At 46.1% G+C, this 144179-nt stretch overlaps 5 protein-coding genes and 1 gene segment (V, D, J or C); 3 read left to right on the forward strand and 3 right to left on the reverse strand.

Moving 5' to 3' along the window:
* The first annotated feature begins 32404 nt into the window (after positions 1-32404).
* Positions 32405-35265, forward strand: LOC129704336 (somatostatin receptor type 4-like). Its single transcript, XM_055647412.1, has one exon. It carries the CDS (start codon positions 32714-32716, stop codon positions 33686-33688), a length of 975 nt encoding a protein of 324 aa, XP_055503387.1. The 5' UTR covers positions 32405-32713; the 3' UTR covers positions 33689-35265.
* Positions 35266-38655: 3390 nt separating this feature from the next.
* Positions 38656-66227, forward strand: LOC129703864 (zinc finger protein 585A-like). Its single transcript, XM_055646540.1, has 6 exons — positions 38656-39023; positions 40631-41864; positions 43967-44101; positions 45743-46865; positions 50142-50199; positions 64356-66227. The coding sequence occupies exons 2-6, from the start codon at positions 40939-40941 to the stop codon at positions 65627-65629; spliced, it is 3516 nt and encodes a 1171-aa protein (XP_055502515.1). The 5' UTR covers positions 38656-39023; positions 40631-40938; the 3' UTR covers positions 65630-66227.
* Positions 66228-79858: 13631 nt separating this feature from the next.
* Positions 79859-84639, reverse strand: LOC129704337 (zinc finger protein 239-like). Its single transcript, XM_055647413.1, has one exon. It carries the CDS (start codon positions 81341-81343, stop codon positions 80387-80389), a length of 957 nt encoding a protein of 318 aa, XP_055503388.1. The 5' UTR covers positions 81344-84639; the 3' UTR covers positions 79859-80386.
* A 165-nt stretch (positions 84640-84804) lies between these two features.
* On the reverse strand, positions 84805-90822 carry LOC129704329 (gastrula zinc finger protein XlCGF8.2DB-like). 6 transcript variants are annotated; one of them, XR_008724712.1, is made up of 3 exons: positions 90715-90806; positions 87168-88466; positions 84805-84941 (listed from the first exon to the last, which is right to left on the reverse strand). XR_008724712.1 is itself a non-coding variant. In XM_055647398.1 (2 exons), exon 2 carries the CDS (start codon positions 88258-88260, stop codon positions 87223-87225), a length of 1038 nt encoding a protein of 345 aa, XP_055503373.1. In that variant the 5' UTR covers positions 88261-88401; positions 90715-90822; the 3' UTR covers positions 86661-87222. The 6 variants fall into 6 exon arrangements, 5 of the variants coding, with proteins under 5 accessions (XP_055503373.1, XP_055503372.1, XP_055503376.1 ...); XM_055647398.1 differs by lacking the exon at positions 84805-84941 and having other exon boundaries at positions 86661-88401; positions 90715-90822; XM_055647397.1 differs by lacking the exon at positions 84805-84941 and having other exon boundaries at positions 86661-88466.
* A 3152-nt stretch (positions 90823-93974) lies between these two features.
* On the reverse strand, positions 93975-98853 carry LOC129703867 (probable G-protein coupled receptor 139). Its single transcript, XM_055646541.1, has 2 exons — positions 98784-98853; positions 93975-94885 (listed from the first exon to the last, which is right to left on the reverse strand). The coding sequence occupies exons 1-2, from the start codon at positions 98851-98853 to the stop codon at positions 93975-93977; spliced, it is 981 nt and encodes a 326-aa protein (XP_055502516.1).
* A 22407-nt stretch (positions 98854-121260) lies between these two features.
* Positions 121261-124734, forward strand: LOC129704354 (T cell receptor alpha variable 26-1-like). The segment is given in 2 exon segments: positions 121261-121430; positions 123695-124734. Coding segments are annotated over 2 exon segments (510 nt in total).
* Positions 124735-144179: the final 19445 nt, after the last annotated feature.

The following is a 144179-nucleotide window of genomic DNA, read 5'->3' on the forward strand; positions in this document are numbered from 1 at the left end:
CCATACCATACTGTGATGCAGTTGGTAAGGATGCTCTCGATGGCGCAGCGGTAGAAGTTCACCGGGATCTGAGGAGACAGATGGACCTTCTTCAGTCTCCTCAGGAAGAAGAGACGCTGATGAGCCTTCTTGATCAGAGTAGAGGTATTGTGGGTCCAAGAGAGGTAATCGGAGATGTTAACTCCCAGGAACCTGAAGCTAGAAACACGTTCCACCTCCGTCCCGTTAATGTGGATGGGGGTGTGCGTGCCGCCTCTGGACTTCCTGAAGTCTACAATGAGCTCCTTGGTCTTCTTGGAGTTAAGGGCCAGGTTGTTGTCAGCGCACCATGCTGCTAAGTGCTGGACCTCCTCCCTGTAGGCCAGCTCATCGTTGTTGCTGATGAGGACAATCACCGTTGTATCATCTGCATACTTGATGATGGTGTTAGTACCATGTACAGGTGTGCAGTCGTAGGTGAAGAGGGAGTAGAGGAGGGGGCTCAGCACACAGCTCCTTTTCACAATGGCAGGCAGTGACTAGTGGGGTACCCCAAGGCTCAGTACTGGGACCCCAGCTATTTACAATATATATTAATGATATGGATGAGGGAATTGAAGGCAATATCTCCAAGTTTGCGGATGACACTAAGCTGGGAGGCAGTGTTAGCTGTGAGGAGGATGCTAGGAGACTGCAGGGTGACTTGGATAGGCTGGGTGAGTGGGCAAATGTTTGGCAGATGCAGTATAATGTGGATAAATGTGAGGTTATCCATTTTGGTGGCAAAAACAGGAAAGCAGACTATTATCTAAATGGTGGCCGATTGGGAAAGGGGGAAATGCAGCGAGACCTGGGTGTCATGGTACACCAGTCATTGAAGGTAGGCATGCAGGTGCAGCAGGCAGTAAAGGAAGCGAATGGTATGTTAGCTTTCATTGCAAAAGGATTTGAGTATAGGAGCAGCGAGGTTCTACTGCAGTTGTACAGGGTCTTGGTGAGACCACACCTGAGTATTGCGTACAGTTTTGGTCTCTAAATCTGAGGAAAGACATTTTTGCCATAGAGGGAGTATAGAGAAGGTTCTCCAGACTGATTCCTGGGATGTCAGGACTTTCATATGAAGAAAGACTGGATAGACTTGGCTTGTACGCACTAGAATTTAGAAGATTGAGGGGGGATCTTATAGAAGCTTACAAAATTCTTAAGGGGTTGGACAGGCTAGATGCAGGAAGATTGTTCCCGATGTTAGGGAAGTCCAGGGCAAGGGGTCACAGCTTAAGGATAAGGGGGAAATCCTTTAAAACCGAGATGAGAAGAACCTTTTTTCACACAGAGACTGGTGAATCTCTGGAACTCTCTGCCAATGAGCGTAGTTGAGGCCAGTTCATTGGCTATATTTAAGAGGGAGTTAGATGTGGCCCTTGTGGGTAAGGGGATCAGGGGGTATGGAGAAAAGGCAGGTACGGGATACTGAGTTGGATGATCAGCCATGATCATATTGAATAGCGGTGCAGGCTCGAAGGACCGAATGGCCTACTCCTGCACCTAATTTCTATGTTTCTATGTCTATGTTTCTATGTGCGCAGAAGTTAGTAAAATTACGATTTCAATATTATATTATTTCTGTCACGCTCCCAACCACTCGCATGACTTGTCTATGTTCTTTAGAATCGTTGAACATTCTCACTCTTAGGATTAGTTTCAAGCTTCGGTTTATTATTATCAAGTATCGAGGTACAATGAAAATGGACGTTTTGTGTCCTATCCAATCAAATATGATACTTCCATACCATCCTACTATACATAAATACAATCAAGCTAAACTCAAATGAAACAGGCAGATAAGAGCAAAGGGAAAGGTACAGAGCTCTCAACACTGAAGCAAGTCAGTCCACATACAAAATCCAATGTTCGAAAGGTTGAGGTAAATAGAAACATAGAAATATAGAAAATAGGTGCAGGAGTAGGCCATTCGGCCCTCGGAGCCTGCATCGCCATTCAATATGATCATGGCTGATCATCCAACTCAGTATCCTGTACGTGCCTTCTCTCCATACCCCCTGGTCCTTTGAGCCGCAAGGGCCACATCTAACTCCCTCTTAAATATAGCCAATGAACTGGCCTCAACTACCTTCTGTGGCAGATAATTCGAGAGATTCACCGCTCTCTGTGTGAAAAAATGTTTTTCTCATCTCGGTCCTGCTGCTATCCCATCTTTAATAACTGACTAGCAGTTTCCCCACTACCGATGTTAGACTAACTGGTCTGTAATTCCCCGTTTTCTCTCTCCCTCCCTTTTTAAAAAAGTGGAGTTACATTAGCTGCCCTCCAATCCTCAGGATGTGTGTGTCCGTTCGCGCTTTCTTGCAGTATTTACCTAACACCACTTCCCGGCTTACCTGGATTTCACTCAGTTCCTCCATCTCATTTGACCCCCGGTCCCCTGCTATTTCCGGCAGATTATTTATCTTCCTTAGTGAAGACAGAACCAAAGTAGTTATTCAATTGGTCTACCATGTCCTTGTTCCCCATGATCAATTCACCTGTTTCTGACTGCAAGGGACCTACATTTGTTTTAACTAATCTTTTTCTCTTCACATGTGTATAAAAGCTTTTCCCTGCCAGTTTTCTTTCATAATCTATTTTTCCTTTTCTAATTAAACGATTTGTCCTCCACTGCTGGAGTCTGAATTTCTCCCAGTCCTCTGGTAGGCTGCTTTTTCTGGCTAATTTGTGTGCTTCATCTTTTGTTTTGAAACTATCCCCGATTTCCCTTGTTATCCACGGATGCAGTACCTTCCCTGATTTATTCTTTTGCCAAACTGGGATGAACATTTTTTGTAGTTCACCCATGCAGTCTTTAAATGCCTTCCATTGCATATCCACCGTCAATTCTTTAAGAATCAATTGCCAGTCTATCTTGGCCAATTCACGTCTCATTCCGTCAAACCTACCTTTCTTTAAATTCAGAACCCTTGTTTCGGAATTAACTATATCACTCTACATACTAGTGAAGAACTCAACCATACTATGGTCACTCTTGCCCAAGGGGCCATGCACAACAAGACTGCTAACTGATCCTTCCTCATTACTCCGATGTAAACCAAACTTGTCGAAGAACCGTTCAAAAGCCTGACAATAGAGTGGATGACGCTGTGTTGTGGCAAGCTTTAATGTGTTGTCTTTTCTTGCAATTCATCTTGTTTCTGGGCGAGGCCTAATTCCCACTCAGGGGATTGAAACAATATATAAGGAGATCCTGTGATTACAACACATAGTCAGGGTGTTCGCTGGGGCTTGAGACCGCACTTTCTTTTTAACAGAAAATGCACGCGCAAGTGACGGGTCGTTTCTTCGCCATTTACTATCCTATTCTGGGTGCTGTTGGAGTTCCAGGTACAGACCTGTGAAAATTAATGCTTTGTGTGGATGAAGTCAAACTGTCTCAACTCGATGCAAATGGTTCGTTTTTCAAGTGTTCTTCTCTGTAGAAGCATCTATCAAACGCTGATCGCGCACGATGCACAGTTGGTAACACATTTGTATTGGGGAATTTTGCAACGGTTGAGTTGAAGGTTTATTTCCACAAAACATCCTCGATCATTCACCGGATATTTGAAATGTGGCTTTAACATAGACTTTCAGCGAACCAATGATGTTGTGGATGTGCGTTGCGGTGTACTTTGTTTGACGTGTACTTCGTTTGTCCTAAGGGGGAAATCTTTTAGGACCGAGATGAGAAAAACATTTTTTTCACAGAGAGTGATGAATCTCTGGAAAAATCTCTGCCACAGAAGGTCGTTGAGGCCAGTTCATTGGCTACATTTAAGAGGGAGTTAGATGTGGCTCTTGTGGCTAAAGGGATCAGGGGGTAAGGAGAGAAGGCAGGTACAGGATACTGAGTTGGATGATCAGCCATGACCATATTGAATGGCGGTGCAGGCACGAAGGGCCGAATGGCCTACTCCTGTATCTATTTTCTATGTTTCTATGTTTCTAAACCCAGTTATATTAAAATATGTTGACTCACTTCTCGGACAAGCAATCGCTTCTGCCAAAGGAATCGGAGTTTCGACGGGTGACGTCTTGTAAAGGCGGAGGGGCTGTAATGTTGCTAGCCACGGCATCATTTAATCTCTGCACAGAGATCTGGTGTGTAACGTCTGTTTTGTTTTTCATGACGTTAGGTAACTTGATGACGATTGGCATTCTGTTCCGTGGACGGTGCGGTCTCTCCCGCTGCATCACTTGGTACCTGCTGTCGATGGCGCTGACCGATCTTCTGGTCCTCATGACCGGGGTGCTTTTGAACCGGATCCCTACCATTTATTTCCCTGCCTCCTTCCTCTCCATCACTCCAGTCTGTAGCCTCAAGCTCGCACTATCGTACGCGGCCAGGGACAGCTCCGTCTGGTTAACTGTCGCTTTCACCTTCAATCGATTTGTAGTCATTAGTTGCCAAAGGCTAAAACCAAAATACTGTACGGACAGAATGGCAGTTGTTGTAATAGCGATAGTCTGCGTCGTGAGCTGTGTGAAAAACATACCCTTTTATTTCCTGTATAATCCATTATATATAAATGACGGTCTTCCATGGTACTGCATCATCAAGGGAAGTTTCTACATCGCTTCCTTATGGAGAATGTTTGATACACTCGACCGCATTATTAACCCCTGCGTACCTTTCCTCCTGCTGTTACTGCTCAACATTTTGACCGTCAGGAATATCCTGGTGGCCAACGGAGCCCGCAAGAGACTCCGGGAGCAGAGCAACGCGGCGAATGAGAGAGACCCCGAGATAGAGAACCGAAGGAAATCCATCGTTTTGCTCTTCAGCATTTCAGGAAGTTTCATCGTGCTGTGGGCCACACATGTTGTTAATTTCTTGTACGTGCAATTTACCAAAGGTAACTATGCATCGGGATCGATTCTGCAAGAAAGCGCGAACGCGTTACTGCTTCTGAGCTGCTGCACCAACACGTGTATTTATGCGGGGACTCAGAAGAAATTCAGAGAGGAATTCAAAATTGCAATAACATACCCGCTGAGAATGATTAAAGTGTTTACATCATTCATCATTTGCAGAAAATAAACTGAAATTCACAATTAACAAACACGAACATGAAATTTGTTGGTATTTTATGATGAACGTTTTATAATTTATTATTTATACCATTTTTATTTTTCTGGAAAGGTTTGTCGATAAGGTCCACATTCATTCTCTGTTCTCCATTCGTCATGAAGATTATCATAGAGAGCCATCAATTTGAACCGTGCAAGCTTCTTTGGTGAATGTATTCCCTCAATGTGGTTGAATATCGATTTCCAGGATGTTCAGCACGGACATTATGGGTCGAAATGCCTGTTTCTCTGCTGTACTATTAGATCATTGATATTGATGTCCACTACTTCCACCTGCTAATCGATTGTCCGTTTCAGAAAATAATGCGTTTTCCTCTGAGCAAAGGAATCCGACAGACCAAATGTATTTCTTCCAGCCGTTTGGAACAATGTAATTTAATTAATTAATTACGTTACCACAGAGGGTATGGATGGCGTACATTGCCTAAAACTGAAAATTAGCCTCAGCTCTGAACATACGTGACCCCCTCAACCCCGTCACTCTCTAGGTATAGACTTCTAAAAATTCTGAATTAAGACACCCTTCCTTATCAATCCGATGCTGAAACTGTGCCCTCATTTCTGAACTCTCTCATGAGGGTAAACATCCTTGCATCATCCACCCTACCAAATAACATAAGATTCTTGGATGTTTCCCAGTTTTTCCGCTTATTCCTGCCAGCGATAATCCCGCCTGGTGAATTACCCCGCATCACACAACAATTCAATCCCCTGAATCAACAATAACGTTAATATGCCCGATGCCAACTAACCGGTTTTTTTTTAAAGACGAAAACATTATGTTCTACGGATGTGGTCTTGTCAAGGTATAACATTATCTTAACAATATCTATAACAATATGTAACAACATGTATATATGCACGATATAGATATATCTATACATTAAACAGTTACAATAAGGACCAGCGTTCGAGTTGCTTTCTGATTCATATCTGGCTGCACGTCGAGGGCTTGAGCGATTTCTCGCAATTGAAGCAGTGTCAGTCAAAGATTCACACAGCACTGAAACAAGCCTTTAGACAGCATGTCCACGCTGACCAGACAGTACCCGTTTGTTCAGATCCTACCATAATCCATTTTATTCGTTCCACATTTTCATCCAAATTCCCTCCAAATTCTACAAATCACCCATACGCCATGGGTATAGTATTGTATTGTATTGTATTCAATGTATTGTCGTTATCTCATATTAGAGACAACGAAATGAATTTTCCTTACAGTCAAGTATCATAAAAAAATAAAAAATAAATAAAACATATTAAAAATAAGCACAAACACAGAAGTCCACGATACAACATAACCGCAACACAACACAGTGGCACCAGGATTGAGGAAGGTACCATAGTCCAGCCAGCCTCCCCTCCGATTTCCCAGATGTTCACCCGTGATCGGGGCTTCCCGAGCACCCGCAGTCGCCGTCAAGGGCGGCCCGATGCTCAGGCCCTCACGCCGGGATGATGGAACACCGACGCGGACGGAGAACATCCTCAGCGGCCCGGACCTCCAGATCAGCTACCTCCCACCGGAGTCCACAGGCCGAGCCGGGCGGAGTCGCAGGACTCCGCGATGTTGGTTAGCGCCGCCCGCGTTGGGAGCTCCGCGAACCACAGCTCCGCGATGTCGGTGCAACAGGCCCAGCACTCCGGGGTTCCAAACGACGATCCCTGGTAAGGCATCGCCCGCCCCGCGATGTATCCAACGCTGCGCCGCTGCTGCTGCTGGAGCTCTGGTCGGTCCCGGCAGGAAAGTTACAGTGGAAAGTTACTTTGGAGCTCCAATCCTCTTGCAACAAAAGTGAACACAGCACTTTATTTAAGTGATTTGTTTACTTTAAACCCCAACACATTTCAGTCGTTAATTTATCTGTTTAAATCCAGTATCTATTTTTGCTCTATTTGAATTGAATTGAATCGAATTGAATACATTTTATTAGCCAACTATGTATACGCACAAGGAATTTGCTTTGGTGCTTTGCTCACAAGTAACAGCGCGATATGCAGTAAACAATTAAGAATAAAACATTATAATTTAAACAGGTGAAGAATGAAATAAAATACCAGAGCAAAACGAGGCTACAGACTTTGGTTGTTGAGTAGAGCTACTGCTCGTGGAAACAAACGTGTTTTATGCCTGGCTGTGGCAGCTTTGACAGTCCCCCGGAGTCCTTGCTGAGGGAAGTGTTTCAAAGAGATTGTGGCCAGGGTGAGAGGGGTCAGAGATGATCTTACCCGCTCGCTTCCTGGCCCTTGCAGTATACAGTTCATCTATGGGGGGGAAAGGTTGCAACCTTCTCGACTGATCGAACGATGCGCCTCAGCCTACGGATGTCATGCTGTGCCAAACCAGACCATGATGGAGAAGGTGAGGACAGGCCCTATGATGACAGTATAAAACTGGCCCATCATTGCCTGTGGCAGATTGTTTTTTCTCAGCTGCCGCAGGGCGTACATCCTCTGTTGGACCTTTTTGACTGTGGAGTCGATGGTGGCCTCCCATTTAAGGTCCCCGGAGATGATGGTTCCAAGAAACTTAAATGAATCCACAGATGTGACTGTGGTGTTGTTGATGGTGAGTGAGGGGAGGGAAGGGGGAGCTCTCCTAAAGTCTGCAATCACTTCCACTATCTCAAGAGCATTGAGCTCCAGGTTGTTGCGATGGCACCAGGACGCCAGCTGCGTCACTTCCTATCTGCAGGCAGATTCTTCCTTATCCTGGATCAGTCCAATCAGGGTTGTGTCATCCGCAAACTTGAGAAGCTTGACAGAGGAGTATGTGGAGGTGCAGTCGTTGGTCGGTGGGGGCGCTGCGAGCCGGAGCCCTGCCAGCAGCGAGTTCGTTTTTTCTACTTTTTTTGTTTTATCAGTGTGTCATAATGTGTGTTTTTAATGTCTCTCTGTGCGTCTTGTGTGGTGGTGGTGGTGTGGGGTGGGTAAGGGGGAAACCACGTTGGTCGCCTCCTCCATAAGAGGCGACTTTTTCCATGTCGCCTCCCCCCGTGGCCTAACACAGAGGATCGTTGCGGCCTTTCCCGGAGACGCGCGCGGGGCTTCAGCTGAGGGCGCATCGATGAGTCTTCGTCGCGGAGCGGGCGAGCCCTCGCCGGGGGTCGTCAGAGGGGAGCGCTCCGTTCGCTGGCCCGCGGCAGCCTGAAGCCGCGGTCTGCAGAGCTCCAGCTGGCGCTGCGTCCAGAGCCTGGGAACCCTCGTTGGGGACCCGGGAGGAGAAGGGCCCTGACCGCCGGCCCGCGGCCAACTTCTACCGCGGGAGCGGCGTGGACTTACCGTCCTGAGCGAGGTCCCTCGCCGGGGATCCCTGGAGAGAGCTCCGACCGCCGGCCCTGCGGTCTGCGGTGCTTCTGGCTGCGGCGCGGCGGGGACTTTAGATCTTCGACCGTTTTTAATGTCTGATAATTTCCTAGTGTAGACTTGTTTTTCATCAATAGTCCCATAGATGTCATCACTGCCTGGATTTTTATTTTATCAAGTGATTCCAAAGCAGCATTTGAATTCAGGTGTATAGATCCCACGTCTGTTAACTTAGCTGCTACATTGAAATCCCAGCAAATTCCTCCCAATGTATAAAGTTATGGAGAATAATAGATTAAATCAATGTAGATAAGAATAATGTTTTGTGTACTAGTTATGCCGTTTCTTAGTCATTTGATTTATGTAGAGGTTATTTCTGAAGCAGCTTGTTCTCTTCTTAAACCTCCCGTGGTCTCCTCCATTGCCTTTCATACAACTCTATTGTTATAAAGTAAACCTAATCTGTGGCGGAGGTATCCATTGATTGAATTGTTTGAAAGATCCAGCATGGAAACAGGCCCTTCGGTCCACCGATACCGCGCCAGGCATCGCTCAGTCGTTCGAACGAGTTTTATGTTCCTCCTTAGTTCCATACTACCCCACAATCTCATCCAATCCCTACAACCAGGGCAAATTATCGAGGCAAATTAACTTTAATGGCGGCACGCTTTTGGCACATGAGCGCCCCGAGGAAACCCACTCGGTGACAGGGAGAATGTGCAAACTCCACACAGACAGCAGCCGAGCTCAGGATCGAACCCGGACTTTGGCACTGTGAGGTTGCTGCTCCAGCAGCCGCATTATGTGTCGCCCTATACCAAAATAAATCACACATTGAAATTAAGAAACATAATTTAATAACCTCTCATTCCGGCCAATGATACGAGTGAGTTTCGCAGAAGTGACAGTCTGCGAATTTGCCACAACTAGTACTTTGTGTTTTGATCACCAGGTTCTGCCAGTCGAACTCAATGTGCTGCGAGGAGGGATTAATTAGTTGCAATCAAATTTCACGAGATAGCCCGATCTATCCATTGCCTTCCTTATGCCCTTTCGTATGCATATCTTAAAACCATGTGACTTGCACATTTGTAGATAATGTCTATTTTCTTTGGAATCTCGGTAATTTCTGTCAATAGTTGTTAAAAAAAACACCCTTGATCAGCTTTGAACACAGAACATAGAAACATATAAAATTATAAATGGACTGGACAAGCTAGATGCAGGAAAAACGTTCCCCATGTTGGGCGAGTCCAGAACCAGGGGCCACAGTCTTAGAATAAAGAGGAGGTCATTTAAGACTGAGGTGAGATAAAACGTTTTCTTCCAGAGAATTGTGAATTAGTGGAATTCCCTTCCACAGTCGAGGCAAAATCACTGGATGGATTTAAGAGAAAGTTAGATAGAGCCCTAGGGGCTAGTGGAGTCAAGGGATATGGGGAGAAGGCAGACACGGGTTATTGATAGGGGACGATCAGCCATGATCACAATGAATGGCGGTGCTGGCTCGAAGGGCCGAATGGCCTATTCCTGCACCTATTTTCCATGTTTCTATGTTTCTAAGTGGGTAAAATCACTTTTACAATATGATGTGGTTGCTGCCATGTTCTTACATCCGGTTTTGTCCTTCGAAACGCATTTCCATTCTTATTCTTAGGTTTAGGTTATGATGGGGGTTTGGTTTATTATTGTCACAAGCACAGAGAAAATATTCGTTTAGCATGATATCTAATCAAATCAGATTCCACTATACATAAACACAATCATGCCAACCTCAAATGCAATAGACAGAGCATAGGGAATGTTACGGGGTGTAGAATATAGTTCTCAGCATTACAGCGCACAGGTTCCAGAGACAAAGTCCACTGTCTAATAATCTTTTTTTTCCCCCTATCAATGCATTGGACACAATTTCTTGTATAGTCACTTTTTCAATATGACAACGTGATTCTTTATCAAAAGCCTTCTGAAAATCTAAATATAAGATACCCATTGCTTTCATAGAAACATAGAAACATAGAAAATAGGTGCAGAAGGGCCGTTCGGCCCTTCGAGCCTGCGCCGCCATTCAATATGATCATGGCTGATCATCCAACTCAGTATCCTGTAGGTACACAAAAAAGCTGGAGAAACTCAGCGGATGCAGCAGCATCTACGGAGCGCAGGAAATAGGCAACGTTTCGGGCCGAAACCCTTCTTCAGTATCCTGTACCTGTCTTCTCTCCATACCCCCTGATCCCTTTAGCCACAAGGACCACATCTAACTCCCTCTTAAATATAGCCAATGAACTGGCCTCATCTGTGGCGGAGAATTCCACCGATTCACCACTCTCTGTGTAAAAAATGTTTTTCTCATCTCAGTCCTAAAAGATTTCCCTCTTATCCTTAAACTGTGACTCCCTTGTTCTGGGCTTCCCCAACATCGGGAATAATCTTTCTGCATCTAGCCTGTCCAACCCCTTAAGAATTTTGTAAGTTTCTATAAGATCCCCCTTCAATCTTCTAAATTCTAGCGAATTTCCCCTTATATAAATTTATAAATGTCCCCTTATATATTCTATTATTCATTGACGAACTGAAGTGGATTCGTCAGATGTGACTGCTTTGTCATAAATATGCGTTGATCTGCTGAATGCCATTATTATTTTATTCTTCTCTATGGACTGCAACATTTTCCCAGTGAATAATGTTAGAAAAAGAGTCCAATAGTTTATTATTTTCTTTTGCAATCCTTTGCTAAACAGTGTAGTCACACAGTTTTAAAAGCAATCAACCAAATGTATCCACTAACGTTGTAGTGAAGCTTTGAAAGTCGTAATTCATCAAATATTTGGGATTTTATAAGATATTAATTTCACGAACCACCCCGATAATTTTCAGCTCAATTAATATCAATTCATTTCAGTCCTTCATCCTGTCATACCCAGTGTTTACCAATAAAGACTGACACAAAGCTTTATATAGTTTCTCATTTTATTTGATTTGTTCATTTCCCACCGTAAAATTTCACTCTGTCGGATACCCTAATTTCATTTGTATTCTTTCCTATTCTGCCGATCCAAAGAAACGCGTGAAATACGTTGTCACGTTATTTATTAAACAGTTCACTCTCATATTTACGTTCTTTCAACGATATTTTCTTGCACAGGAGGGAATAATTTCATGAATAAATTTTCTTGAATATAATCTCGTCTCTCCCTCCCTCTCTAGGGGTTTCAAACAATATAAAGGAGATCCTGTGATTATAACTCAGAGGTTGGGACTGCATATTACGTTTTGACAGAAAAATGCACGCCCAAGTGACGGATCCTTTCTTCGCCATTTACTATCCTATTCTGGGTGCTGTTGGCGTTCCAGGTATATACCCGTGATAATTAATGCTTTGAGTAGATAAAGGCAAACTGTCTCTCAGCTTTATGCAAATGGCTCGTTTCTCATATGTTGCTCTCTGTAGAAGCATCAATCAAATGCTAATTGCCCAAGATGCACAGTCGGTAAAATGTGTATTGGAGAATTTTACAAAGGTTGCGTCGGAGGTTTATTTCCACAAAACCTCCACGGTCGAGTCTCTGTCATTAACCAGAGATTTGAAATGTGGCTTTAGCAGAGACGTTCTGCGTCCCCAAGATGTTTTAGGAGTGTGTTGCGTTGCGTATTTTGTTTAATTCCAGTTATATAAAAACATATTGACTCCGTTTTCGGATTACCGATCCGTGTTTGCACGAACAAGGATTTGCTTTTGCCAAGAGGATCGGAGTTTCGGCCGGTGTGGTCTTGTAAAGACAGGGGGGTTGTAATATCGCAGCAACGGCATAATTTCGTCTCTGATGTGAAACCTTATTTCCCTAAGACAACAGGTCATTGCTTAATGGAGCCTTGTTTACGTTTTGTTTTCATGACATTAGGAAATATAATGACGATTGGCATTCTGCTCCGCGGAAGGTGCGGTCTCTCCCGCTGCATCACTTGGTACCTACTGTCGATGGCGCTCACCGATCTACTGGTCCTCATCACGGCGGTGATTTTGAACCGGATCACCACCATTTATTTCCCTGCCTCCTTCCTATCAATCACGCCAGTCTGTAGTCTCAAAATCACTCTGTCCTATGCGGCCAGGGACAGCTCCGTCTGGTTAACGGTCGCTTTCACCTTCAGTCGATTTGTAGTCATTAGTTGCCAAAAGCTGAAACCAAAATACTGCACGGAGAGAATGGCGGTTGTTGTAATAGTGACAGTCTGCGTCGTGAGTTTTATGAAAAACATACCTTTTTATTTCGTGTATGCTCCGTTATATATACATGACGGGGTTCCTTGGAACTGCATCATTAAGGCAAGTTACTTTATCCATCCTTTCTGGAAAATATTCGATACTCTCGATCGTATTATTAATCCTAGTGTCCCCTTCCTACTGTTGCTACTGCTCAACATTCTGACCGTCAGGAATATCCTGGCGGCCAACAGGGCCCGCAGGAGACTCCGGGAGCAGAGCAAGGCGGTGAATGAGAGCGACCCCGAGATGGAGAACCGAAGGAAATCCATCGTTTTGCTCTTCAGCATTTCAGGAAGTTTCATCGTGTTGTGGACCACACATGTTGTTAATTTCTTGTACGTGCAATTCACCAAAGGTAACTATGCATCGGGGTCGATTCTGCAAGAAAGCGCCAACGCGTTGCTGCTTCTGAGCTGTTGCACCAACACGTGTATTTATGCGGGGACCCAGAAAAAATTCAGACAGGAATTCAAAACTGCAATAAGTTACCCACTGAGAATGATTCGAAGATTGGCATCATGAACCCGGTGTATTAAAATTACTTTGTTTTGCAATAAATTGAAAACACTTCAGACAATGAAAGAACAAGAAGATGAGAATTATTGAGATGTAATGATCAACGTTGATTAATGTAATCATTTTGGGATGTGTGTGCCGGGAGCAAGGGCAGCTTCTGTTCCCTGTTCTCTATTCGTCCATAAGATCTTGAAAGAGAGCCATCACTGTGAACCTCGGGTACAAACTTGATCAGAATATTCGCACGTTATGGGGTTGGAATTTCCAAAATGTTCGAAACGAACAATGTGGTTCGAAGGTACACAAAAATGCTGGATAAACTCAGCGGGTGCAGCAGCATCTATGTAGCGAAGGAAATAGGCAACGTTTCGGGCCGAAACCCAATGTGGTTCAAAGGGCCTGTTCCTCCACTGTACTGTTCTATGTTCACATAATTGATTCTGGTGTCCACACCTTAGATCTGCTAATCAATTGTCTGTATCCGGAAATAGCGTGTTATCTCTGCCCAAAGGAATACACTATAGCAATTACTCCATCATATTTGAACTGTGAAATTTCATTCAATATTATTTTTCCCTGAATGCATTGACGTATTCCATTGGCGGGAAATGGGAAACATAGAAAATAGGTGCAGGAGCAGGCCATTCGGCCCTTCGAGCCTGCACCGCCATTCAATATGATCAAGGCTGATCATCCAACTCAGTATCCTGTACCTGCCTTCTCTCCATACCCCCTGATACCTTTAGCCACAAGGGCCACATCTAACTCCCTCTTAAATATAGCCAATGACCTGGCCTCAACTACCTTCTGTGGCAGAGAATTCCACAGATTTACCACTCTCTGTGTGATAAATGGTTTTTCATCTCGGTCCTAAAGGACTTCCCATTTATCCTTAAACTGTGTTCTGGAGTCCCCCAACATCGGGAACAATCTTGTTGCATCTAGCCTGTCCAACCCCTTAATAATTTTGTACGTTTCGTTGGTGGTCCTGTAGAGATAGAGCAGAAAGGACCCGTTTGTTCTGATCCCACCATAATCCAATTATTTCTCTCCGCCTATATCCCCTCTAAACTCTGCAATTTACCCACGTGTCACGGCCATTTACAGCGGAAAGTTATGTTTGTACTGAAATGCCCTTGCAACAAAGCTGAGCACGCCATTTCATTTTCAGTGATTTGTATACAAACACACCCAGCTGCCTTTCATCTCCAACACCTATCAGTGCTCGCGATTTTATAAACAACACGTGACGTATTTCCACGTGACGTGATGGCACGTTGTTTCATCACCGATTTTTTCCGCGTGACGTGATGACACGTTGTTTCACGTTATATTCCATCACTCATTTGCATACCCGTTCATTTAGCTTCGAGTGACTCAGCGGGCCTGGAGGCGTCGCTACAGGATTTTGGAGAGGCGACTTTCGGGTTGGGACCCTACCTCGGCCAGATTGCACGCGGGAAAAGAAAGATGCAAAAGACGTGGGAGGATAAAGCCTGGCAAGTGACAGATGGATAAAGATGAGGGTGCGTTTTAATTGGCGGATGGGACGACGAAAGCTAAAGATCAAAATACGAAAAAATACCCTGAAAAGGAGATAAAAATGGTTTCAGATAATCAGAGAAGACTAGTGAAAAAGTATGAAGAAGGTGGGATAAAGGTGGAAGGAAATTGGAGAGGGAAGGGAGATAAAAGGGAGACAGGGTCGTGGGAGTAATGGGTTCGCACTGGGGGCGGGGGGCTCAGGAAAGAAAGGAAAAAACGAGCGTTTTCCCTTAAAATGAGATAATTCAATGTTCATATCTTTCGGTTCTGAGGCACCAACGCGGAATATGAGGCGTTCCTCCTCACAGAGTCACAGTTGCAATGGAGGATGCCCAGGACACAAAAGAACGACATAGTAATGAGAGGGTTGGTCATAGCGATGTAGAGGTGGCCACATCGAGAGCAGGGGGGCGGTGTTGGTGCTCTGCAGTGGACATAAATCTCACTAAGCTTCCAGTAACACGTAATATCAATTTATGTTAGTTCCTCATTCTGGGCATATCCCGTATTTACCAATGAAGCCAACACACAAACTTACAACTAATTTATTTGCGATATCTTTGTTTTCCAGTCTAAATGCTCCATTGTTTATCTATTGGGACCGATATATCCGCTTTTTCTATTCTGCATACCTAAAGGCAGTATAATCTGTATTTTTATTTGTTTCTCGCTAATTTACTCTCATACTTTGTCGTTTCTTTGTTAATCAGCATCGTGATTAAAAGCTTTTGTTCCGGTAGGCGGCGCGACTCTCGTCAGCAGCGGCCTCTGCAGCCCGTCTGCGTTTTTATTATTTTTTGTCTATGTGTCTAGTAGTTTTTGTTATTTTTTGTTGGGGTGTGTGTTTGGAGGGGTGGGGGTGGGGTGCGAGGGAGGGGGGGAGGGGGTAACTTTTAATCTCTCCCTGCACGGGAGACCCGACCTTTTCTTTGTCGGGTCTCCGTTGTCGTTGGGGCTGCAACGAGGAGCGGCCTCCAACAGGAGAAGACCGGGGACTCTGGTGCCGACGACTCACCTCACCGTCGCGGAGCTGGCCGAGTCCAGAGCGGGTGGAGCGGTGGTGGAGCGCTGCTGCTGCTGCGGCCCGACCTCCGGAGATTCGGAGGCTGCAACTGCGGGTCTGGCGGACGGCGGCACCGGGAGCCCGCGGGTCCCTGGAGGGAGACCGCTTTTCAGGGCTCTCGCAACGGCGACTTCTCCCGCCCGAGTTGCGGGGTCGAAGAGCTCCTGGAGCGGGGCCTGACATCACCGCCCCGCGCGGCTTGGAATGGCTGCGGGACTCTGCGAGCGCACGCCGGGGGCTCTAACACCAAGACCCGGTGTGCGACCTCGCACCACCCGGCGGGGCTTTAATGGCCGCGGGACAATCGCCATCGCCAGCCGGGGGCTTTGACTTTGAATCTGACATGAGGGGGGGGGGAGAGTGCAATGGAGAGATAAGTTTTTTAGCCTTCCATCACAACGATGTGATGGATGTTTATGTAAATTATGTTGTGTCTTGGGTCTATTTGTTTGTAATGTATGGCTGCAGAAACTGCATTTCGTTTGGACCTCAAGGGGTCCAAATTACAATTAAATTGAATCTTGAATCTTGAATCTCTTGAATCTCTTGAATCTTTATTACATCATCGTAATTTCTAATTAACAGACGCCCTTTAATCACCTTCAAACGCGAAAACAGGAACAATGATGTCATGTTTTTTTTCTTATCAAAATTAGGACAGTTCTTCAACCCTCAAAAAACATTAAATCCATAAGAAAGCAGTTCCCTGGTGAGTTGACAGCAATCCGCCCCTTTTAACATCCATTCACTCCGATGGGGCACTGTCGGTATCCAGTGCACTCTCTGCACAATACCATCCAGTTACTCACCCACGTTATTAATAACAACCCCTCACAGCTCGCAATGCAGAGTGTCACTAATAGAGCAACCGCTATTCTTTCACTGCAGTATTTTGGTTTCAGCTTCTGCCCACAACTAATGCCTACAAATCGATTGATTACGAAGCGAACGAGACCGATAACCAGGCAGAGCTGTCCGTGGCTGCGTAGGTTAGAGCAGTGGTTCCCAACCTTTTTTAGCTCATGGGATCTTTTAATTTTTCTGTGCCCCCCCCCCCCCCGACGTCATTAGCCGAAAAGGTGATTCAATATTATTATACCTTCCATAAAAATATCAGTGTCTATTAATTGCACCTATATTCTCTTTTATTCTATTCCACAAACATCAAAAGTATTTCATCTACATAGATTTAAATTTATTAGAACTTAAATTTAGGAGGCAAGAGGGTGGTAGCTCTGCGGCCTCCTTCATTGAACCTGTGACCAGCTACATCCCATTATTTTTCTGTTACTCGCTGAAATTTGCCATGGTCCCAGGTTGGGAATCATTGGTTTAGAGCCAGTTTGAGGGTGCAAACTAGGGGTGATGGCAAACGGCCCGAAGCGGGAGTGGACAGGTTCAAATAGCACCGTAGCGATGATGACGAGAAAATAAGTTAGGTCAATCGATCCATCCAAATGCCTGTACACCTGTCCCTCCGAATACTCTCCAGTAACTTTCCAACTACAGATGTTCTGACTGGCCGATAGTTCCCAACATTTCCCCTGCAGCCCATCTTGAACAGAGGCACATTTACCAGCATCCAGTCTCCGGCACCACTTCTGTATTTCAGGACTACTCGTGAATTTAAGACAGGACTCATAAGAAGCTTACACACACATACGCACACTCTCTCTGTCTCTCTTTCTCTCTCTCGCTCTCTCTCACGCACGCACATACATGTGCACACGTACGCACACACATTCGCACACACACAATACGCACGCACACTCACACACACGCACACTGACACACGCACACACACACACACACACACGCACACGCACACACACACACACATATCTAGTCATTTAAATTTAAAACGGTAAGTGAAATCGTGCAGATAAAATATGCAAACCGAGAAAACAAGTAGAAATTCCTGCATGATGGACAAATGAATTCATTTGAATGCGCGTGCGTATGTTGCCAAGGCGAGTCCGCGGTTGTATATTTTTCTTGATGATCAAATGGTTTAGGGCGTCACTTTGGAAGTATGGAAATTCCAGTGTAAACTGATTTATCGTCTACTGCAACCTGTCTTGCGACCAAGGTTGATTGGCAATAAACGCGTATCCATGGGGTCACAATCGGTGGACATTCGGTAAAGAATGGGAGTGTGGGTTACCTGAACTTGGAAAATTGAATGTTCATATCATTGGATTGTAAGAATATTGGTATTGTTGATCTCATTTAAAATGGGGATGAAACTAAAGAGAGGCACACGGAGCTGCAGATGCCGGAATAACTCGCCGAGTCAGACAGCATCTATGGAGAATAGTGGAGAAGCGAGGTTTCGGGTCGAGACCCTATCGGCAGACAGAAGAGGAAGTGTCAAGATGGCCCCGACCCCAAACGTAGCCGTTCCATTCGTTCCAAATATGTTGATTTTCCTCCTAGGTTACTCAAGCAATTTATGAATTGCCCACGATTGGAACGCCTACAGCTTCTGTTACTTCCATGGTGCGAAGGCGTCTACTTTCAAAAGGGGAGTCTGGTGATTTTCATCTCCTGGTAAATGCTCAGAGTGTTACCCTCTCCAAACTAGGCTCAGTCGTCTGAGAGAGACTATCGAACTTTCCACATTTCATTGGATTCAACACAAATGTAAATCACGTGATAATCGTACGCAGCCATTCAAGGGCTAGTGGAATCAAGGGATATGTGGAGAGGGCAGGCACGGGTCATTGATTGGGGACATAGAAACATAGAAACATAGAAAATAGGTGCAGGAGTATGCCATTCGGCCCTTCGAGCCTGCACCGCCATTCAATATGATCATGGCTGATCATCCAACTCAGTATCCTGTACCTGCCTTCTCTCCATACTGATCTTCCCTGATAGCTTTAGCCACAAGGGCCATATCTAACTCCCTCTTAAAAAGAACCAATTAACTGGCCTCAACTACCTTCTGTGGCAGGGATTTCCAGAGATTCACCACTGTGTGAAAAATGTTTTTCTCATCTCGGGCCTAAAAGATTACCCCCTTATCCGTAAACTGTGGCCTCTTGTTCCGGACTTCCCCAACATCGGGAACAACCTTCCTGCATCTAGCCTGTCCAACCCCTACAGAATATTGTAACTTTCCATAGGATCCCCCCTCAATCTTCTAAATTCTAGCGAGTAAAGGGCGAGTCTATCTAGCCTTTCTTCATATGAAAGTCCTGGCATCCCAGGAATCAGTCTGGTGAACCTTCTCTGAACTCCCTCTATAACAAGAATGTGTTTCATGCCAGCAATCAAGAATGTCATTCATTGCGATCTGCCATGATCACAATAAATGGCGGTGCTGGCTCGAAGGGGCGAATGGCCTCCTCTTGTACCTATTTTCTATGTTTCTAAGTGCTACACCAATCAAAGACTGTGTTACATTTGTGCTGTCGGCAATGCGGGAGCAGGGAGGAGCCGAAGGAAGCAACGCCATGCATCATCAGCGAACCTGGACCAACTGATTCTGGGGAACTATAAAAGATCCCGGGAATTGTTACGACCTGTTGCACCGTCCGTGGATTCATTCTGAACAGCCAACTTTGCCGTTTGCCTTTCTTGTTCGTGTCAATCTACACATCATCGGCGGCAGCAGGTGAGTCCACCCAGACATTCCAAAAGCAAAATGGAAAGGGGGCTAGAAGATGAGACATATTTGACTTATGACAACAAGGAACCGCAGATGCGCCAATGTTGAGCAAAGCAGAATGAGTTGGAGGAATTCGATGGGTCGGGGGAAATCTGTGGAGGGAAAGGACAGGCAACGTTTCAGGTCGCGACTTCTATTAAGGCTGATCTTCGTTAGTTGGAGGAACATTATCCTCTGAATTTATGGAATTCCCTGCCACAGAGGGCAGTGGAGGCTAAATTACTGGGTGGGTTTAAGAGAGAGTTAGAGCTCTAGGGACTAGTGGAGTCAAGGGATATGGGGACAAGGCAGGCACGGGTTATTGATACGGGACGATCAGCCATGATCGCAATGAATGGCGGTGCTGGCTCGAAGGGCCGAATGGCCTCCTCCTGCATCGATTTTCTATGTTTCTATGCTTGAAACGGAGAACGTGTGTTTTAGAAGTTAAAGTGGGGACACAGAGGCACAGCTTGTGGAGCCGCTGTCTCACAGCGGAACAGATCCCTGTTCGTTCCTGACCTCGCGTGCTGGCGATCTCGAATTTGGTTGTGTGGGTGTGCTCTGTGCATTCCCCCATGGACGAGCGGGTTTGTTCGTTATCGGTATCTGTATATTTCCCTGGGCGTGAAAAGAGTGGATGCGAAAGCTTGGTCACTTTACTGCATATACGGACGATCGGTGGTTTGCATGGAAGGATGGGCCGAAGTTCGTGTTTGTATGCTATGCCGTTCTATGAACCCAATTCAATTTAAAGGCATTTTACCAAAGGAGAGCTGAAAGGTTCATCGGTGGGAGGTCAGGAATCTCACCTTCTGGTAATGTTACAAATATTTTAACAACAGTATTGTCTACTTACAGGATTGGATTTTATACCACATTCTGCTACGAAAAAGAACGACTCGCGTCGACTCCTACCCAGAGCTTTCAGAGAAAATAACCTGAGGGTGGTACACTGTGATTATAGTCGCGACTGAGACATTCAAACTACACGCATTCCTCCCCAGCCACCTTTGTCTAATATTCATTCCCATTTGATCATAATTGTCATCCATCCATTGTTATTCGACAGAACGTTTCAATGGCCACTTCAGATAGCTGGGCTGTAAGAAACAACGGAGTCGCGTCAGGAAGGAACTCGACCAATGGGACTGGAAGCGAAACGCTGGCACATTCCACGCGTGCATTGGACCAAACGATGCAAATTGTGATAAATTGCTGTCTCCCCTTGGTGATTGTCTTGGGCACTGTAGGCAACTCAGTTGCACTCTGGCACATCGTGCGTCCTAAGAGGGTTTTGTCTGCAACTGAGGTGCTCCTGCTTGATTTGATCATTGTCGGTTTTCTGATTATCATATCAGCTATTTTAGGAGTTCTCTATCATATCATCGAGTTCGAGATATTGTTTATCCAAGCCGGCGCCTTACTTGCAACTCTCCTCAATCTTTATGGAAGTCCACCTTTCATGACCTTTATTGCCATTGACCAATACTTAGCTGTTGCCCACCCACTCCTGTTTCATGCCTGGAGAAGGCCCCGATATTATGTCGTTCTCTCCCTTATTATTTGGCTCTTTGTGTTGGTTCTGATCATTCCGTCCCTTTTTGTGTTAGTAAACTCATTTGCTGAAGATTCTGACTGTCAAAGAATGCATGCCGTGCCGATAGCATGGAAAATATACTTACTATTTTCTGAAATCATATTAAGTGTAATCCCCGCCCTGGTTCTATTAGTCTGCTATGCGCTGACCGCAAAGAAACTGGTGGAGGTGGGAGTTGGCAAGGAATCCATGAAGCTGATGGGGAACCAAGTGCTCAAGACAATTGGGGCGATTTTGGCCCTTCTCCTTTTCTGCTTCGCCCCGTTTCACTGCGGCGAACTCTACGCTCAGATTATGGATCTGGTCTATCCAGCGCATGGGAGCGTAAGGATTTACAGGTGCTATGTTAGAATGTACACCTGGCTCCTTACCTCTTTCGCCGCTTTCCTTAATCCCTTGCTGTATGTCTTCAGGTCTCAGAATTTCCAATGGAGAGTACGCTGCTGTACCGTGTAGGACCCATTTTTCATATTATAGGTCAGCACGGGATGGTCTCCTTAGACCTTCCTGGGAATGTAACTGACTTATTGGTCAAAACACAAATATCTGGACGAACTCAGCGGGTCTTGGCAGCTTCCATGGCAGGAATGCTAAGGGGACGTTTCTGATAGAATGGGGGTGGACGATTGCCACTAAAGGCATCCACAAACGATGTCATATCAATGAAATGAGACATGGGTTTGGTTTTTCATTCGTTATACATCTGCGTTCTAATATTCATGCCAATTGAACATGTAGCCGTGTTTTAGGACGTGTGGTGTTGGGGTTTCGGCCCGAAACGTTGCCTATTTCCTTCGCCCCATAGATGCTGCTGCACCCGCTGAGTTTCTCCAGCATTTTTGTTCACCTTTGGTGTTTACATTGTTGGTTATGGTCAGGTTGTCGGTGAGGATTGTGTTCAAATCTCACCGTTTATTCTCCACTTCATCAGATATTAATGTTTTACAGGTACTTATATGAAACCATAGCACCGGGCTCCCTAACGTTTTCGCTGCCATTCTCAATCCTTGCTGTATACCACCTTCACCTTTCTGGCAACGTTCCGCTCTTCTGCAACATAGTGCAATGGTTCAGCTGGTAGAGTCGCAGCCTCGCGGCGCCAGAGACCCGGGTGATCGATCCTGACTTCATCAGATGCTGGATGTGTGGTGTTTGCACGTGCTCCGTCACGGCATGTGTTTCGTCCGGGTGCTCCGCCTTCCTACCACGTCCCAAAGACGTGCAGGTGTGTAGGTTAATTGGCCTCTATAAATTATTCCTTGTGTATAAAGAGTAGGTGCGTAAATAAAATAATATCGACCCTGACTGAACGGATGGTCGGTGGCAGCGTGGTTTCGGCAGGAAGAAATGTTTGTTTTCCACCCTGTTGTAACTAAATTAAGGATATTAGGATTTCCGGTAGCAGTGTCTCGAACCGATGCGCAGACAATTCCTCCCCCTCACAGACGCTGCTGCACCCGTTGAATTCCTCCAGTTCGTTTTTTTTTTCATTATTTTGCTTTAAAATATGAGGCTTGGTTTAGAACGCGTAGCTTGAAAAATAGCAGATGCAAATAAGCTCGAAATTGCATATAAGGTAAATGCTGAAACAACTAATGTAACAATTTCAAACCGTAAGTCGCGCTACTTTGTCTGGTTAATAACGATTTCATTGAAAGAATATGAAATTTCATATTCGAGGCGAATAAAATTATATCATGTTATTACCCAAACTCATGTCTCTTTACGTTTGAGCAATAAACTTGCATGTTGCTTACAATAGTGACAGGATGAGAGAGCTAGTGTATTTTAAATTCGGTCGGTTGCCCTGTTGAATGTTGAGTGAATGTCCAGCTCTGGTGTGTTAGTGGTGTTTGGAGCCGGCTGGTTTTTGGAGATACACAGACAAAGAATTACAAAAAATATATATTTTTTGCACGTGTAGTTACAAAAAAATATGACTGGAAAAATATGCAACAAGAACTACCAATGGCGAAACGAATAGAACAACGATAATAAGCCGTAGAACACAAAATGCTGTAGAGGTTCTTAAGAAGGAACTGCAGATGCTGGAAAATCGAAGGTACACAAAAATGCTGGAGAAACTCAGCGGGTGCAGCAGCATTTATGGAGCGAAGGAGATAGGCAACGTTTCGGGCCGATTTTCGGCCCGAAACGTTGCCTATTTCCTTCGCTCCATAGATGCTGCTGCATCCGCTGAGTTTCTCCAGCATTTTTGTGTACCATGCTGCAGAAGCTCAGCGGGTCAGGCAGCATCGATGGAGCAGATGGATAGGCGACGATTCGCATCTGGATCCTTCTTCAGATGAACAGTTTGAGCCTGAAGAAGGGTCACGACCGGAACGTCACGTTTCCATATCCTCCTGGAAGGGAGCCTAACCCATTGAATTACTCCAGCACTTTTACGCAAGACTTCAGCAACTGTAGTTCCTTGTGTTTCCATCTTACATCACGGTAACAACATAAAGCACGCACGCACACACACGCACATAAACAGTGTGCACTGTTCAGGTGTAGAGAATGATATATCGAAATTAAGATTTCAAACGGCAAGTGAAGTCATGCAGTTAAATTGCAACGAATAGCTACAACAGCATGGACGGAGAAATGGATTGATTTGAATGCAGGTGCATGCGTTGCCATGGTGAGTCAGCATTTTGTTTGCTGTTCCTGTTAATACAATGGCATAGGCCTGGCGTCACTTTGTAAGTATGGAAATATTAGTGCTGCCTTTGTGCAGCTTGCACGTTCTCCCCGTGACCGCGTGAGTTTCCTGCGGGTGCTCAATTCCTCCCACATCGCAAAGACGTGCGAATTTGTAGGGTAATTCGCCACCGAAAATTGCCCCTTATATCATTGGAGCGGGTGAGAATGTGGGATGATATAGAACGAGTGCGAATGGGTGATCGACAGTTGCCGTGCACTCGATGGGTCGAAGAGCTTGTTTCTATACTATATATTTAGACGAATAGAAACATAGAAACATAGGAAACAGGTGCAGGAGTAGGCCATTCGGCCCTTCGATCCTGCACCGCCATTCAATATGATCATGGCTGATTATGCAACTCAGTATCCCGAAACTGCCTTCTCTTCATAACCCCTGATCCCTTTAGCCACAAGGGCCACATCTAACTCTCTCATAAATATAGCCAATGAACCCTGAATTAAACGTGTTTCAGAAGAATTTATTTAATTACGGGCTAATAATGGGAAAAAAGCTTATACTTAAATTCTGGAAAAATGCGCCGACACCAACAATAAAAATGTGGATATCAAATATGTTTGAAACATTACATCTGGAAGAGATGAGATTCCTCCTAGCAGGTAAAGCAGACCAATTTCAAAAGACGTGGTCTATGTTTCTGGACCTATTACAAGTATGAGGTGCAATAGTAATCTAAAAAAAAAAACAAATATATAAATAAGCGGAATCAGGACCTGGTAACGGGAGGTAAAATAACAAAAACAGACTTGGTTGGTAGTCCCCTTTCTGCGGAGTTTAATGTTATAATAGAGCGATTGTTTCTACTTTCTCTTTCTCTCTTTTCTAGGGTCTATTTTCTCACTTTACTTCCTTCTCTAACTTCTTTCCTAAGGGGCTTTCTTTTCCTTACACTCTTGCACTGCACGACTCTCTTGCACTTTCTGTACTTTCCTAACTTCTACCTTTTTCTTAAAGCTCTAAAAAAAAATAAAAAAATGAAGCGGTACAAACAATGTATCAAGATATATGTGTTGTGTAGAATTGTAATTTACCGTACTTCTAATAAAAAAAAATAAATAAAAAAAATAAATAAATAAATATAGCCAATGAACTGGCCTCAACTTAATCTTAAACCAAGCTGATTCTCCTATTTTGACACACACCACGTGACCTTCAATGCCTAGGAAAACATCTTTAACCGGCGTGTCCAATATATTCTGAAATTGGTTACCTTTGATTATTCTTCCAATGAAAACAGCATTTTCTTTGGGGTGGAGGGGGGGGGGGGGGTGTCGACATCCACCACCGATTGGGCAGAGAACTTTCCAGACATTCGCGGAGAAAATAATTTTCCAGCCCTTATTTTATGATAATCGTGAAGAAGGATCCCTACCGGAAACGTCACCTATGTTCTCCAGAGATGCTGCCTGAACTGCTGAGTTACTCCAACACTTTGCGTCTTCCATTGTAAACCAACAACTTTCTATTTCTTATTTTACAGCTAGGTCACCCTATACTTGACTCTCCCACCAGTGAAGAATCTTATAAAGGCCTTGGCCCCGCGTTGAATAAAGGACACACCGGTGATTGAGGCAGTACAAATCAATATTACCAGATTGGTTTGTCGGTGCCGAGTTTATGGTGTGAGCAGAGACAGGGCCAATACGTTTCTTGATCTCACAATAATGAGGCTATCTCGTTGAAAAAAATGATAACGCTGAAGGGAGATGCAGATCCTGAAACCTTGAGTAAAACACATAATGCGGGAGTAATTCAGCGGGTCAAGCAGCATTTGCGGGGAGAATGACACTGAAAGTTGGCTTGCAGGTACAGCAGGCAGTGGAGAAAGCTAATCGAATGTTGGCCTTCATAACAAGAGGATTTCAGTATAGGAGTAAAGAGGTTCTTCTGCAGTTGTGTTGGTCTCTGGTGAGACCACATCTGGAGTATTGCGTACAGTTTTGGTCTCCTAATTTGAGGAAGGACATCCTTGTGATTGAGGCAGTGCCGCGTAGGTTCACAAGATTGATCCTTGGAATGGCGGGACTGTCATATGAGGAAAGATTGAAAATACTAGGCTTGTATTCACTGGAGTTTAGAAGGATGAGGGGGTATCTTATAGAAACATATACAATTATAAAATGACTGCACAAGCTGGATGCAGGAAAAAAATTCCCAATGTTGGGCGAGTCCAGAACCAGGGGCCACAGTCTTAGTATAAAGGGGAGGCCATTTAAGTCTGAGGTGAGAAAAAAAAATCACCAAAGTGTTGTGAATTTGGGGAATTCCCTGCCACAGAGGACAGTGGAACCCAAATCACTGGATGGATTTAAGCGAGAGTTAGATAGAGCTCTAGGGGCTGGTGGAATAAAGGGATATGGGAGAAGGCAGTCGCGGGTTATTGATTGGGGACGATCAGCCATGATCACGATGAATGGCGGTGCTGGCTCGAAGGGCCATAAGGCCTCCTCCTGCACCTATTTTCTATGTTTCTATGACCCGTTCATTCCTACTCTTTGCTTGCTGTCTGCCAACCAATTTTCTATCCACGTCCACATCCTACCCCCAATACCATGTGCTTGCATTTTAGTCACCATTCTCCCGTGCGGGACCTTATCAAGGGCTTTCTGAAAGTCTAGATACACTACATCCATTTTACTTGTCACTCCTCAAAAAATTACAGAAGATTAGTCAAGCTTGATTTTCCTTTCATAAATCCATCCAGAGAAAACGGGGAATCACAGACCAGTTAGTCTAACATCGATAGCGGGGAAACAGCTAGAGTCAGTTATTAAAGATGGGATAGCAGCGTATTTGGAAAGTGGTGAAACCATTGGACAAAGTCAGCATGGATTTATGAAAGGTAAATCATGTCTGACGAATCTTATAGCATTTTTAGAGGATGTCACTAGTAGAGTGGATAAGGAAGAACCAGTGGAGGTGTTATATCTGGACTTTCAGAAGGCTTTCGACATGGTCCCACAAAAGAGATTAGCATGCAAACTTAAAGCACACGGTATTGGGGGTTCAGTATTGATGTGGATAGAGTAAACGGGTCCTTTTCGGAATGGCGGGCAGTGACTAGTGGGGTACCGCAAGGCTCAGTGCTGGAACCCCAGCTATTTACAATATATATTAATGATCTGGACGAGGGAATCGAATGCAACATTTCCAAGTTTGCGGATTACACGAAGCTGGGGGGCAGTGTTAGCTGTGAGGAAGATGCTAGGAGGCTGCAAGGTGACTTGGATAGGTTGGGTGAGTGCGCAAATGCATGGCAGATGCAGTATAATGTGGATAAATGTGGGGTTATCCACTTTGGTGGAAAGTAGACTATTATCTGAATGGTGGCAGATTAGGGAAAGGGGAAATGGAACGAGACCTGGGTGTCATGGTACACCAGTCACTGAAAGTGGGCATGCATGTGCAGCAGGCAGTGAAGAAAGCGAATGGTATGTTGGCATTCATAGCAAGAGGATTTGAGTATAGGAGCAGGGAGGTTCTACTGCAGTTGTACATGGTCTTGGTGAGCCAACACCTGGAGTATTGCTTACAGTTCTGGTCTCCAAATCTGAGGAAATACATTCTTGCCATAGAGGGAGTGCAGAGAAGGTTCACCAGACTGATTCCTGGGATGCCTGGACTTTCATATGAAGAAAGAATGGGTAGACTCGGCTTGTACTCGCTAGAATTTAGAAGATTGAGGGAGGGGGGGGGGGTGAAGTCAGTGAGTTCTGTATGGGTGCAGGAAGTGGCACCAATGCAGTCGTCAATGTAGCGGAGTTAGAGGTAGGTCTGAAGAAGGGTTTCGGCCCGAAACGTTGCCTATTTCCTTCTCTCCATAGATGCTGCTGCACCCGCTGAGTTTCTCCAGCTTTTTTGTGTAACCTAGCGGAGTTAGAGTTCGGGTATAGGGCCAGGGTACGCCTCGAACAAGGATTGTTTGTCTACCCTACAAAGATTCGGGAATGGGGCCAGGGTACTCATCGAACAAGGATTGTGCGAACACACTCACACGCACACGATAAGCTTTCACACACACACACTCTCTCACTCTCACATACACACATTCACACACATATATATATATAAACAAAATAAACGCCCAGTTTATGTATACAAAATGATATCTAGAAATGTAAATGTAAAACGGCAAGTGAAGTCATGCAGATAAATTTGCAGAACCAGAAAACCTGTGCCAATCACTGCAAGATGCACAAATTGATTGATTTGAATGCAGGTGCGAATGCTGCCAAGGTGAGTCAGCGTTTGTTTATTGTTCCTGATGATCAAATGGTATAGGGCGTCACTTGTGAAGTATGGAAATCTCAGTGTATATTGATTCATTGCCTTACGACCAAGGTTAATTGGCAATAAACGTGCATCACAGTGACGCAGCTTTCAGAGGTGGTAACTTAGAGCGCTAGAGACATATAACCATATATAACCATATAATTACAGTACGGAAACAGGCCATCTCGGCCCTTCAAGTCCGTGCCGAACACTTACTCTCAAATAGTCCCATCTACCTGCACTCAAACCATAACCCTCCATTCCTTTCCCGTCCATATACCTATTCAATTTATTTTTAAATTATAAATTCGAACCTGCCTCCACCACTTCCACTGGAAGCTCATTCCATACAGCTACCACTCTCCGAGTAAAGAAGTTCCCCCTCATGTTACCCCTAAACTTCTATCCCTTAATTCTCAAGTCATATGTCCTCTTGTTTGAATCTTCCCTACTCTCGATGGGAAAAGCTTATCCACCTCAACTCTGTCTATACCTCTCATCATTTTAAAGACCTCTATCAAGTCCCCCCTTAACCTTCTGCGCTCCAAAGAATAAAGCCCTAACTTGTTCAACCTTTCTCTGTAACTTAGTTGCTGCAACCCAGGCAACATTCTGGTAAATGTTCTCTGTACTCTCTCTATTTTGTTGACAGCCTTCCTATAATTAGTCGACCAAAATTGTACACCATACTCCAGAATTGGCCTCACCAATGCCTTGTACAATTTTAACATTACATTTTCGTTCCTGACCTCGCGTGCTATCTAGTTTGTGCTCTTTGTCCCAGTGACCGCGTGGGGTTTTCCGGTTTCCACGTTTCGTCCCACATCCGAAAGATGTACAGGTTTGCAGGTTAATTGCCGGCTGCAAATTTCTCTTAATTTGTATGGGGTAAACGAGAAAGTTTGAACTCTCACAACTGGTGTAAACAGATGATCGATGGGCAGCATACACCCTGTGGGCCGCAGAGCTTGTTTCCAAACTGCATCCTTAAACCGAACTTAAACTAATCGTACCATTATCCTGTTAGTGAACGCCTTCCACATCAAAGTCAATGCATGAGAAAAAGTGGACAGGTGATGATTCGCCTCGGGATCCTTCTTCAGACTGACCACTCCCCCTCTCCGATTGATGCTGTTCTGCAGTTTGCACACGGGTCTCGACCCGAAATGTGGTTTGACCATTTCCCTCTACAAGGGGGGGGGGGGGGGGGGGTATTTTTTAGACAGAAACTGGTGAAAGATAGGTGGAAACGGAATTGGGGAAGGGGAGGTGGAAACTGAAGGTCACGGGATAGGAGTACTTAGGCCAGTCGGCCCAGCAAGTCTACTCCGCCATTCAGTGATGGCTGATCTATCTCTCCCTCCGAACCTCATTCTCCTGCCTTCTCCACATATAGAAACATAGACACATAGAAAATAGGTGCAGGAGTAGGCCATTCGGCCCTTCGAGCCTGCACCGCCATTCAATATGATCATGGCTGACACTGATGCATATCCTCTGAGACATGCACTAATCAAAAATCTATCTATATCTGCATGAAAAATATCCACTGATTTCGCATCTACAGCCTTCTGTGGCAAATAATTCCACAGATTCACGACCCTCTGACTAAATAAATGTATCCTCATCTCCTTCCCAAGGGAACGCCCTTTATTTCTGAGGTAATTATCTTCAGTACGAGATTCTCACACTAGTGACACTAATATTAAAAAAAAATTAGAGTCGGGACACAGTGGCGCAGCTTGTAGAACCACTGCTTCACCGCGCCACAAACCCGTGTTCGTCCTTCACCTCGGGACCTGCCTATCTCGTATTTGCACGTTCTCCCCCTGACCATGTGGGTGTCCTCTGGATTATTCGACTTTGCCCCACGTCTTAAAGACAAGCGGGTATGTTGGTTAATGGGTATCTGTACATATTCCTGAGCGTGAAACGAGCGGATGCGAATGCGTGATAACATAGAACTAACTGCATGCACGGATGATCGATGGTTTACGTGGACTCGACGGACGGTCCTGTATCATTCATGTTGGCCTTCATAACGAGAGGATTTGAGTATAGGAGCACAAAGATCCTTCTACAGTTGTACATGACGCTGGTGAGACCACACCTGGAGTATTGTGTGCAGTTTCGGTCTCCTAATTTGAGGAAGGACATTCTTGCCATTGAGGAAGTGCCGCGTAGGCTGACGAGTTTCATTCCCGGGATGGGCATATGATGAAAGAATTGAACGATTGGGCTTGCATGCACTGGAATTTAGATGGATGAGAGGGGATCTTATAGAAACATGTAACATTATTAAGGGATTTGAGTGGCTAGATGCAGGAAAAACATGTTCCCGATGTTGGGGGTGGCCAGAACCAGGGGGCCACGGTTTACGAATAAGGGATAGACCATTTAGAATTGAGATGAAGAAAAACTTCATCACCCAGAGAGTGGTGAATTTGTGGAATTATCTGCCTCAGAGGGCAGTGGAGGCTGATTCACTGGATGCATTCAAAAGATAGTCAGAGAGAGCTCTTTGGGCTAGTGGAATCAAGGGATATGAGGAGAAGGCAGGAACTGTAAACTGATTGTGGATGATCAGCCATGATCACATTGAATGACGGTGCTGGCGCGAAGAGCCGAATGGCCTACTCCTGCACCTATTTTCTATGTATCTCTGCATCTATAATCAACCTCTGTTACAATTGTGCTAGAAACATGTAAACATAGAAAATAGGTGCAGGTGGCGGCCATTTGACCCTTCGAGCCAGCACCGCCATTCATTGTGATCATGGCTGATCTCCCCTATCAATAACCCGTGCCTGCCTTCTCCCCATACCCCTTGACTCCACTAGCCCCTAGAGCTCCATCTAACTCTCTCTTAAATCCATCCAGTGATTTGGCTGTCGGCAAGGCGGTAGCAGGGAGGAGCCTGAGGAAGCAACGCCATGCATCGTCAGCGTACCCGGACCAACTGGGGAACTATAAAAGGTCACAGGAATTGTTTCTACCCGCTGCGCTGCTGGTGGGTTCATTCTGAACTGCCCATCTTGCCGTTTGCCTTTTCTCTTCGTGTCAAACTACACGTTATTGCGGGTAGCAGGTGAGTCCCGCCAGACATTCCCACAGCTAAATGGAGATGGAGCTAGTTCATGACACTATTTTTTCATTGTGAGATCAAGGATGATTGCAGATGCTGCCATCTTCAGCATAGTAACATGTGCTGGGTGAATACTGCGGGCCTGGCGTAATCTGTGGAGGGATTGGACAGGCGGACGTTTCTGGTCGGTACTTCTCTTCATGCTGATCGTCGTTAGGTGGGGGAACATTTACCTGCCTGATACAGAGAACAGGTGGGGGGGGGGTTAATTAGAGTGGGGCCACAGTGGCGAAACTTGTGGAGCCGCTGCTTCACAGCACCACAAACCCGTGACCGTCACTGACCTCAGGACTTGTCTATCTTGTATTTGCACGTTCTCCCTATGACGGTGTGGGTTTCCTCCAGGTTATCCGGCTTTCCACCAAGTTCCAAAGACGAGAGGGTATGTTGGTTAATCGGTATCTGTTAACATTCCCGAGCGTGAAAAGAATGGATGGGAAAGGGGGATAACCTTTCCTAATCTGAGGAAGGACATTCTTGCCATAGAGGGAGCACAGATAAGGTTCACCAGACTGATTCCTGGGATGTCAGGACTTTCATATGAAGAAAGACTGGATAGACTCGGATTTTACTCGCTCGAATTTAGAAGATTGAGGGGGTATCTTATAGAAACTTACAATATTCTTAAGGGGTTGGAAAGGCTAGACACAGGAAGATTATTCCTGATGTTGAGGAATTCCAGAACAATCGGTCACAGTTTAAGGATAAGGGGGAAATCTTTTAGGACCGAGATGAGAAAATCGTTTTTTACACATAGAGTGGCGAATCTGTGGATTTCTCTGCCACAAAAGGTAGTTGAGGCCAGATAATTGGCTATATTTAAGAGGGCTTTAGACGTAGCCCTTGTGGCTAAAGGGATCAGGGGGTATGGAGAGAAGTCAGATAAAGGATACCGAGTCGGATGATCAGCCATGATCATATTGAATGGCGGTGCAGGCTCGAAGGGCCGAATGGCCTACTCCTGCACCTATTTTCTATGTTTCTATGTTTCCCCCAAGTCCCAAAGACGAGCGGGCATGTTGGTTAATTGGTATCTGTAATATTCCCGAGCGTGAAAAGAATGGATGGGAAAGCGGGATAACATGGAACTGCTGCAGGAATGATCGATGGTTTGCGTGGACTCGACGGGCGGACGGCCCTGATTGTATGCTGTATCTTTCAATGAATCCGTTCAATTTAAATGCATTTTACCGAGGAAGGGGAGTCGACAATTTAATCGGTGTACACGAATCTCGCCTTCTGGCACTGTTATCAATATTTTAACAAACTTATTGTTCACTTACAGGATTCGCTTTTTTTCCTCACATCCTGCAACAAAAAGAACCTCTCGCGTCGACTACTACCTAGAAGTTTCAGAGAAAATAACCCGTGGAGATACATGGATTAATGCATTCGAGCCGCGTCTAAAGCATTCAAGCTCCATGCATTCCTCCCCAGCCATCTTTGTCTAACATTTATTCACATTTTACAATCATTGTTATCCATCCATTGTCAGCACATGTCAATGGCCACTTCAGTTAGCTGGACTGTAAGAAACAACGAAGTCTTGTCAGGAATCAACTCAACCAATGAGACTGGAAGCGGAACGTTGGCACCTTACTCGCATACATTCGTCAAAACATTTGAAATGGTGATGATTTGCTATTTTCCCGTGGTGATTGGATTGGGCACTGTAGGCAACTCAGTTGCACTCTGGCACATCGTGCGTCCTAAGAGGGTCTTGGCTACAAATGAGGTGCTCCTGCTTGATTTGATCATTCTCGATTTTCTGATTATCGTATCATTTCTTGTCGAAGCTATCAATATTATCCCCGCGTGGAAGATGCGGTTTTTTGATTACGCCTCCTATCTTGTAGCTCTCCTCAATCTTCATGGAAGTCCATCTTTCATGACCTTCATTGCCATTGACCAATACATAGCTGTTGCTCACCCAATCCTGTTTCATGCCTGGAGAAGACCCCGATATTACATCGTTCTCTCCCTTATTATTTGGCTCTTTGTATTGGTCCTAACCATTCCGGTCTTTGTAATAACAATGCCTAGTGCTAATCGAGCTTGTGAAATGGGCCATTCCATAGCGATGGGATGGAAAATACATTTGTTATTTTCTCACGTTATATTAAGTGTAATTCCAGTGCTGGTTCTCTTAGTCTGTTATGCTCTGACGGCAAATAAACTGAAGGAGGTGGGGGTTGGCAAGGAATCCATGAAGCTGATGAGAAAGCAAGTGCTCAAGACAATTGGGGCGATTTTGGCCCTTCTCCTGTTCTGCTTCGCCCCGTTTCACTGCGGCGAACTCTTCGCTGCGATTATGGATCTGGTCTATCCAGTGCATGCGAGCCTAAGGCTTTACAGGTGCTATGTTAGAACGTGCACTTGGTTCCTTACCTCTTTCGCCGCTTTCCTTAATCCCTTGCTCTATATCTTCAGGTCCCAGAATTTCCAATGGAGAATACGCTGCTGTACCGTGTAGGGTCCATAGAATTTCATAGGCCAGCACGGGAAGGTCTATTCACAACTTCTTCTTGCGAGTGTGGCGCAGTCGGTAGGTAGTGAAGTGGGGTAAAATAGGCGTATGTGTTACACTTGTTGGTCAACACACAAATATCTGGACGAACTCAGTGGGTCATGGCAGCGTCTATGGGGCGAGTGCTGAAGCGACGTTTCTGATAGAATTGGAGTGGAAGATTGCGACACAAGGCATCCACAATCGATTCCATATCAATGAAAAGAGACATGGGTTTGGATTTTCATTCAATATACATCTGCCGTCTAATATTCCTGTTGATAGAACGCGGCAGAGGTTCGCGTGTTTTAGGACGTGTTAGTGTTGTTATGGTTAAGTTGTTGGTGCGGATTGTGTTCACCTCCTTGCGGCAACGCCTGTCTAATTTTTTTCATCAGATATTAATGATTTACAGGTGCTATGTTAAACCATACACCGGGCTCCCCAACCCTTTCACTGCCGTTCTCAATCCCTTGCTGTTTACCACTTTCGCCTTTCTGGCAACGTTTAGGAAGACGTCAATCCGTCCTTCTTCAACATAGCGCAGTGGCACAGCTAGCAGTGCCGCGCCAGAGAGCCGGGGGTTCGATCCTGACTTCAGGTGCTAGATGTGTGGGGTTTGCACGTTTTCCGTGACCGATTCCGTTTCCTCCGGTTGCTCTGCGTTACTGCCACGTAAAGATTAATTGACCTCTATAAATTGCCCCTAGTATAGAAACATAGAAAATAGGTGCTAGAGGAGGCCATTCGGCCCTTCGAGCCAGCACCGCCATTCATTGTGATCATGGCTAATCGTCCCCTATCAATAACCCGTGCCCGCCTTCTCCCCATATCCCTTGACTCCACTAGCCCCTAGAGCTCTATCTAACACTCTCTTAAATCCATCCAGTGATTTGGCCTCCACTGCCCTCCGTGGCAGGGAATTCCATAAATTCACAATTCTCTGGGTGAAAACGTTTTTTCTCACCTCAGTCTTAAATGACCTCCCCTTTATTCTAAGACTGTGGCCCCTGGTTCTGGAGTCGCCCTACATTGGAAACGTAAATGAGTATGTAAAAAGTATATGAGTAAATAGGATAACATAGCACTGGAGTGAACGGGTGATCGATCGACGGCGTGGTTTGTTTTCCATCCTTTTATAACTGAACTAATAATATTAGGAAATCCTGAAGCAAGGTCTCGAACCAAGGCGCAGACAATTCTTCCCTTCACGGATGCTGCTGCACTCGCTGAATTCCTCCAGTTCGTTTTCTTTTTTGCTTTTAAATATTAGGCTCATGTGAGAAGGGTTAGTTTGAAAAATAGCAGATACAAATAAGCTCGAAATTGCATATAAGGTAAATGCTGAAGGAACTAATGTAAAATTTCTAACCAACAGTCGCAGTGCTTTGTCTAGTTAATAACTATTTCGTTGAAATATTATATTCGAGGCAAATAAAGGTATCATTTTATTTTTACCAAACGACCGGCTCTTTATTTTTGACCCATAAATGTGCATGTTGCTTACAATGGTGACAGTATGATAGAGGCACAGAGAGAGAGCGTGAGTGAGAGAGAGAGGGGGGGAGAGAGAGAGAGAGCAGAGAGAGAGAGAGGGAGAGAGAGAGAGAGAGAGAGAGAGAGAGAGAGAGAGAGAGAGAGAGAGAGAGAGAGAGAGAGAGAGAGAGAGAGAGAGAGAGAGAGAGAGAGAGACAGAGAGAGGCAGGGCAAACAGATAGGGCAGAGAGAGAGCAGAGAAGCAGAGGAAGAGGCGGAGAGGGGAGGGAAAGGAGGCAGAGAGAGATAGAGAAGGCAGAGAGAGAGAGGGCAGAGGGCAGCGAGGGCAGAGTGAGAGAGGGCAGAGAGAGGGAGCGGAGAAGCATAGAGAGGCAGAGAGAGGGCAGAGAGGCAGCGAGAGGCACAGGGAGAGGCAGAGCGGAAGCTAAAGAAAGAGGCAGAGGGGGCAGAGAGAGAGGTAGAGAGTAGTGAGGCAGGGAGAGGCAGGGTAAGGCAGAGAAGGGCAGAGAGAGAGAGGTAGAGAGGGAAAGAGGGCAGAGAGGGGGTGGAGAGAGGGTAAAGAGGCAGAGAGAGGCCAGAGAGAGGGCAGAGAGAGGGCAGATGTAGAGAGAAGCAGAGAGAGAGGCAGAGAAGCAGAGAGAGGGGAATCGGTCCTTCTCAAAGGGCTGGGGCCAGGTTAGCTGGAGATAAGGAGATCATAAGAAAGCCAACACAACCCTGGCTCACGCGGACGTTTGGAATGTTGAGAACGAAGGGAAGAGTTAGTTTCCTTTGCCCTATGGAAGGTTCAATGTTGAGTGAATATCCAGCTCTGCCTGTTGCGATAAAGGTGTTTGGAGCTGGCTGGTTTTGGAGATAAACAGGCAAAGAAACGAAACAAAAAAAGTTAGGGGAACCTTATGTAATTATTTTAAAAAGAGTGACAGGTAAAATATATCGATATAGCTACCAATTGCAAACGTAATAGAACGCCGATAATAAGGCGTAGAACACAAAATGCTTGAGTGACTCAGCGGGTCAGGTAGCAGCTCTGGAGCACGTGGAGAGGGGGCTATTCACATCGGGATCCTTCTTCAGATCGAAGAGTTTGAACCTGAAGAAGGATCACGACCGGAATGCCACGTTTCCATGCCCTCCAGTGATGCTGCCTGACCCATTAAGTGGCTCCAGCACTTTCAGTTCTACGCAAGATTTCCGCAACTGTAGTTCCCTGTGTCTCCATCTAACAACGAGGCGACTAAAAAAACACACGCGTGCACGAACACGAACGCGCACGGTGCTGCTGTTTAGGTGCACAGAATGATATCTAGAAATTAAAATTAAAAACGGTATGTGAAGTCATGCAGATACATTGGTAGCTCTGGACAAACGAGTAACAGCAGCGCCACGGGAAAATTGTGCAGGTGCATGTGCTGCCATGGTGAGTCAGCGTAGGTTTGCTGTTCCTGATGATGCAATGGGATAGGCGTAAATTTATAAGTACGGGAATCTCAGTGCTGCCTGTGTGCAGCTTGACGTTCCCCACGTGACCGCGTGAGTTTTCTGCGGGTGCCTCCCACATTACTCCCACATCGCAAAGACGTGCGGATTTGTAGGTCAGTTGACCACTGAAAATTGCCCCGTAGCTGTATGGAGTGAGTGAGAATGTGGGATAATATAAACCTAGTGTGAACGTTCACTCGACGGGCCGCAGCACTTGTCTTTATACTATCTATTTACACTGATTCAACCCTTTTGACACACCCCACGTCACCCTCAATGCCTGAGAAAACCTCGGCGTTTGGGATGACATTAAATGGTGTGTGATGACATCAATGCTTTAGAAATGTCCAGCACTACAGAATCCGTGATGTCATTGCTATCAAGGTTCTTGGCCAGGTAATTTGTCATCAGGGTACGCTGAGACTCGCATGATCTATGCCTCCTCAATGCGTGTTGGTTGTCAGCAAGAATGTTATGTTTGCTAAGGTGTCTCATTAGATTACTATCGATTAAATGCTCCAGCAGTTTGCAGCAAGTGCTTGTTAATGAGACAGGGTTGGTGGTTGAACCCCTCGTAAAGAGAGGAGTAAAGTTAGCCTTCCTCCAATCCAGCGGAACATCACCTGAGTCAAGCGACTGTTTGAAAATGAACTGCAAAACAGGAGCCAGTTCTTCGGCCGCGATCTTGAGGGCTTGATTCTGTATCTGATCTGGTCCAATAGCTTTTGTTGTATTGATGTTGAGGAATAACTTCTTGACACCTTCAACCTCAATTTTAATAGTAGGCATATCAGCATACGGGCTGGGCGGTAGATCTGGAAATGATGAAGGCTCCATATCTTACAGGGTGAAAACGTGTTGAAATTGGTTTGCAAAGAGCTTCTGCTTTCGCCTGGTCCTCAGTGATCAGACAGTTGTTCACTTTAAGCATCTGGACACCAGTGTTGTCGGTCTGTCTAGGTTTCACATATCTCCAAAAAGCCTTGGGTTGCTGTCCCCCAAGAATAGAAGAAACATGTTGTCTATGGGCACTCCTAATAGCACGGCCAACTTGCTTTCGCACTCTAGTAAAATTGTTCCAGTCCAGTTTTGTACCCATTTTTTGGCACGGATATAAAACTTCTCTTTCTTACTGCAGAGACGTTTCAGTTTTGCCGAAAACCAAGGAGGACGAATACGGTCCTTAATGTGTTTTTGAGGAATATGATTTGTAACAATGTTATTTTAAGAGTCTCTCAGCCACACCCAGTTGTCTATTACGGATCTCTAAATTATCTAGATCTGGATCTGGATGTAGTCCACTGAAAAGCTCTAGGTAAAGCATCACAGCACTATGATGGTGGTGGACGTCATCTCTAGATTATCTCTAATCTAAACTAAAGTAGACGATCATTTAAAACAGTGGTTCCCAACCTTTTTTCGCTCTTGGGATCTTTTAATTTTTCTGTGCCCCCCCCCCCCCCTGACATTATTAGCGGAAAAAAGTACTTCAGTATTATAATACCTTCCATAAAAATATCAATGTCTATTAATTGCACATATATTCTCTTTTATTCTATTCCACAAACATCAAAAATATTTAAACTACATAGATTTAAATTGATTAGAACTTAAATTTAGGAGGTAGCTCTGTGGCCCCCGTCATTGAACCTGTGGCCCCCTAAATCCCAATTTATGGCCTCTTTGCTCACATTGGTCACTGATTTAAAAGACCAATGTGTATTGCTTTCAAAGTATGAATTACAGACTGCTGTCAAAATAAACCCACAACAGAAAAGCGACGTTTCCCTGTAGAAATTTCGTTGTCATTTCGTTGTCTCTGTACACAGCTTGTTGTTGTTGTTTTAAAGTGAGTTAGCCACTTAAGGGGGAGGGGTGGAGACTCTGGATAGCCCCGCCCCCTTCGTTACGATTGGTTGGAGGACCACCCGCCCGCTTGGTCCTCCGACCACTTTGCGCGCTTTCCATTGGCCCGTTCCGCAGCAGGCCGGTTGAGCATGCGCGGGTGGCGGCGACAAAGAGAAGGCGGGAGGTGAGAGGCCGCGGGGCAGATGATTCACAGACGCCGACGGTGGTCCCACAAACGAATATGAAAGCGCGAACGTTACCCACCAAGCCCAGGATGAAACGATGAAAGCAGCTACTCGCCGCTGGTTTTCCGTCCCGCTCCGGACTGGTCTCTGCAGACGACAGTTGGGACCCACGACGCATGCGCTGTAAATTCGGGGATCGACCCTAAATCAACAAAAATAAAACGCAAGGACCCAGGGAGCGTCTGTAAGTGGGAAATTACCGAATCAAAAAAAAACGCCAGTGAATGAAGGTAAGGTGGTGTCGGAGCGCGGCATATCTGAAAAAGAGGGATAAATGCAATTGTAAACCAGGCCACAGTGTTAACATTCTTAAATTTGCCGATGACACCATTGGGTGTGTGGTTGGTAGTGTGGATTGATGGCACCGTCCCCAGCCATCAATCGGCTTCTGAGGTCATCTTTAGACTTTGGAGATACAGCATGGAACAGGCTTTTCGGCTCACGGAGTCGAGGCCGACCAGTGATCACCCCCATTAACTGTTTCCTTCGCACTAGGGGCAATTTGCAGTTTTACTGAACACAATTAACCTACAAACCTGTGTGATGTTGGAGTGTGGGAGGAAACCAGAGTACCTGGGGAAAACCCACGTGGTCACAGGGAGAACATACAAACTGTATAGACAGCACCCGTAGTCATGATCGATCCTGGAGCATTAAGGCAGCCACTCAACCGCTGTCCACTGTGCTGCTATGTTACTAACCCTGATTTATCCGAATCCTTTCTTGCTTCCGGTTACCACACTAAACAATCCATTCCCTCTACCACCAGCTCCCAGGGGCGACTGTGTGTACCAGCTACAAAATGTTTTGAAGTTACTTAAGTGAGCTACTCTGACAGCACCATCCAAATGCACAACCTCTGCCAACAAAAGAAAAGGTAATAGGTACACAGGAACAGCAGCAGCAGACCAAGAATAAAATCATAATAGCTGACAGATATATTCTACAGTCGAGACGCATTGGCTCAAGTTTGGCTGACATAAATTCTTTGTGTTTCTGAGGTACAGTCAAAAGCATTTGTTGTGTGCTAACCAGTCAACAGAAAGACAATACACAATTACAATTGCTCCATTTACAGTATATAGACCCATGATAAGGGAATGACAATCGCTCCATTTACAGTGTATAGACACATGATAAGGGGATAGTGTTAAGTGCAAGGTAAAGCCAGCAAAGTCCAATCAAGTATAGTCTAAGGGTCACCAAAGAGATAACTTGTAGTTCTGGACTGTTCTCGGGTTATGGTAGGATGATTCAGTTGCCTGATAACATCTGGGAAGAAACTGTCCCTGTTTTCACACTTCTATACCATTTGGCTGATGTGACAGGAGAGTGACCAGGGTGTGACTCATCCTTGATTATGCTCCTGGCCTGGCGGAGACAATGTGAGATATAAATTGAGTCAATAGAAATGAGGTTGGTTTGTGTGATTGTCTTGGCTGCATCCACAATTCGCTGTAATTTATTGCGGTCTTGCATGCAACTGTGATGCTTACTGATAAAATGCTTTTTATGGTGCATCTGTAGAAGTTGGTGAGAGTTGCAGGGAACGTGCCAAACTTCATAAGCCTTCTAAGGAAGTAAAGGCATTGGTATGCTTTCTTGGTCATTGCTTCAATATGGATGGTCCAAGTTCATTCTCTTGGAGCACCTTGCATCTGCACACTCAGACCTCTCTATTCTCAAGAACAAATGTGAAATGAAAGTAACATGGTTGAAGTACTCATTGAACCAGCTATCTTTGCCCAGTTATCACCACGTCCCCACCCTCAGGACTTCTATTTATTCTGATGTTTGATCATGTACTTAGTAATGGCTTTTGTAAACTCTTTTACAGGGTATTTTAAGTAATGGATTTGCAGCAAGCAAACTCAGACCAATTTTTGACTGTCATTCAAGACATTGGGACCTGAAGGTCATAGTTTCTATATTAAAAGAAAAAAACATTTCTGTATTCCATGAAAAACATATTAAACCTGCCGGGCTGCTAAAGATCCAAGACTAGAGTGTGCCAGCATGATGATTGTGAATGCACCTTTAACCATTTACACAGGCTGAAAAAAATATTCACAGGAAAGACTCAATACACGTTCTGTGTGGGGACAAAGTCTCATATGATCAGAGAGTCTGCATGACAATCAGCCCATGGAGAATCCATGTAAATGTGTGGACTGTGGGAAAGGATTCAATTACCCTTCCCAACTCGAAACCCATCAGCGCACACACACCAAGGAGAGGCCATTCATCTGTTTCATGTGCGGGAAAGGATTCACTCGCTCGTCCCACCTGCTAGCACACCAGCGCATTCACACCGGGGAGAGGCCTTACACCTGCACCGTGTGTGGGAAGGGATTCACTGAATCGTCCAAGCTGAAGGCGCATCACCAGGTCCACACTGATAAAAGGACATTCAATTGCTCCAATTGCGAAAAGAGTTTCAAAAGCTCACAGTACCTGCGAAGACATCAACAGATTCACACCACGGAGAGGCCCTTCATCTGCTCCGTGTGTGGGAAAGGTTTCACCCACTCATCCAAACTTCTGGTGCACGAGCGAGTCCACACAGGTGAATGGCCGTTCGTCTGTTCCGTGTGCGAGAAGGGTTTCAACCAGTCGTCTGACCTGCTGACGCACCAGCGTGTTCACACCGGGGAGAGGCCTTTCACTTGCTCTGTGTGCGGGAAAGGATTCACTCGCTCATTCAACCTCCTGGTGCATGAGCGGGTTCACACCGGCAAAAGACCGTTCCCTTGTTCAGTTTGCGGGAAGGGGTTCACTCAGTCCTCCCATCTGCTGATCCACCAGCGGGTCCACACCGGTGAGCGGCCATTTTCCTGCTCCGTGTGTGGGAAGGGATTCACTTGTTCGTCTAGTCTCCTGGTGCACCGACGAGTCCACACAGGAGAGAGACCGTACTCGTGCTCTGTATGTGGGAAAGGATTCACTTCCTCGTCGAGCCTTTTGGTGCACCGCCGAGTTCACAGCGGGGAGAGGCCATTCCCCTGCTCCATCTGTAGGAAGGGATTTACTCAGTTGTCCAATTTACAGTCACACCAAAGGGTTCACAAGTGATTTTATTCTAATGCAATCATGGCAGTTAATCACATCCACAGATGACCCATGATGTTCCTGAGAGACAAGCTTTGATTCTGTTGATTTTACGCAACTCCAGGTTGGGGTAGAGGATTTATTAAATACTGCACAGGTATTAAAAATGTTTTTTCTTTTAATGATGTGTGTTTGATTCTTGATCATCCAACTCCGTATCCTGTATCTGCTTTCTCTCCATACGTCCTGATCCATTTAGCCACAAGGGCCACATCTAACTCCCTCTTAAATATAGCCAATGTACTGGCCTCAACTACATTCTGTGGCAGAGGATTCCAAAGATTCACCACTCTCTGTGTAAAAAATGTTTTTCTCATCTCAGTCCGAAAAGATTTCCCCTTTACCCTTAAACTGTGACCCCTTGTTCTGGACTTCCCCAACATCGGGAACAATCTTCCTGCATCTAGCCTGTCCAAACCCTTAAGAATTTTGTAAGTTTCTATAAGATTCCCCCCTCAATCTTCTAAATTCTAGCGAGTACAAGCCGAGTCTATTCAGCCTTTCTTCATATGAAAGTCGTGACATCCCAGGAATCAGTCTGGTGAACCTTCTCTGTGCTCCCTCTATGGCATGAATGTCTTTCCTCAGATTAGGAGACCAAAACTGTACGCAATACTCCAGGTGTGGTCTCACCACAATACTCCAGGTGTGGTACAACTGCAATAGGACAAGCACATCTCTTGAGAGAAGGAATGGGTGATGTTTCGGGTCAAGACCCTTCTTCACACGTTCAATTATGGCTGATCTTATTTTCACCCCAACTTCATTCTACCTTCTGCGCAACATTGACACCCTCACTAGTCACAAAGTCACTCCAATCAGTCTGCAGAAGGGCCATGGTCCGAAATGTCATCTGTCCATTCCTTCCAGAGATACTGCTTAACCTGTTGAGTCCCTTCAGGACTTTGTGATTTACTCAAGATTCTAGCATTTGCAGTTGTTTGGGTCTCTGTGTCACGAATACATCTTGCAAGAGTTTCATCTGCTGACAGCTACATTACATGATTCAGTGTGTAGGAAGGAACTTCAGATGCTGGATTAAATCAAAGATAGACACAAAAAGCTGGAGTAATTCAGCGGGTCAGACAGCATCTCTGGAGAAAAGGAATGGGTAATGCTTCGGGTCGAGTCCCTTCTTCAGATTGAGTCAAGGGAAATGAGAGAAATGGACGATGTTGCAACAAGATAAAGAACAAATGAATGATAGATATGCAACAAAGTAACTGATAAAGGAAACAGGCCGTTGATCGCTGTTTGCTCGGTGAGAACGAGTACAGACAAGGAACCTCACCAAGACTACTCAAGCTTTTACGACTTGGGTGGGGAGGGATGGAGAGGGGGATATCTGGGTTACTTGAAGTTAGAGAAATCAATAGACAACTGGGTTAGACAATAGGTGCAGGAGTTGGCCATTCGGCCCTTCGAGTCAGCACTGCCATTCAATGTGATCATGGCTGATCATCCACAATCAGTACCCTGTTCCTCCCTTCTCTCTATATCCCTTAACTCCGCTATTACTAAGAGCTCTATCTAACTCCCTCTTGAAAGCATCCAGAGAACCAACCTCCACTGCTCTCTGAGGCAGAGAATTCCACACATGTAGGCGCTGTGTAGAACTGTGTGATAATGTTTTTCCTCATCCCCGTTCTAAATGACTTACCACTTATTCTTAAACTATGGCCCATGTTTCTGGACTCCCCCAACATTGGGAACCTGTTTCCTGCTTCTAGCGTGTTCAAACCCTTAATGATCTTATATGTTTCAATAAGATATCCTCTCATCACTCTAAATTCCAGAGTATACAAGCCCAGCCGCTCCAATCTATCAACATATGACATCCCGGGAATTAACCTCGTTGTAAGCTGCCCAAGCGAAATTTGAGATGCTGCTCCTTCAATTTGCGTTTAGCCTCACACTGATTAGGTCAGGAAGTCCAGTGTGGGAATGGGAAGGGGAATTTAAGTGTTCTGGCAACCGTACACGATCTGCCGGCCCTACACGATTCAGAATCCTACACGATAAGACCATCCTGGCTCAGACGGTCTAAGCCCGCCCACCTGCGCAGCGATTGGTTGGAGGCCCACGCCGCAGCTCCAGCCTTCCTACAACTCCACATTCTATTGGATCAGTCTCACGTCAATCACTCGAGCTGCGTGGTCTGGGCATGCGTAGACTGGGACGAGAGACAGGCGCGTCGCAGGTAAGAGGGGGTCGGCTTCACAAACGCTGATTGTGAGATTTAAACTGATCTTCTCACTATCGGAACCCTAAAGCAAATAAATAATGAATGCCCAGACCCCCCACCACCTTTCCGCGTTTTCGGGGGATTAACCAGCAGCTGCTGGAGCAGCGCGCACAGCCCGCGCCGCCCCAGGGAGCGTCCTCAAATCAAGGGGAAATGGCCAGGGAGTGTCTGTAAATCGCAAAACGCAAGGACTAGGTGGGGGAGAAAAGGGAGGTGCAATGGTGACTGGAAGCAGGGTGAGGGGGAAGGGGAGGGGGTGCTACGGTGTTTGATAACCATTGAGCAGCAAATATCAGAGGGACAGGGAAAATAAACAAAAACAAGTGTGAGGTGTTTTACTTGGTCGGTCGAATGTGAGGGGAAAGAGTTTAGGATAGTAAGAACCCTTAACAGCACTGATTAAGGGCTAATGATTCTTTTTTAAAGTTGTGAGACAAAAGGATTGAAAAGTTGTGAATTGTGAATCCAGAGAAAGGAATGTAGGTGGATGGAGAAGTGTTTGGTGAAATGGTCACCAAGTCTACACTTGGTCTCGCAGATGTACAGGAAGCCATATCATGAATAATGGATGCAGTAGAAGATGTTATAAGAGATGCACATGAACCTCTGTCTCACTTGGTCACAGAAGAAGTAGGAAAGAAAGCACATGGTATGGTTGCCTTCCTCAGTCAGAAGGTATAAAAGTATAAAAATAAGGAAGTCATGTTACAGCTTTACAGGACATGGCAGGCACGGTGCAGGGCAGGCACGGTGGCGCAGCAGTAGAGTTGCTGCATTACAGCACTTTGCAGCGCTGGAGACCCAGGTTCTGACTACGGGTACTGTCTGTACTTTGAATTTGTACATTCTCCCCGTGACCTGCATGGGTTATCTCCAAGATCTTCGGCTTCCTCCCTCACGCCAAAGACGTACAGGTATGTAGGTAAATTGGCTTGGCATAAATGTAAATTGTACCTCGTGTTTGTAGGACAGTGTTAATGTGCGGGGATCGCTGGTCAGCGCGGACCCAGTGGGCCGAAGGGACTGTTTCAACGCTGTATCTCTAAACTAAATAAACTAAGACTTTCGAGTTTTGTCATGTACTTGGAGTTCTGCATGCGGTACTGGTTGCCGAATTACAAGAAGGAATGTGCCGACTTTCGAGAGGATGCACAAGACATTCCAGAGAGTTCAGTTCAGGGCCCTTTGACGGGACAGAGTATGGGGGGGGGGAAGCTGGACAAGAGAGATGAAGGCGGGGCCAAGCTTGGCAAGTGACAGGTGAGGAAGGATCGATTGACAGACGTGTGGAATAAGTGACAAAGGATAAAGGATGAAAGTGTGTTCAATAAGGAAAGAAGAGGTGGAGCCTAATCTGATTCCTTTCATGTATGCATGACAATGACTTCTGTAAATGTCTTTCACAGGTGAAATTCAATGGAGGATTTGCAAATGAGACAATCAAACCAGAGCCCGACTGTAACATCACACGGACAAGGACACACACAGAGTGAGAACAACCCAGTGCGCTCAGTGCACCTTAATTAATACAGCTCGAGTTAACATCAAGGAGAGATCGTGTACCTGTTTTGTTTGCAGACAAGTCTCCAATTGATCATCCAACGTAGAGAGTCACAGGGACACTCAGATCATGGAGGATCAGTGTGAATATGAGTGTGGGAAAGTGTTAAAGTTCCCAACCCAGCTGGAAACTAGTGAGTGCACTCACACCAAAGGGAGGCCGTTCACCTGCCCCGTGTGCGGGAAGGGATACACGCGCTCGTCGCACCTGATGGTGCATCAGCGGATTCATACCGGGGAGAGGCCGTACAGGTGCACCGTGTGTGGGAAGGGATTCACTGAATCGTCCAAGCTAAAGGCGCATCACCAGGTCCACGCCGATCAAAAGGCATTCAATTGCTCCTATTGTGAAAAGAGTTTCAAATGCTCACAGTACTTGCGAAAACACCAGCAGATTCACTGCACGGAGAAGCCTTTCACCTGCTCAGTGTGTGGGAAAAGCTTCACCCACTCATCCAAGCTGCAGGTCCACAAGCGAGTCCACACGGGTGAATGGCCGTTCACCTGCTCTGTGTGCAGGAAAGGATTCAACCAGTCATCGCAACTGCTGACACACCAGCGGGTTCACACCGGGGAGAGGCCTTTCACGTGCTCTGTGTGTGGGAAGGGATTCACTCGCTCCTTCCACCTTCTGGTGCACGAGCGGGTTCACACCGGCAAAAGACCGTACTCCTGCGCAATGTGCGGGAAGGAGTTTGCTCAGTCCTCCCACTTGCTGATCCACCAGCGGGTCCACACCGGGGAGCGGCCGTTCTCCTGCTCCGTGTGCGGGAAGGGGTTCACTCAGTCATCCAGCCTGCTGACGCACCAGCGGGTTCACACCGGGGAGAAGCCGTTCACCTGCCCTGCCTGCGGCAAGGGCTTCACCTCTTCGTCCAGCCTCTTGGTCCATCGCAGGGTTCACACCGGCGAGCGGCCCTTCCCCTGCTCCGTCTGCAGCAAGGGGTTCATCTCCTCATCCATCCTGCTGCGACACCAGCGGGTTCACACCGGAGAGGGACTGCACTCCTGCGCAGTGTGCGGGAAAGGATTCACCTGCTTGTCCAGTCTGCTGGTGCACCGGCGGATTCACTCGGGGGAGAGGCCCTTCTCCTGCAGCGTGTGCGGGAAAGGATTCATTCGATTGTCCAACCTGCAGTCACACCATGGAGTTCACAAATGATTTCGAAACAAACTGCAGATGCTGGTTTATACCAATGATAGGCACAAAGTGCCAGAGTAACTCAGCGGGTCAGGTTACATCTCTGGAGAATAAAAGATGGGTAACATTTTGGGTTGGGACCCCTTTTCGAAAGCTACCCAACCTGAAATGTCATCCATCCCTTTTTTCCAGAGATGCTGCCGCTCCAGCACTTTGTGTTTATCTTCAATTCATAAATGGTAGCTGGCTTTGCATTGCACTGTGCCTGCGCTCTTTGATCCTCTGCGGAACTTATTACTACAGTGCTATTATCACAGCTGGATTTTAAGGTAATGCTACGGTTGTTATGGGAGATTTCAACATGCAGATAGACTGGGAAAATCAGGTTGGTGTTGGACCCCAAGAAAGGGAGTTTGTTGAGTGCCTCCATGATGGATTCTTACAGCAGCTTGTACTGGAGCCAACCAGGGAGAAGGCAATTCTGGATTTAGTATTGTGTAATGAACCAGATTTAATAAGTGAACTCGATGTAAAGGAGCCATTAGGAGGTGGTGACCATAACATGATAAGTTTTAATCTGCAATTCGAGAAGGAGAAGGGAAAATCAGAGGTGTCAGTATTACAGTTGAACAAAGGGAATTATGGAGCCATGAGGGAGGAGCTACCCAAAGTTGACAGGAAAGATATCCTAGCAGGGATAATAGTGGAACAACAACGGCAGGTATTTCTGTGAATAATACTGAACACGGCCGTCCGAAGAGGGGTGCGTTGGGTGCGACCGCACCCCCCTTTTTGCCCCCTAAGAAAAAAATTACAAACAAAAACAAAAAAATCGAGAGAGAAAAAAAGAAAGAAAAAAAAATCGGGGGGAAAAAAATCAGCGTTTCCACTTTGGAAACGGCCAGTTCTCCGTTCTCCCGTCGCCGGGCGGGAGTGGCTGAATCTGAACCCAACGGCTGTAACCCCAACATCAGACGCCTCTGTGGCGGAGCTGCGGCGGAGCCGGCTCCCCTCGTCGCCCCCCGCCGCCGGAGCCCAAGCCATCTTCCCCCCGCACCACCCCCGCTTGGCCCACGCCACCCCCTGCTGCGCCCACGCCACCCCTGCTGACTCTTGCTGGGTCCACGCCACCCTCGCTGACCCCCACTGGGCCCACGCCACCCCCACGGGGCCCCCGCTACCCCCCCTGCACCCCCGCTGGTCCACACCACCCCCTGCAGAACCCAACTGGGCCCAACCCCCCCCCCTCGATCCCCACACTACCTCCGCTGGCCCCAACACCACCCTCGCTGACCCCTGCTGGGCTCACACCACCCCCGCTGGGCACACGCCACCCCTGCTGACCCCCGCTGGGCACACGCCAGTCCCGCTGGGCCCACGCCACCTTCATCTTCGCGCCCCTGCCCGCTGGGCCCGCGCCACCTTCATCTTCGCTGCCCCTGTCAGAAAGAGGGGGGGCGCCCCTGTGAGAGAGAGAGAGAGAGAGAGAGAGAGAGGGAGGGAGGGGAGAGAGAGAGAGGAAGGAGGGGAGGGGAGAGAGAGATGGGGGAGGGAGAGAGAGGTGGAGGGGAGAGGGAAAGGGGGATTATCTTTAGTGAGATTGCAAAATTAAGTTATGTTTTAGAGCTATTATATTTTCTCCTCCATATGAATAATTTTAAACAATATCAAATAATATCAAACAATTGGAACTGCTTTCTTTTCCTTGATAACAATACTGAAAAATATGAATTGCATAGTTTGTGACATAAATATATTAATTATTAGACCAAATGCAGACCCCGTTGGGTCTGTTCCCCCAACGTGCGGTTGTGGGGGGAGGGAGGGGGGGGGCTGGAAAGGCAGCATGCAGCGTCACACACACTGACTATCCGCCCCCTCCCCCCCCCCCCGCACTCACGCTAATTACCCCCCTTGATATTATATTAATATTATTAGTTTGCTCCTTTTACCCCATACACACCCTATCCACTGACGCATAGCCCCCAACTTGCAGTCACATCTAGAGAGGGGGGGGGGGGGGGTAGAGGGTGAGGGAAGAGAGAGAAGGGGAAAAGAAAGAGAGAGAGACAGAGACACAGAGAGAGGGGGAAAGGGGGGGAGGGGGTGGAGAGGAGGATAAGGGGGGGGGTGGGTAAGGGGGGAAAGGTGGGGGAGGAGAGGAGGAAAGAGAGAGGGTGAGAGTGAGGGGAAGCGAGTGGAGGGTGAGGGTTAGAGGTGGGGAGCAGCGAGGGGTAGGGAGGGGGAGGGAAGAGGGTAGGGGGTGTGGAGGGGAAAGAGGGGAAGAGAGGGGGGAGAATGGGAGGAGGGAGAGAGGGAGGGGTGAGAGGAGAGGGGGGGGTGAGGTGGGGAGCAGGGAGTGGGAGGGAGGGTGGAGGGAAGGGGGAGGGGGGTGTGTGGAGGGAGGAGGGGGAGGAAAAAAAGAGGAGAGAGGGGGGGGGAGGAGGGGGGGGGGAGGGAGGTGTGAGAGGAGAGGGGGGAGGAGGGGGAGAGGAGCAGAGAGGAGGGGGGGAAAGGAGAGGGGGAGGGGGGGATGGGGAGAGAGGAGAGAGAGAAAGGAGAGAGACGGGGGAGAGAGAGAGAAAGAGAGAGGGATAGGGAGAGAGAGAGACAGGTGGGGAGAGAGGGGAGGGGAGAGAGAGTGCCTTTTTACTTCAACCCAACCCCCCCATACAACCATTTGCAGGCATTGCTTACTCACAGTTGTGTGGACATTTGTTCAGTCATTCAGAGCTCAGAGTGCCCTCCAGCTTGCAGACACTGATTGAGGCACAACACTTCCTGGTTTTATACTCCCTCCCCCTCCCTCCAGCGGGGGCAGCAGAGAGAATGGGGAATTTTGTAAAAACATTAATATTTCTGTCATTTTTGATCGAGAGGACAAATCCTCGGCACACACGCGGCAGAGCGGGGCTCTGAGCGAGGTGGCCAAAAATGACGGCCGTAGTTGGCGGCGTTCTCTCGGAAATCGCAGCAGAGATGGCCAAAAGCGGTCAAGGACAGAGATTTAGTAATATATAGATATACAGATGTAACATTTCCATTTCGAGATCGGGGGGGGGAAGGGACAAATATGGGGCAAATATGCGTCAAGCCGATAGCCTAATCGTTAAAGAGTTAAAAAATAGCCTAATCGATAAAGAGCTGAGAAGAGGAATCAGAGCTGCCATGGAAAGGTATTCTGAGAAGTTGAGGAGCAAGTTCTGAGCTAATGACTTCTTCAGTTTGGAAGGGCATGCAAGAAATCATCAGCTATGAGGAAAGCCCCGCCCCCGCTTTTTCGACAATCATCAGCTGACAAACGACCTGAATGAGTTTTACCGCAGGCTTGAAAAACAGAAACGTAACCCTGGTACCCCTTCCCCAACAAACACAGCCAGACCCCAGTCTGCAGAGAATGGACCCTGCACCCTGTCCTTCCCATTCACCACTTCACACCTACTTAAGGCAAGACTCCAGTATGAAAAGAGTGGAACCTTTCCCACCCCACCCAACCACTTCACACCCACTCACAGCCTGACCTCAGTCTGCAAAGACTGGGCCCTTCTACACCCACCCCACACCAATCGCACCCAATTATTCATTTTTAACCAGTCCCTGCAAAGATGTACTGTCCCTGCCTGTCCCTCAAAGTCTCCACTATTGTCCCTGTACCCAAAAAGGTAAGGATTACCGGTCATAATGACTACAGGCTTGTTGAAAGGCTTGTGCTGGCCAAGCTGAAAAATATCACAATATCTCTGCTGGATCCTCTGCATTTTGCATATTGGGCCAATAGATCTGTTGATGACGCAGTCAATCTGGGCCTGCACTTCATCCTCCAGCATATAGACCGACATGGGACCTATGCAAGGATTTTGTTTTATTGATTTTAGCTCTGCGTTCAACACCATTGTGCCAGAGCTACTACGATCCAAACTTTCTGAGTTGACTGTGCCTGAACCCCTCTGTCGGTGGATCACCAGCTTTCTGACAGACACGAAGCAGCAGGTGAGGCGGGAAAGCATACCTCGGACCAACAAACGCTCAGCATAGGAGCACCGCAAGATGCTTACTCTCCCCTCTTTACTCTCGCCACACCAATTACTGTACCTCCACAGACACCTCGGTCAAGCTTCTCAAGTTTGCGGATGACACAACCCTGATTGGACTGATCCAGGATGGGGACCTCTGTACTCTTTTCACTTTGACATCTTTCCTATAACATGGTGCCCAGAACTGACCACAGTATTCTAAATGCGGTCTCACCAACGTCTTATACAACTGCAACATGACCTCCCAACTTCTATACTCAATACTCTGACTGATGAAGGCCAGTGCCAAAATACTTTTTGACCACCTGATATACCTGTGACACGACCTTCAAGGAACCATCAACCATTCCTCTGCCCACCAGGCTAATTGATCCAGATCCTGCTGCAATCTTTCACAACCATCTTCACTATCTGCAAAACCACTCACTTCTGTATCATCAGCAAACTTGCTAATCTTGCCCTGTTCTGTAACGTTTCACAGAGTGCTGGAGTAACTCTGCGGGTCAAGCTGAGTATAGAAGTTGGGAGGTCATGTTGCAGTTCGATAAGAAGTTGAGGCCGCATTCAGAGTATTGTGTTCAGTTCTGGGCACCATGTTATAAGAAAGATGTCATCAAACTGGAAAGGGTGCAGTGAAGATTTTCGAGGATGTTGCCAGGACTAGAGGGCCAGAGCTATAGGGAGAGGTTGAGTAGGCTAGGACTCTATGTCATGGAGCACAGGAGGAGGGATGATCTAATAGAAGTGTATAAAATCATGATTTGAATAGATATGGTTGAGTCTTTTGCACAGAGTAAGTGAATCGAGGAGCAGAGGACATAAGTTTAAGGTAAAGGGCAAAAGATTTAATAGGAATCTGTGAGGTATGTTTTTTACACAAAGCGCTGTTGGTGTATGGAACCAGCTGCCAGAGGAGGTAGTTGAGGCAGGGACTATCGCAACATTTAAGAACCAGACAGGTACATGGATAGGACAGGTTCGGATGGATATGGATCAAACGTGGGCAGGTGGGACTAGTGCAGATGGGACATGCTGGGCCGAAGGGCCTGTTTCCACACTGTATCACTCTATGACTCTATCTTTCCCTCTCAAACCCATTTCCTGCCTTCTCCCCATTACCTCTGACACCCATATCAATCAAGAATCTATCAATCTCCTCCTGAAAAATGTCCATTGCCGATCTCCACAGCTGTCTGTGGCAATGAATTCCACAGTTCACCACTCTCTGCCATAAGAAATTTCTGCTCATCTCCTTCCTAAAGGAATGTCTTTTAATTCTGAGGCTGTGGCCACTGGTCCTCGACTTTCCCACTAGTGGTAACATCCTCTCCAAATCCACTCCATCCAGGTTTTTACCAGGTTGGGACAGACGGCAACAGCTTCACGCCGTGTCCCAAAGCTTGTGTCCTGTCCCGCATCACCCAAGGCAGCAGAGATGTTATCGGAGAGGGCAAGCACCGTAACAAAGTAGCTCACGATGGTTTGGGTAACATTCAGGAATGTCTATGCATGTCACATCATGAATATTACTGAAGAACGGTCTTGACCTGAAATATAATTTGTACCTTTTGTCCAGAGATGCTGCCTGATCCACTGAGTTACTCCAGCACTCTGTGACATGTCACCTATCCATGTTCTCTACAGATGTAGCCTGACCCGCTGAGTTACTCCAGCACGCTGTGAAACGTCGCCTATTCATATTATCCGCAGATGCTGCTTGACCCTCTGAGTTACTCCAGCACTTTGTGACTATTTCCCCCACCTGCCCAAGCCCACTCTCACCTCTCCTTTCCTATGTTCCTTTCCACCCATAAACCTCTCTCTGCCTTTACATTTCACTCCTCTTTTAAATCTGTTATCTACTTATCTACATGCAATTTTCTTCTTTTTAGTCATAGAATGATGCAGTGTGGAAACCGGCCCTTCAGCCCAACTTGCCCACACCGACTGACATGTCCCATCTAAACTAGTCCCATTCACACGCGTTTGGCCCATATCCATCTAAATCTGTCCTATCCATGTACGTGTCCAAATGTCTCTTAAACATTGGGATAGTACCAGCCTTAACTACCTGCTCTGGCAGCTCGTTACATACACCCAGCACCCTTTGTGTGAAAAAGCTACCTCTCAGATTCCTGTTAATTTCTGAAATATTGGTCATAAATTTGGTACAAAAATGCTCCAAAATAAGGCTCAGAATGCATCAGAGAGCATCTAAAAACCCTGGCATCGAGGGACGTCGCGCTCGTGATGAGCGCAGCGCGCACATTATTTCACATTACGTTTTATGTAATCCTGTCATGCCACTCCCCTTTTTGAAAAGCTTCGTACGGGTCTGCAGAAGGTGCAGGATCAGCTAATTCCAAAGATTAGAAAGATTCCAAGGGGAGTAAGGGGCGCCTGTGGCTGACAAAGGAAGTCAAGGACAGAATAAAAATAAGAGAAGCAGTATAACATAGCAAAGATGAGCGGGAAGCCAGAGGAGTGGGTAACTTTAAAAGAGAAACAGAAGATAATTAAAAAGGCAATACGGGGAGAAAAGATGAGGTACTAAGGTAAGCTAGCCAAGAATATAAAGGAGGATAGTAAAAGCTTATTCAGATACGTGAAGAGGAAAAAAATAGTTAAGACAAAAGTTGGACCCTTGAACAGGTGAATTTATTATGGGGATCAATGAAATGGCACACGAGTTCAACAGGTACTTTGAATCCGTCTTAACTAAAGAAGACACAAACAATTTTCCAGATGTACTAGTTTCTAGAGGATTTAGGTTGACGGAAGATCTGAAGGAAATTCACATTAGGCAGGAAATGCTGTTGGGTAGACTGATGGGACTGAAAGCTGATAAATCCCCAGGGCCTGATGTTCTGCATCCCAGGGTACTTAAGGAAGTGGCTCTAGAAATCGTGGACGCATTGGCGATCATTTTCCAATGTTCCATAGATTCAGGATCAGTTCCTGTGGATTGGAAGGTAGCGAATGTTATCCCACTTTTTAAGAAAGGTGGGAGAGAGAAAACAGGGAATTATTGACCAGTTAGCCTGACATTGGTGGGGGGGAAGATGCTGGAGTAATTTATAAAAGATGAAATAACGGCACATTTGGAAAGCAGTAACAGGATCGGTACGAGTTAGCATGGATTTACGAAGGAGAAATCATACTTGACTAATCTTCTGGAATTTTTTGCGGATGTAACTAGGATAATGGACAAGGGAGAGCCAGAGGATGTAGTGTACCTGGACTTTAAGAAAGCATTTGTTAAGGTCCCACATAGGAGATTAGTGGGCAACATTAGAGCACATGGTTTAGGGGGTAGGTTACTGACATGGATAGAAAATTGGTTAGCAGACAGGAAACAAAGAGTAGGGATTAACGGGTCCCTTTCAGAATGGCAGGCAGTGACTAGTGGAGCATCGCAAGGCTTGGTGCTGGGACCGTAGCTATTTACAATATACATCATGATTTAGATGAAGGGATTCAAAGTAACATCAGCAAATTTGCAGATGACTCAATCTGGGTGGCAGTGTGAACTGTGAGAAGGACGCTATGACGATGCAGGGTGCCTTGGAAATGTTGGGTGAATGGGCGCATGCATGGCAGATGCAGTTTAAAGAGGATAAATGTGAGGTTATCCACTTTGGTGGCAAAAACGGGAAGACGGATTATTACCTGAATGGTGTCAAATTGGGAAAAGGGGGAAGTCAACGAGATCTGGGTGCCTTTGTTCATCACTCACTGAAGGAAAGCATGCAAGTACAGCAGGCAGTGAAGAAAGCTAATGGCGTGTTGCCCTTCATAACAAGAGGAGTTGCATATAGGAGCAAATAGGTCCTTCTGCAGTTCTCCGGGACGCTAGTGAGACCACACCTGGATTATAGTGTGCAGTTGTGGTCTTCAAATTTGAGGAAGGACATTCCTGCTATTGAGGGAGTGCAGCATAGGTTCACGAGGTTAATTCCCGGGATGGTGGGACTGTCAAGTGTTGATAGAATGGAGCGGCTGGGCTTGTGTACTCTGGAATTTAGAAGGTTGAGAGGAGATCTTATTAAAACATAAGATTATTAAGGGCTTGGACACGCTAGAGGCAGGATACATGTTTCCGATGTTGGGGGAGTCCAGAAACAGAGGCCTCAGTTTAAGAATAAGGGTATGCCATTTAGAATGGCGGTGAGGAAAACCTTTTTACCCAGAGAGTTGTGAATCTGTGGAATTCTCTGCATCAGAAGGAAGTGGAATACAATTCTCTGGATGCTTTCAAGTGAGAGTTAGCTAGAGCTCTTAAAGATAGTGGACTCAAGGTATATGGTGAGAAGGCAGGAACGGAGTACTGAATGTGAATGATTAGCCATGATCACAGTGAATGGCGGTGCTGGCTCTAAGGGCCAAATGGCCTAATCCTGCAACTTTTGTCTATAAACTACTTTTCCCAAATCCCCCAAATAGTTGCAGGCTAACGTGTCCGTTCCTTCAGGGCCATGGCAGAGAATCTGTCGCGAGGCTGCAGCTCGGCAATTTGCTTGCACACACAACCGCTAATTCTCCTACAATTCGAAGGGTGGGTGTGATCCAGACTATTCACAATTTGAATCTGTGACCCCCATTGGCAACCTGCCTGCTGGCCATCTTGGTAAATCCAGAGCTGTGTTCCCAGCTGCTCCCAAGTCGAATACCTCCCTCTCAAGGGAGTTCCATGTTTCGTTCATCCCTTCATGTTCCTTGACAGAAAACATGGATACCTTGCACTGTAGCTTGAAGCAGAGAGTGTCCGTCCTCTCCACACCCCCACCGCTTCCTCCTTCGATCCGCCCAGAAGTCATGGAATGAGTCCTGGAATTGGTTGTTGTATCTCGGTGGGGGCGCTGCAAGCCGGCAGACCTGCCTGCCAGCAGCATGTTAGTTTGTTACTACTTTTTTAGTGTTGTTTTTTATGTTGTTTATGTCACCTCCCCCGTGGCTTAATATCGAGGATTGGTGCGGCCTTTCCCGGAGACGTGCCCGGGGCGTCAGCGGCGGGCGCAACGTGGACTCTTGTCGTGGAGCGCTCGGTTCGCTGGCCAGCGGCGGGCTGAAGCCGGGGTCTGCAGAGCTCCAGCCAGCGCGGCGTCCGGAGCCTGGGATCCCTCGTTGGGGACCCGGGAGGAGTAGAGCTCCGACTGCCGGCCCGCGGCTAACTTCTACCGCGGGCGCGGCAGGGATTTACCATCTGGAGCGGGGTCCCACGCCGGGGACCCCTGGAGGGGAGCTCCGACTGCCGGCCCTGCGGTGCTTCCGGCTGCAGCGCGGCGGGGACTTTAGATCTTCGACCGCCGGCCTGCGGTCTACAACAACCTGAAGCCGCGGTACAACAACCTGAAGCCGGTGGGGAGGCACCATTCGGGACTTACCTGGACTTTACCTTGCCTGAACATCTAGACACCTGCAGCGGCGGCTGCGGAAGGTTGAGGTCCCGGTCACGGGGGGAAATGGAGGAGGACTGGCCAAATTTTGTGCCTTCCACCATAGTGATGAATGCTGTGGTGGATGTTTGTGTTAAATTTTTCTTGTGGTTTTTGTGTGTTCTTTTTTCATTGTACCGCTGACAAATTCATTTCACTTGCACTTTGTGTGCAAGTGACGAATAAAACTAATTGATTGATATCTCGTTAAAGTGTAAGTACAGATAATTCTGCTGTAAAATTTTGTGTATAGAAAATCATGTTATAAATACAATTTGGCTGTGAAAGGGTAAGGAGTTAGTGAGTTTCAGACTCGCAATAACAACAGTATTTTCCTGCAGGATTTAAAAAAAAATAAAAAGGTATTTTCAAAGGCAATGCGTTTATTATCATTACCACAAGTTAAAAATACTAAAGGTTGTATGTTGCATTGTTTAATAGAGTTTCATTGCACCACATAGACAACATACAGCACGGGAACAAGACCTTTGGCCCACAATGTTCGTGCCGAACATGATGCCAAACTAAAATCAATCTCATTTGTCTGAAAGTGATCCATACAGTTCCATATCCATGTGCTTATCTACGAACCTCTTAAACTTCACTATCGCAACTGCGTTCACCACCACACCTGGCAGCGTGTTCCATGCTCCCACCACTCTGTAAAAATGTTGCCATGTACATCTTTAAAATTTGCCCCTTTCACTTTAAAGTTGGTCACTTTAACCCGTGACATTTGCACCCTGGGATAAAGATATTGACTGCCTATCCTATCTATGCCCCTCATAATTTTCTACATTCCGCTTAGCCTCTGACTCTCCAGTAAAAATAATAAAAATTTGTTCAACATCTCCTTTTACCATACAACTTCTTCACCACTCTATCTACTTGTGTTGCCACTTTCAGGGAGCTATGGATTTGGGCCCCAAGATCCCCCTGTATATCAATGCTCTTTTGGATCTTTCTATTAACTGTACACTTTGCTCTTACTTTCAACCTCCCAAAGTGCAACACCTCATTTTTGCTAGGGTTAAACTGCATCTGCCATGCCTCTGCCCATTTCTGCAGCTGACCTATATCCCACTGTATCGGGAGGTTTCACGGCAGTCGGGTCACGACCCATGACCCGTACAATTGCTACTCTACTCCAAATGGAGTACACGCGATGAACTGCAGGTAGGCACTTACCATTGTTTCCAGCGTAGCGGGCTCGTTAAAACCCGCCAAAAATGGCAATTTTTGCGTTGTAAATAATTATGGAAATCGGGATAAGCGTGTGAGACATTTATCCTACTTCTGAATTCCAAACGTGAGGAGAAATGACGGTAGATAGAAGCGAGAGCTCAAGGGACAACAACAGCCAGAGTGCTTAGCGATAATTGGCCGTTTGCTCACTGCATTTCATCAACTAAGGCATTATTTGTGTTTTTTCTTGATTCCTTTGGCATCTAAAAAGTTTCAGAAGTGATAAATCTGGCTGGAAATTTTTTAAATCGCCCATGGTTCTCAAGTGGGTTTTTACATACAAAATGAAAATGCCCATCTGAAGAAGATTTTACAGTCAGATTTACCCTAGATCACCCTAGATCCTCTGGCCACTAGAACATCAGGGTGATTGTTTGTGTCCTCCTCAGTGAAGACGGATCCAAAGTACCTGTTCAACTCGACTTCCATTTCCTTGTTCCCCATAATAAATTCGCCTTTTTCAGTCTTCAAGGGTCTTAACTATATTTTGCCTCTTCACATACCTATGTATTCTCAGTTTTACATGATAATTCTCTCGAAATGGTGAAGAAGGGTTCCGACCCGAAACATCGCCTATTCGTTTTCTCCAGAGATGTGCTGCCTGGCCAGCTCAGTTGCTCCAGCGTTTTTGCGTCCAGCTGCGGTAATGAACCAGCATCTGCAGTTCTTTGCGACAGAAAGATTCTGAGTTGGTGCCTCTCCAAGACAGACGTGAAGCTCACCATTTGACCTGTTTTTACAAAATGTTAAATGGTCAGCTCGACATAGATTACAAGACCTACACCAAACCCAAACCAATTAGGAGCAGACGAGGGCATTCGATCCAATTTGTGATTCTAGCTACAAAGACAGATGTATACAGCAATTCGTTCTTCCCCCGCACAATTAAAGCATGCAATAATCTCCACCCTACTATAATTACCCAACCAGATGCAACTAAATTTAAAGTAGCCCTTTCTTCCCAATGACCCTTTCTGGCTTAAGTCCTCCCTCCACCACCTCCAGTTTAAATTCCATTTGGAATATTTTGGAGGACCAAGAAACCAAGAACCAAGAACTGAGAGTCCCGCCCCCCCCTCCCCCTTCCCTCCTTGATTGGTCGGCGAGGACCCGACTCGTCGCTTTCCATTGGTCCAACCGGGACGTCGCTCACAGCAGGCTCAGTTCCACTGAGCATGCGCGTGCGCCGGCGGCGACAAAGAGTGACGCAGAAGGTAAGAGGCAGGGAGGTAAACGGACTGCAGCCGGTGCTGCCCTTTCATGAGCCGCCCTTGTTCAGAGTATAAAACCAGGATATTTACCGCTGGATCCCGGCACGAAACGACGGATATTCTCCCCCCCCCCCCCCCGTCCAGTGCCGCTTTCCGCCTCCTCCCGTTTGCTTTCTTGACGAATATCCACAAACGGCCGTCGGCTGCCCAGGCGCATGCGTAACAACCTCTGGGAACGTCCTTAAATGGAGCCAAACGAGGGTAGGGAGCGTCTATAAATAAAAAAAGAAATGGCTCCAGACATGGTGAAATAGTGTCAAATAACTGGTCATAAAGCCTCGAACTTACATTTCTGGCCCTTATTTTCAGAAATCAACACAGTACATTACCTATTTTGGTAAGTGGAAACATTAACATTTCCCCCACAAAATTATTTAAATTGATTCAAGGATAATAATTCAATTCAATTAAATCGAGTTTATTATATCCACAAATTCCTTGAGGTAGAGCCTCTTGCGTGCAGCATCATCACAGGCACGTTTACACAAAGACACAACAGCATAACTTCTGCAATACAATGAAAAGAAAAAGACTGCAAAAAGCAAGACAATAGTATAAAACCGTCCACAGTAGTACAATAAGTGATTTGCAGTGTTCCATGTTGAGGCTGGATCAGGCATTGGTTCAAGATCGTGCTAATTGTGGAAAAGTAGCTGTTCTTGAAGCTTGAGTGGGGTTTCAGGCGTCTACCTCCTGCTCAATGGTAGCAACAGAAGACGGCATGGCCTGGATGGTGTATATCTTAATGATAGATGTCACTTTCTTGAGTCAGTTCCTCGTGCAGACGGTTTTGATGGTGGGCAGGACTGTGCCTCTGATGGTTCGGCTGATCAACTAGTCTGTGGCCTCTTGCATTCCTCTACATTGGAATTGTCAAACCAGTTTATGATGCACTCATTACCTTCAGCAGTGCATCCGTAGAAGTTTGAATGTTCGATGATGAACTGAATTTTCTTAGATAGCTGCAGCACTGATGCATTCTGCTCTTTTAACTCTTCCTTTAAATCACAGCTTTTTAAATATTTTCTCAAATGGCCCTTATTCAAGCTTTGTATGGCTTGATGTTAAATTTTATCTCAGTTAGTTCCTCTAAATTCTCTTGGGATATTTTACGAAGATGAAGACATTAATATAACTGCAAAATCTATAAGAGAGAAAGAAATCTACATGAAATACAAATTCCAAAATATATCTGAACTGGGAGCTTTTGGCAAAAGGCAAGCTTATAAGAAGGTGGAGGATAAAGAATCAGAGAGACAGATTGGATATGTAAAGAAGAAAACCACAAACTATAACGTTTTGGTGGTTGAGTAAATGGCATCATATATGACAAAGGAAGCTGGCTGGGAGGAAGTAATGGTGTTTATAGTAGTGGGAGAGTCTAGGACCAGAGCGTACAGCCTCAGAATAAAAGGACGTAGCTTTAAAATGGAGAAGAGGACACATTTATTTAGCCAGATGGTGTTGAATCCATGGAATTCATTGCAGCGGACTGCTGTGACGGCCATGTCATTGGGTATTTTTAAAGCGTAGATTGGTAGGTTCTTGATTAGTAAGGGCATCAAAGGTTACGGGGAAAAGGCAGGATAATGAGGTTCAGAGAGAAAATTAGATCAGCCTTGATGAAAGGCAAAGCAGACTCGATGGGACGAATGGCCTAATTCTGCTCCTATATCTTATGGACAAATTGTAACTGAAGCAATGAGTTCAGTGGGATCTGTTAAAAGACACTTTATTTTACATTCATTTTGCAATGGGATATTGCTGCAAGGTTTATTGGCAGGTGTATTGACATGGATAGAGAACTGGTTGGCAGTTTAGGTTTATTGTTGTCACATGGACTGAGTTACAGTGAAAAGTTTTTTTTTACCTGCTATTCAAACAGACCAGACAACACTGTACTAAAATACAATCGTCAAACTCTGGAACAATGGACGTGTCCTTCCCGATCTCGCCTAACTGTGACTGTGACCCTTGGTTCTGGACTCCCCCAACATCGGGAAAATTTTTATTGCATCTAGCCTGTCCAATCCTTTAAGAATTTTATATGTTTCTATAAGATGCCCTAAATTCCAGTGAATACAACCCCAGTCGATCCATTCTTTCATCATATGTCAGTCTCGCCATCCCTGATGAACCTACGCTGCAATCCCTCAATAGCAATAATGTCCTTCCTCCAATTAGGAGACAAAAATTGGACACAATACTCCAAGTGCGGTCTCACCAGGTCCCTGCACAACTGCAGTAGGACCACCTTGCTCCTAAAATCAAATTATCTCACAATGAAGGCCATTAGCTTTCTTCACTGCCTGCTGTACCTGCATGCTTACTTTACGTGGGTGATGTACAAGGACACCCAGGCTTCGTTGCACCTCCCCTTTTCCTAATCTGACACCATTTAGATAATAATCTGCCTTCCTGTTCTTGCCACCAAAGTGGATAACCTCGCATTTATCCACATTATACTGCATCTGCCATGTGTCTGCCCACTCACCTAACCTACTTAAGTCACCCTGCAGCTTCATAGCATCCTCATCGCTGCTCACACTGCCACCCAGCTTTGTGTCATCCGCAAACTTGGAGATGTCACATTCCCTCATCTAAATCGTTAATATATATTGTAAATGACTGGGGTCCCAGCTCCGAGCCTTGCAGCACCCCACTAGTCACTGCCTGCCATTCTGAAAAGGACCCGTTAATTCTACTCTTTGCTTCCTGCCTGCCAACCAGTTCTCTATCCATGTTAATACTACTGCCCACCAGTTCTCAATCCATGTCCAGATACACCACATCCACTGACTATCCCATATCCATTCTACTTGTTACATCCTCAAAAAATTCCAGAAGATTCGTAAAGCATGATTTCCCCTTCATAAATCCATGCTAACTTGGACCGATCCTGTCACTGCTTTCCAAATATGCTCTCGCACCTTCAAAGTCTCCTTTCTTTAAGTTCAGGACCATATTATGGTCAGTTGTTGCCCAAGGTGGTCTGCAGAACAAGATCGCTAACTATTCCTTCCTTATTAACCAATTCCCAATCTAGGATGGCCTGCCATCTAGTCGGTTCTTCTACATATTGGATTAAAAACCATCCCGTATACATTCCAGGAAATCCTCCTCAGCGCTGCTACTAATTTGGTTGGCCCAATTTTTATGTAGATTAAATTCACCCATGATATCTGCTGTACCTTAGCTACACGCATCCCTAATTAAATGCTTGCTATCCCTAACCTGCTGTTTGGTGGTCTCTATACAACTCCCAACAAGCGTTTTCTCCCTTGCCTATTTCGCCGTCCTACCCATACCGATTCTATTTGGATAGACCCAGACTAATTGGAGAAAGTCAGCATAGGTTTTGGTTTATTATTGACTTGTACCAAGGATTAGCAAAAAGCTTTGTTTTGCATGCTCTTCAATCAGATCAGATAATATTATACGTAAATACAATCCTCAAACTTAAGTATAACAGGTAGATACAGAGTGCATGACCATGTGTGTGGAAGTTGGAAAGGGTGCAAAAGGGATTCACTAGGATCTTGCCTGGGCTTGCAGACTTGGTTATAAGTAGAGGTTGGATAGGCTGAATCTTTTTTTCTTCAGAACATAGGAGGGTGAGGATTAGGCAGAAAATAGCTCCAAGTTACATGAAATAGTAGTTGTGAAGGAGTGTCCTTACATTGGAGGGAAATGCACAATGGTGTTCCCACAGATTAGTATTTTGTCGATAGAACTGTACAACTCAGGAACAGATCCTTTCGCCTACAATATCTGTGCCAAACATGATACGGTAAAAAGCAATCTCCTCTGCCTGCATGTGATCCATATCCCTCCATATGTATGTGCCAGGGTAAAAGCCTCTTTGTCATATCAACCTCCTCCACTACTCCTGGCTGTGCATTCCAGACATTCATTGCTCTATTATAAATAAAAACCTGCCCAGCACATCTGCTTTAAACTTTGCTCCTCTCAACTTAAAGCCTTCTAATCTTTAACATATCCACATTGGGAAAATATTCGGAATCACAGATTTACTTGATAGGCATAAATTACTTGGATTTAGGTGTAGCGGGGAACAAAATCATGATAGTGTAGATGTACAAAGTCTCTTGCCCAGAGTAGGGGAATTGAGGGCCAGAGGACATAGGTTCAAGCTGAAGGTGAAAAGATTACTAGGAATCCAAGGAGTTCACATAAAGGGTGGCGGGTGTATGGCTGCCAGAGGAGGTAATTGAGGCTGGGACTACCCCATCATTTAAGAAAGAGTTAAGGGCCTGTCCCACCAGCACATGCGGCGAGCGTGACCGATCGTGGTCGTTTGAGCCGTACGGCCTCGCGGGGCCGGTCCCACTTCGATCACCGGAGCCATATGGAGTTGTGCGGGGCTGGTCCCAACATCGCGCGGGGCTCCGAAAGGTCAGGGCAGGGCAGATTCGGAAAACGATGAATAATACTTTTGTGTATCAAATGGTTACATATGACTTCCATTCCTGAGCCAATTTCACTGTAAATCAGAAATGGCTGTTTTCTATAGCTACCCTTATCCCACCCGCTCTTGCTTGATTACACTTGCTAGATTTAATCAAATACTCAACCTAACATTCCCCATTATAAAAATAATGCAAGATATAATGCATCCTGTCAATAATGGACATGTTATTTCATTATGACAATTTTGAAAAATGGTTTGAAATATATGGAAGAATTTGTGTAAAGTCAGATTTCCAAAAAACGGGTCATTGTTACCTCAGATAGCCCCTGTAATGTTTGAAGAAGATATATTATTTCCTAGCGAAACCCACTTATGCCCTTTTTCCTCCAGACTTGTGTTACAATTTTAAAATGTTACTTCCGTGTTTGACAAAGGCTAAATAATAAGTTATCAATTTAATTACATGTATATTATTCTGTTCATACCCTACTTTCGATTAGAAGAAATCAATTCTATAATGGACTGATGCACCCTCTACTTAAAGGGAGACAACTCCCACTGTGATCTCATTTCTGGTTACCATACTGTTACTTGATTAAATGGGATCCACTATGTTTAGAATAGAACCAGGCTGAGGCTTTGCCTTCTGCTGATGTAGTGAAATGAGAGTCAAGGAAATAATGTAAGAAATGCAATGAATTTCTGTGCATGGTGAATGGAGATTCACAGGGTGTATAAGAAGTGGATTCAGTGCTTCAGGAAAATGTAAGGAAACAAGGTTCTGAAAATATGGATTTAGATGTCAAATCAGTTCTTATCCTAACCGTGACAAATCTTTTTTACAGGGTGTAATCAGCAGAGATTTGCAGATGGAAAACCGGATCCAAACTTCACATCAAAATATGACTGTCTCTCAATTTTATCACTCTTTGGATATAAAAGGAGAAATTTTAATCTCTTCTGTCTGTGGCAAAAGATTTCAGACATCACTTACTGGAAAAACACTGCGACACATAATGAATGCTGTGGAATGAACTTCAACTAGTTACTGAGCCTGAAAGATCATCTAGTCAGTCACTTAGAGCTGTGAGAAACTACATCTGGTGTGTGTGTGTGCATGTGTGTGTGTGTGTGGTCGAGGCTTCATTTGATTGTCCATCCCAAAAGAACACAGGGACCTCGGATGATGGAGATGTTGTGGAAATGTAGGGACTGCGGGATGGGATTCAGTGATCCATCTGATCTTGAGACTCATCAGCGCAGTCACAGCAAGGAGAAGAGGTTCACCTGCCCCATGTGTGGGAAACAGTTCAATCAGTTATCTGACCTCCTGCGACACGAGCGGGTTCACACCGGAGAGAGGCCATTCACCTGTACAATGTGCGGGAAGGGCTTCACTCAGTCGTCCAACTTGGTGGCACACCAGCGACTTCACACTGGAGAGAGGCCTTTCAACTGCTCCCTCTGCGGGAAGGGGTTTGCATACTCCTCCAACCTGCTGCGGCACCAACGAGATCACATTGGCGACAGGCCGTTCACTTGCTCGGTGTGCGGGAAGGCTTTCATCCAGTCGTCCGACCTCCTGATTCACCAGCGGGTCCACACCGGGGAGAGGCCATTCACCTGCTCGGTGTGCGGGAAGCAGTACACTCGTTCGTCCAACCTCATGACGCACCAGCGATCTCACACTGGGGAGAGACCATTCTCCTGCTTTGTTTGCGGGAAGGGATTTGCGCAGCTCTCTCATTTAAAGTCACACCAGCGAGTTCACGCCGAACGCAAAACCTTTGACTGTCCGAACTGTGAGAAGAGCTGCAGAAGCCCAGAGGACCTGCTGAGGCACCAGCGAGCCCACACTCAACAGAGGTTGTACCCCTGCTCCGAGTGCGGGAAGGGATTCACTCAGTCGTCGCACCTGCTCAAGCACCAGCGAGTGCACACCGGGGAAAGGCCGTTCACCTGCTCCATGTGCGGGAAGGGATTCAAATGTTCCTCCAACCTGCTGATGCATCAGCGGATTCACACGGGGGAGAGACCGTTCACCTGCTCGATGTGCGGGAAGGGATTTGCCCAGTCGTCCAGTCTGCTGACGCACCAACGGGTTCACACTGGAGAGAAACCCTTCTCCTGCTCTGTGTGTGGGAAGGGGTTCACTTGTTCATCCAACTTGCTGGTGCACCAGCGGGTTCACACCGGGGAGAGGCCCTTCTCCTGTTCAGTTTGTGGGAAGGGTTTCACTCAGTCGTCCCACCTGCTGATGCACCGGCGAGTTCACACTGGGGAAAGGCCCTTCTCCTGCTCGGTGTGTGGGAAGGGTTTTGCCCGTTTATGCAATCTGCAGACACACCAGCGAGTTCATAAATGATTGGTGGATTTGAAAGACATTAAGTGCTGGAATAACTCAGCGGGTCAGGCAGCATATTTGGAGAACATGAATAGATGGCGCTTCGGTTCAGGACCGATATAGGTATTTTATAGATTTTATAGATATGTGAAAAGAAAGAGATTAGTTAAAACAAATGTAGGTCCCTTGCAGTCAGAAACAGGTGAGTTGATCATGGGGAACAAGGATATGGCGGACCAATTGAATAACTACTTTGTTTCCGTCTTCACTAAGGAAGACATAAATAATTTGCCGGAAATAGCAGGGGACCGCGGGTCAAAGGAGTTGGAGGAATTGAGTGAAATCCAGGTTAGCCGGGAAGTGGTGTTGGGTAAATTGAATGGATTAAAGGCCGATAAATCCCCAGGGCCAGATAGGCTGCATCCCAGAGTACTTAAGGAAGTAGCTCCAGAAATAGTGGATGCATTAGTAATAATCTTTCAAAACTCTTTAGATTCTGGAGTAGTTCCTGAAGATTGGCGGGTAGCAAATGTAACCCCACTTTTTAAGAAGGGAGGGAGAGAGAAAATGGGGAATTACAGACCAGTTAGTCTAACATTGGTAGTGGGGAAACTGCTAGAGTCAGTTATTAAAGATGGGATAGCAGCACATTTGGAAAGTGGTGAAATCATTGGACAAAGTCAGCATGGATTTACGAAAAGTAAATCATGTCTGACGAATCTTATAGAATTTTTCGAGGATGTAACTAGTAGCGTGGATAGGGGAGAACCAGTGGATGTGGTGTATCTGGACTTCCAGAAGGCTTTCGACAAGGTCCCACATAAGAGATTAGTATACAAACTTAAAGCACAAGGCATTGGGGGTTCAGTATTGATGTGGATAGAGAACTGGCTGGCAAAGAGTAGGAGTAAAAACGGGTCCTTTTCACAATGGCAGGCAGTGACTAGTGGGGTACCGCAAGGCTCAGTGCTGGGACCCCAGCTATTTACAATATATATTAATGATCTGGATGAGGGAATTGAAGGCAATATCTCCAAGTTTGCGGATGACACTAAGCTGGGGGGCAGTGTTAGCTGTGAGGAGGATGCTAGGAGACTGCAAGGTGACTTGGATAGGCTGGGTGAGTGGGCAAATGTTTGGCAGATGCAGTATAATGTGGATAAATGTGAGGTTATCCATTTTGGTGGCAAAAACGGGAAAGCAGACTATTATCTAAATGGTGGCCGATTGGGAAAGGGGGAGATGCAGCGAGACCTGGGTGTCATGGTACACCAGTCATTGAAGGTAGGCATGCAGGTGCAGCAGGCAGTAAAGAAAGCGAATGGTATGTTAGCTTTCATTGCAAAAGGATTTGAGTATAGGATCAGGGAGGTTCTACTGCAGTTGTACAGGGCCTTGGTGAGACCACACCTGGAGTATTGCGTACTGTTTTGGTCTCCAAATCTGAGGAAGGACATTATTGCCATAGAGGGAGTGCAGAGACGGTTCACCAGACTGATTCCTGGGATGTCAGGACTGTCTTATGAAGAAAGACTGGGTAGACTTGGTTTATACTCTCTAGAATTTAGGAGATTGAGAGAGGATCTTATAGAAACTTACAAAATTCTTAAGGGGTTGGACAGGCTAGATGCAGGAAGATTGTTCCCGATGTTGGGGAAGTCCAGGACAAGGGGTCACAGCTTAAGGATAAGGGGGAAGTCCTTTAAAACCGAGATGAGAAGAACTTTTTTCACACAGAGAGTGGTGAATCTCTGGAACTCTCTGCCAGAGAGGGTAGGTGAGGCCAGTTCATTGGCTATATTTAAGAGGGAGTTAGATGTGGCCCTTGTAGTTAAGGGGATCAGGGGGTATGGAGAGAAGGCAGGTACGGGATACTAAGTTGGATGATCAGCCATGATGCAGGCTCGAAGGGCCGAATGGCCTACTCCTGCACCTAATTTCTATGTTTCTATGACCCTTCCTCCCACTTCACCTCTCCATGTTCTCCAGAGATGCTGCCTGGCCCGCTGAGTTACGGCAGCATTGTATGTCTTTGGTAAACCAGCATCTGCAGTTCTATGCTGTTACATTGGTGGATTTGAGTTTGTCTTATAATATGGTGATGTATCCCTTATCCTTCTGACAGGGAGGATTTGATTCTGTTATGTGAAACCATGAAGAGGTTTACTCCTATGTACATCTCAAATAAATCAATTTTCCTTTCATGAGCATGGTGGTCCTTTTTCTCCAAATCGATAACTCTTACACTAGTTCTATGTTATCCACCTTTTGCAGCCTACACATTAGAGGGTAAATTTACAAAACACAATTAAACTAATCCTGCACGTCTTTGGAATGTGGGAAGAAACCAGAGCACCCGGAGGAAAGCCATGCGGTCACAGGAAGAACTTACAAACTCAGCACAGACAGCAGCCAAGGTCAGGATTGAGCCCAGGTCCCTGGTGCTGTGAGGCAGCAGCTCCACCGCTATGCCACCCATTTGCACATTGTCAAAAATATTTTGTCATTATGGGTGCACAACCAGTCGGAAAAAAGATCCTAACTCAGACATCACCTGTACATTTCTTCCACAGATGCTGCCTGACCATGAATTCCACCAGCATTTGTGTTTTTGTCATGGTGGGTCTTTAGATCAGATTCTGCTGTCCAAACAAATCAGCATCACAACCTTGTTTTAAACCTTGTTAACTCTCTTAACTGGTTTCCGGACTCGGAAGGGGACTGAGTGCCCTCTATCACTGCTCTGTCTTATTGCAGCTGCTATCACCTCAACCCCTCCCCACCCCCCTCCACACTTTTTTTTCCCCATTTTGTTTATCTTATCGTATTTGTGTGGATGTGTACGTTTGTGAGTGTTGTTTGTCCCCGGGTGGCGAGGGTGGGTAAGGGTAAGGGTTTTGAGGGTCGTTTACATACTGTTGTACAATTATGTCCTGACTATCACTGTCTGTTATCATTGTATGTATGCAAATTGCTGTTAAATTCAAAATTCAAATAAAAAGATTTAAATTAAACCGTTTAATTCATCTCTGGTACAAATCTGGCAAAGCTGTACTGCACCTGAAATATCAACTCAGTTCCGGACCTACACATCGTGTTCCAGAAGGGCCTGACCCAGACTTATGCTTTTAAACACTCCTCCGTACACAACTTGGGCATCTTCCGGGTGCTCCAATGTGCTCCCACATCCCAAAGACGTACGGGTTTATAGGTTATTTGGCCTCTGTAAATTGCCCCTAATGTGTAGGGAATGGTGGAAATCGTAGAACTAGTGTGAATGGTGATCAGCTTGCGGCGTTGATTCTGTGTGCCAAAGCACCTATTTTCATGCTGTACCTCTAAAACGAAAGGTGTTGTCATAGTAGGGGTTTTTAACTTTCCCGATATGGCCTGGTACTGTCTTAATGCCAAGGGCTCAGATGTCACATGTGTTTAGCACAGTTTTCTCAGGCAAATGTAGAGGGCCCTACAAGGGGGAGGGCAAGGCTTGACTTGATTGGATATGGATTGTATCCTCTACAAACATAAGGAAATGGAGATTCTGATTTACAAATTAAGGCAGGAGAGTGCAGGAGAAACTCAGTGGGTCATGCAGCATCTCAGGAGAACAAGGATAAACGATCTTGCCGATTAGGACCCTCCTTCATACTGATTGTAGACCCGACAAAAGTCTGGAAGAGTCCTATCTCAAAATGCTGCCTGACCCACTGAGCTACCCCAGCACTTTGTATCCTCTACGGTTTGAAACAGATCACATTGAAACGTACAAAATTGGTACAAGGGCTTGACAGGCGGAATGATATTTCCTGCGGTTGTAAAATCAATCACAAAGTGACACCTTTAAGAACGAAGGATGTTCGGCTTGAGACTGAGATGAGGAAAATCATTCAGACAATGGCGTACCTTTCACTTTTGCTGCCAATTCACTCAAACCAAAAATCTGTAGTTTCACTGGATATTATGGAGGGCCACAGGTTTGGTGATGGAAAATGTGATGAGGTAATTAATTCAACCATAATCTTGATGAATGGAGGATGTGACAAGAGGCAGAGTGCCTACCATTATTATTATTTCTAATATTTTCAACTTCAGTGACCGCTTGAACCATATGTCCGAACAGCCCTAGTACGCCTGGGTATTTTTGTTAACCATTCCTGTGAAGCAGCTCGAACTGATCCTCGTGGGATCCAGAGGGTGAAATAAATGGAAATTGTTCATTATGCTGGTTTCCAAACGTAACTAATAGACCGGGCGTTCAGGTTTGTGGTAACATTTAGACAATAGACAATAGGTGCAGGAGTAGGCCAATCGCCCCTTCGAACCAACAGCGCCATTCAATGTGAACATGGCTGATCATCCACAATCAATACCCCGTTCCTGCCTTCTCCCGAAAACCCTTGACTCCGCTATTTTTAAGAGCTCTGTCTAACTCTCTTGGAAGCATCCAGAGAACCGGCCTCCACCGCCCTCTGATTTCTATGAAACCCACGCAGTCACAAAGCGAATGTGCAAACTTCATACAGGCAGCACCCGAGGTCAGGATGGAACCCGGGTCTCTGGCACAAGGAGGCAGCGGCGCTACATATGGCAAGTAAACATTTGCCATGAACACCGCAGCAAAGACTAGGACTCTGCTCAGCTGTTGCGGGTTTCAATGGCTGCGGATATTCCCAGAATTCGCAGCGCAACTGGTGGACCCGTTCTCAGGGCAACAATCGATTGCGCAAGCGCAGATGCGGACAGTATTGTGAACATGCGCATTAGGGGTTTGGGGATGACTGCTTGAGTGGATCGATCGCTGGCGGAGATCGAGATGGTCGACCCGGCCCGGGGAACGATTCCATTCGATGCGGTGCGTGCACAATGAACCTTTATAAATGTTTGGTGTCCGGTCAAGGCTTCAATTAAGGACCCATCGCCCCCGAGGTTACAATGCGTTGATAGGTCCGGCCAGTTATTACCGTCCTAGGGAATGCCTAGCCCGGCGCCATCTTTGTACAGGAATCTCTGAACGCTTGCGCGGCCATGTTGGTTAAGGGTAGGTACACAAAAATGCTGGAGAAACTCAGCGGGTGCAGCAGCATCTATGGAGCGAAGGAAATAGGCGACGTTTCGGGCCGAAACGTTTCGGGCCGAAATATCTTCGCTCCAGATGCTGATGGGGGGTGGGGGGGGGGGGGAGAAGGAAGGAAAAAGGGAGGAGGAGGAGCCCGAAGGCGGGGGGATGGGAGGAGACAGCTCGAGGGTTAAGGAAGGGGAGGAGACAGCAAGGGCTAGCAAAACTGTGAGAATTCAACGTTCATGCCATTCGGGCGCAAGCAACCCAGGCGGAATATGAGGTGCTGTTCCTCCAATTTCCGGTGTTGCTCACTCTGGCAATGGAGGAGACCCAGGACAGAGAGGTCGGATTGGGAATTGGAGGGGGAGTTGAAGTGCTGAGCCACCGGGAGTTCAGGTAGGTTATTGCGGACTGAGCGGAGGTGTTCGGCGAAATGATCGCCCAACCTCCGCTTAGTCTCCCCGATGTAAATCAGCTGACATCTAGAGCAGCGGATGCAGTACATGAGGTTGGAGGAGATACAGGTGAACCTTTGTCGCACCTGGAACGACTGCTTGGGTCTTTGAATTGAGTCAAGGGGGGAGATGAAGGGACAGGTGTTGCATTTCTTGCGGTAGCAACGGAAAGTGCCCGGGGAGGGGGTGGTACGGGAGGGAAGGGAAGAATTGACAAGGGAGTTGCGGAGGGAGTCGTCTTTGCGGAAGGCAGACATAGGGGGAGATGGGAAGATGTGGCGAGTGGTGGGGTCACGTTGGAGGTGTCGGAAATGGTGGAGGATTATTTGTTGTATTTGCCGGCTGGTGTGGTGAAAGGTAAGGACTAGGGGGACTCTGCCCTTGTTGCGAGTGCGGGGATGGGGAGAGAGAGCAGTGTTGCGGGGTATGGATGAGACCCTGGTGCGAGCCTCATCTATGGTGGCGGAGGGGAATCCCCGTTCCCTGAAGAATGAGGACATTTCCGATGCCCTGGTGTGGAAGCGGAAGTGTTGCCGGGACTTCCGCTTATTCCCACAATGAGATTGGCTCACTCGCTCTGTTGACACACCGTTGGCAGCGGGTGTGCAAGTTGAACATGGACCAAGTTACCTCCTTCATTTAGAGTACAGTTCAGTGTGGCTTTGAACAGCGGGCAAGGAAGAGAGGGAGACTTTGGAGCGGTTACATTCAGTTGCACGATGAAGATACCAGAAATACAATGTGCATCAGAGAGTAGAGGCAGAATTTATTGTAAACACTGTGTCCTATAGAGACCTTTAAAATAATTGCAAGACGATTTACATTCTGCAAAGAGTGGCAAAGAGCAAAACGGATAATCTTTACTAATAAATCCTACTAGAGAGTAAAAAACAAAGTGCTTGAGTAGCTCAGCAGATCAGGTAGCATCTCTAAAAGAAATGGACATGTGGCGTTTTGGGTCGGGACTGTTCTTAGAATCCATAGGGGAGTTCTGAAGAAACGTGGAGAGCTGTCATGATGTGGAATTCATTATCTTTGAAATAAATGGCATGACGAAGGTGGAAACAACTATTGTGCAGATAGAGTTGAAGAAAAAGGGTTGGGAGGAATCTCACAGCTGGTATGGACTGTGCAAATTGAATTGCACAAGCCCAGAAGAATGAAGGAATATAGAATTGGAGTTGGTGCATTTGCTTTAGATTTGAGGGACAAAATTGTTCTACGACAGATAAAATGATCTGATCTCTATTTGTATCCCCTATTTACAATAATGATTTTTGCAAACTCTTACAGGACATTAGAAGCAGAGGATTTGCGGTCTGGAATTTCAACAATGTGTCAAGTTTGAATGTGTCAGGTTTGATGCAGTCGTTTCATTCTTCAAGATCTGAATATCTTTGGCATTTAAATATTTGTCCGTGGGAAAACGTTTCAAAGAATAATCTGACTGGATAAGCATCAGGAGGGAGATAAGACATACACACACCTGACTGAAAGTGCTTGAGAACTGACGTGGGAAAAGACTTGAACTGGTTGGAATTCTTAAAACTATCCGCCTTGGAGTGACAAAATTGACGTGTTTCAAAGTACGGTGGAGGCTTCAACAGATAGTGAGGTTTGGAGCGATGCGCGGTTACGTGCACCATGGAGAAGCCGTGTAAATGTGGGGACTGTGGGAAGGGATTCAGTTACCCATCCCAGCTGGAAACCCATCGTCGCAGTCACACTGGGGAGAGGCCGTTCACCTGCACCGAATGTGGGAAGGGCTTTGCTCTGTCATCCAGCCTCCAGCTGCACCAGCGGGTTCACAGTGACAAGAGACCTTTCAAATGCACTGACTGTGGGAACTCTTTTAAAATCTCTGCCGACCTGATTAAACACCAGCTTGTTCATTCCGACGAGAGACCGTTCTGCTGTCAGCACTGTGAGAAGAGATTTAGGCAATCCTCGCACCTCATTCAACACCGGCGAGTTCACACTGGGGAGAGGCCGTTCGCCTGTTCCGTGTGCGGGAAGGGATTCACGCATGCATCCAATCTCCGCACACACCAGCGGGTTCACACGGGGGAGAGGATATTCACCTGTACCGTGTGTGGTAAGGGATTCACTCAGTCCTCCAATCTGCGGACGCACCAGCGGGTTCACACCGGGGAGAAGCCTTTCACCTGCACTGTGTGTGAGAAAGGCTTCACAAATTCATCTCACCTTCTGACACACCAGCTTGTTCACTTTGACAAGAGGGCATTTAAATGCTCTGACTGCGAAAAGAGCTTCAAAAGCACAAAGGATCTGCTGATTCACCAGCGCATCCACACCGGTGAGAGACCATTCACATGCTCCATCTGCGGGAAAGGGTTCACCCTGTCGTCTAATCTGCAGACACACCAGCGGGCCCACAGTGGGGAGAAACCCTTCAGCTGTTCTGTGTGTGGGAAGGGATTTAATCGATCCTCCAATCTGTTAAGACACCAGCGTGTGCACACCAGGGAGAGGCCATTCACTTGCACCATTTGTGAGAAAGGATTTACTAGATCTTCCCACCTGCTGAGACACCAGCAAATTCACAAGTGAATGTTTGTATTGGAATTACCTCGAGTTGCTGCTGTTGATCAAGTGTGGGATTTGAACCCTTTCTGCTGTGGGAGTCCAAATTGGCTCCTGCTGCTTGTTCCACCCCTTGTAATGAATCCAAAGTTTTAAATTCTGGATCTTCTGAAGTTGTTCACATTGTGTAGTTGTTTCGACGGCAAGGTTAACTGATATCCTGTTACCACAAGTTTGATTTTTGTCCTATGTGTTGCGATTATTTTGGCTCCCTTACCTGTGGATAAGTCCCTGCTCTCAAGCCCTTCATCACCACCCCTCCATGCGTTGGATCAGGAAAAAGAACATACGGCTACTCGAGATCCCAAAACATAAAACTGCCTGTGCTTTCCCACTGGCATGTTCTACATCCTCTTTGTTGTGGGAACTGAGCATCACTCCTGGAAACTACATCAAAATTTGGATTTAGAGATGCTGTGTGAAAGCAGGCCCATCATCCCACATCAACCAGCGATCACCATGTACACTAGCATTATCCAACACACTAGGGACAATTTAACCTTAGCCTAATTAACCTACAAATCTGTATGTCTTTGGAGTGTAGCAGGAGAGCACCCAGAGAAAACCCACGCGGTCACAGGGAGAACATACAAACTCCGTACAGACTGCACCCACATTCACGATCGAACCCGGGTCTCTGGCGCTGTAAGGCAACAACTCTCCCGCTGCACCTCTCTGCCGCCCTAAAATGTCATGCATTCAGGAAAGCACTTCCCAGCCAAATAATCGGGGGAAATGTCTGTAATCTAACTCAAGTGGATGAGATGAATGTTTTTCAGGCCTTGTTTTGAAATTAATTCTACTTGACAAATGTATTTGCCTTCAGTCAGCAGACTCGTTGCAATGGAACTGGACTGAACATTTGCCCCAGCATAAACATTGTGGGCTGTGAAACATGTGGTGTGTATTAAGTAGACCCCCGCCTCCTTCTTCGTATCTACTGCAACTGTGTTGACAATGTATGCGTAAACAGATCGTGGGGATGTGAAGCAGGACAAGTGTTTCATTGCAATGTGATGACAGAGCTTTACATTCAGGGTCAGGGAAAGCAATCGGGAATGCTGATTACTGGTGGAGCAAGCAGATTTAAAACAATTAAAAAATAGCATCAGTGCAGTTACAATGTGTTTGGACAGACCTGGGGAGGAGGTAGGAAAGTAGCAGGGATCAGCTACCGAGCACCTTGAGCCTGCCCCGCCATTCAGTGGCCAGATGATAATGTGAAGCCAATGCACTTTTTGTGCACAATTGGGTTTCTCTACAAGGCTTGAAATTGATAAGACTTGAGACTTGACAGGTTTGTGAATGTGAAGATTCTCGAGTCCAGTGACAGTGAGTACGGATCGAAACTGGGTCTGTGGTGCTGTAAGGCAGCAACTCTACCATTGCGCCACAGTGCCGCCAGTGAGACATGGTGTGTTCACCACATAATACCACATCCTTTTTGCCCATAATAGACAATGAGCATTTATACAGAAACAAGGAACTGCAGATGCTAGTTAATACACAAAAGGACACAATGGAGGAGTACGTCAGCGTGCAAGACCTTGGTGAGGCCACATTTAAAGTATTGTGTTCAGTTTTGGTCACTGAGTTATACAAAAGACGATGCCAAGCTGGAAAGGATGCAGAGAAGATTTACGAGGATGTTGCCAGGAGCCAGGAGGGCCTGAGCTATAGGGAGAGTATGAGCAGGCTAGGACTTTATTCCTTGGAGCATAGCAGGATGAGGGGTAATCTAATAGAAATGTACAAGATCATGCGGGAAATAGATCAGCTAAATGTAGAGTCTCTTGCCAGAGTAGTGGATTTGAGTACCAGAGGACATAGGTTTAAGGTGAGGGGACAAAGTTTTAATAGGAACCTGAAAGGTAGCCTTTTTCACAGAAAGGGTTGTAGGTATATGAAACAAGCTGACAAGGGAGGTAGTTGAGGCACGTACTATCTTAAAATGTAAGAGACATTTGGACAGTTGCATGGATAGGATAGGTTTATAGGGTTATGGACCAAGAGTGGGGAGGTGTAGATAGGGCATGTTAAGCCGAAGGGCCTGTTTCCATGTTCGATGACTGAAAGATATAAATGGAAACAGGCCATTCGGCCCAGAACAACCATCCATCACCTGTTCATTCTAGTTCCATGTTAGCCCACTTTTGCCCCTTGCCCCCACACAATTTACAGAGGCCAATTAACCTACAAACCAGCACTTCTTTGCGATGTGGGAGGAATCCGAAGCACCAGGAGAACGTGCAAATTCCACACGAACAGCACCTGAGGTCAGGGTCGAACCTGGATCTCTGGTGCTGAGAAGCAGTAGGTCGACTGACTGCACCACTATGTTGCCCTTCTCTGCTCTTGGAAACAAACTGACAAAAGCTGACCAAACTTTATACTTTTTAGCATCTAAGTCCAACTGACTGGAAAACAACATCCTAGTATCATTGCATCAAATCAGTTGTTAAATACATTCCAACTACTAGCTGCGTTGAAAGATTATAAGATCATACATGCTGGGAGCAGAATTAGGCCATTTGGCCCATCAGGTCCAGTCCGCTATTCAATTGTAGCCAATCTATTTCTCCCTCGAAACCCCATTCTCCTGTCTTCTCCCCATAAAGTCTGACATCCAAACTAATCAAGAATCTGCTTTAAAAATACCCCCTGACTTGGCCGACACAGCTTTCTGTGTCAAATAATTCCATAGATTCACCACCCTCTGCCTAAAGAAATTCCTCTTCATCTCCTTCCTATAAGAACATCCTTTAATTCTGAAGCTATGGCCTCTAGTCCTAGACTCTCCCATCCTCTTTCAGTCCACATCCACTCTCCAACCCATTCACTATTCTGTACATTTAAATGAGGTCCCCCCTCATTCTTCTAAACTCCAACAAGTACAGGCCCAGTGCCATCAAACGATCATCGTATGTTAACCAATGGGAAAGCACATGTGTAAATGAATGATTTCACAGCTTAAGGATAAGGGGGAAATCCTTTAAAACCGAGATGAGAAGAACCTTTTTCACACAGAGAGTGGTGAATCTCTGGAACTCTCTGCCGCAGAGGGTAGTCGAGGCCAGTTCATTGGCTATATTTAAGAGGGAGTTAGATGTGGCCCTTGTGGGATGATCAGCCATGATCATATTGAATGGCGGTGCAGGCTCGAAGGGCCGAATGGCCTACTCCTGCACCTAATTTCTATGTTTCTATGTTTCTATTTTCAACCAAGATGTGAAAGAAGGAAGGGGTTTGTGTGTATGAGCCTCACACACCCCTTTATTCACAATTGCATCTATGCAGTGATGGCTCTGTGTCCATGGTCTGAATAGAAGAAAATATCACATTGTACAATAATTAAATATTGGCGGCATGGTGACAGCTTGTTAGAATTGAGCTCAGCATAAGATACAAAATCTCAAACTCTGAGTCGGACAACTATACTCTGTATTTTTTATTGTAAACTAAATAAAGTCAATAAAACCCAGCCTGTGACATGAATTTTGATTATTCTGGCACCTAAAACGTCGAGACACCATGGTTAGACCCAGCAAAATGAACAAGTAAACGGTGGGTGGCCATTGCTCTAGCTTATTTTTCCGATTTATTTTTCCCACTGACATGGGAAAGTGTATTTCCTGTCAGAGGGATTATGGCAAGCGGGTTGAAGAGGAGTGATACATGTGGAAACAAGGAACAGTAGATGCTGGTTTGCCAAGAAAAGACCCAAAATGCTGGAGTAACTCAGTGGGCCGCTGGTCAGGCACTCATCGGTCTGAAAAGGGGTTACTCCAACATTTTGTGTCCTTTCTAATGAGGAGAAGTAAAACATTCGATGTTAGGAGTGAAAGAGGATTTGGTAAGAGGGACAGTTGAGCTAAACATAGAACACTACAGAAGATAGACACAAGAGCAACTCGGCGGGACAGACAGCATCTCTGCAGAGAAGGAATGGGATGCGTCACTCATTCCTTCTCTCCAGAGATGCTGCCTGTCCCACTGAGTTACTCCAGCTTGCTGTGTCTATCTTCAGTTTAAACCAGCATCTGTAGTGCCTTCTTACGCAGAACAATATAACACAGGAACAGGCCCGTCGGTCCACAATGACCATGCACAAACATGATACCACGTTGAACTAATTTCTTCTGCCTGCATCTGATCCATTTTCCTGTGGTGTGTGAGGCTGGAGAGTTGAGATAAAGTTCGCTGCTCGTAAGATGCCTTGTTAAATTATAATTGAATTTGCTTCATTTAATCTGCAATGTCTTGGAGCCACTGAGCTGTTTCTGGTCAGTAAAATGGAGGCAGTGTCAACAGACACATCCTGTGCCGATGAATGTTAATAACGTGGACACGAGACTACAGATGCTGTGAAATGGAGCTAAAAAACAAGTGCTGGAAGAACTCGGTTGGGCAGGTAGCTTTTGTGGAAGCAAAGGGCATAGACGTCGTTTCGGGTCTGGAATTGACATTGAAGCTCCAATGGAACAATGACCCGTGCTCGGGAATAATTTCCAAGATGGATTGTAATTGAATGCCTCTATTTACAAAGTCAACAATTTACAAAGATGTTGCCAAGTCTAAACGATTGAGCTGCAGGGAGAGGTTGGGCCAGGCCAGGACTTTGTTCCTTGGAGCGCAGTAGGATGAGGGGTGATCTTATAGAGAAATATAAAATCATGCGGCGCATAGATAGGGTAAATGCACAGTCCTTTATCCAAAGTGGGGGAATCAAGACCAGGGACATAAACTTTATAATTTACTTTACAATTCAGAACTTAGAGATACAGCTTGGAAACAGGGCCTTCGCCCCACCGAGTCAACAACGACCAGCGATCACCCCGTACATTAACAAATTCCTGCACATGATGTCCATCCTTAGCCATGATGTCAATGAATGTTGGGCCCGGTACAAGGCGCCCAATTGTCTATTGCTCGTGTATTTATCTTCATGATCTAATGGATCTTTCTTCATGAACTGGAAAGAAATGCAAGAATTTGAAAACAGAGACACAACAAACTGCAGATACTGGAATCTTGAGGAAAACACAAAGTGCTGGAGTGACACATTGGTTCAGGCAGCATCTCTGGAGAACATGGATCAGTGGCGTTTTGGGTCGGGACCCTTCTTCAGAGTCTGTGGAAAGGTCCTGACCTGCAATGTTGTTTATCTATATTCTCCAATGATGCTGCCTGATCTGCTGAGTTACTCCAGTAGTTGTGTCTTTTTTGTATAAACCAGCATTCACGGTTTCTTGTATCTCCTAAATCCTCAGTCAGCTCAGTTTGTCGAGAAATATAGAAATAAATACATTATTTAAAATAAGTCAATTTCTTTAACATCTTCCTAAAATAACAATAAATCATACAAATATTTTGAAGTGTGACATGAACAGAATTAGACCCCACCGTCAGAATGATCAAGTCTCTGGAACTCTCTGGATGAACTCTCTGAATGATCTCTGGAACTCTCTGCCACAGAAGGTAGTTGAGGCCAGTTCATTGGCTATATTTAAGAGGGAGTTAGATGTGGGCCTTGTGGCTAAAGGGATCAGGGAGTATGGAGAGAAGGCTGGTACAGGATACTGAGTTGGATGATCAGCCATGATCATATTGAATGGTGGTGCAGGCTCGAAGGGCCGAATAGAAACATAGAAATTAGGTGCAGGAGTAGGCCATTCGGCCCTTCGAGCCTGCACCGCCATTCAATATGATCATGGCTGATCATCCAACTCAGTATCCCGTACCTGCCTTCTCTCCATACCCCCTGATCCCCTTAGCCACAAGGGCCACATCTAACTCCCTCTTAAATATAGCCAATGAACTGGCCTCGACTACCCGCTGTGGCAGAGAGTTCCAGAGATTTACCACTCTCTGTGTGAAAAAAGTTCTTCTCATCTCGGTTTTAAAGGATTTCCCCCTTATACTTAAGCGGTGACCCCTTGTCCTGGACTCCCCCAACATCGGGAACAATCTTCCTGCATCTAGCCTGTCCAACCCCTTAAGAATTTTGTAAGTTTCTATAAGATCCCCTCTCAATCTCCTAAATTCTAGAGAGTATAAACCAAGTCTATCCAGTCTTTCTTCATAAGACAGTCCTGACATCCCAGGAATCAGTCTGGTGAACCTTCTCTGCACTCCCTCTATGGCAATAATGTCCTTCCTCAGATTTGGACACCAAAACTGTACGCAATACTCCAGGTGTGGTCTCACCAAGACCCTGTACAAGTGCAGTAGAACCTCCCTGCTCCTATACTCAAATCCTTTTGCAATGAAAGCTAACATACCATTCGCTTTATTTACTGCCTGCTGCACCTGCATGCCTGCCTTCAATGACTGGTGTACCATGACACCCAGGTCTCGCTGCATCTCCCCCTTTCCCAATCGGCCACCATTTAGATAATAGTCTGCTTTCCCGTTTTTGCCACCAAAATGGATAACCTCATATTTATCCACATTATACTGCATCTGCCAAACATTTGCCCACTCACCCAGCCTATCCAAGTCACCTTGCAGTCTCCTAGCATCCTCCTCACAGCTAACACTGCCCCCCAGCTTAGTGTCATCCGCAAACTTGGAGATATTGCCTTCAATTCCCTCATCCAGATCATTAATATTCATCCAGATCATTAATATGGCCTACTCCTGCACCTATTTTCTAGGTTTCTATGTTTCTAAATCACGGCAAAATCTAAACCGAGCCGTCAACTGTGAACTCGCCGGTGCGTCTGTAAATTGGACAAATGAGTGAATCCCTTCCCACAGATGGAGCAGGGAACGGCCTCTCCCTGGTGTGAACGCGCCGGTGCACCGGGAGGTTGGATGAACAAATGAATCCTTTCCCGCACACGGGGCAGGAAAATGGCCGTTCTCCAGTGTGGACCCGCTGTTGAACCAGCAGGTTCGATGAAGAGACGAATCTCTTCCCGCACGCGGAACAAGGAGAACGGTCGCTCCCCGGTGTGGACCCGTTTGTCCGGCTAACTGGTTGAATCCCTTCCCGCACGCGGAACAGGCGAACTGCCTTTTCCCAATGTCAACCCGCTCGTGGACCAGGAGGTTGGACGATCGGGTGAATCCTTTGCCGCACATGGCGCAGGTGAACGTCCTCTCCCCGGTGTGAACCCGCTGGTGTCTCAGCAGGTCGGGCGACTGGTTGAATCCCTTCCCGCACTTGGAGCAGGCGTACGGTCGTTTCCCAGTGTGGACCCGCTCATGCAGCAGGAGGCTGTACGAACGAGTGAATCCCTTCCCGCACACGGAGCAGGTGAATGGCCTCTCTGTGGTGTGAACCTGCTGGTGCCTCCGCAGGTACTGCGAGCTTTTGAAGCTCATTTCGCAGTTGGAACAATTTAAAGTGTTCTCCTCGCTGTGAACCTGATGGTGCGCCTTTAGCTTGGACGACTCGGTGAATCCCTTCCCACGCACGATGCAGGTGGTGTGGGGCTTTTCCCCGGTGTGAATCCGCTGGTGTGTCAACAGGCGGGATGAGCGCGTGAATCCCTTCCCGCACAAGGAGCAGCCAAACGGACTCTCCTTGGTGTGAGCCCGTTGGTGAATTTCCAGCTGGGATGGGAAACGGAATCCCATCCCAAAGGCCCCACATTTGCACGGATTCTCCATCGCCTCAGTGTCTTTGTGACTCTCCAGGTTACTTGATCACGATCACTTGAAGCCTTGTCCGACCACAGACTCAGGTGCCAAGTTTCTTCTCGTGGATATTCTGATGACTTTTGAGGCGGTGCAGTTGGTTCAAATTCTCAACAGCAAACATATCGTGACATTCTTATCACGTATGTTTACCAGTTATTCTACCGTCTCACTGATACATCCACACGTAGTCACTTTTTCTCTTTTAATCAAAGACCAATGGCAGTCGGTACTTGATAAATGTCAGTCACATATTGATAGGAAGTTTGGTTCAAGTCCCCCATCAGCAAAACTTCCATCCTCTGTAAAGTAGTTCAAAGTTATCATTGTAAATTCAGGACAGAAATTTTGAACTGACAGTTTTATTTTCAAGAGACATTTTTTCCTGTGGTTCCAGGAAAGCGGTACATCCCCCTCCCACACATACTCCCTCCATCTTTCACTGAAATTCATATCCTTACAAAAATATTCTATATTTACTCACTCTCTGGACTACAAAACAAGAGCGTGGGATGACTTTAGACTTAAGAGATACAGTGCAGAAACGGGTCCTTTGGTCCGCTGCGCCGACCAGCTGGTCCCGTACACTGACATTATCCTACACACTCGGGACAATTTACAATGTTTACAGAAGCCAATTAACCTACAACCTGTACGTTTTTGGAATGTACTAGGAAACTGGAGCACCTAGAGAAAAGCGAAGAGGTCCCAGGTAGAACGTACAAACTCCGTACAGTCACCTCAAATCCCAAACCCAAAAGACATCGTTCAATGAAGAGCTTAGAGGCCGATTTTTGGCAGCTAAATATATTTATTGTGATTCTTAATAAGATTAGAAATAGGATTTTTGGCCCACCGCGGTCCATGCTGACGATAATTGTACCCATAATATCTAATTTACCAGCGCTTAATTTGCGTTTTTTGTTCCTTATCAGTGAGTTAGTTCACTAAGCACATCCTCACTGTGATGGAGGCAAAGTCTTAGTCTCCGTCTCTTCCCTTTTTGAAGGACACTCGCTGATGTAAACAGTTACTGATTCGGAGACGCTCGCTGATTTAGAGACTGTCTCTGATTTGGGGACGCTCCCTGATTTAGAGATTCTATGATTTGGGTACGCTCCCAGATTTGGAGACGCTCCCTAATCTAGTCTGATTTAAGGACGCTCCCTGATTTAGAGTTTTCGAATTGAAGACGCTCTCTTGTTTAGAGACAGTCTCTGATTTGGGGACGCTCCCTGATTAGAGAATCCCTGATTTGGGGACGCTCCCTGATTTAGTCTGATTTAAGGACGCTCCCTGATTTAGAGTTTCCGAATTGAAGACGCTCTCTGATTTAGAGACAGTCCCTGATTTGGGGTCGCTCCTGATTTATTGATGCTCCCTGAAGTGAGGTTCATTTCGCGCCTGCGCCGATGGTCTCTCCGGCCCTTTCTGGTGATCCGTTCGCAGCGATTCCGAGATAGAGTGGAAGGAAAGTCGCGGCGGGCGTGGAGGGAGATTTTGTTCTTGTTTCACATCGGAAAGCGGAGGCAAAGACTGAGTTTTATGTGCGGCCGCCGAGCTGCACTTGGTGTTTTGGGGAAGTGACAGCATCCCCGGAGATTACAAACCCCGCTCTTACCTCCTGCGTCAGCTTGTCGCCGCCTCCGCCCGCCCACCCTCCCCTGTGAGCGACGTGCGCTCAAGTCCAGTGGAGAGTTGCACAAGTTCATAAGATAGGGGTAGAGCTATCTCTCCCTCCTAACCCCATGTCATGCCTTCTCCCCATAACCTCTGACACCCGTACTAATCAATAATCTATCTATCTCTGCCTTAAATATATCCACTGACTTCCACAGCCTTCTGAATTCCACAGATTCACCACCCTTTAGTTTAAGATAAACACAAAATGTTTCGTGTTTATCTTTGGTGTAAACCAGCATCTGCAGTATCCTCATAGCGAGAGAGTTTGAGTATAGGAGGAAGGAGGTCCTACTGCAGTTGCACAGTGCCCTGGTGAGACTGCACCTGGGGTATTGTGTGAAGTTTTGGACTCCTCATTTGAGGAAGGACATTCTTGCTATTGAGGGAGTTAATTATCGGGATGGCCGGACTGACATATGATGCAAGAATGGATCAACTGGGCTTATATTCACTGGAATTTAGAAGGATGAGTGCGGATCTTCCAGAAACATGTACAATTGTTAAGGGATAGGACAGGCGAGATGCAGGAAAAATGTTCCCGGTGTTGGAGGAGTCCAGAACCAGGGGTTACAGTTTAAGAATAAGGGTTTGGCCATTTAGGACTGAGTTGAGGAAAAACCTTTTCACCCAGAGAGTTGTGAATCTGTGGAATTCTCTTCCACAGAAGGTAGTGGAGGCCAATTCACTTGATGTATTCAGAGTTAGATATAGCTCTTAGGGCTAACAGAATCAAGGGATATGGGGCGAAAACTGATTCTGGATGATCAGCCATGATCATATTGAATGGCTCGAAGGGCCGAATGGCCTACTCCTGTACCTACTTTCTATGTTTCTATGCAGTTCCTTCCTACACAGAGTTTAGTTTATAGATACAGCGTGGAAAAGGCCCATCGGCCCACCGAAACCGCACCTACCAGCGATCCCCGTGCACTAACACTATCCTACACACACACACACACACACACTAGGGACAATTTACTTATACCAACCCAATTAACCTACAAACATCTACGATTTTGGAGTGTGGAAGGAAACAAAATATCCCGTAGTATACCCACGCGGTATGGCCTATGATTCTTGATTCACCTATCCCGGAAAAAAGACTGTGCACTTACCCTATCTATTCCCCTCATGATTGGAGTCACCTTAGTTACCTGACATGTGGAACTGTAACATGTCCATCACTGAAATATAAAATGCTGACTTCTTTACCAACCAAAGTTGCTGCTCGGAATTCTTCATTCATTCTGATTTTTAATTTGTGACCAATCCCATTCCCCTGCCTTCTCCCTGTAACCTTTGTTGCCCTTTGAATCATTTCAGTAAATATCAATCAGTAAATATTAAAAAATATAAGCTGAAATATTGAATTTACGGTACAGATTGCTTTTAAGTTTCTTGGATTGATAAGGGCTGTAAAGATGGTCTCCAACTGACTATGCCGGCAGAAACCTTTAAGTGTTAATCACAATTCCATGTATTTTAAAGAAGGAAACCTTTATTAGGTTGTGTTTTTGCAGAAATCTAAACAGAAAATTTGGCATTGATGTCTTCACGTACATTATTAAAAATATCCATATTATTTACAATATCGTTCCACAAAAGCAACAGGTGAATAGCCTTTTTCCAGTGTGAGCTTGTATCTCAATGGCTTGGATGATGGGAGTGATTTTTTTTCCTTGCATACAAAACGAGTGAGTGGTGTCTCCACAGTGCATGCAAGGACATGCATCTCTGGGGGTGAGTTGACCGAATGGACCCTTCACACACATGGAGCAAGTAAATGACCTCTGGTTGGTGTGGTTACGCTGATGTTTTTCCAGCTGGGAAGGATAACCAAATCCATACTGAACACTGAATTTCATTTGGATTATTAATCAGGTCGTGACTGTAAAAAAAAACATCTGTAAGAATTCACTTTAAAGATTGATATTGTTTAGCTTTTCAATTTCAAGGCATAGACCACACCTGACTTAAAAGCGCAACTAATTTGAGATACAGGCCATCCGCGGGTAATGAACAAGTTCTAATCAGACATAATGTGTTGGAAGGAACTGTGGATGCTGGTTTAAACCGAAGATAGACACAAAATGCTTCAGCATCTCTGGAGAGAAGGAAAAAGAGAAGGTACAACGATATCTGGGGGTCCTTGTTCATCAGTCACTGAAAGTGAGCATACAGCAGGCAGTGAGCATACAGCAGGCAGTGAAGAAAGCAAATGGCATGTTGGTCTTCATAACACGAGGAGTTGAGTATAGGAGCAAATAGGTCCTTCTGCAGTTATACAGGGCCCTAGTGAGACCACACCTGGAGTATTGTGTGCAGTTTTAGTCTCCAAATTTGAGGAAGGACATTCTTGCTATTGAGGGAGTGCAGCGTAGGTTTACGGGACCAGGCACTCGACTTTTGGGTCAGCCTTGGCGCTCCCTTAAGCCAATCAATCCTTCCCATATGGGGGGGGGGGGGCAAAATCTCACTCCTTACTCCCCTTGAAGCTGCTGATCCCATTATCCCTCTGTCACCTCTTCCTCCCTCTGCTTTTCCCTACCCTCAGTCACTCTCTCCCTCTCCTCTCTCCTTTCACACTCCCCCACCAAAGGCAATGTTTAAATAACATTTCTTCTCCCCCCCATCCCCCACTCTGTCAACTCTCATCGCTTCTGCATTGGCAGCATAGATCACATTGTGATGTCATTTTTGGTTTTCGGAAGCTTCACGGCAGCTTATGTACATGAGATCCCATTGTGATTGGACGACTGTGAGATGCCATTGTGACATCATCTGGTGGAAAAGTCTCCCACTCACAGGCAGTTATTATTTTCAAAGTTGGCTTTTTTAAATCTTTAAATATCAATAACTTGTGAAATATAACATCAAATGTGAAGAAACTTGATACTAACGACCACGGGGAAAAGCCGAGTAAGATTCTGCAATCATTTTTGTGCTATTTTGTACCGTTTTGGCGTAGTTCCTTGATCTCACAAACAGATAGACAAACAAGAAAAGATATAGAGATATAGATAAAGAGAGAGAGATAGATAGATGTGTCAAAGGTTATGGGGAGAAGGCAGGAGAATTGTGTTGAGAGTGGAAAATTGATCCGCCGTGATCGAATGGCAGAGCAGACTCGATGGGCCAAATGGCCTCATGCTGCTCCTATGTCTTATGATCTTATGAACACAGCGGGTCGGGTAGCATCGCTGAATAACATGGACAGGTGACATTACAGATCAGGACCCTTCTTCAGATTGTTTGAAGTAGAGGAAGGTGGGAGGAAAAGAAGATAGACACAAAAAGCTGGAGTAACTCAGCGGGACAAGCCGCATCTCTGGAGAGAAGGAATGGGTGATGTTTCTGGTCAACAACCTTCCTCAGACAAAAGAAAGCTGGAAGAGAGAAGGGCAGGACAGAGCCTGGCAGGTAACAGGTTAACACAAAAATATTATAGCATTTCAGTGGACCAGGCAGCATCTCTCAAGTAGCATCACGGATAGGTGATGTTTTGGGTCAGGGTTCAAGAAAAGTCCCGATCCGAATCATCACCCAATGAAGGATGTTGCCTGAGCAGGGTTCAAGAAAAGGCAGATGGTTGGACAAAGACCAGAGACCAGAGATGAAAAGATAGAAGGTGCGAGATAAAGAGATTGAAGAGAATCATGAAGCTGGAGCAAGGAACGTCGGTGGAAGGGAGGGGGAGGGGAGAAATATGTGCGAGTTGAGGTGGGGCATATACAAGGGAGGGGTATTTTATGGGGGAAGAAGGGAGAGGATTATGTCGTCACCTAAAATTAAAGAATTCAATGCTCTGTCCAGAAACTGATTTTGTCCACAAGTTGGTTAATACACAAAAATCGCTCAATATGATTGTTATGCCTCCACATTATTGTAATGAACGGCATCAAAAGGACATCACACTGATTATAAAGAACATTGCTAAGAGTAGAGACGGACGGGCTGAGAGAAGTAACTCCGCCATTCGTGGCAGTGAACATATATCAGACTTTTGAAGTTAATAACATTATAGGATCTCGTTTATATGCAGAAGTGTCCTTAAGTCAGGTGTTTGTAACCTGAGGATGGGGTGTGCTGACATTATTAACAGAATCAAACTCACAATGATGGAATGATCGGCTTGAGATATGATCAACAGCAAAATCGACACCATACAATCACTTGTGAAACTGCTGGTGTGACAGCAAACGGGACAAATGAGTGAATCCCTTCCCACACACTGAGCAGGACAGAGGTATCTTCCCAGGATGAATCCGCTGATGCCTCAGCAGGTTGGACGAGTGACTGAATCTCTTCCCACAGACAGAACAGGTGAACAGCTTCTCCCCCGAATGAACAAGCTGGTGACTCATCAGGTCTCCCGAGTTTTTGAAACTGTCCTGGCACTTGGAGCAATGAAATGTTCTCTCGCCAGTGTGAACTCGCTGGTGATGCGAATGCAGGTGGGAGAGCTGTGTGAATCCATTCCCGCACACAGAGCAGCTGAAAGGCCTCTCCCCAGTGTGAGCTCTCTGGTGCGTCAGGAGGTTGGATGAACAAGTGAATCCCTTTCCACAAATCGAGCACCTGAACGGCCTCTCTCCAGTGTGAACTCGCCCATGTATCTGAAGGTGGGTTGACTGAGTGAATCCCTTCCCACACACGTTACAGATGAACGGCCTCTCCCCTGTATGGATACGCTGGTGCCTCAGCAAAACCTCGGAGCTTTTAAAGCTTTTCTCGCAGTTCGGGCAAGTAAAAGTTCTCTCCTCAGAGTGAACGAGCTGGTGTTTCTGGAGACTGGACATTTGAGTAAATCTCTTCCCACACAAGGAGCAGATGAACGGCCTTTCCCCGGTGTGAACCCGCTGGTGCCTCAACAGGTTGGACGAGCGAGTGAACTGTTTCCCGCACACGGAGCAAGTGAATGGTCTCTCCCCAGTGTGGGCGAGGACGTGTGTCTCCAAGTGGGTCGACTGAGTGAAGCCCTTCCCACAAGCAGAGCACATGAACGGCCTTTCCTTGGTGTGCGTTCGCTGATGGGTTTCCAACTGGGACGGATAACTGAACCCCTTCCCACAGTCCCCACATTTACACAGTTTCTCCATCATCCAAATGCCTTTCTGTCTTTCCAGATTTGAGCATGAATGGAAGCTTCCACCAAATACGGAATCAGTGCATAGTTCCGCTTGACTGTGAATGGAGCATTTGTTCATCTGGTTAAATCTGTTTCCAAAGTCTGTGAACTGGGTCTCTCCTGGTACAGTTTCTGTACCTTAGGCATCCTTACATTCAAAACGTTTTCCATTGGTAGAAGTGATCAATATTCTCCTCTTCTGTTTAGAGATAGCCAGATCCTAGTAGGTAGAGTGACAGTCAGATTTTGATGTGGTCCAATTGTACCATTTGCAAATTCTTAACACTGTAACAACATGTAAAACAAGTGTTAAAAAAGCCACAGACTCATTCAGTGTGGATACAGGCCTTTTGGCCCAACGTGTCTATGCCGACCAACACTTGTCCCAACTGCCGGTGTTTAGTCCATATCCCACTAACCCTATCCTATCCATGTAATTGTCCAAATGTTTTATAAATGTTGAAATAATACCAGCCTCAACCTCCTCCTTCAGCAGACCATTCCATTTACCTACCACCCTTTGTGTAAAAGAAAGTTGCCCCTCAGGTTTCTATTAACTGTTTCCCCCCCCCTTACCTTAAACATAAGCTGGTTCTTCCGAAGATGGCCCCAAAACGCTGGAGTAACTCAGCAGGACAGGCAGCATATCTGGATAGAAGGAATGGGTGACGGTTCTGGTCAAGACCCTCCATTCTCCGGTTCTTGATCCATTTACCCGATCTATTCCTCTTATGCTTTTATACACCTCTACAAGAATACCACATCCTCCTGTGCTCCAAGGAATAAAGTCCCAGCCTACTTAACATCTCCCTATAGCACAGGCCCTTGAGTCCTGGCAACATCCTCGTAAATCTTATCTGCATAATTATTTCCTGTGTAACTCTCTTTTCCAGTGTAACAACTTTCCCACAACAGGATGACCAAAACTGAACAAAATGCTCGAATGTGGCCTCACCAATGACCTAATATTCAATATTCTGACTGATGGAGACCAATATGCAGAGAGAGTTCTTCGATGTAGGACCCTCTACATATTACCTAATGAAACTTTCCTCAACACAGTTGACAAATTCTGCCCCATCGAAACTCTTTACAATATGATGTTTCCAGTCAATATTGGGAAAGTTAAAATCCCCAACTATGACAACTTTGTTTATCCTGCAGGTGCCTGCAATCTCCTGGTTTATTTACTCTTCTTGTTCTCTTCTTCCTCTTCCCGTTGACTATTTGCGAGCTTGTAGTATACTCCATACAGGGTGATCATCCCGTTCTTATTTCTATGTTCCACCCATATCGCCTCACTGGACGAGCCATCAGTAATGTTATCTTGCCCACTGCCGTGACATCTTCATTCAATAAAGCAACATCACCTTCTCTCTCTCCCTCTCCTGTAGCATATGTACTCCAGATCATTGAGCTACAAGCCCTGTCCCTCTCTTCACCAGGTTTCTGTAATGGCTGCAACATCGCGGTCGCCTGCTCCTATCTATGTCCCAGGTTCATCTGCCTGCCCCAGCAGGCCTCTCGCATTAAAGTAAGTGCAATTCAAACCAACAGACCTTCCTTGCTCCCTACCTATCAGGATGCTCTAACCATCCATACTGACATCCAGCCTCTAACCAGCCATGGTCCTGCTTAGGATCGCACCCACTGCCAATTCAGTTTAAACCAATCCGTGTAGTACTAGTAAACCTGATGCCAGGATATTGGTTCCTCGCCAGTTACAATGCACCCCAACCCTCTTGTACAGGTAAACTCAGACCCAGAAGATAGCCTAATGGTCCTGAAATATGAATGCCTGCCCCCTGCACCAACTACTCAGCCACACATACATCTCCACTATCTTCCTGCTCCTATCCTCAATAGCATGTGGCACTGGAAGCAATCCAGAGATCAGTACCCTGGCTTTTTTGCCTTTTACCTAACTCCCTATACTCATTTTGCAATACCTCATTCCTTTTCCTAATTATGTAATTTGGGCCAAAGCTATATCTCTATATCTCTCTGCATCACCGTCGCTATATCTATTTTCTCTTTCCCCTGACTCTCAGTCTGAAGGGTCTCGACCCGAAACGTCACCCATTCCTTCTCTCCAGCTATGCTGCCTGCCCCGCTGAGTAACTCCAGCATTTGTTGTCTGTCTCCAGTTTATTTGATGCAGACACGCTCCCTATTCCACTTCATTGAGGGACGCTCCCTGTTTCACTTCATTGAGGGACGCTCCCTATTCCACTTCATTGAGGGACGCTCCCTGTTCCTCTTCATTGAGGGACGCTCCCTGTTTCACTTCATTGAGGGACGCTCCCTGTTTCACTTCATTGAGGGACGCTCCCTGTTCCTCTTCATTGAGGGACGCTCCCTGTTTCTCACGCTGCGCACGCGCTGTCGGTTGTCAACCGCCGAGTCTGCAGCTTTTCCGGTGCGAAACGGCAAAAAGAGGAGTTTGGCGGCGACGGTTAACGAATGAAATAGTTACCATCTCAAGTAGGGGTCAGGGCGCAAAGTTTGGAGTCGTACTGTGGCCGTTTCCTACCTGAAATTGCCGAAGCTGCTGATGTTTCCGCAGTTTGTCAGGCGGCGCAGTTACGCTCGCCTACCTGTTGCGTCACTTCTCGCCAGACGCCAGCCGCAAGCGCGCATGCGCGGCCTCCCATCGCGTGAATGATTGGCGTGCAGGCTGCACCAATAGGATGCAGGGAGGACCCGCCCATTGCCCACCCTCCAACCAACCAGACTGCGCAGAGCGGGCGTTTCTATCAATTGTACGGAAACTTTCATCATTATTTTTCATGGGATGGGAACAGGATTAAGCCATTCAACCCATCAAGTCTAGTCAAGTCTATTTGTCACATACACATACGAGATGTGCAGTGAAATGAAAAGTGGCAATGCTTGCGGACTTTGTGCAAAAAGACAAACAAACAAACAACCAAACAAACTACAAACTACGCCATTCAATCATGGCTGATCTATCTATTTCCCCTAACCCCATTCGCCTGCCTTCTCCACATAACAGCCGTACTAATAAAAAATATATCTATCTCTGCCTTAAAAATAACCATTGACTTAGCCTCCACAGCCTTCTGTGGCATAAAAGTCCACAGATTCACCACCCTCTGATCCTCAGACTAAATAAATTCCTCCGCATCTCCTACCTAAAGGAACTGCCTTTAATTATGAGGCCATTACCTCAATTCCGAGACTCACACTGGTGAAAACATCATTTTCACACCTACTCTTCGAGCTAAATGAATCAAGGGATATGGAGGGAAAACAGGAATTGTTCTTGGTTCTTGATTTTAGATGATCAGCCATGATCATATTGAATGGCGGTGCTGGGCCGAATGGCCGACTGCGCCTATTTTTCTATGTTTACTCTATCCAAGCCTTTCAATATTCTTATTCCTATTACTAGGTAACGTGAAGATAGACACAACATACTGAAGTTACTCAGTGGGACAGGCAGCATCTTCCTGTCTGTAGTTTAAGAATACATGATCATATTGAATGGCGATGCAGGCTCGAAGGGGCGAATGGCCTACTCCTGCACATATTTTCTATGTTTTCTATGTTTCTATGTTTCTATGTAAGAGGGGTCTCGACCCAAAACGTCACCCATTCCTTCCATCCAGAGATGTCGCGTGTCCCGCTGAGTTACTCCAGCATTTTGTGTAGATCTTTCATGTAAACCGGTATGTGCAATGCCTTCCTACACACGTCAGTATTTAAGGTGATTTATTTTACATACCATTAAAAAAAACGTTGCATGTTTTGGTATTGGTTTGAGGCGAGGGTGCCTCTGCCGTCTAAAACAAATCGTCATTATGTGCGAATTAGATAAAGAGGGAATTTTATCGAAGTCTTGCAAAAATACCAAGTGGTCCGGTAATCAGTGTACATAGGAATAGAATTATAAAGGGCAAGGGTGGATTCAGTGGGCAAAAGAGTATCTTAGCCCACTCACTCAATCAGAAATGTTACCTGAGAAGTTTATAAACCTAAAAGCAAGGACCTTTTTCGGTTCTTGATTTGTAAGGATATCAAAGGTTACTGAGAGAAGGCAAGAGAATGGGGTTGAGGGAGAAAAATAGATCGAATGGTGGAGCCAACTTGAAGGACTGAAATGGCCTAATTCTACTCCTATGTCTTATGATCTTATCTTATGAACTTATCCATTGCTGAGTGCTCATTCCCAAAAATATGTAATCCTCATATGTCCCTCAACCTACAAGGTATGGGACCATACCCCCAAGTTTTCCTGATGTTTAGCCTCAGACCACAAGGCTCCTTGTTCACCATTTCGAGGCACAAGAGAAGGAGAGGTTATGCATTGACTGGACAACATTAACTCACTTAGCACTGCAACAGCCAGGGGAGTATGCACACACGCATCAGACATTTAGCGACACACTCGTGTTTTTCAGGCACATAGATCATTGCATTGGCCAGTGATACACAGAGATGTGGGGATATGGAGTACATGTCCACACACCCCTATAGGACAAGTAGATGAGAATGGCAATGGCAGAAGATGAGACTATTATTTATTACATGTTACATATGCAAGATATGTCAAACTGTATAAAATGCTGGTTTGGCATTTGGATGTGACAGCACTAGGGGTGATGCAGAGATAGCAAATTATTTTCTCGACTTCAAAACAAAGTATACCTTATAGTGAAGATAGACACAAAATTCTGGAGTAACTCAGCGGGACAGGCAGCATCTCTGGAGTGAAGGAATGGATGACGTCACCCCTTTCTTCTCTCCAGAGATGTTGCCTGTCCCGCTGGCTTACTTCAGCATTTTGTGTTTATCTTCGATTTAAACCAGCATCTGCAGTTCCTTCCCGCACTTATGTACCTTATGCGATAGCGCAGGAAGGGGCGAACCATCCCGCGGAGTGACAGTAGAAGGGACCAATCCGCGCAGCACTGAATGGCAGGAGAAACCATCGATCTGCGCACGCGCGGTTTTTAAGATTTGTAATCTTCGATAACTTTATCAGCTTCCACCGACCGGAACGGATCTTGGCGCAGTCGCAGTATAGGAGAACGGTGAGTAAGCTGGCAAAAAAATCGTAGCGGTAGCGCGTACCGTTTTTGCGCAAATAGAATTGCCGCCAAAACGTAAGATAACTTGTTCTGGACTTCCCCAACATCGGGAACAATCTTCCTGCATCTAGCCTGTCCAATCCCTTAAGAATTTTGTAAGTTTGTATAAGATCCCCCCTCAATCTTCTAAATTCTAGCGAGTACAAACCGAGTCTATCCAGTCTTTCTTCACTTTCATATGAAGAAAGATTGGATAGACTCGGTTTGTACTCGCTAGAATTTAGAAGATTGAGGGGGGATATTATAGAAACTTACAAAATTCTTAAGAGTTTGGACAGGCTAGATGCAGGAAGATTGTTCCCGATGTTGGGGAAGTCCAGAACAAGGGGTCACAGTTTAAGGATAAGGGGGAAATCTTTTAGGACCGGGATGAGGAAAACCTTTTTCACACAGAGAGTGGTGAATCTCTGGAATTCTCTGCCGCAGGAGGTAGTTAAGGCCAGTTCATTGGCTATATTTAAGAGTTAGATGTGGCCCTTGTGGCTAAAGGGATCAGGGGTTATGGAGAAAAGGCAGGAACAGGATACTGAGTTGGATGATCAGCCATGATCATATTGAATGGCGGTGCAGGCTCGAAGGGCCGAATGGCCTACTCCTGCACCTATTTTCTATGTTTCTATAACAAAATCAGAGGTTGAGTCATGTATAGGTAGACAGAAGATAGATAGGTTGACATTTATTACTTTCGTGAAGTAAACAACTTAGAAACAAAATTGAATTGACACTGGACCGCTTTCTTTAACTCCTCTCTGAATTTCCTTTGAATCGCTGCATAGATAAACGTGTTGGTGCAAGAGCTCAGAAGCTGCAGCATGTTCCCGGTTTCCTGGAGAATAAAGCGGGGGTCATTGAAACTTCGGAAGTTGTAGTCATTGACAATGCGCACGCGCAAAAACTGTATGACATACGTCATCCACAGCAGGATGAAACTCCCCGAGATGGTAAACAGCAAAACGATGGACTTCTTCCTGCTCTCCATTTGTGGGTCACTCTGAATCTCTCCGTTGCCCTGCGCCCGCAGTCTCTTGCGAGCTCTACTGGCCGTCAGAATGTATCTGACCGTTAGAGCATTGAGCAGCAAAATCAGGAGGAATGGGAGCCAGGGGGTCAAAATACTATCGAACCAGTCAAATGCTGTCCACACGGGTGAGGTGTATCGGATGTCCTTAATTCTGCAATACCATGGGACATTGTCGACCACATAGATCGGCTCGTGTATGAAGTAAAATGGGATGTTGGTCAAACAGCCCAGTGTACAGATGGTCCCTATAACCACTGCCGCCGTCCGTTCGGTGCAATACTTCGCTTTAAAGTTCTGGCAGCAAATAGCTACAAATCGATCAAAGGTGAAGCTGACAGTTAACCAGACAGAGCTGACCCTGGCCGCAAAGGTTAGCACGTTGCTGACACTACACACAGGAGTGATCGAGAGGAAACTGCCCGGGAAATACATCCCACTGAGTCGGTTGATTATCACAGCGGTGATAATGACGAAAAGATCAGTCACCGCCATGGAGACCAGGTAACGAGTGATACACCGGGAGAGGCCGCACCTTCCTCGGGACAGGATCACAATTGCCACTAAATTAGCTGCACACAAGAGAGAGACAGACAGAGAGAGAAAGAATAGAGAAAGACAAGTTAGTGGAACTTAGTGGAGTGGCTGTTACTGAGGAGAAGATGCATGGGGAAACTGAAAGGGCTGAAGGTGAGTATAGGAGCAGGGAGGTTCTACTGCAGTTGTACAGGATCTTGGTGAGACCACACCTGGAGTATTGCGTGCAGTTTTGGTCTCCAAATCTGAGGAAGGACATTATTGCCATAGAGGGAGTGCAGAGAAGGTTCACCAGACTGATTCCGGGGATGTCAGGACTGTCTTATGAAGAAAGACTGGATAGACTTGGTTTATACTCTCTAGAATTTAGGAGATTGAGAGGGGATCTTATAGAAACTTACAAAATTCTTAAGGGGTTGGACAGGCTAGATGCAGGTAGATTGTTCCCGATGTTGTGGAAGTCCAGGACAAGGGGTCACAGCTTAAGGATAAGGGGGAAATCCTTTAAAACCGAGATGAGGAGAACTTTTTTCACACAGAGAGTGGTGAATCTCTGGAACTCTCTGCCACAGAGGGTAGTTGAGGCCAGTTCATTGGCTATATTTAAGAGGGAGTTAGATGTGGCCCTTGTGGCCAGGGGGATCAGAGGGTATGGAGAGAAGGCAGGTACGGGATATTGAGTTGGATGATCAGCCATGATCATATTGAATGGCGGTGCAGGCTCGAAGGGCCGAATGGCCTACTCCTGCAACTCATTTCTATGTTTCTATGTTTCTAAGTCACCTGGGTCGGATAGATTGCACCCTAGCGTTCTGAAATAGGTGGCTTTAGAGATTGTGGAGGCATTGATACTGATATTTCAGGAATCACTACAGTCAGCAGTGATCCCACATGTTTGGAAAAGTGCCCATATTACCCCGCGGCACAAAAAGGGAGCAAAGCAGGATAGTGCGAACTTTAGGCCGGTTAGTCTGACTTCAGTGTTTGGAAGGATTTTAGAGCCCATTATAAAGGATGAGGTTACGCAGTACTTAGAAGTTCACGATAAAATAGGCCGAAGTCAGTGTGGCTTTGTGAAGGTGAGGTCTTGCTTGAGAAATTTGCTGGAATTCTAGGCTTTCTGGAATTGTATACTTAGATTTCCAGAAAGCCTTTCATAAGGTGCCACGCGTTAGGCTGCTAGATGAGACGAGAAGATAATGCCCACTGTTTCACTGTATGAAGAAAGCGAATGGTATGTTAGCATTCATAGCAAAGGGATTTGAGTATAGGAGCAGGGAGGTTCTGCTGCAGTTGTACAGGGTCTTGGTGAGACCACACCTGGAGTATTGCGTACAGTTTTGGTCTCCTAATCTGAGGAAATACATTATTGCCATAGAGGGAGTACAGGGAAGGTTCACCAGACTGATTCCATGGGATGTCATGTTGAGGCTCTATAATGCGCGGGTATGGACGTATTTGGAACATTGTGAGCAATGTTTTGGCAGTCTATCTGGGGAAGGATGCGTTGGCTCTGGAGAGGATCTAGAGGAGGAGGTTTACAATAATGATCCCAGGAATGAGTAGGTTAACCTATGATGAGCGTTTGTCGGCACTGGGCCTGTACTCGATGTTTAGATGAAAGAGGTGAGCTCATTGAAGCATTCAGAATGGTGAAATGCTTTATTTAGAGTGGATGTGGAAAGGATCTTTCAACCAGAAAATATAGGACTAGAGGCCTCAGAATTAAAGGACGTCCCTTTAAGATGGAAATTAGGTGAAATGTCTTCAATCAGAGGGTGGTGAATCTGTGGAATTCTTTGCTGTGGAGTCCGTCAGTGGATATTTATAAGGCAGAATTCTACAGATTCTTGATTAGCACAGTTGTCAGACGTTATGGTGGGAAGGCAGGAGAATGAGGTTGGGAGGAAAGGATAGATCAGCCTTGATTGAATAGCGGAGTAGGCTTCATGGGCCGAATGGCTCAATTCTACTCCTATGCCTTATGACAACATTGTATTAATGTCTTCAGCCCGAAAAACCCTGGGATTCAGCTAACATTTTCCACGAACCACTGCAAGTTAATGAGGACTTGGGTACAAGAGCTGCAGCTGCTTCTGGTTCGGTTGACACGGTACCTGGGATGTCATATGTGGCTTGCTGGCAAAGGATAAACATTCTGATAAACGGCGTGGATTGATTCCTAACACAGGGCCATTTGGAAGGGCGAGGAAGCAGACTCGTTTTCAGAACCAATGCAGTCCTCTTTTGGTACATTGATAATTCTTACAGGTTTTATCGCTGAGTGTATTTAAAATACATGGATCGACAGTCTTTTTTGCAAATGGAAGATGTTTTTAATACAGGAAAATTCAGACTGATTGAAAAGCGGTGCAGAAATTACTTTAAGAAAGCAAATTACTGCAGAAACTCAAATTGTCAGGCAGCATCTGTGAAGGAAAATGGACAGATGACATTTCAGATCGGGGCAGTTCTAAGACCCTGTTTATGTTCATCAGTTATAGGAGCATAATTAGGCCATTCGGCCGAAGATAGACACAAAAATTTGGAGTAACTCAGCAGGACTGGCGGCATTGCTGGAGAGAAGGAATGGATGATGTTTCGGGTCGAAACCCTTTCGGCACATCTACTCCGCCATTCAAACATGGCTGATCTATCTTTCTCTCTCAACCCCATTCTCATGCCTTCTCCCCATAACCATACGACACCCTTGCTAATCAAGAATCTGTCAATCTCTGCCTTAAAAAAACATTGACGTGGACCCCACAGCTGCCTGTGGCAATGAATTCCACAGATTCACCACCCTCTGACTAAAGAAATTCATCCTCCTCATATCTAAAGGTACGCCCTTCTAATCTGACGATCTGCCTCTGGTCCTAGATTCTCCCACTAGTGGAAACATCCTCTCCACATTCACTCATTCATTCATTTCACTATTCGGTATCAGTGAGGCCTCCATCGTTTTTCTAAACTCCTTTCCATGCCTTAGCCTAAATTCTAGCGAGTACAAGCCGAGTCTATCCAGTCTTTCTTCATATGGAAGTCTTGACATCCCATGAATCAGTCTGGTGAACCTTCTCTGCGTTTGTGGGTTTCACTGAGAGAATCTCAGTCGACACTCATTCCGACACGAATAAATCTTTCTTCGCCACACAGCATCCAGAAGTGAAGAGAATCCACCCGGTGAGTTCTGAAAGAGGATTTGAGTATAGGAGCAGTGAGGTTCTACTGCAGTTGTACAAGGTCTTGGTGAAACCACACCTGGAGTATTGCGTACAGTTTTGGTCTCCAAATCTGAGGAAAGACATTCATGCCATAGAGGGAGTGCAGAGAAGGTTCACCAGACTGATTCATGGGATGTCAGGACTTCCATATGAAGAAAGACTGGATAGACTCGGCTTGTACTCGCTAGAATTTAGAAGATTGAGGGGGGATCTTATAGAAACGTACACAATTCTTAAGGGGTTGGACAGGCTAGATGCAGGAAGATTGTTCCCGATGTTGAGGAAGTTCAGGACAAGAGGATCACAGTTTAAGGATAAGGGGGAAGTCTTTTAGGACCGAGATGAGGAAAAAAAATTCACACACAGAGTGGTGAATCTGTGGAATTTTCTGCCACAGAAGGTAGTTGAGGCCAGTTCATTGGCTATATTTAAGACGGAGTTAGATGTGGCCCTTGTGGCTAAAGGGATCAGGGGGTATGGAGTGAAGGCAGGTACAGGAGACTAAGTTGGATGATCAGCCACGATCATATTGAATGGCGGTGCAGGCTTGAAGGACCGAATGGCCTACTCCTGAACCTATTTTCTATGTTTCTATGTTTCTATGAAAGGTGCTTGGCTAACCGTAAACTAAATTACACCACCTTTGCATCCAAGCGCTCGCGAGATCAACAGTTATAATGAGGAACACGTATATTACTGACATGTTTACCTGGGATAGCGACGACGGCAAGAACAGTGTAGTAAATGGCATAGGGCAGGCCCGTTGGTGGAGCGTGCATCTTCAGAAAGATGAAGTCGCATCTGTACCCAGCACCACATGCGATCTGTTCAGCTTTTTTATTTTAATCCCCTTTTATACCTGATTCGATTTTGTCGCTCTGGAAAACTAACTGCCATCATCATTAGTGTTTGTGAAATTGAGTTGATCAACAAGGTTACATCATCACTAACATTAGTTACAGCCAATGAGCAAACTAGGAATAATGTGGGTATTGGGGTTTTAAGAGAAATGTTCGTACCATTCAGGTTTAAGGTTTACGTTTACATTTACGTTTAAGGTGAAGGGGAAAAAGATTTAAAGGGAATCTGAGGGGTAACATTTTCACACAATGGGCGGTGGGTGTATGGGAAAAGCTGCCAGAGGATATAGTTAAGGCAGGGACGGTCCCAACGTTTAAGAAACACTTAGACGAGTACATGGATGGAGGGATATGGACTAAACGCGGGCGGGTGGGACCAGTGTAGCTCGGAAATGTTGGGCGGTGTGGACAAGTTTCCACGCAGTATTACTCTATGACTCTCGAGACTGAAGACCAGTTCCCAAAACCCGACTGACCCTTTTTAGGTGTCGTCTCACAGTGAAGGTCATAAAGATAAATTCGGGGGCCAGGCAGCATCTGTGGAGGGAATGGACAGACGACGTTTCGGTTCTGGGCCTTTCTTCAGATATATAGTTGTAAATATAGTTGTCCCTTCACTTACAATTCACACCATTGTGTATCAGAAAGAAACAAATGGATTGCTGGGCCGCAGCTGTGAATATGGGCCAGATCACAACTGAAGGCACACACACCCAGCCCATCAACTCTCTCACGCGTGGGTACTGGTGCCAGGACACTGAAGACTACCCGGGGCTACCCGACTCACGGATTCATCACTATCTACCAACATGTCTGGCTCCGTGGTCTCTGCAATTGAATATGTTCCATCGTGACAAATGCGGGGGCAAAGTGGTAAAAAAAAAAACCAAGTACTGCAGGGCAGACATGGCTGGGTGCTCAAATCTGGTGGGAGCGGCAAATGAGAATATGGCGAGAATAAATATTAATGCAAGCCGTGTGCTTGTTTGTCGGAACGGACTCAATGGGGCCGTGGGGATGGCTTCCGAGTTATATGGCTCTATGATTGTACGTGGCCCATGAGGTACCTAAAAGTGAGACACAAGACGCTACTTAGGCTGGACTCTGCAGCAGCCAATATGCTGGATATGCGGGGATTTATGGGGATATACACAATTAATATGCCAAAGTCATTTCATGGTCCATTTTGGCACTCTGAATTCTCAGTTTAGTTTTTTTTTCAAGTGTACCGAGGTACAGTGAAAGGTGTGTGCTAACAAGTCAGCAGAAAGACAATGCTGATTGCAATCAATCAACTTACAGTGCATAGATACATGATAAGGGAATAAGGTTTAGTGCAAGGTAAAGCCAGCAAAGTCCGGTAAAGGATAGTCCGAGAGACATCAGAGGTAAATAGTAGTTCAGCACTGCTCTCTGGTTGTGGTAGGATGAATCGAGTTGCCGGATAACTGCTGCGAAGAAGCTGTCCCTGAATCTGGTGTGCGTTTTCACACTTCCACACTTTTTGCATGATGTGAGACGGGAGTGGCGAGGGTGCGACTTGTCCTTGATTATGCTGCTGGCCTTGACGAGGCAGCGTGAGGTATTAATGGAATCAATAGAAGGTAGGTTAGTTTGTGTGATGGCCTGGGATGTGTCCACAATTCGCTGCAATATCTTGTGGTCCTGAATGGAGCTGTACCCAAACCAAACTGTGATTCATACTTTCCTCATTTCTTTATATTAATCAAAGGTCCTGTATGACCCCATCCTTTTAAACCCTACACGTGCTTTCATTTTTTTTTCCTTTTTGAGTAAATTTACATCTCTGTCATTGAAGATTCCCTTATTTTTGCATTGTGATTCATCCTCCTGACTGGAACATACCGATCCTGAACTAGTCTTTATACGACTTCCATATGTTAGATGTTTAAGAAAGAACTGGAGATGCTGGGAAAATCGAAGGTAGACCAATAATGCTGGAGAAACTCAGTGGGCGATGCAGCATCTATAGAGAGAAGGAATAGGCGACGTTTCGGGTCGAGACCGTTCTTCAGACGGACCCTTCTTCATTCTGAAGAAAGGTCTCGACCCGAGACGTCGCCTATTCCTTCTCTCCAAAGATGCTGCCTCACCCGCTGAGTTTCTCCAGCATTTTGTCTACCTCCGTGTGACAGCTGTACTCTTACCTCCCGAGCTCCTGCTCAATGATGCTGTAATTTCACTGACTCAAATTTGGTACCCCCTGCAAGGTCTAGCCTTTTTCCTATTATACACAATGTACCACCAGGGGCGCCGCACTATTGGCAGCCCCGCCAACAGTCTGTCTGTTTTTTCGTCTTTTTTTATTTTTAGTGTGTGTTAAACGTTCGTGTAAATGTTCTCCGGTTTGTTTGATGTGGGGGATGGGGTGGGGGTCGAGAGAAATATGTTTTTCAGTTTCTTACCTTGACGGGAGATGCGATTGTTTTCCGGGTCGTATCTCCGGTCGCTTTGCGGCCTAACATGGATGGAGCTGGAGGCCTCCTCGGGCTGACGTTGAGCCCCACCGCGGGGCGTGGACTTAACTTTCCCATTGTGAGCTCGCGGTCTCGGGAAAGGCCGAGTCGGGAAGCTCCAACGACGCAGAGACTCGACCAGCCCCGATGCGTGATCCGATCGCCGGCGCGGGGGAGCTGACAACCCCCCCCCAGATGCAAGAGCTGATCTCCCCGATGCGGAGAGCCCAAACGCCGCCGGCGACGAGAGTCAAGATCGTCCCGTTAACGGAGGGCTCGAGGTCCCCGACCACGGAAGAGCAAAGAAAGGAAGAGATTTGAACTTTCTGTGGAGGAGTCACTGTGGTGGATGTTTATGTTAAAATATATTTTGTGTGTTCCGTTGCATTTATTTATACGACTGAGTTGGCAAATACAATTCCTCGTACGGTGCAAAACATACTTGGCTAATAAAGTATTATTGTGGTTGTGATTGTGTGATCGTGACTGTGATTGATTAAAAACAACCTTAAGACTTATGGAGTTGTGATTACTATCCCCCAAATGCTCTTCGATTTAAATGCCAGTCACCTGGTAAGACACATTTCACAACACAAGGTTCAATCTGGCCCCTTCTCAGACTGGACTATCCACATGCTATTTCGAGAAACCCCCTTGGATACATCTAACAAATGCTATGGCATTGAGCAAGTCCCAGTCTATATAGTTGGGATATATCGATTTATATCCCCTAAGAAAAATCTATTGCTCTGGCATATTCTACATATCTGTTTGTCTATACCCCCCCCCCCCCCCCCCCCCCCCCCCCCCACCTTGATATTGGGATACCTACAGTACAATTCCATTAGAGTACTTGCACCTTTCTTATTTTAAGCTCTACCCATTTAGCCTGAGGGGGGAAACCACATTTCGATGTCCCCTATGGTTGTCGCCTTGACATTCCCCCTGAGTAGCAGCCACTTATTTTCCCCCTCTCTCTCTCTCTCACCTCTGAAACATCAAAATCCCTTGGCATTGAGCTGCCAGTCGTGTCCAACTCGCAACGATATTTCGACAATGTTCACAACATTGTAGTTACAAGCACAATTGGTTGTAAGTTCACCGATCAGTCCATTTGCTCTCCCCCAAATTCTCCTTGCGTTGAATAGACGTATTTTATTCCATCAGCTTTATCATATTCCATCACCTGTCCATGCCCGTCCTTCCTTTGAGACCTACTGGTGCTGGCCTCTAACTTCCAATCACTCTTTCCAATTTCTGCCCTACTATTATGGCCCCCCATCCCTCCCCACCTCTCTTGTGATACGTGACTTCGGTGACGCAAAATGAAGACCTATTAACGCTGACCACTGCGAGCTCTCCCTCCCACCAATATGTACTGCAAATCCAGGGAAACAGAAAATAGATCCGGAATTCGATAGATAGTTTTATTTTACTTCCTTCAACAAGAAGAATAGAATCTTGATCGAAACACGGAGTCCTGGATTAAATCAGCGAGTCAGGCAGTACCTCTGGAGGAAATGGATAGTCGCCGTTTCGGGTCAGAACCTTTCTTCAGATGGACAACAGTGGGGCGGAGAAAGCTGGAACAGAGAAGTGCGGGCAGGACAACGCCTGGGAAGTGACAACTGGATACGCGGATGGCAGATGGGTGATGTATGCAACAAAGGGGATGAAAAGGGGAATATAATTCCTCTACTACTACCATCACTGACCCCGCAATTCAGAGACATCTTACATTAAGATTACAGCGGACAATTAACAGATCACACACAATTCAAAAATAACAGGCTCAATTATAACTCTTGCTTGTTGGAAACATCTGTGACGGGCTTTTGTTTTATTTCAACACGTTGCTAATTAGTTTGAATGGATATTTCACCGCTCCTCTTAACTGCTCCCTGAATTTGGTCTGCGTCCCTGCATAAATGCACGTGTTGGTGCAGGAACTGAGAAGCTGCAACATGTACCCGCTTTCCTGCAGGATAAACATCGGGTCCTTGCCATTGGAGCCGATGGAATAGGTATCGCTTGTAATTTGCACAACGAGAAAATATACAATGTAGGTCAACCACAGGAGGATAAAACTGCCCGAGATGGCGAAGAGTAAAATGATGGACTTCCTCCTGCTCTCCATCTCGGGGTCACTCTGTTTCTCGCCGTTGCTCTGGGCCCGGAGTCGCATGCGAGCTCTGCTGGCGGCAAGAATGAATCTGACTGTCAGAGCGTTGAGCAGCAAAATTAAGACAAACGGTAGGCAGGGGCTTAGCATACGATCTAGCCAGTCATAAACTTTCCATCCAACTGAATCATAATAGAATTCTGTTATGCTGCAGTACCAGGGTACGTTATCAATGATTTGCATCGCCTCATATATAAAGTAAAACGGGACGTTTTTCAAGCTGGCCACCACGCAGACGGCTCCTATCACAAACGCTGCGTTTTTCTCGGTGCAGTACCTCAGCTTGAGCTTTTGGCAGCAAATGGCGATGAACCGGTCGAAGGTGAACGCGACCGTCAACCAAACGGAAGTGTCTCTGGAAGCGCAACTGAGGACAATAATCAGACTGCAGGCCGGGGTGGTGGACAGGAATGTAACGGGGAAATATATCGCCCGGAGCCGGCTTAATATCACAGCGGTGATAATGACCAAAAAATCCGTCACCGCCATGAACACCAGGTAGCGAGTGATGCACTTGGAGAGGCCGCACTTTCCTTGCGACAGGATCACAATCGTCACCACGTTCGCTGCAAACGAAAGAGAGAGTGGCCATGAGACAAATATTGGTCAGTTTACTGAGGAAGGACATCCTTGTGATTGAGGCAGTGCAGCGTAGGTTCACGAGATTGATCCCTGGGATGGCGGGACTGTCATATGAGGAAAGATTGAAAAGACTAGGCTTGTATTCACTGGAGTTTAGAAGGATGAGGGGATATCTTATAGAAACATATAAAATTATCAAAAAGGACCGGGCAAGCGAGATGCAGGAAAAATGTTCCCAATGTTGGGCGAGTCCAGAACCCGGGGCCACAGTCTTAGAATAAAGGGGAGGCCATTTAAGACTGAGGTGAGAAAAAACTTTTTCACCTAGAGAGTCGTAAATTTATGGAATTCCCTGCCACATAGGGCAGTGGAGGCCAAGTCACTGGATGGATTTAAGAGAGAGTTAGATAGAGTTCTAGGGGCTGGTGGAGTCAAGGAATATAGGGAGAAGGCAGGTACGGGTTATTGATAGGGGCCGATCAGCCATGATCACAATGAATGGTGGTGCTGGCTCGAAGTGCCGAATGGCCTCCTCCTGCGCCTATTTTCTATGTTTCTATGACCTTACCTGTTGTCGGAAGGCTGGTCTATGGCGAATAAAACCGATCGGTTAACTGATGGTTATCTTCAGATGGAGGAAATTTGCAGAGTGTTCGGGTGAGAAAGGTGGAGGTCCATGTGGTTCACAAGGAAAATAAGGGAGTTGGGGTAAAGTGGTGAGGGGGATGGCGATGGTTGAGGTATTTTAGTTTCTTTGTTGTTTCGGTGGCTCTGGAAAATATCGCCCAGTGGCTCCGCCAATAACGCGGGATTACTTCAGCCAGCGCTGCACTGAGGCGATCACTTCAATGATCTCTTAACAACACAACAGCTCTGTCAGTTGTAGATGGCAAGTTTCCTGTTTTGAAAAAAACACCGAAAACACAACCTCTACTTAGAGCATTGAATAGCCCAGCAAAGTAACATGCCCGTTGTAGATGTCGAACATGACACCAGGTTGAAGATATCTCTTCTTCCTACACATAATCTCAATTTAAAGCTATGCGCTCAAGTATTTCATACATCCACACGGGGAAAATAATCTGACTGCCAACCCTATCTATATCTATCATAATTGTATACACTCTGTACACAATTATATCAGGTCTCCCCTCAGCCTCTAACACCACTGAGAAAGCAATCCAGGTTTGTCAATTTCTCTTTATCGAGACTACACCCTAATCCAGACACTGTTCTGGACTCTCTCCAAACTATCCACATCGTTCCGGTAATGGCGACAGAACAGCGCCCATTGAATGCGCAGTCTGAATCCACGCCGTGATTTCACAATATAGGCCAGCAATAAATGTCCCCATGTATATAAGAACAGCAACGTTTTGGCTGGCTATAATTTGACATCACCCGGAAAAGCTGCTTTTAGCAACTAACAGGAAAGAAGCTTGAAACCTGTTTATTGCAGGAAAGGACTGACAACGGTGTCCATGGACAGCGAACAACAGTAAATGCATTTACTGTACATGTAATGACGAGAGAATAAACCGGGAAACATCTGCGGCAATGCTAACCAGAAACTGAAGGACAAAATGACGAGTCACAATATTCGATGTTAATTTAACAATATCCGATGTTAATCGCATTGTCATTTGAGTTCACGATGAGTTTATAAATACATACAGCAAAACATAGATGCATAGATCAGAGACAAGACGTTAATTACAAGCGGTGATTGCAGGTCAGAGGCGTCTGCGGATGTTGAAACAGGACCCAAAACGGTCTCAGATAATAGCGATTCAATAATTTTAGATCCCCATTCACGTTCCCATGCCCATAATATTGGCGCAGTCATCGCCGTTATACTGTGTAATGTTGCAGTGCTGTCTTCTAAGGTCTATCTGACAAGCAAAGCCTGAGTATAAATAATGTCCAATCTCATTCAAAGCAAGCAGTCATTCGTGGGTTTATGAGAGATAGTACATTATTAACACTGATATCGGACGAGAGAATTACATCTCTGAACGTAACTTAAAAGCACAAGACGACACTGTAGAACAACCTCAGCGATAATATAAATAGAACTGATTTGTTGTGCGACGTGATTATATTCGCATTTCGCGAAGAGAACATTGGACAATCGAAGGAGCAACAGGCGTGCGCGGTTTGAGCCGAGAACTTGGGCAGCGGCTGAAAAGGAAAGCCCACCATTACGATGAGCAGCCAAGTATGCGGCGAGGACGCGGTCAAACATTAAACATTGGCTTCTTCATTGCCAAACATTACCTAGTACACCGAAGATGGCGAGAGCAGTGTAATAAATGGCAAAGACTGGTCCATTCCCAGGTGCGTGCATCTTCCGTGTTGATACAGTTCTAAGCTGCAACTTTTGCAAATTGACCGTGGCACATCTATTTATATCTGACGTTAACCGCCAACACGCCAATCGCCAATGGTTGTTGCAGTTTCATGAACAAACAAATTAAGGCAGTCATTTTCACGGTGACGTTAATTAACTCAACCGTCAATTAATCCATAGACGAATGCACTAAATCACTTAAGGCACACTGCTCTGGTTTAGGATTCAATAGCATAGAACCCATGGTTTAATTAAAGTAAATACATGGTGTAGATAACGTGACAGTAATTCTGATTAAAAATAGATAACATGTTCGACGGGGATAAAACTGATCTTATGAAGTTTCAATTGACACAAAATACAGCGGATTAACTTGCATACGCAAAGCTCGTGAGTTGAACGAGGAACCAATGGTGCGCATACTGAACTGGATATGCAAACTGAAGTTACTTCTTCTATGATGTCCGCCACGCGTACATATCGATTAGGAAAAGGGGAGATGCAACGAGACCTGGGTCTCATGGTACACCAGTCATTGAAAGTAGGCATGCAGGTGCAGCAGGCAGTGAAGAAGGCGAATGGTATGTTAGCATTCATAACAAAATGATTTGAGTATAGGAGCAGGGAGGTTCTACTGCAGTTGTACAGGGTCTTGGTGAGACCACACCTGGAGTATTGCGTACAGTTTTGCAGTCCAAATCTGAGGAAAGACATTCTTGCCATAGAGGGAGTACAGAGAAGGTTCACCAGACTGATTCCTGGGATGTCAGGACTTTCATATGAAGAAAGATTGGATAGACTCGGCTTGTACTCGATAGAATTTAGAAGATTGAGGGGGGATCTTATAGAAAGTTACAAACATCTTAAGGGGTTGGACAGGCTAGATGCAGGAAGATTGTTCCCACTTTTGGGGAAGTCCAAGACAAGGGGTCACAGTTTAAGGATAAGGGGGGAATCCTTTAGGACCGAGACGAGAAAAACATGTTTCACACAGAGAGTGGCGAGTCTCTGGAACTCTCTGCCACAGAAGGTAGCTGAGGCCAGTTCATTGGCTATATTTGAGAGGGGGTTATATGTGGTCCTTGCGGCTAAAGGGATCAGGGGGTATGGAGAGAAGGCAGGTACAGGATACTGAGTTGGATGATCAGCCATGATCATATTGAATGGAGGTGCAGGCTCGAAGGGCCGAATGTACTACTCCTGCACCTATTTTCTATGTTTCTATGTTTCGATACTGAGACCAGCGTCCTTTCTGATACATTACTGACCTAATTAAGGCATAATTTCAAAATTAGAAATATCCAGAAAAAAATAGAAAAAGCGATCTAAAACAGATGCTGCCCGAATCGTTGAGTTGGAACATGGAACAGTACTGTCCACTACCAAAAAGTACCAACATCCCCTTGCACCCACAATATACGCGCGGAACATGATGCTAAATTAAGCTTATTTGCTCTGCCTACATTTGATCCACATCTCTTCGTTTCCTCCATAGATTCGGTTTTTGCAGCAATTTAGGGATTTGTTTTTGCTCGCGATAAAGGAGTTTCAACGTTTCATAAAATATAATAAATAGAGGAGGGCGTGGCATGGCAGATGAAATAGACACCCGTTTGGCAAATGCAATTTGCAACATAAAAGCGTCAAATTATATAGGGCGCCAGGAACAAAAAAATAAAATTAAAACCAAGTGGGCGCGAACACCCCCTGGAACCCTTGGATGTCGGAAGGCCAGTTGATGCGCCAAGCAGCAGGGTGGAGCCACTTTTAATCGGTGGCGGCTGTGCCTTGGCAGGTAAAGTCGACTACAAGGACAAGCGGTACTACTACCACCAAAGGTAGGGCTCCAAGGCTCGCCGATGCCGACCACTCTGCACGTATCTGAGAAATGCCTCGTCCGGCCGTCGGTCGTGGCAACTGCCGCCGGCCAAAAATATAGCCTCTTCTACACCTGGGATCGTCATTCGGGGCGGGATTTTCTCGTTGACAGGGGAGCTGAGGGCAGTATTCCCCCCCCCCCCCCTACTCGGGCACCGATACTTGTTCCGGAAATAAGGGGGCTCTCCTGAGCGCCGCCAACAGCAGAAACATCACGTCGCAGCGGCCTCTGCAGTCCGTCTGTCTTTTTGTTCTTTTTTGTCCCGTTTTAATGTAGTTTTTATTTATTTTTTGATGGGGTATGTGTGTGTGTGTGTGGAAACTTTAAAAATCATTCCCCTGCACGGAGAACCCGACCTTCTCCCTGTCCGGTCTCCGTTGTCATTGGGGCTGCAACGTGGAGCGGCCTCCGGCAGGAACGACCTAGGGCTCCAGTCGCGGAGCTGCGGACCTATTCACCATCGTAGAGCTGGCCGAGTTCGGAGCGGGTGGAGCGGTGGTGGCGCGCTGCTGCGACCCGACCCCGGGAATTCGGAGGCTTACCGCAGGTCCGGTGGACAATGACACCGGGAGCCCGTGGGTCCCTGGTGGGAGACCGCTTTTGGGGGCTTCCACAACGGCGACTTCACACGCCCGAGTCGCGGGGTCGAGGAGCACCTGGAGCGGGGCCTTACATCATCGCCCGGCGCGGCTTCAACGGCTGCGGGACTTTGCGAGCACCCGCCGGGGACTCCAACAAGAAGACCCGGAGCAGGGCCTTGCATCACCCGGCGCGGCGTTAATGGCCGCGGGACAATTGCCATCGCCCACCGGGGGCTTTGACTCTGACATCGGGAGGGGAATGGGGAGTGCAGGGGAGAGATAAGTTTTTTTTGCCTTCCATCACAGCGAGGAGGAGATGCGCTGTGATGGATGTCTGTGTAAATTGTGTTGCGTCTTGGGTCTTTTTTTCTTGTGTGTATGACTGCAGAAACAACATTTCATTTGAGCCTCTATGAGGTTCAAGTGACAAATAAAATTGTATTGTGTATTGTGTATTGTGTCTGCACCATCCCGCTTAACTTCAACTCCTGTCGCTTCAAGTGGACCTTTACCATCGCCGCCGTCCCACAACCGCTGCTCGGCACCGGCCTCTTCTGGGCACACTCCCAGCTAGGCGACGTTAAAATACAGCGTCTCGTTGATTCTGAGCCGATCGAGTCGATCGCACTGCGCCACGCCGAATTGACCGCGCCCTACCTCGGTTCAGTGACCTTCTCCAACAACGGGTTCGCCAGGATCTTGACCGATTTCCCTGACATCATAGCTCCACAGTTAACAACGGCCAACCCCAAGCATGCGGTGAAACACCACAATCCCCACCAATTGCCAGTCAATGCACCCACATGCAGACTACCCCCCGACAAGCTCCAACTGGCCAAAGAGGAGTACTGCAAGATGGAGGATATGGGCTTAGTGCGCCGTTCAGACAGCCCGTGGGCATCTCCGCTTCACATGGTCCCCAGAGTGTCTGAGGGCTGGAGTCCCTGTGGGAACTTCTGTCGGCCCAACGAGGTCACAACAGACGACTAGTACACTGTCCCTCATATCTAGAACTTCACGGCAAACCTGGATGGTGCCAAGGTCTTTTCCAAGATCGACCTGGTACGCGGCTACCGTCAGATTCCGGTCCACTCAGACGACACCCTCAAGACGGCCCTCATCATCCCATTCCGACTCTTTGAGTTCCTGCGCATGCCTTTGTGCCTCAAGAATGTCGACCTAGCTTTGCATTGGTTCATGGACACGATAGGCCGCGGGCTGGACATCATGTTCATCTACCTCGACCACATCCTCGTCGCCAGCCGCTCTGGCCAGGAACACCTCCGGCACCTCTGCCAGAGGCTCAATGAGCATGGCCTGGCCATCGGCCTTGCCAAGTGTCAATTTGGCCTCACTTCCATCAACTTCCTCAGTCATCACATCAACCAGCACGGAGTGGTCCCGGTCTCGCTCCCGACCAGGGTCGAGACCATTCGCAATTTTGGCAAACCATCCGCTGTGAAGGGACTCCAAGAGTTTGTCAACCACCACCGCTTCATGCCAGCAGCTGCCAGGATCATGCAACCGCTATTCAAGGCCCTAGCCAACAAGTCAAAAGAGATAATTTGAGACGATGAGGCCACGAGCGCATTCGACGCTGGCAAAGGCAACGATGTTGGTACATCCACGGGCCAACGCACCAACAGCTCTGATGGTCGACACATCTGGCACAGCCGTGGGCGGAGTGCTGGAACAACTGATGGATGGTAGCTGGCAAACCCCTCGCCTTTTTCAGTCATCACCTGAGAAGCCCCAAGCAGAAATACAGCGCTTTCGACCAGGTACTCCCCGCTCTCTACCTGGCCATCCGGCATTTCCGCTACTTCCTCAAGGGCAGGGATTTCACAGCTTTCACCGACCACATGACACTCACGGTTTGCCAAAGTGTCTGACCCTTGGTCAGCCCGACAGCAACGCCACCTGACATACACCTCGGAATACACGACTTGCGCCCGGCGCAGCACATTGCAGGCAAGAGCAACCGGGTCACAGTTGCGTTGTCCCACACTGCCATCCATGCCATCCACATTTTCCCCTTTCCATTGCGAACGTTAGATCAGTGTAACGATGATATAATGAAAGTTTTGTTTTTAGTAGCATAACAGGCACACAGACCCAGATAGAAACATAGAAACATAGAAAACAGGTGCAGGAGTAGGCCATTCGGCCCTTCGAGCCTGCAGCGCCATTCAATATGACCATGGCTGATCATCCAACTCAGTATCCGGTACCTGCCTTCTCTCCATACCCCCTGATCCCTTTAGCCACAAGGGCCACATCTAACTCCCTCTTAAATATAGCCAATAAACTGGCCTCAACTGCCTTCTGTGGCAGCGAGTTCCAGAGATTCACCACTCGCTGTGTGAAAAATATTTTTCTCATCTCAGTCCTAAAAGATTTCCCCCTTATCCTTAAACTGTGACCTCTTGTTCTGGACTTCCCCAACATCGGGAACAATCTTCCTGCATCTAGCCTGTCCAACTACTTAAGAATTTTGTAAGTTTCCATAAGATCCCTCCTCAATCTTCTAAATTCTAGCGAGTACAATGTGCTGTACCGCAGCATACTATATGGTACATTGTGTCTGTCTGCCTTTCTACCTTAATTCGGTACTCTATACCCTGAATTATAACGCCATATGCAATGGGATCCTATCTGTGCACAACATATAATAACGATGGTACACAAAAAAAGCTGGAGAAACTCAGCGGGTGCAGCAGCATCTATGGAGCGAAGGAAATAGGCAACGTTTCGGGCCGAAACCGTTCTTCAGACAGTGTTGATACAAAGGTAGGTAGCAGTTGGCGGGGTTACCTGCAAGAAGGGTGGAAAATGGGTTCAGTTGCATAAAATAAATCACGTGAATGGCTATAACAAGAAGCAGGTTAATGCCTGTCAGCTAAAAGGACGTTGGTATTGGCTTTGGCTTTGTTTCTGTGGGGTAGATTAAATGTAAAATGTGAGGTTTTAATGCTGTATTCTACCCGATTGCTGGGATTCGCCGACCCCCCTGAAGCTACGAAAGCATTCATCAAATATCACGCCCGGTAACTTCCTTTCCAGTATATTTTTTACAAATCCTGAAATTATAGCTTGTTTCATGAATCGAGGCATCAATATATTTCATCTAAAGCCTTCAAGCAGATGCATTTGGAACACTATTGTGAAATTTCCACCCATCTGTAAGCAATGGTTCACCTCTGCACAATCTCCGCTCCAGCCAGTTTAGCATCAATTTTACAACTTTGTATGCATTTAAATTTTATCAAGTGTATTTTGAAAGTCCACGATTCTTCTTATTTTCTTAGATTGCCATTTGATTTTACTTTACAGGGATTTTATTTTTAACTGAACGTTATATTATTCGGTCTTAAATGTTGGCAGAGTCCCCCTGATTAATTAGCACAAGCGTGAAAATGACTGCTTTGTTTGTTCGGAAAATTGCATCATATTCCAAGTTAATTGCTGCCCCGGCTTGTTGACACGGGCTATAAGTAGTAGCGTCAAATACTTATTTCAGAAGCTACGGCTCACGGGCACACCGTCACGGAAAATGCATGCTCCTGGGAACGGACCAGTCTTTGCCATTTATTATTCTGTTCTTGCCGCTTTCGGTGTTCTAGGTAAAGTTTGGACGACTAAACGAGTATTCAAGGTTTCACCAAATCTAAGCGGAATAGAGTGTCGACTGTACCTTTAATCGTCAGCCGCAGGCTGCGTAACGAATATGTGCAGCGTTACGTCTTAACTATCGACTGATACTTTACGAAATAAGAATACGATCGAGTAACTTTGAAAGGGAATCCGGTTATATAATGTTTTCTTTCTATTATTGGCAGAAGCATTTATTTTACAGCATGATCTTGGGCTATTAGGGCACAGTTAAGGTTTAGTTATAAATGTCTAATCTATCTCCGAAATACCTTTTTCTAAATAGTTTGGTGGTTCCTTAGGTTTTCACGTCTGGCCTGTCTTCCTTTCGGGTCTCCACTCTCTACGCAAGAAATAACATTTGGATAAGCGTTCAAATATTTGTTCTGTTGCAATGCTTTCGCTGGCTGCTGCATGCAATATCATCTGATCTTCTTTGATATATTTACATTCACCGCGGACATGTTCAATATCAATGCCATTTACAGTGACTTTCTTGTATTCCAGGCAGCTTAAACGTTAATTTCAATATCTTCATAGTTTGACTTTGATTCTTATCGTCTTGTAAACCACGCATTGCGTTGAGGGTTATTACAACACTCGCCCATTTAACATGATGTGGTGCTTGACCTGTTCATTATTCGTGTGTTCTGCTGCAATAGGAAAGGCTTCACATTCTTGAATCTTATTTTCCGTTTGGTGATTTCATTGTATTTATGATAAATATTCGTGTTTATCAATGCATAACTATCGATAAGCCGATAAAGTTATACCATTGAAACAATTATTAGAGATATGACAAAAAAACGGACGCAAATTGCTGGAGTAACTCAGAGGGTCATGCAGCACCTCTGGAGAACATGGAGATGTGACTTTTCTGGATGAGGAATTTGATAGCAGCTTTTCTGTAACTGGTAAACTCGGAGATGGAATGATGACTAAACTGTCTTGTGGTCTCTTTCTCTTACAGCCAACCTGGTGACGATTGTGATCCTGTCTCAAGGAAAGTGCGGCCTCTCCAAGTGCATCACTCGCTACCTGGTGTCCATGGCCGTGACGGATTTTCTGGTCATTGTCACCGCGGTGATATTGAGCCGACTCCGGGCGATATATTTCCCGGTTACATTCCTGTCCACCACCCCGGCCTGCAGTCTGATTATTGTCCTCAGTTGCGCTTCCAGAGACATTTCCGTTTGGTTGACGGTCGCGTTCACCTTCGACCGATTCATCGCCATTTGCTGCCAACAGCTAAAGCTGAGGTACTGCACCGAGAAAACCGCGGCATTTGTGATAGGAGCCGTCTGCGTGGTGGGCTGCCTGAAAAACGTCCCCTTTTACTTCATATACGATCCTGTTTATGTTGCGAATAACATACCCTGGTACTGTAGCATCAAAGACAGTAATTACACTGACGTTGGCTGGAGGGTTTATGACTGGTTGGACCGAATCTTGAACCCCTGCCTCCCGTTCCTCCTGATCCTGCTGTTCAACGCGTTTACAGTCAGATTCATTCTAGCCGCCAGCAGAGCTCGCAAGAGACTCCGGGCCCAGAGCAACGGCGAGAAACAGAGTGACCCCGAGATGGAGAGCAGGAGAAAGTCTATCATTTTACTCTTCGCCATCTCGGGCAGTTTTATTCTCTTGTGGTTGACCTACGTTGTAAATTTTGCCTTTGTACAAATTACAAGCAACACCTACTCCGTCGTGTCAAATGGCAACGATCCAAAGTTTATCCTGCAAGAAAGCGGGTACATGTTGCAGCTTCTCAGTTCCTGCACCAACACGTGCATTTACGCAGGGACGCAGACCAAATTTAGAGAGCAGTTGAAAGGCGCCGTGAAATATCCATTTGATTTACTTACCCGACGATTGAAACAATGAGGTTAACTGAGTAAATGCTTCTTTCATTTGCAATATTAATAAAGAGGAATAATACAGTTTTTAACTGTACATGGGCTGGTGATTGTATTGTTTATGGTCAGCTATAATGTTAATATGAGATGCCAATTAAAGATGGGCAATGAATCCTATTGTTTCTAGTGCACCGGTAATCAAAAACAACGAAATAAAATTCCATCAAATTAAGTTGACATCTTCTATTTATTGTAGACAAAATTGCTGAAGAAATTCAGCGGGTACGGCAGCATCTATGGAGCGAAGGAAATAAGCATCGTTTCGGGCCGAAACCCTTTTTTCAGTCAGATTTTATACACCAAGTATGTTTTGCAACATGCGAGGAATTTCACTGGCCAGGTCAGTCATACACAATTAAAAGCAACAGACTCAAAAACACATTTTAACGTGAACATCCACCACAGTGACTCCTACACGTTCCTCACAGTGATGGAAGGCGAAATAAAGTTCAAGCCCTTCCTTTTGTTCCTCCTCGGTCCGGGGGCCTCCGTTGAAGGGACGATTTTTACTCCCGTCCTCCGCGTCGAGGCGTTCAGCTCCTGCATGGGATGGGGGGGGGGGGGGGTCAGCTCCCCCGCGCCGGGCGATCGAACCTCGCGCCGGGGCTGGTCGAACCTTCTGCGGCGTTGGAGCTCCCGACTCGGCCTCACCCGAGGCTGCGAGCCCTTGATGGTAAGTCCGCAGGCCGCGGTGGGAGCGATCCCAGGCAACAGATCCACTCCGATGTTAAGTCCGCGCACCGCGGTAGGGCTCACGACAGTCCGAGGAGGCCTCCAACTACAGCGATGGTAGGCCCCAGAGCCCGGAGAATGTGATCCAAAAATTGATCACATCTCCGAACTTGGAAAACAGTTTCCACCGATCCCCTCCCCCCTCCTCGCACATAAAACAAACGTGTAACAAACACTAAAAATAACAAAAATATGAAAACACGAACAGGAGGAGAAGAAGCCATCCTGGGGAACGGCTGCTAACCAGCAGCTGTCCGTTCAATTCAATTTTTTAAATTAGTTTTTAGTGAATTTTGTCCTGTTTGTTGGGGAATTTGAATTTTTTCATGTGGGGGGGAAGGGGGAAACTATTTTCTAGGTCCCTACCTGGTCGGTGAGGCAGCTTTTTCCCCGGGCTGCACCGTCGACCCGTCCTTGCGGCCTTCCAGCGGGAGTGGAGCGGCGTTTTCCTGGCGGGGACCGCCCAGCACCTTCAGATTCGGTGGCGGCACAGCGCTGGAGCGCTATCGCAGAGCGGGCGATGCCTTGCCTGGGTCGCCGCGCTGGGTCGCCGCGCTGGAGCTCCGGTATGCTGAGACCGCCGTGATCAACACGGTCGAGCTGCGGGACTGCGGAGCGGCCAGTCGCGTGCGGCGGCGCCGACTTTAACATCGGGAGCCTCGGAGCACCAACCGACGCGGCCCTGTCGGCTTCGGAATGCCGCGGACTCCGATAGGGAATCGGCCGTTCCATCCGTCCCAGCCGCTGTGAGGACTCTCCCGAGGCCGGAGCAACACCACCCTGCGAGAACGGCCAGGAACATCGGGCCTCCGTAGAGGCAACTGTGGAGGCCTCAATAGGCCTGACTATGGGAGAACTGGGGATGGGGACTGGACATTGTGCCTTCCCCCACAGTGGTAATCATTGTGGGGGGGATGTTTTTTTGTGTGTAAATGATTATTTTATTCTGTGTCCAAGATGGTTGCCGGGAGGGAGAGTGGACGCTGGCACGCTTTAGCTGCCTCTGCTCTCTATTCATATTGTGTTTTTGATGTTTGGCTTTGGATTGAATTATCTCTTTAATTTGTGTACTGGTGATGTCTTTACTATTTATTTCATTCCGCTTACACGATTTTACTCTATTTGCTAAATTTTGTAAGGTGTCCTTGAGACTCTTGAAAGGCGCCCATAAATAAAAATTATTATTATTAATATTAGACTGCGGGCAGAGCTGCCATCTCCCCGGCGCCCCTGGTGGTCTTTTTCGATGGCAGCAGTCACGTAGGGAAAAGTGCGTCGGCAGCACGTGCCACCCGGGAGGACGCCCTGAGTACAAGTATCTCTGCAGGGTCCTGAGGCAGAGAGCCGCCAACTGGTTGCGAATGCACACCAGCGACTGGCCTGCCGTCCTCGGTCGGGAGACTCAGGAGCGCTGCAGACACCCAGTGGTTTCCGTTGCCCCAGAAGAAGTCCACTAACTTCTTCTGGATGAATCCAACAAAGGTGGCTGATGGGACCAATGTGATCAATCTGTACCAAAGCAGGGAGGCCACGAGTTGGTTAATGACCACACCCTGCCCCGGTAGGAAAACATTCTGAGGAGACCCGAACCGCGCCCCAGCTGGGCGACGACTTTTATATCCAGCTCCTGCCGGTCCGCCGGCGAGGTCTCTGCAACGGGACTTAGGTAGACGCCCAAGTAGAGGAGGTGTGTGGTGCTCCACGTGAAATACCTCATCTCCTCCAGCAGGGAGTCCACCTGCCAGGGACCCACCAAGAGCCCAGAACATTTCCCCAGCTGACATGGGGCGGCCCTGACGTACTCCTCTGCAGAAGGGAATGGGGGCCATCAAGGATCTATTTACTTTGAAGAGGCACTCCGCATTTAAAAGCCGGATCCGGGCCACAAAGTGCTGTCCGAACCCAAACGCCCACAGAGTCCTCAGCAGATACTCGTGATCTACCCTGTCGAATGCCTTCTTCTGGTCGACGGAGAGAATGGCAGTGGGTACACCAGTCTCCTGAGCCAGATAGACCAGGTCCCGGACGAGATGGATATTGTCCTGGATGGACCGGCCCAGGACCGTGTAAGACTGGTCAGAGTGGGTCACTCGAGTCAGCACATGGCCCAGAGTTGTAGTCGGTACAGAGTAGGGGCGCCAGTTCTTTAGGTGGTGGAGATCGTCCTACTTGGGCAGAAGGACCACGAGAGCCCTCCGTCAAGACACGGGCATCTCTCCGGTCGCCAGGTTCTCCCTCAGGACCATGGTGTAGTCCTCCCCCAGGATCCCCCAGAATGTGCGGAGGAACTCTGCTGTCAGGCCGTACAGGCCAAGGGATTTGCCCCTTCGGAGCTGACGGAGGGCCGCGGTCAGTTCGTTCAGTGTCAGGGGGGCGTCCAGACGCTCGGCACATTCTGGGCCGACCGTGGCTAGATCTTCCCAAAGATCACTGCACTCGTCCCCGCCGGAGCAATCCGGTGAGAACAAGGTGCCGTAAAAGGAACGAACCGCCACGTTTATGTCTTCAGGTTCGGTGATGGGGGAGTCCTCACCCGCGATCAGCTCCACTAACTGCTGACGGACTCCTCGCCACTTCTCCAGCGGGTAGAAGAAGGTTTAACCGCGATCCAAATCGTGGAGCATTTGGATCCGCGACCTCCTTCTTCTCTGGTATTCCTACCAGAGGATCGGGTCCCCGACGGTCTCTTCGACACAAATCGAAATCGAGCAGCTCGCTTCGGAGCTGTCTGACCTTGGAATCGCGCCTCTTGGTCGGCTGTCTATTGTACTCCTGACAGAAACACCGGATGTGAGCCTTGCCCACGTCCCACCGCAGTCGTAGGGGGTGAAATCCTCCCTGCTTCCACTTACAGGTGGTCCAGAGCCTCTTAAGCGAGTCCCGGAAGTGGCGATCCTCCAGCAGGCGGTTGTTAAAGTTCCAGTACGCGCAGTGTGATGAACTGCGTCCACACTAAGTGATGGTCCGAGCACGGCACCGGCCGGATGGAGGCCGTCGAGACGCGGGAGACGTATGCCCGAGAAATGTACAGGCGCTAGATGCGAGAACCACCTCCTCTGACCTCCTGAAGAAGGCACTAGAGTCGGGGTGGAGGTTCCTCCAGGTGTCTACCAAGTCAAAGGAGCCCACAAGTTCCTTCAACTTCATCACTGACTCCTGGCCGCGCTGTTCGCCGGAACGGTCTCCTTCCTCGAGGGTACAGTTGAAGTCTCCCCCGAGAATCACACAGTCGCCAGGGTCGATGGAGCACAGCTGGGTAGACACCTCCCGGAACAGGCGCGTCGGCAACACGGCGGGCTTGGGGGCGTACACGTTGACAAAATGCAACTGCACGCCATCCAGGCGCACGGCCAAGTGAAGCAAGCGGCCTGGCACCACTTGGATTAGATTAGATTCGATTCAACTTTATTGTCGTTGCACAAATACGAGTACAGGTACAACGAAATGCAGTTTAGCATCTAATCGGAGTGCAAAGTCGTAAAATACTGGTTAAAACAATATGTACAATGTGGATATATTGATCCAGTACATAGGCAAATAAATATATTGTGGTGTCAGCCTAAACACGGGCCACTCATGCTCCAACCTTCGCCAGGGGATACGAGGGCGGGCACGTGACGTCATGGGCTAGAGGGAGTGTCATAGAAACATAGAAACATAGAAAATAGGTGCAGGAGTAGGCCATTCGGCCCTTCGAGCCTGCACCACCATTCAATATGATCATGGCTGATCATCCAACTCAAGGGCCACATCTAACTCCCTCTTAAATATAGCCAATGAACTGGCCTCAACTACCTTCTGCGGCAGAGAATTCCAGAGATTCACCACTCTCTGTGTGAAAAAAAACTTTCCTCATCACGGTCCTAAAAGACTTCCCCCTTATCCTTAAACTTGTTCTGGACTTCCCCAACATCGGGAACAATCTTCCTGCATCTAGCCTGTCCAAACCCTTAAGAATTTTGTAAGTTTCAATAAGATCCCCCCTCAATCTTCTAAATTCTAGCGAGTACAACCCGAGTCTATCCAGTCTTTCTTCATAAGAAAGTCCTGACATCCCAGGAATCAGCCTGGTGAACCTCCCTCTATGTACTCCCTCTATGGCAAGAATGTCTTTCCTCAGATTAGGAGACCAAAACTGTACGCAATACTCCAGGTGTGGTCTCACCAAGACCCTGTACAACTGCAGTAGAACCTCCCTGCTCCTATACTCAACTCCTTTTGCTATGAATGCTAACATACCATTCGCCTTCTTCACTGCCTGCTGCACCTGCATGCCTACTTTTAATGACTGGTGTACCATGACACCCAATGTCCTGGTACGTAAGGTCCCTCACCGCGAGACCTTGAGAAGTCGACAGGTAGCTGACCCGAGAAAACAACCTCGCTCAGCTACAGCAACATTGTATTATAGTTAGCGCACCAACCTAACGTGTCACCACTGAATAAATGACTCTTTGAACCGGCCTGACGTCTCACTTTTATTCACCACGTATGGTGCCGCTACAATATACAGATAAAAGGGTATAAAAGATAGCGTCGGGCCTGTGAGTTCAGCAGGGTAATGGTATTTTGGGAAAAAGCTGTTCCTCAGCCTGCTGGTGCGAAATCTGAGGCTCCTGTACCGTCTCCCTGATGGGAGGAGGGCAAATAGTTCATGGTTAGGGTGTGAGGGGTCCTTACTGATTTTCCCAGCCTGTCTCAGACACCGTGTGCGGTGGAGGGCAGCCATGGCAGGGAGCGGGGCGCCGATGATGTGATTAGTGGTTTTGCAGTGCCTTCATGTCAGTTGTGTTGCAGCTGCTGCACCACACCGTGAAGCAGGTGGTCAGGATGCTTTCAATGGTACAGCGGTAGAAGTTGGACAGGATCTAGGGGGACAGGTGAACTTTCCTAAGCCTCCTCAGAAAGTAGAGGCGCTGCTGCGCCTTTTTTAATCTGTTTCGTGGTGTTGAGGGATCAGGGCAGATCCTCTGAAATATGTACCCCGAGGAATTTGTAGTTGGGACTTTTAGGATTTCTGGCCGGAAATTCGAGTCCAATAAAAAGGCCACCCCACTGGAGATGGCGCTGACGTGGCTCATGAAGACCGCGCCAACACACTCCAGGAGCCGAGTGGATTCATCTCCTGGGATGGTGTGGGTTTCTTGCAGGGAGCTCAACGCATCTATCCCATCCCTCGGGGTTGAGAGATGGTTAAACCTGCGGAGAGGCCTACTGCTGCCATTTATGTTGTAACTGGCAATGGTGATCGCCATGTCTGGAGTACACTTGATCCCCTCGCCGGTCCGCCGGTCGCTGACAGCAGAACCACTCCTCCCCCTACGAACGCTAGGTGGCGTGGCGGTGCGTCTTACCTTCCGGATCTTGGCAACAAAGAATGCTCTATTGCTCCCTCTACCCTCGGAAGGAACGACGCTGCTCCGGGCCTTGGCGTCCTTTTCTAGGTCGTCCAAGAAGGACATGAGCTGACGCCGGTCGTCCCCCTTCAACCCCATCGCTCCCGTGCCCCTCGCACTCCTTTTGAGGATGAGGTTCAGCGAGCCGGTGAGCCCTTGTACGTTTGGCCAGCGGAGGGAGGCCAGTCTGGGCCGATTTGGGGCTCCCTCGGCGGCCACGATCTTATCTATTTCCTCCACTGGGAATGAGTGTAGTGCCGTCAGGGGGGGAGTGAGAACATCCACTGGCTCATTGTCCGAGGAGTCCCCTTCGAACGACAAGCCCTGGTTTGCTGCATAACTCAAATAGCTCTGAATCTAAAGAGGAAGCCTACAGGAGCGGGGATGCAGACCTCTAAAGTACCTCCACTGAATTTTCTGTCAAGTTTCTCAAGTTTGCGCATGACACAACCCTGATTGGACTGATCCAGGATGGGGAGGAATCTGCGTACAGACACGAAGTGACACCGCTGGCGTCCTGGTGCCATTGCAACAACCTGGAGCTCAATGCTCTTAAAACAGTGGAATTGATTGTGGACTTTAGGAGAGCTTCCCTTCCACTCAGCAGAGGAAGCACAATCTGCCACAGTCAATGATGGTCCAATTCTGTACGGTCATCTATGCAGCGAATCGTCCGATCAGCTGAGAAGGTTATTGGCTGCAACCTTCCCTCCAGTGACGAACTGGACACGGCAAGGGCCAGGAAGCGAGCAGGTAAGTTCATCTCTGAGGAAGAACATCCTTATGATGGAGGCAGTGCAGCATAGGTTCACGAGACTGAACCCTGGCATGGCGGGATTGTCATATGAGGAAAGATTGAAAAGACTAGGCTTGTATTCACTGGAGTTTAGAAGGATGAGGGGGAGATCTTATAGAAACATTTAACATTATAAAAGGATTGGACAGGCTAGATGCAGGAAACATTTCCCAATGTTGGGCGAGTCCAGAACCAGGGGCCACAGTCTTAGAATAAAGAGGAGGCCATTTAGGACTGAGGTGAGAAAAAACCTTTTCACCCAGAGAGTCGTGAATTTGTGGAATTCCCTGCCACAGAGGGCAGTGGAGGCCAAATCACAGGATGGATTTATGAGAGAGTTAGATAGAGCTCTAGGGGCTGGTGGAATCAATAGATATAGGGAGAAGGCAGGCACAGGTTATTGATTGGGGACGATCAGCCACGATCACCATGAACGGCGAATGCCGAATGACTTCCTCCTGCACCTATTTTCTATGTTTCTATGTTTATTCACATACAAGGAATTTGCCTTGGTGCTCCGCCCGCTAGTGACAATGGCATACAGTGACAGTTAGGAATGACACATAAAACATTAAACATTCATTAAAAAACATTATCGATTAAATATGTGAATTAAATAAAAATCCAGAGCAAAAGGAGGCTGCAGACTTTTGGTTATTGAGTAGAGCTACTACTCGTGGGGGAAAAAAGGCTGTTTTTTATGTCTGGCCGTGGCAGCTTTGACAGTTCGGAGCCGCCTTCCAGAGGGAAGTGATTCAAAGAGTTTGTGGCCAGGCTGAGAGGGGGTCAGAGATGATCTTGTCCGCTCGCTTCCTGGCCCTTGCAGTGTGCAGTTCGTCAATGGAGGGAAGGTTGCAGCCAATAATCGTCTCAGTTGGTAGACAAAAATGCTGGAGAAACTCAGCGGGTGCAGCAGCATCTATGGAGCAAAAGAGATAGGCAACGTTTCGGGCCGAAACTGAAAAAGGGTTTCGGCCCGAAACGTTGCCAATTTCCTTCGCTCTATAGATGCTGTTGCACCCGCTGAGTTTCTCCAGAATTTTTGTGCACCTTCGATTTTCCAGCATCTGCAGTTCCTTCTTAAACCTTCACAGTTGATCGGGCGATTCTCCAAAATGGAGGATCATAGGTATAAAAGAAGCGGAAGAGAATGGTATAATATTGAAACACAATGAAAGATGACTGGCCAATTAGAAATCAAGGGGCAATGCATCCATCAATAGGGGAATGTATTGCGATCTTAATTTATTCACAGTTCAACTGTTCATCCGCTTCCTATTTACCCTACACCGAACGGATGTACGATCACGCCTCGCACCGAAAATTGATACATAATGCCGCAGTATTTGTGTAGAACAGGTGTGCGCCTTTCTTGCTTTTAAAATCGGTCCAGCTCAATGTTTTGATTGCCGGAAGTGATCGGAACGGCTAGACACTTTGCAGGTGTAATAAAACATGGACGTGGCTCCGAATTGCCGCCGCGTATGCGCCATCACGGCATTATGCGCTCAGACATTCGTTTTCTTGATATCCATGCCACCAGGTGGGTATTTAACGAGACCTTTTGATCTTTATTGATTTTACCATATTTTATTTTTTTAAGCATAATAATGTGATTAAGGAAAATATTTAAGGTAAGAGTGGAGTGATTGAGGTGAGAAGAGAAATATTGAACAGGAACCTGAGAGGCAACTCTGTCACACACAAAGGTTGATAGGTATATGGAACGAGCCGCCTTCGGGGGTAGTTGAGGCAGGTGTTATCTCAACATTTAAAAAACATTTGTAACATCAGGAATCTGGATTCCTGTCACAATCGGCGATGAACAGGAGTGAGTTCCCGGGAGATTTTCATGAGGATTGGAGACTCTGGAGAACATCTATGGAACCGCGATCTCTCCACACTTAAGCACCGAAACACATGTCCGCTCGAGCAGTTATTAGTCGTAAATCAAAATGAGAAGTTTCAAACATCTTCGGCACATTATTTATCTGCTCACAGATGCTGGCGTGTAGGTATGGCGAATGAAGGGTGGGAAGGTATTGAGATGGGGTGGGGGTTGATGGACGTGGGAGGTTAAAATGTGACCCGGCATCTCGCAATCTCGCAATCACCGGCTCATCGTTTCTCGCCGACGCTTCAACCGTAATTCCCGCGTCGGATTGTTGCGCTTTATATATTATACTGTGTAATTAATAAATCTTTGGTAATTTGATTTCAGAAGTTAGCACTCAGGACATTTTGTCCCAACAACCTTCAGCCTTGGTGATAAATGAAGGAAATACTGCGACCATTCCCTGTGACTACCCCGCCATCTACACCGCTGCTTACCTTTATTGGTACGCCCAGTATGAGGGTTGTGGGCCGCAGTATATGTTGGTCAGGCACACGGCAAATCTCGAAGAGAACGCGCCAGCTTTCCAAAAGCGGTTCACTGCACTGCAGGACAGATTGAACGCTCGCATCCCTCTGAACATCTCACTCGCGGAGTTGTCTGACTCCGCTGTATATTTCTGCGCGGCCATGAACCACCATGTTACAAGATCACAAGGCACTGGTACAAAAACTATCGGTTCAGTCTGTGAATTGTGTCCACATAACCCGCTACAACCAGGCCTGGACTCCGTGAGCACGTGATCCAAATCTGAGGAAGGACATTATTGCCATAGAGGGAGTGCAGAGACGGTTCACCAGACTGATTCCTGGGATGTCAGGACTGTCTTATGAAGAAAGACTGGATAGACTTGGTTTATACTCTCTATAATTTAGGAGATTGAGAGGAGATCTTATAGAAACTTACAAAATTCTTAAGGGGTTGGACAGGCTAGATGCAGGAAGTTTGTTCCCGATGTTAGGGAAGTCCAGGACAAGGGGTCACAGCTTAAGGATAAGGGGGAAATCCTTTAAAACCGAGATGAGAAGAACTTTTTTCACACAGAGAGTGGTGAATCCCTGGAACTCTCTGCCACAGAGGGTAGTTGAGGCCAGTTCATTGGCTATATTTAAGAGGGAGTTAGATGTGGCCCTTGTGGCTAAGGGGGTCAGGGGGTATGGAGAGAAGGCAGGTACGGGATACTGAGTTTGGATGATCAGCCATGATCATATTGAATGGCGGTGCAGGCTCGAAGGGCCGAATGGCCTACTCCTGCACCTAATTTCTATGTTTCTATGTGATGTTATTGCGGGGTTGTATTTTATATTTGCGATTTTGTCCGGATTTAATAAGGATGTTCGAGAAGTGCAGCAGATTCAAATGTTCTATTATTTATGTGTAAATAAATCCTTTTATGAGCTTGATTGATCATTTAATTGTAACGGCTCCACTGTATTAATGTGTGTCCGCAGAACCGCAGCTCCTTAATTCTGATGGTACACACAAATGCTGGAGAAACTCGGCGGGTGCAGCAGCATCTATGGAGCGAAGGAATTAGGCAACCTTGAAGGGTTTCGGCCCGAAATGTTGCCTATTTCCTTCGCTCCATAGATGCTGCTGCACCCGCTGAGTTTCTCCAGCATTTTTGTGTACCTTCGATTTTCCAGCATCTGCAGTTCCTTCTTAAATCCTTAATTCTGATGACAGGACACACAAATACGTTAACATTCTATCGTCATCTCAAGGAAAACAATGTTCCTGAAGGTAGAACCCAGAAGACCTGTATATAATCCCCCTTGTCATGCTTGATTTAGTGGCACACAATAGAGAATGAGATCGGTCTAGGCCAACGTTCTAAATGCCAATATCTGGGTACTTGATGGCCGGCGTAGACATGGAAACATAGAAACATAGAAAATAGGTGCAGGAGTAGGCCATTCGGACCTTCGAGCCTGCACCGCCATTCGATATGATCATGGCTGATCATCCAACTCAGTATCCTGTACCTGCCATCTCTCCATACCCCCTGATCCCTTTAGCCACAAGGGCCACATCTAACTCCCTCTTAAATATAGCTAATGAACTGGTCTCAATTACCTTCTGTAGCAGAGAATTCCACAGATTCACCAATCTCTGTGTAAAAAATGATTTTCTCATCTCGGTCGTAAAAGACTTCCCCCTTATTCTTAAACTGTGACCCCTTGTTCTGGACTTCCCCAACATCGGGAATAATCTTCCTGCATCTAGCCTGTCCAACACCTTAAGGATTTTGTAAGTTTCCATAAGATCCCCCCTCAATCTTCTAAATTCTAGCGAGTACAAGCCGAGTCTATCCAGTCTTTCTTCATATGAAAGTCCTGTCATCCCAGGAATCAGTCTGGTGAACCTTCTCTGTACTCCCTCTATGGCAAGAATGTCTTTCCTTAGATTAGGAGACCAAAACTGTATGCAATACTCCAGGTGTGGTCTCACCAAGACCCTGTACAACTGCAGTAGAACCTCCCTACATGGTAGGCCGTGCGGCCTGTTTCTTTGTTGTGTAACATGACTGTTTTCTTGAAATGGAAAACAATTGTTTTAACGCGGATTCAATAATTAAAACCAAGACAATATCCCATATCACCCACTTGCCACATAAATGTCCCCACCATTGCCCTTCCCTCGTCTCCTTCCACCTACATCACTTCGAGCCGCTCTCTTCTCATCTCACTGGCCTTTATTTTAGTTTAATTTCTTGCCGTTTTCCACCCACATGTTCATCAAACAGCCCCCCCCCCCCCCCCCCCCCCCCTCACCCGTCTCCACCAATCACTTGCCTGCCTTTACCCGCTTCCACCTGTCTTCCAGCTTTCTCTCCACCGACTACAATCAATCTGATAAAGGGCTGTGACCCGAAACATTGCCCTATCCATATCCTCCTGCGGTGCTACCTGACCCGATGTGTTATTGGAGGAGACTGTCTCCAACAGAGGACTAAAACTGCGCAATGTTTCCTTTTGGGGGACAACGGATTCGTTTACCATAGATATCTAACACTTATCAGCCATATGATGGACGGTAGCTGCTTCTGGGTATTCATGATACGATTGCGTCATACGTGGGCCTTACAGTGAACATCCAGCACATTGGCAACGGTGCATGAAATTAAGTTACAGAGATGGGCAGAGTGGGGGCAGCATAGTAAATTTGGAAGAAGCAAGATGGAGATTCAAGTTGAAATTATAGAGGGCGGGGAAGGGAAAGGAAGAGTAAATAGACGAGGAACGGTAAAGGCAATAGGATAAAATTATTATGCAGAATATAGCTATGGCGCAAAGAAAGAGTGGCCGGAATAGAATGAGTTTTCTCTTCACTTTCATTCGATGCCGTTTAATGTGATACTGACTAACGGACGACTGGAAGGCTAATGGCTGCGCTCTGGTACTTCACACTGTTGGGTCTAAAATAGCGAGAAAGTCACCATAAAACTTTCTTTACTTGCATTATTTAGTTCCCCATTTTCCGCTAAGCGGTGCAATTGTATTTTCTATTTCACTCTCCCCTTGCACTCTGCCTGAAGAAGGCTCACCCATTCCATCCCTCATCCCTCCATAAATGCTACCTGAACGACAGAGTTACTCCAGCATTCTGAACCTTTCTTAGGTGTAAACCACATCTGCAGTTCGCTTCTGGACAATGTCATACTAAGCATGTCAACCCTGTCCCCTCGCACCCCCCCCCCCCCCCCCCCCCCCCCCCCCCCACCCATTCGTTGCGACAATTCAGGCAACGGAAACATTTTCGAGTACTAGTCGACGTAAGTACTCAACATAATTGCTTGAATTATGAAGCGTGATTTGACCTTTTCCAATTGACTTGCCTACATGAAGCCAGGAGAAATTCCAGCAGCTATCTTTAAGACTTTCTTATACTATGGGTCCCAGAATTGTCCACAATATTGCCAAATGGTTCCACGTTTGAGGCAACGGCACTGTCGTTTACTTATCACTGACGTCGGAAGAAGAAACCTTCCACAAAATGCCCAGTGTGTGCGAACTTCCTCTCTTACCCTACTTGCAATTGGCAACCGTCCAACAGCGACAGTGGCTACCATCACAAAGATTTATATGAGATATTTCATCGCAATACCATACTTTTAAGTTTAAAACCATTCTGCTGAAACTAAAAATAATATTGGTAGTTATTCCCCATCTATAGCCCTAACCTTCCCGTCAAACAAATTCTCCTTGCCAAATGCGATTTTATTTCACGAAACTGGGGCTAGTGGCGTCAAGGGATATGGGGAGAAGGCAGGCACGGGTTATTGTTACGGGACGATCAGCCATGATCACAATGAATGTCGGTGCTGGCTCGAAGGGCTGAACGGCCTCCTCCTGCACCTATTTTCTATGTTTCTATGAAACTGTTTTCTCCCGAGGCTCACTTTTGTGTTTATAAGACACCCAGCCCATTAAATGCGGCGTCACAAGTGTTCAACAAAGCGTTGTTTGATTTTTAAGGATCATCGTAAAATTCATCTTCATTCCCGAATGCCTCGACTTTCTGTCCGGATGAAATCCTCTCTCGAATTATTTCAGATATGTTTCAAAAAAATGTCTACTTAATTATGGCTTAATAACGGCAAAAAAAACCTTATACTTAAATTCTGGAAAAATGCACCCACACCGACGCTCAAAATGTGGATTTCAAGCATGTCGGAAATGTTACACCTTGAAGATATGAGATTCGTCCTATCGGGCAAATCAGACCGATTTTGAAGATTTGGTCTCCATTTATCGACTTATTACAAGCATGTGGTGCAACACAGCCTTAGAAATTAAGTGTTTCAGAACCCGGTGAGAGGTGGGTAAAGATACGAAGGAGGCAAATCCCTTTCAACTGCTTTCTGCTTTCTCTTTTTTTTCTCTTCTCTCTTTTCTCTCTATTCTTTTTTTCTTTTTGTTTAGTTCACATCACCTACTTTTCTGTTTCGTGCTAAATAATATTCTCTCTCTCTCTATTTCTTGCTTTTCTTACTCTTTTTTTTCTACTATTAAATTAAAAATAAGAAGTTGTACATGAAATGTAATATGTTATTTATGTCTCATATTATTGTACATCACTTCTAATAAAAATATTTTTAAAAAAGAATTATTTCAGATGTGAAACTACCGTTGGAACCGCAAGCGCACCTGCATCTTGCAGACACACCGTAAAAGGTAAATGTCTGCAGAGCTATGGGCAAAATTAACTCCAGCCCCGAGTGTGGTTTCTTTCAGACCACACTCGTTTTAAACAGCTTTGGTACTTACTTAGAAAAACGTTGCTTTCAAGGTGGAAATGTGGGGGTTGTGTTCATTGGATAGACACTGTCGGATGTAAAAGCCGCAGAGAGGAAGTTAGATAGGGCCATTCTACTTGACACACTGACAACTTAACAGAATTAATATGGTCTGAATGTTTGTTCCAAGAGCCTAAAGATGCAGGTGCCTCACGCAGCCCAAACATCACAGCATTGGTGTTAATGTTCGCAGAATATTTAATCCGAAATAAAATATTAGATGATGCTTCCTTGAGTTCAGATAAACTTCGCAAACTTTAATACCTATTCTTGTAGAAACAAACATACAAAGCAATATTTTTCCGGTTAATTACTATAAAGAGCATAAAGCATTTTTATGAATCTATGGCATGAAACCACTTATCCTTTCCACATATCTGGTCTCCTAATTGGACTGTACGTGGCTGCAATTTTCCCGACTCGGCTCTGTATTAGCATCGGCTAGAGGGTGCGACTGTCCTACCAGATTTTAAGCATTTCGCTGCACGGGACCAACGATGTGACAAAACACGAATCTAGATATGATGGAAATCAGAAGTAGAACGAGAAACCGGAAGGAGGACTCGTCAAACTGTGCAGCATATGTGGAAATATAAACAGAATGAGGCCAGGTCAGAGATTCTTCAACAGGGCAGGAATAGACTGCACAAAGACGAGTTTTGAGGGCCGCTGGTCCCAGAGTAGTCCTACTCGTCAACCATATCAGCACATCTACTACGACCATCCCTTCTAGTGTTACCTCTATGATCACAGCGTTGCTACAACCCTTAATGCTATTACAATTATTCTTACTATTATTACTTACATTATTACTGCTGCCGCTACAGCCACCACAAATGTTACTACTATTATTACTATCTTTCTTTCTTTTAAAATCTTTTTATTGTTTTTGTCCCCAAAAAAACAAAAATAATATATAAAAAACAGAGAAAAAGAACAATGATAAACATAACAATGATATTGATACATAGGGATCAGGGTTACATTAATAACAGGTATAACCTAATATGAGTCCAGTGTCAAAATACACATTGAATATAGACCTCCCGGTCTCTATGTAAATATAGTTAAATCTTTAAAAGGAAACTTATACATGTAAAAATAAAACACAAAGAGAAAAAGACAAAGAGAAAAAGAAAAAAGGGAAAAAAACAACCCCCCCCCCTAAACTAAAGAAGAAAAAAAAAAAAAAAAAGAAAAATTAATAATAATAAAATAAGAATAAAAATAAAATAAATAAATAAATAGATAAACAAAGCAACACAAAACCGAATCTGAACTGAGAATTTCAACAATTTAAGTCTGTTTGTCGTCAAGTCCGTTCCACCCTATAGAGGTAAAATAATTTTTATAACGGTTAAAGAGGGGACAATTTATGTTGTATGAAAGTGTTCAATAAATTTTTCCCCAAGTCTTATCGCTATTATTACTATCATTACGTCTACTACTGTTATCAATGTTGCAAGTGGATCTGTCGCTGTATATTATATTCCTGTTTAGTTAAAGCATCATAGCTAACTTCTCGATGTCAGAAATGTTGACGCAAGTAACACGTGACGGCAACAAAACCATCCTGAGACATTGAACATAGATTTAATCGGTGAGATAATTCATCGCAGCAGATATCCGGCAGTCTTCCCTTGAATGCTCTGATGCAAATCATGCTGACATTGTTCACATTGACAATAATGTTTTCTATTCGAATCAAATTTATGAGATGTAAGTATTGAAACGTGAGAGCTAACGTGAAGAGATCGTGTAGGAAACTGATGATATATTTCCGATTCAGGGGCACAAAGTTGCACATCCACGTTTGTAGATTGCATTGATATGGAAACAGATTCAAGATTCAGATTCAGATTCGATCTTTATTGTCATTGTGCTGTGTACAGTACAGAGACAACGAAATGCAGTTAGCATCTCACCCAGAAGAGCGAACATAGAACAATGAGCAGTAAAATATATATATGTAAGTAAAATATATATATGTAAGTAAAATATATATATATGTACGTCAGTAATCTTCGGAACTAAACGGAGTAAGTGAACAGACACAACTGTGGTAAATTGAGGTTAGAACCTACGTGCCTCTGATAATTCCGTGAAGCGTAAATCTATTGCAGGTTATAAAATGTAATGACGTGTGCTCATTGAATAATGGGCTTTATCAGAAGTGCTGCAAATGACAGCTCTGTTTGAAAATCCACAAACCGTTATTCAGATAAAAGTGTCTTTGATCTTTTTTTCCTTCTGTTCACCTTCCTGAATATTGTCATTATTCTCAGTTTCGACCTCGAGCTTGTGTTTTTCCGCTGTGCAAGCAGCCCCTATTTGCGCCGGATCTGGCGCACAGTATCGCAATATGATTACCGTCATTCGAGAAGATAATATTTGGCATGGAACAGCGGCAGCGCAGGTTCTGCAGAACGATCCCTAGCCATAGAATAATAGCTTGAATAAAAGCAATTCGGGGTGATGCAAGGGTATTTTCTAAAGGTAGAACGCATTCGATAAGTAAGGTGAATGAAAGGTTTCTCTGAACATGTAAGCCTCTTAACATCTTTTTAAAGCTTAGGACTTGAGGTGTACAGAAACGCGTACAAATCGTGCCGACTTTTGTGTACTGACTCGATATGGTCTATTATCTTACACTCACAAACTTGGTATAATTGTGCGTACTGAATGTACTGTTAAACTGCATGCAAAAATACAATTTCTTTATTCATTATACTTGAAAATAAAGTGCCATTGAACCGTTGATATAGAAATTATATAGATAACGCCATTTTAAATTACTTCTGGACCATTCAAAAATGAGGCATTTTGCAACCGAAAGTATCAGAGATGTCCCCGATCGCTCTCCTTCGAAACCGATTCGCAATGCACGGAATGCACGGCCCACGGAGCAGGGTCAAGACACTGCTGTTGCTCCTCAGAAACCTCTTCCGCCCTTTGCCTCCACAACGCTCGCTGTCTAATGAAGATTATTTTGGCTTCCCCGCTATTTGTCTTCAGTTTACAGATGTAGTTCTATTTCTGACACCACGGACTTATAGAGTGGGACAGCACTGAAATAGGCCCTTTCGGCCCGCCATGACCCTGCCTTGCCACACTAATCTCATTTACACGCATTCTGTGCCTTGGAGATTGAAGAACCTGTCAGACTTGTCGTTCGGTTATCTGCCTCCATCCCCTCTTCAGACAGCGCAATCCAGATTCCAGCAAACCTGCGGGCAACGGTTCGCTCAGAGTTCCTCTATACCTCCTAACTCTCACCCTAAACATATGCTCTCTTGTTTAAGGAACTTGCACATCGGGGAAATTATTTTTACTATCTACGATATTTATATACATTTTTTCTCCATTTCTATCACATCCCCACACAGCCCTCCTCTCCACGAAAACCAAACCCAGACTCTTTATCTGTCCTTACACTCAGGTTCTCCAGTCCAGCCAACATCCTCGTAAATTTCAGATGCATCCACTCCAGAACAATTGCATCATTTATTTAGCGTGGCTAGCAGAACAGCAGAAAGTAGTTAATGTGTGGCATAAACCATGTTTTATACAGTTGTTATATGAGATTCCAGTTATTTTGTTAGCCAATTAGTTGATGTGGACAAGCTTTTCCCTTTGAGAATAGGGAAGATTCAAACAAGAGGACATGACTTCAGAATTATGGGACAGAAGTTTAGGGGTAATATGAGGGGGAACTTCTTTACTCAGAGAGTGGTAGCGGTGTGGAATGAGCTTCCAGTGGAAGTGGTGGAGGCAGGTTCATTGGTATCATTTAAAAATAAATTTGATAGGCATATGGATGAGAAGGGAACGGAAGGTTATGGTATGAGTGCAGGCAGGTGGGACTAAGGGGGAAAAAAGTTGTTCGGCACGGACTGGTAGGGCCGAGATGGCCTGTTTCCGTGCTGTAATTGTTATATGGTTATATGGTTAATGAGTTCGACCACGTCTTATGCCTTCTTCGCCGCATTATCAACCTGTGCTTAAACTTTGAGGGATATTTGAACTTGGACATTAATGTCCCTCTGTTCATCAACACTCCTCGTGGCCTTGTTATTTAAATAGCTCGTCCTACTCTCAAAACTGTGACGACCCGGTTGATTTGGTTGCACTAGGGACTTGGGACTTAGTTTTGTTTTGCGCTATGTTATATTTTTTCTTTGTTGAACTTTTTCTGTAATGTATTAAGCACTGTACTTACAACCCTGTTGTACTGCTGCAAGGGGGAAAACATTGTTCCGATTAGATACATATGACAATTGAACATTATTGAATCTTGACTCATGACTACTCTCGTTTGCCATCTTACTATGCATCATAGCCCATTTGTCAGGTTTTAACTCCATCTACCATTGCTCCAAGCCATTTTCCAACCGATCCGTCTCATGTTGTTACATTGAACAGACTTCATTGCTTTCGACAACATCACCTCTGCTAGTATTAACTGCAGATATATCATACCCTCTATATTCACATTCGGGTAGCTTGGGAATATATAATATATAGAGCCAATGTTTCTGGTTAGCTCTCAACCCTGGTGCAAGATCTCAATGCGAAATGTCGACTTACATGTTTTGGCTCCATAGATGTCGATTGGCCCACTAAGCGCTATTCTGTTGCTGCAGGTAGAAACACATGATCCATATGCTGTTATCTCCTAAAATATTTATTCAGATTTGTTCGCCCGAATTTGCCCACTGATGACTATCAACTCTCGCCTTTCCACACGAATCTTGTTCCTTTGAAGTTTTCCAATATTTTCCCTGTCACTGAAGGAAGATGCACGAGTCTGCACTGATCTGGCTCCTTTTTTTTGCAAGCGATGCAATTGTAAGTGCAAATGGGGATCTGCGCTCATCATTTCCTTCTTGAATTATGGAAATATTTGCTGTCTTCCGATTCACGAATAGAGAAAGGCCTGGATAAATTAGACGTGTTGAAGATGTTTCCACTAGTGGGAGAGTCTAGGACCAGGGGCCATAACCTCAGAATAAAATAATGTACCTTTAGAAAGAAGACGAGGAGGAATTCATTTAGACAGAGGGTGCTGAATCCGTGGAATTCTTTGCAACAGAAGGCTGTAGAGGCTAGATGAATGCATATTTTAAAGATAGAGTTTGGTAGGGTCTAGATTAGTAAGGGTGTCAACGGTTATGGGGAGAAGGCACAAGAATGATATTGAGAATGAAAGATAGATCGGTCATAATTGAATGGCGGAGAAGACTCGATCGGCCGAATGGCTTAATTCTTAACTCATACAACTTATGAACTTAGGAAATTATGAACTATGTACTTCAACGGTGGCTAATGAGGCGCATGGATACCCGTTAGGCCCCAGCAATCTCATTCATTTATTCCCATGGCAGTATTGAATGCATTTCAGCAGATCCCGGGGAGTTGTGGACTTTATGGACTATGACTCTAAACACTCGCACTGCCTCCTTCATTAAGCTATCACTCTCAAATATGAACGTGTCTCACTCTGTACTCTCTCTGCAACATGTCTTCGTCGGAGTAGAAACACGCTCACCGCGTCAGTGCTTTCAAACTTCGAGGCTTCTATGAGGGCGCTTAGCAGCCTTCACCTTTGCAACTCAAAGAGGGAAAGAACACAGCATGGTCGATATTTCCCTACAGGTAGCCCTGGTGAAAATCTTGTAACATAATATTTGCCCCATCAATCGGGACTAACATTAGGGAGTTGGAGGTGTTACCGATCCCCCAAAGGCAATGCCTTGTATGCAGAACTGTATTTGTCAATTCCTCCACCTTGAGCACCTTTATTAATTTTTCTTCGACATTACATTCGTACGTGGCTTAGGACATCAAATACTATGGAATGATTCGAGCTTAGTAATGCATGTTCCAGTGCTCACGAAATATATTTTGGAAACGCCTGGCCGTGTCTGTTTGTCCACTAATGATATCGTTTGGCTTAGGTGAGGGAAACGTTGTGCAGACATCTCCATCACAAATTCCCAGCGAATGGAAGACGATCTCGATGGAATGTGAAACAACCATTGCATTCTCGGAGATGTATTGGTATGTGCAGCAGGCAGCCGAGGGCCCAAAATTATTGATCGTGGCTTCAGATCGGGGTGAATATGAAGGTCGATTTACAGCAGTCGGTCGAAGTTCGGAGAAGAGTGGTTCCTTGACAATCTCGTCCTTGCGTCTGACAGACACCGGAACCTACTATTGTGCGGTGCACACACAGTGCCAAAGAGCGCCGGAGACCGTACAAAAACTGTCCTGCGTTCAAGTTGCTAGTTTTAAAGTGACTGAACTAATAGGCGCTCTGTTGTGTGAAAGGTGGTGAAGTGCCCACTTCATCATAGTCGTAAGATGTATTCTTTTGATATCTGTTGATAAAAATATATGGGCTCTATGGAACACTTTTCCCGAAAGCTTTCTTCGAGTGCGCATTCTTACACTATCAATCCGTTCACCCAGTAGAAATCTCCAGCGAAAAGCACAAAGGTTCAAGATCATCGAATCGCAGTTTGAAGAAGTAATTACTGTTCGCGGCGTTCAAAATATAATCGACAAATACTTTCACAACGGGCAAGCGAGGTATTACGTGATAAAATATTTTCAATTTTTAGATGTTATTTGAACACAATACATTGTAATCAATATTTCGCTGTCAATCCATAGAGTTTCGGGATAAATTAATACTGATTCATTAAAATACAAGTTTGTTTTTATTTAGCAGTGAATAACATTTTGGAGAGTAATTTATTAGACGAGCTACTGCGCTTCGGGGTGGAATGTGGTATATTTTTCGTGAATGGAAGCAGGAGTATTGGATTGCTATATTATATCATATCATAAAAGTGATACAAATAATATAATCTAATGTAGTTGAATGCATAAGACACATATAACGGATGCTTTGAACATACTGTATATGAAATGCCGCTGGCAGGATTAAATTGCAATTGAACATGTTGCGAGTTTTGTTGTAGGATTCTGAACATTCCACCAGGTACACGTACCGGGAACTATATTCTCTCTGCCTTACTAGGATTCCATGAGAAGGCGCAATGTTGAGTTACAGTGTATATTGATGAATTGAGGGTTTAGGTCCTAATTTGAGGAAGGACATTCTTGTTATTGAGGGAGTGCAGCGTAGGTTTACAAGGTTAATTTCCGGGATGGCGGGGGCTGTTATATGCTGAGAATGGAGCAGCTGGGTTTGTACACTCTGCGGTTTAGAAGAATGAACGGTGATTTCATTGAAACCTATATGATTGTTAAGGGTTTGGACACGTTAGAGGAAGGAAACATGTTCCCGGTGTTGGGGGAGTCCAGAACTAGGAGCCACAGTTTAAGAATAAGGAATAAGCCATTTAGAACGGAGACGAGGAAACACTTTTTCTCACAGAGAGTGGTGAGTCTGTGGAATTCTCTGCCTCAGAGGGCGGTGGAATCGGGTTCTCTGGATGCTTTAAAGAGAGAGCTAGATAGGACTTAAAAATGGCGGAGTCAGGGGATATGGGGAGAAGGCAGGAACGGGGTACTGATTGGGGATGATCAACCATTGAATGGCGGGCCGAATGGTCTACTCCTGCACCTATTGTCTATTGTCTATTGTCTTAAAAGCTAAGTAAATGGATTTGTAAACAACACGAAGTGGAAGTATAGCGGAACAAAAGAAGTACAGTTGAATAAGTAAAGAAACTTAAGCCGCAAGGTGAAATACACACCTAAATGATTAAGTTGTATGAATCATTTTAATCAATCAATCAATCAATGAGTAGACATGGGCACTGGATGTCAAACAATAGATGTCAAGAGTTATTATATGGCTTTAATCCGCCGTCAAGCGAGTTGATGTGACGCCTCAGATGTAAGACACAACAAAATTCACACCATGGGGGAGGGAGGGGGAGGCACGTTAATTAAAGAAAGATATATCGGAAGTCCTAGAATGGAAAGCTTCAGTTTGGGAGTAGATGCGGTGGTAAAGAGAAGTTGAGAGTATGGGGTTACGTCATTGCCAGAGGCAAGGTCGAAGGAAATGGCGTCACGTTAACTGGGACAACAGGTGGGCAATACGTCAGTGAGGCCGCACTTGTACCATCGTGTTGAGTTTTGGTCAAGCGACCAGAGGCAGAATGGCATTAAGCAGGAAGTCGCGCGGAGACGATTGAGGAGGATGGCGCCAGAACACGAGACCATGAGCTATTGAGAGAGGTTATGGAGTATATGACTATTCCTCTCAGGTGTGGAGTCTGAGAGGTGATCTTGCAGATGTGTACACACTCATGGGGTGAATAGATAAAGTCAGTGCAGTCGTTTTGGGGGGTGGGGGGCATGACGTACAAGAGCACATCAACTGGAACAGAGATGGGAAAGATTTAATAGGAACACGAGTGGTAAATTTGTCACACAGAAGATGCTAGGTGCTGTCATTGGAACGAGCTGTAGGGGAAGTAGTTGGAGTGGTTACAATAACAAACTTTGAAATATATTTAGGTACACGAATAGAGACAATCGTTTCTATTCGTGTACCTAAATATATTTCAAAGTTTGTATAGAGGCAGTATAGACGGAGCCTTGGTTGTGGCGTCTTTAAACTTATATGACGTCGCATTCATGAGGTTGTTTAAGAGCTATGATGTTTGGACGAGTGGGGTGGGGGGGAAATGATATAGATCCAGAATTGTTGAACAGAAAAAAAGAAGAAGAGGTTGGGAACAAATGGACTCTCCGTTTTGCAAATCTGTGTGCTGGGATCATGGAGATGGCCGTACTCAAGAACAGCTTCCCCGCTGTTATCAGACTAATGAAGGATGAGGGGGGTCTTATAGAAACATATACAATTATAAAAGGACTGGACAAGCTAGATGCAGGAAAAATGTTCCCAATGTTGGGCGAGTCCAGAACCAGGAGCCACAGTCTAAAGGGGAGGTCATTTAAGACTTGAGGTGAGAAAAAAAAAACGTTTTCACCCAGAGAGGTGTGAATTTATGGAATTCCCTGGCACAGAGGGCAGTGGAGGCCAAGTCACTGGATGGATTTAAGATAGAGTAATGCCCCTGTCCCCACTTAGGAAACCTGAACGGAAACCTCTGGAGACTTTGCGCCCACCCCGCCCCCCCCCCCCCCCCCGCCCACCCTACCACCCCCCCCCCCCCCCCCACCCCCCCCCCCCCCCCACCCCCCAAGGTTTCCGTGCGTGGATTTGCCTGGATTGCACCGCAAAACACAGTTTTCAATGTATCTCGATACAGGTGACAATAATAAACCAACACACATCCCAATTATTTATCGGCCATTTATCGTCCAATACCAATACATCAGATAATGCCAGATCGATGGTCGTTGGATAACAAGATTTCTTCGCACGATTAGCCAAAGTTGAGATTTATGCCCCTGTCCCACTTAGGGAACCTGAACGGAAACCTCTGGAGTCTTTGCGCCCCACCCAAGGTTTCCGTGCTGTTCCCGGAGGTTTCGGTCAGTCTCCCTACCTGCTTCCACTACCTGCAACCTCCGGCAACCACCTGCAACCTCCGGGAACCGCACGGAAACCTTAGGTGGGGAGCAAAGTCTCCAGAGGTTTCCGTTCAGGTTTCCTAAGTGGGACAGGGGCATTAAAGTTTGCCCTCATCTTACTAATGTAGTAATTCGATTCCAAAGATACAGTGCAGCATTTTTAATTTCCTTCCTGAATTTACTCTGGGTGACTACATAAATGCAGGTGTTGGTGCAAGAGCTCAGAAGCTGAAGCATGTTTGCATTTTCCTGGCGAATGAACCTTGGGTCGTTGAAATTAGAACCGCTGAAATAGGGTTCCTTTGAAATTTCCACGTAGAGGAAATCAACAACGTACGGCATCCACAACAGGATGAAACTGCCCGAGATTAGAAAGAGCAAAACGATGGACTTTCTCCGACTGTCCATCTCTGCGTCGCTCTGCTTTTCTCCGTGACTCTGGGACACGAGTTTTTTGCGGCCTCTACTCGCCACGAGAATGTGTCTGACCGTCAGAATATTAAAGATCAAAATCAGGACGAACGGGAGGCCTGGGTTTAAAATGCGTGCGAACCAATCATACATTGTCCAGGCGAGGGATATGCTGTAGATTGGTTTTCTGGTGCAAAACCACGGTTGGTTGTCAATGATGTAGACTGGTTCGTAGATGAAGTACCAAGGGACGCTTTTCAAACAGCTCAACACACAGATTGTCCCAATGACCGCCGCCGCCGTTCTCTCTGTGCAATATGTACTCCTCAGCTTCTGGCAACAAATGGCCACGAACCGATCAAAGGTGAATGCGACCGTCAACCAGACCGAACTCTCGATGGCTGCATAAATTGCAACAGTGCTGAGAGTACAAGCTGGGGTTAAGGACATAAAACTAAATGGGAAATAAATGCCAACAATCCGGTTGAATATAACAGCAGTGATAACGACCAGTAGATCCGTCACCGCCATGGACAACAGATACCGACTGATGCACTTGGAGAGACCGCATCTTCCTCTGAACAGGATTACAATCGCCACCACATTCACTGATGGAAAATAAATTTAAAATTAATAGACGTGTTATCGTATTTATTTTAGTTTAGCCCAGTTGAGTTTAGTCTATTGTCACGTGCACCAAAGTACAGTGAACCCCTTTTTGTTGCGTGTAACCAGTCCACTGAAAGACAATACAAGATTCGGCTCGAAAGACCGAATGGCCTACACTTGCACCTATTGTCTATTGTCATGATGAAAATCGAGCCATCCACAGTGGTTCGAAACTTATAGAAACTTACAAATTTATTAAGGGGATGGATAGGCTAGATGCAGGAAGATTATTCCCGATGTTGGGGAAGTCTAGAACAAGGGGTCACAGTTTAATGATAAGGGGGAAATCTTTTAGAACCGAGATGAGAAAATCATTTTTTACACACACAGTGGTGAATCTGTGGAATTCTCTGCCACAGTAGGTAGTTGAGGCCAGTTAATTGGCTATATTTAAGAGGGTGTTAAATGTGGCCTTTGTGGCTAAAGGGATCAGGGGGTATGGAGAGAAGGCAGGGACAGGATACTGAGTTGGATGATCAGCCATGATCATATTGAATGGCGGTGCAGGCTCGAAGGGCCGAATGGCCTACTCCTGCGCCTATTTTCTACGTTTCTATGGATATTCAAACTATCAGCCGAATGTTTTAAAGTTCTTACAGATAATAGTTTTATAGATTGAGAGCAAAGCGAAAATAAATAGTTCCCGGTATAATTTTCTGTCACGAATTTACCCGGAATATTTAGCTCTCAATGTAAAGGCAAGGACACGAGTGCGAAGGATTTGAAGGTATCGCGAAAATCCATTGAATGTTAGTCGGTATCTATTAGTGAACAATTTTCCCTTTGAGGGGACAATGCAATGAAAATCTAGGTCTCTTCCACTATGGCTGTCAATCTGTACTGCGGCCTTTCCAGTAACGGTTCAAACACAATGTACCAGTTTCCCTTTACCTTGAAGTGTACTGAGCCTTGACGCATAAGGTATAGCAAGGTAGTGGTGCCACAAATACGATACTGATAAGATATTGAACCGCAAGGTACAAAGTCGCCCCAAACTAACCATCAAGTTGCAGAACACAATTAATATTTATCTGTATGCACGCTCAAACAATAAACACAATATCGGCGTTAACTTGGATGTGTTAAAGAAAATGATCAGAGAACAGCCTTTACAGTAAATATCCGTAAAGTAAAACGATCAAGAATGTTCTCCAAGACCCATGAGAAATTGTAGCATCTTCTGAAAACAAATAAGAAGCTCTGGCCCAAGGCCGATTAAAATGAAGACGTTATGCGTGGTAGGAGAGCCCACTAGTCTCGTCCGGTAAAGCAAAGATAATCTGTGGCAAAGAGAAGTCCGAAAGTAAGCATGATCTCGCACACCATCCAGCCACCACTGTTGTCCGATAGGGATCTCCTGGTCTGTTGAATCGCTCTGCGACTTTGGACCATTGACATCGTCCACGTAGATCGGGTAAATTGTGACTTGGAGTGATGGCATACAATCTATGATTACGAATTTGCAGTTGAATTTGCATCTTCCCAATTTGCAATCCTTGTGAAATGAATAGAAATACATTTCGGGAAAAGGCATCTCAGGTTGCAAGATCGACATTAATCATTTTGTATCATCACTGAGGGTCAGGATTTGTGCAAGCTGGCGTGGTTGATTTCAGCAAGTCCGACAGGAGACCTCTCATCAAAGCCTCACATTTTATAAGTAGTTACCAAAAGTTTGGTTTCGTGACAAATTCTGAAAATGAACCATTGCAGCTTACTTACCGAGGTAGAAACACACAGAGAGATATGTGCCACCTTGTTAATTGGCAGAAAAACAGCAATTGATTAAACATCGATATATCACTCGCTGATTTAGTACAACGGCTTACCCGGAACGCCGATGGCTGCAAGAAGTGGGTAATAAATAGCATAAACGGGACCCGTTATTCTGTCGTGCATTGTTCATGAGATGGGTTGGTTTATCCTGAAGGTATTCCGGAGTGCAATTTTGCCACAACCGACCTCTCAGTTTTACGTGGCGGGAATCCACAGAGATTCAATTAGGTGAACGATGATTCAATTTCTTAAACGAATAAATTTGACACACGTTCCCTGTGCTCATTTTGTTTTCCAGCCATTGGCCATCGAGGCGAAACAACCGCAGTTGGGTGAGATATAGTTGTGTAGAGAATTGAAGCAACACAGTAGAGGTGGTTACGTGTTTTTGTCCTGTGTCGCAACATTGTAAATCTAATTTGCACAACACGAAATGCACTTAGATAATACACGGAGGACTCATTCAACGCACGGTGGATTCACAACACAGAAACATGTCCCACACTGTCATCAATGCCATCCACATTTTCCCCTTTCCATTGCGAACGTTAGATCAGTGTTACGCTGATACAATGAAAGTCTTGTTTTTAGCAGCATGACAGGCACACAGACCCAGATAGAAACATAGAAAATAGGTGCAGGAGTAGGCCATTCGGCCCTTCGAGCCTGCACCGCCATTCAATATGATCATGGCTGATCATCCAGCTCAGTATCCTGTACCTGCCTTCTCTCCATACCCCCTGATCCCTTTAGCCACAAGGGCCACATCTAACTCCCTCTTAAATATAGCCAATGAACTGGCCTCAAATACCTTCTGTGGCAGAGAATTCCAGAGATTCACCACTCTCTGTGTGAAAAATGTTTTTCTCATCTCGGTCCTAAAAGATTTCCCCTCATCCTTAAACCGTGACCCCTTGTTCTGGACTTCCCCAACATCGGGAACAATCTTCCTGCATCTAGCCTGTCCAACCCCTTAAGAATGTTGTGAGTTTCTATAAGAACCCCCCTCAATCTTCTAAATTCTAGCGAGTACAAGCCGAGTCTATCCAGTCTTTCTTCATATGAAAGTCCTGACATCCCACGAATCAGTCTGGTGAACCCTTTCTGTACTCCCTCTATGGCAAGAATGTCTTTCCTCAGATTAGGAGACAAAAACTGTACGCAATACTCCAGGTATGGTCTCTCCAAGACCCTGTACAACTGCAACATTTTTCGATACATCTCTGTGGAAATATTGTTCACACCCACCATCCAAGTTCTACACAAGATTACAAGATGTACTCGCTAAGGCGGCCTCATAAAACAGAAAGTGCAAGGTGAGACCTCATAGGCAAATTACAGCATACGCCTTGCATTGCAAACAAGCTCACACAATACACGGTCTGCAAGTAGACAATGAAGGTAACTTATTTTGCACAAGAGCCATTCACCCTGTGTTTCACCTAAAGACGTTGCTGTCGTTTACAAGTAGGAAACGTATTATTCAAAACGGTTGACGACCCGTATGTGCTTGTAGATGTTCGTCCATTGCAAGGGATAAAATAGTTAAGAGTCAAGAGTCAGGGTGATTAATGGCAATAATGGTGCAAAAACAAAGTGGATGTAATTCGGAGCTTATTTAAAGGTTGAAGCGTTTATTAACCCAACGGTTGTAGCAACGAAGCTGCCCATGAACCTTGACGTTACAGTTTTCAGGCCCTTATCACTTATTTCCGATGGCAGGAGTGACAGTTCGAAAGGTACATGGACAGGACAGCTTTGGAGGGAGATGGACTAAACGCGCGCAGATGGGACTAGAATAAAGGGGAGGCCTTCTTAGAATAAAGGGGAGGCCATTTAAGACTGAGGTGAGAAAAAAACCTTTTTCACCCAGAGAGTTGTGAATTTATGGAATTCCCTGCCACAGAGGGCAGTGGAGGCCAAATCATTGGTTGGATTTAAGAGAGAGTTAGATAGAGCTCTCGGGGCTAGTGTAATCAAGGGATATGGGGAGAAGGCAGGCACCGGTTATTGATTGGGGACAATCAGCCATGATCGCAGTGAATGGCGGTGCTGGTTCGAAGGGCCGAATGGCCTCCTCCTGCACTTATTTTCTATGTTTCTATGTTTTCTAGTGTAGCTGGGACATTTTCGCCGGCGTGGGCAAGTTAGGCCGAAGGGCCTGGTTCCACGCAGAATCACTCCATGACCCTTAATTTGGTTTGAAAATGAAAATATAGTTAGTTTGAAGTAAAAAAGCACTGCCTGCAAATGGTTGTTTGGGTTGAATTAAAAAGGCACTCTCTCTCTCTCCTCCTCCTCTCCTCTCTCTCCCACATCTCTCTCCCCTATCCCTCTCTCATTTCTCTCCCTATCCCTCTATTTCTCTCTTCTCCCCCCCCCTCTCCTCTCCTCCTCTCCCCTCTCTCTCCTCTACCCCCCCTCTCCTCTCCCCCCTCTCTCTCCCTCTCCTCCCCCTCTCTCTCCTCTCCCCCCTCTCTCGTCTCCCACCCTCTCCCTCTCCCCCCTCTCTCCTCGCCCCCTCCCCCCCCTTCTCCTCTCCCCCTTGTCCTCTGTCCTCTCCCCCCTCTCCCCCTCTCCCCCCTACTCTCTCCCCTCCCCTCCCCCCCTACTCTCTCCCCCTCCTCTCACCCCGCCCTCCTCCCCCCCCTCCTCCTCCTCTCCCATTTCCCCCTCTCCCCCCCTCTCCCCCCGCTCTCCCCCTCTCCTCTCCCTCTCCATCTCCCTCTCCCCCCTCTCTCCCACCCTCCCTCTCCTCTCCCCCTCCCTGTCCTCTCCACCTCTCCTCTCCCCCCGCCCTCCTCTCCCCCCCTATCCTCTCCCCCCTCCCCCTCTCTCCCCCCTCCTCTCCTCTCCCCCTCATAACCCCCTCTCCACTCCCTCCCTCCTTTACCCCCCATCTCCTCCTCTTTACCCCCCTCTCCTCTCCCCCTCTCCCCCTCTCCTCTGCCCCCTCCACCCCCCGCTCTCTATCTCCCCTATTTTTCCTCCCCTCCAACCCCTCCCTCACCGTCCCTCCCCTAAACCCCCCTCCCCTCCACACACCCCTACCCCCTTCCCTCCACCCTCCCTCCCCCCCTCCCTGCTCCCCACCTCTCCCCCTCCCCTCATCTCACCCCACTCTCAGCACACCCT

This window comes from Leucoraja erinacea, chromosome 15 (assembly GCF_028641065.1).
Source record: "Leucoraja erinacea ecotype New England chromosome 15, Leri_hhj_1, whole genome shotgun sequence".
Taxonomy (NCBI): domain Eukaryota; kingdom Metazoa; phylum Chordata; class Chondrichthyes; order Rajiformes; family Rajidae; genus Leucoraja; species Leucoraja erinaceus.

Excerpts from the sequence above, each read along its gene's own strand:
- LOC129704336 (XM_055647412.1), top strand. The coding sequence starts at position 32,714 with ATGTCAATGGCCACTTCAGTTAGCTGGACTGTAAGAAACAACGAAGTC.
- LOC129703864 (XM_055646540.1), top strand. The coding sequence starts at position 40,939 with ATGGAGAATCCATGTAAATGTGTGGACTGTGGGAAAGGATTCAATTAC. Across the intron at positions 46,866-50,141 it reads CACACCATGGAGTTCACAAA|CTGACAAACGACCTGAATGA; the intron begins TGATTTCGAAAC and ends GACAATCATCAG. Across the intron at positions 50,200-64,355 it reads AAAACAGAAACGTAACCCTG|AAACTACATCTGGTGTGTGT; the intron begins GTACCCCTTCCC and ends TAGAGCTGTGAG.
- LOC129704337 (XM_055647413.1), bottom strand. The coding sequence starts at position 81,343 with ATGGAGAATCCGTGCAAATGTGGGGCCTTTGGGATGGGATTCCGTTTC.
- LOC129704329 (XM_055647398.1), bottom strand. The coding sequence starts at position 88,260 with ATGAACAAATGCTCCATTCACAGTCAAGCGGAACTATGCACTGATTCC.
- LOC129703867 (XM_055646541.1), bottom strand. The coding sequence starts at position 98,853 with ATGCACGCTCCACCAACGGGCCTGCCCTATGCCATTTACTACACTGTT. Across the intron at positions 94,886-98,783 it reads TGCCGTCGTCGCTATCCCAG|CTAATTTAGTGGCAATTGTG; the intron begins GTAAACATGTCA and ends TCTTGTGTGCAG.